General features: G+C 44.9%; 2 protein-coding genes across 2 annotated transcripts; both read right to left on the reverse strand.

Moving 5' to 3' along the window:
• Positions 1–19406: 19406 nt before the first annotated feature.
• Positions 19407–20300, reverse strand: LOC136373311 (nyctalopin-like). Its single transcript, XM_066338206.1, is given in 1 exon segment — positions 19407–20300. A coding segment is annotated over 1 exon segment (894 nt).
• An 8149-nt stretch (positions 20301–28449) lies between these two features.
• Positions 28450–96506, reverse strand: LOC136373325 (plastin-3-like). The gene is made up of 16 exons (XM_066338220.1): positions 96437–96506; positions 61457–61543; positions 47565–47728; positions 39144–39273; positions 38572–38704; positions 37194–37275; positions 36393–36558; positions 35157–35299; positions 32943–33038; positions 32234–32429; positions 31507–31585; positions 31233–31347; positions 30981–31114; positions 30137–30260; positions 29433–29557; positions 28450–28615 (listed from the first exon to the last, which is right to left on the reverse strand). The coding sequence occupies exons 2-16, from the start codon at positions 61521–61523 to the stop codon at positions 28483–28485; spliced, it is 1887 nt and encodes a 628-aa protein (XP_066194317.1). The 5' UTR covers positions 61524–61543; positions 96437–96506; the 3' UTR covers positions 28450–28482.
• Positions 96507–144179: the final 47673 nt, after the last annotated feature.

Below are 144179 nucleotides of genomic sequence, written 5' to 3' on the forward strand. Positions count from 1 at the left end.
AAATTGGTCAAAGTTGTATTCGGTGCGGCAGGAAAAGAACGAGTCCCCATCGGCTTTCCTGGAACGGTTGAAAGAGGTTGCTAGGCGATTTACTAATTTAGAAGTAGAGGAGGAATCAGGGAGGTTACAGCTGGCATTGATATTCATGGGACAGTCACAGGAGGATATAAGGAAGAAATTACAAAAGTTGGAAGGGGAAGAAACTCGGAATTTGGAGAAATTGTTGGAAGTGGCGTGGAAGGTGTATAATAATCGTGAAAAGGAAACTGCTAAAAGACAGCAAGCTAGCATGTTGGCTGTGTTGCAGCAAGCTGCTGAAGGAACTTTCCGAGGGAGAGGAAGAGGCCGCGGTAGGGGCAGAAGAGGAATGGGTATGGTGGCAAATGGTGGGAGAGGGGGATTTGGAATGGCAGGGCAGACTGGGGGACGATAGAGACTGGGATTTGACCAATGTGCCCAGTGCAAAAATCGGGGACATTGGAAAAATGAATGCCCCCTTAATGGAGGTATGGGAGATAACGGGGTGGTGTCCATGGGGAGTCCGGGCCAACTGAGTGACGGGCATCCTTTCCAAAGAGGACCGCAAGGTGTCGCTCAAGCCTTTATGATGGGAAGCTATCAGAATCAAAGCTGACTAGACCGGGATTTAAAGGTGACTCTGGAAATAGAGGGGGAACCATTGGAATTTCAGGTAGATATGGGAGCCACATACTCAGCTATAAACACACAGGTCGGGCCATTAAGTGATTCTAAAATCCAAGTGGTTGGGGTAACAGGTCAAATAGAAGAACGACCATTTTTGCGACCTGTGGACATTAAATTTGGGGGGAAAGAATTTGACCACCAGTTTTTGTATATGCCCAATAGCCCTGAATCTTTATTAGGAAGGGACTTGCTGTCTGTGTTGCAAGCAAAAATAACATTTGAAAAAGGAAGGGCTAAATTAGAAATACCAGAAGAAAACATATCTAAATTGTTTTTGGTTAGGGAAGTGGAGTCAGTAGAAGTCCCCAAAGAAATAGAGTTGGCTGTGGTCCCCTGGGTATGGGAAACAGGTATCCCGGGAAAATCTAAAGCTGCACAACCAGTAGTAGTGGAATTAAAAGAAGGAGCCAGCCCGGTAAGAATAAAGCAATACCCTTTAAAATTGGAAGCAAAGAAAGGAGTGGCCCCGATGATATCCCAATTCCTGACCATAGGTATTTTGCAGGAATGTGAATCTGAGTTTAATACTCCCATTTTCCCAGTAAGAAAACCAAATGGTAAGTATAGGTTAGTCCAGGATCTAAGGGCCATTAATAATATCACTAAGGACATTCATCCAGTGGTGGCTAATCCTTATACCTTGTTAACATCTGTGTCAGAAAAATTTCAGTGGTTCTCAGTAATTGATTTAAAGGACGCGTTCTTCTGCATCCCTTTGGCATTTCAAAGCAGGAAATATTTTGCTTTCGAGTGGGAAGACCCAGAGACAGGGAGGAAGAAACAACTCACTTGGTGTCGCCTGCCTCAAGGATTCAAAAACTCACCTACAATATTTGGGAATCAATTGGCTCGGGAATTAGAAGAATGGAAGACAACACAGGTAAAGGAGTCACCTTTCTCATTTGTGATTTTGCAATATGTAGATGATATTTTTCTCGCTACTGCAGATAAGGAGATTTGTTTGAAGTTGACCATCGATCTGCTGAACATGCTAGGTCAGGCTGGATACCGGGTGTCCAAAGAAAAAGCGCAACTGGTAAGACCACAAGTTATCTGCTTAGGATGTGAAATTTCTCAAGGAGTGCGTAAGTTGGGGGTCAATCGAATTCAGACTATCTGTGCTATCCCGACCCCACGAAATCATCAAGAATTGAGGTCATTCTTGGGAATGGTGGGGTGGTGTAGGTTGTGGATCCCTGATTTTGGATTAAAGGCCAAACCTCTCTACGAGGCCGTGAAAAATCCCGAACTGAAATGGGGCAAGATTGAGGAAAAAGCATTCCAGGCCCTCAAACAGGCACTGAGAGAAGCTCCGGCACTGGGATTGCCTGACCTCAATAAAGATTTTCAACTCTATGTGACTGAAAGGCAGAAATTGGCATTGGGAGTGCTCACCCAAAAATTGGGATCATGGAAACGCCCGGTAGGATACTTTTCCAAACAATTGGACTCAGTTAGTGCTGGATGGCCAGGATGCTTGAGAGCAGTGGCCGCAACGGTACTATTGATACAGGAAGCCAGGAAATTAACTCTTGGAAGAAAAATGGAGGTATACGTTCCCCATATGGTGTTGACTGTTTTAGAACAAAAAGGGGGGCATTGGTTATCCTCGAGCCGAATGTTACAATACCAGGCATTGCTGAGAGAGCAGGATGATATTGAATTAAAATCGACTAATCATCTCAATCCAGCAGAATTCTTAAGAGCAGAAGAGGAAACCGGAGAACTGGCACATGACTGTGTGGAAGTCATTGAGCAAGTATATGCCAGCCGAAAGGACTTAAAAGATGAGCCCTTGGAGAATCCCGATTGGGAACTGTTCACGGACGGATCAAGCTTTGTGGAGAATGGAACCAGGTATGCTGGGTATGCGGTGGTCACCTTACAACAAGTGATAGAGGCCAAAGTTTTGCCTCCTGGGACCTCGGCCCAGAAGGCTGAAGTCTGGGCCCTAACACGTGCTCTCATATTAAGTCAAGGGAAGAGGGTAAACATATGGACAGATTCTAAATACGCCTTTGGGGTGGTACATGTACATGGTGCCCTTTGGAAAGAGAGGGGCCTGCTGAATTCCCAAGGATCATTAATTAAACACCGGGAAGAAGTAAAAGCTCTTTTAGAAGCTATTCATAAGCCACAGGCTGTTGCGGTGATGCATGTGAGAGGACACCGAAACGAGGAAGGGAAAGCATTCCAAGGGAACCAGTTGGCAGACCGGACAGCCAAGCAGGCAACCCGAGAGGTATGGACTCAGTTGGTATTACTGCCCACACGAATTAATCCAGCCACACCGTTTATGGATCAACGACCCCTCTACTCGCCAGATGATGAAAAATTGGCAGCATTTGTTCAAGCTCGAAAAAATTTAAGAGGATGGTATGTAACTTCTACTGGACAGGTGGTACTGCCTCAGAGGATCATGAAAACAGTTTTGGAAATAGAACATAATAAATGCCATTGGGGAGCAGAGGCGCTGACAAAATTCTTGAAAAATGAGATAATCTCTAACCAGATGCTAACAATGGCTAAAAGGATCAATGCTATGTGCCCTTTGTGCATTAAGAACAATCCGGTGGTAAGAAAACAGGTGCAAATGGGTAAAATACAAATTGGACCACAGCCTGGAGACTATTGGCAAGTAGACTTTTCTGAGTTACCTAAAGCACAGGGGTATAAATATTTGTTGGTTTATGTGTGTACCTTTTCAGGATGGCCAGAAGCTTTCCCTTGCAGAACAAATCAGGCTAAAGAAGTAGTTAAAACGTTATTGAGAGAAATAATCCCTAGATTTGGGGTGCCATTAGGGCTATCATTGGACAGGGGTCCTCATTTTGTGGCAGGAATTGTGCAGGAGATAGCTAGGATGCTGGGAATCATGTGGAACTTACATACTCCGTGGAGGCCTCAATCGAGTGGACAGGTAGACAGGATGAATCAGACACTAAAAGGGCAGATCAAGAAAATATGCCAGGAGGCCAAAATCCAGTGGCCACAAGCTTTACCACTGGCCCTACTAAGAATATGAATCAAACCAAGGGAAAAAGTTGGTGTAAGCCCATATGAGATTCTGTATGGCAAACCTTACCATGCATCCACCTATGAGGGAAACCCTCATTTGATAGGAGATCAAGTGTTGATGAACTATGTGCTGTCACTAAACAAAACTCTTACAGCCATCCGAGGAGCTCTGCAGTGGAACCTCCCATTGCCGTTGGAAAATCCTGTTCACGACATTGTTCTCGGAGATCAGGTGTATGTGAAGAATTGGAACGCTGAGCCATTAAAAGAAACATGGGACGGTCCTCACCAGGTGATAATGACAACTTACACCGCAGTGAAGGTCGAAGGGATCGACAGCTGGATACACTATACCCGCGTAAAGAAGGCCCCGTCGAAATGGGAGGTGCAACCACTATCTGCTACCCGAATGGTGTTCAGAGCAAAACACTGATAACTGTGGTTTTGTATATTGCATATCTGTCAAATGCTTTTGTGGTAGTGGATGTTCCTGAGCCTTTAGTGGTAATACCTGAAAATGCTACTCTGAAATTAACGTGTCTATTTTCTGACAATCAGGGAGCTGGATTCACTGAGATAATTGCCGGATGGAGACGATCAGGAGAGGTAATAAAGGACGGAGTCACAAAATTTTGGGACGAGAATCAGCAAAGAGGAAATACTACCCTTCAAATACCTGGCATTCAGAGACATCAAGGTGGTCAATTTGCTTGTATTGTCTGGATAAGAAACAGTTTTGCATATGGGGATTTTGAAGTAAAGGTTTTGGCTGAGGATGAGGCAGCGATCGGAGATTATCCAATATCAGTAATACCTGTAAGTACCCGAGCAGATATGTGGGTTGGCCCTCCGTTGCGGATAAGCTGTACGTTCAGGTTAGAAAAGATTTGTAGGTAGAAGATACAGGTCAAATGGTGGAAACGGAATCAAGAACAAGGATGGGAAAGTCAAACAAAAGAGACAAGCTGGTGGTTGGAAGGAATGACAGGAAAGGGATGGTTGAATATCACTAATCCTCGAATAGGGGAGACAGAAGAACAATATTTGTGTGTAGTATCCGGTGGGACTAATGGAAATTATGGGTTAAGGAAAGTGGAAGCCAGACCACATACAAATGTAGGGATACGCCCTCAACATAGTGTCTATAAAGCTGTCAGAGGGAGAGATGTCATTCTCAGTTGTAAATTGGAATCGGGAAGAAAGTTTTCGGATTACGGATGGTGGTTCAAGAGAAATTTGGTTTCTGGGGAAAAATACAAACTACAGGAAAGACCGGAGTTGTTGACTCTGACTATCAAGGATGTGCGGGGGGGGGGGGGGGGGGGGGGGGTAGATGAAGGAAATTACATTTGTTGGATAGCCCATGATGAATGGTGGGGGATGGGGACAATAACCGTGTCTATCTGGCAGACAGAGACAAGAGTGACTAGACAAACACCAGAAATTGACCATTTAGTCAGAAGTGCTGATCAGGAAAACTTGGTGGTAGGACTCATAAGGGATTTTGGTCAAATTCAGAATGTAACAACCATTATGGCTGGTCTACCTTTACCACACGCTGCTGGAGATCCTATACCATGGGGAGTAATCCCTGTGACGAATATGCCGACCATGGTAAAGAACGGGACCCGGGAATGTAGGAATGAATTACACAATCGAACTAAAACGGTAGAACGGCTGACGGTGGTTCGGAAACAGTGGTCAACTCCAGGACAACGTGCAGATTGTAAAGCACTTCCAAATTCGATTTTTACAAAGATAGGTAGATTTAAGGACGTGGGATGGTGTGAATATGATGAGATCCGGAAAACTGATCAATCTATTGTAGAGCATTATTATGAGATGGTATGTCAAGAAAATAAAGTTCAGTGGGAAAATTGGCAGGCCATTTGGGGACCAAGCTTACTGAAGACATATAGTTACTTAGGGGACATAGGATGGTGTATAGAATGGAAAGGTTTGAAAAATCAAACTCATGGGAGGGTCGTAAGGGGAGACTCGGCTCATCGGAAAGGGAAGGAGCAATTAGGGAATTGGAACTGCACACAAGTGTTTACATGCGATAGTCCAGAAAACCAAATCGGGTTAGTACCGGTGTTAATATTATTGAAATGGGGATGTGAGTGTCGAGGATATAACCATACTATTAAAGGAACCTTAAAAGGGACGAATCAATTGGATTGCAAAAATACAATGGTTAGGAGCCCAGGGAATTTAGTTTGGATTATGGGACACGGACAATGGACTACTCACATGCCCATAGATGGTCCTGTCACTCAGATAACCTTAGGGGTACCTACTTTATGTCCATTTTGGAAACGGTCAAAATTAACAAGTGAGGAAATGAAAGGACGGACCCGACGAGAAACCGGAGATGAGTTAGGTCCTGAGGATGAGTGGCATGAACCATCAGGAGGAGTAAAATTTGGGTGGGTATTGGAATCTTTGTTTGCCCAAATTTCAACTTATCGTAATAGGGAAATGTTATATAAATTAATGGGACAAACCGAAAGACTGGCTGCAGTCACAAAAAAAGGATTCAAAGATGTTAATTTGCAGTTACAGGCAACCACGAGGATGACAGTACAGAATCGTATGGCATTGGATATGATATTACTCAAGGAACATGGGGTGTGTGGGTATTTGAAGGGTAAGGATGACCATTGCTGTATACACATCCCAAATGTGACTACCGAAGTAGAGAGGGATATTAGCCAATTAGACCAAATTGAATCAAAAGTCCAGGAGGTAGAGAAGGAGGCAGAACATAATTGGGTTGGAGCTTTATTTAGTTCATTTGGAATCCAGATCTCTGGTTGGATCTCTTCAGTGATACAATATATGATCATGATTGTAATAATCATTATTGTAGTAGTAATCTCATACAGGTGCCTTTTGGGAATGATTATCCGGGAAGGAACTCATACCCGGAAGATCATGAAAGCAGTAACCCGAAGTGAAGTAATGGCTCCAACTTCTCGAAGAACTGCTCCCCCGCCGTATGTTGAAACCACAACTTGAAGAATTGAGCATCCTTGCAAAGAAGATTTTTGAAGAATGCTCAAAAGGGGGGAATTGTTACCAAAATATCAGAAAATCGTATAGCAGTAGTTATGCTAAGGCTTCTTGGCTAGCATTAGGGCACTAGGCCTTGGGAAGGTAGCCTGGGAATGTGCTGGGTCTGTGGAAACAATAATCAAAGGGATTAGCAAAGCATGAAGAACATGCTGAAAGGGAAAACCGTCTTAAAGATAAAGTTTGAAATATTACTAGGAGGGGGTCTAGTGACAGGGAAAAGTAAATTTTGGTAATTAACCTATAGTTTTAAACAAGACAAGCATGTAGAATTTATTACTTTAGAAGTCTGTTACCTAGTAGATGAACATCCTTGCTTTGATCAAAGAATTTTTCTGTTTGTCACGTAGTATGATGAAGTAATCTTTGTAAAAAGGTATAAAAACCTGAGTCTTGATGAGGGTCTTTGGGAATCCTGATTTGGGACGCTAGTCCCCAGGACCCCGGGCCCCGAATAAAGCACGACATAAACTGACTCCTTGTTGGTTTGTGTTTTCACTTCGTTTCAGGCAACAGAGAAAGCATGTGTTATGGGGGGCCCAGTAGGATGGAAGGTAAGTAAAGAAATCTCAGAAATGGCCACAGTAGGAGGGAAAAAGTTTGAAGTCCCTAACACAGAAGATGTGGTAATTAAAAGAAATACCAACAGATGGATGGGAAATATTTTATTGATCCCTGAACTGGGTCTTAATGTGTTGGGAAAAGATCTAGAAATATTATTGAGAATAAGGGTTATACCAGAAGAATAAACGTTTGGCAAAAATAAAATCTACTAAGAAAAAGAGAGAAAATATGTTGATAGTTTGTAGGAAAATCTTACAAAGAAAAGAATGTTGAAATGTGTCTTAAAAAAAAAAAAAAGGTGTAAAATGTTTACTGATTGGGGATAATACGTACTTTTAAAAGAAATTTATGGAAAAAGAGGGCTGCTTGAAAAGGATTAATGCACTTTTACAGATTATTGGGGAGGTTCATTTTTAAAGGTTTTTAAAGGATTTTTTTGGTTTTTAGAAGTCTTGAAAGGATGGTTTTGTGGGTTTTTTTTAGATTTTCAGAAATTTTTAGAGGTTTTTTTTGGTTTTTAGAGGTCTTAAAAGTTTTTAGAAAATTTTTTGGGCATTAAAATTACCTGAAGAAATAGCTATAAGATATCAAACAGAGGGATGACCTCGGAAATGGGAGGGAATAGCTTTGATGGAATAGGAGATTGGAGTCAAAAGAGTTGTGAGAGAGTTCTGGTGTTTGATAAGAAGGTATTGGAAGTTTAAAGAATGTGGTGAGGAAGAAAAAGAAGGAATTATGGATGAAATTGGAATTTTTCATTATTGGGAATTTTTTTAAACAAAAGTAATACTCAAATGCCATGAGTGAGAGGTGTGTTAGGAGTCCAGATGTAACCCAGATGGGAACCTGAAAGTAACACCCTAAGAGGTATTGTATTGTTTGGACTGTGAAACTGTTGTTTATGAAATAAAAAGAGATGAATATTAAAAAGGTATATCTTTACAATTGCAAAAATGGGAAGGACAGTTCTTTAACCCCACAGCAAGAAGATGCTTTTTTTCAGGTATCACAAACAACTGAAGCTGCAGTATGACTGACAACTAAAAGGCTGCTAATTTTGAATCAACACCAACAAGATCAAAAGACCGGTGTAAGAACTTAAGAATCAACTGTAAGATCCCAACCAGGTGATACCAAGTTGAATTTTATACAGAACTGAATAATAATGAACTGGAAAAAAACCTCAAATATTTAAAAAAATTTTGGACAAAGAACTTTCTCTGTTTTACTTCTCTGCATAACACTTAGAAATCAGTCTGGTCTGTCAGATCCTTCTATTCGTGTTTCTTCACAGCTACAAAGAAAATGGACTTTAAAGTAACCCTACTCTACAGGTGTGGAAAATTAAAGTTGAAACGTGTAGTATTGTTTTGAAAGTGTTTATGTCACCCCACTGTGTAATGTTGCAGGTACATCAAGATCACAGGAAGAGGACTGGCTCTCTATTCTTGGCATTTTGGCTAATTTATTTTAGGTTTTATACCTTACAGAACAGACAATATGTTTTTGCCTCTTTTATTTTCCCTAATTTTTTTGTGTATTTAAAGCAGCTCTTTCATACTAACTTAAAGATTTTTTTATTACTCATTAATCAGTCCTACTAGTGCACTAACTGAATATAGCCTATAGAAGGAGGGCAAGGAGAAGCACCTATGCAAAATACCAAGAGGACATGTTGGTGTTCACAGAACATAAGTGTGAATTACTATCCAGCAGTGTGGTAATTAAGGAAAGAGTTTTCAACTAAACTTGTACTGTGTCAGAGTTATACAGCAGCTGTGATTCTTTTGTATACACACACAAACATGCAGGTATTTGTAACCAACAAGGGACATTCTTCAGTTATGCTGGCAGTGTTGTCCCCACAAAAAGGTACAGTTAATCACTGATAGAAGTCTAATACTGTCAGAATAATAGTAGAAAGAAATTCTCAAGAGCAATTTTTCTTCTGTTATTTAAAGTCACAAGAAGAGATATAAAGATTTGCTCTTCTAAGTGGGTATGTCAAAAATAATTTAAGGTAGTAATCATATAACTTTATAAAATGGAAAACTTTGTCATCTGTCTTAAATTGGAGGTTGAGATGTAGATAGTGGTTGAGATGGGTTCTTTGGGGGAGTTCTTTGTAAGTTTGTTAAAAGACTTTTGGACGTGTTTTGTTTTTCTTTTTAATATAAGATGTCACATTTCTCTTGGGATAGAGTATGAAAAAAGATAATATGAATAACAAGATACTTGCTGCTTTGAAATATTATTGTGGTATATGCAAGATTTTTTTAGTAATTTCTTTTCTTTCCCTGTTTGGTGATGTTAAGTGACACTAAATTATTGTAAATTTTGCAGAAACTGTTTTGGGGGTTTACTTAGTTTTCCAGCTTTTTGCAGATGAGACCTGTCTCACAAAACTGGTGGTATTAATTGCTGTCAAAGGGGGTTCTCATCAGAGTTTCTAAAAGGTACCTAATCTCTTAAATCAATGCATGACAAATTGGGTGAGCGTTTTTGGCCTTAAATAGAAACAAATCCTATAGTGTATGTATCTTTCTGAGTTCTCCTAAAATAGTAAGAGAAATCTTCTGGAATATCAAGAATTCATTGTCTTTCTACTCTAGAAACAGGCTGGGCAGAGGATCTGCCCACCAGAAACCTTCAGTATGATAAGGCTCTAACATCGGAATATTTATTAAGTCAACAAGTTAAGAATAGCCCATAAATACCTTAATAAAAAAGAAAGAAGGGGTAAAAATAGTTTCTTTTTTTTACACTCTGTAGTTTAAGTTATTTTTGTTATTGACTAAATTTTTCTCTTAAGTTTCCTTTTAACCTGTTCCTCAATCCTGGTTGCAGCCTCCTTTTGGTGGAGGCTTTCAAAAATTAAATGGTATCAGAGGTGGTTCCCTGGAGAGGAAAATGACACCCTAATTTCAGTAAAATGATCATGAAGGAGAATCACAGTACACTGAATAGCTAAATTGAAGATGCAGTTATTTTAGTTTTACTCAAAGTACAATCTGGCCAGCACGAGTAATTGTCAGTTCTAAAAGGGCTTTGAAGCTGGCCTTTGGGATTAAGGGGACTTTACTGCCTTTTAGTGATGCATGTATACATATATCCTGGTGAATGGGGATTACTAGTGTCTGTTGAATGGGAGATGCTTGAGTAACATAGAACAACTTCAATTAAAAGGTATCAGAAACTATTTGCTTGAAATTGAGCAAACAGAGTGTGACAATAAAATAAGAGAGCAAACCCTAGTCAAGACCGCTGTATTTTGCCACCGAGAAGAATCATACACCGGCTGTGGAATGCACCCCCAATAGGGCTGGTCAGGTGGGGATATAAGTCAAGGAACTGGAACTCTATTTCTGTCACTCTTTTATCTTTCAAAGATCATAGCAGAATCATGATACAAGTGCTACCAAAGACTGTAAACTGAAGTTTTTTCTAATACCCATATCAACATTCACTATTATAACCCATCCAAATTACATTCTTACATATGTGTAGAATTGGGACCAATACTGGAATTTTTAGAAATTAAGTATATATTTACAAAAAAAGTGAATCACATTTTTCACAGGTTTTTGTTCAGTTTTCCCTTCCTGCTCTCCCAGTCCCAGACCCTCTCATCCCCATGCAGGGATCCTTCAGGGAAACAAGTACCCATCAGCCCTGGCTCCCAGAGGATGCCAAAGTCCCCCCCACCCGGGCAGTCTCGGCCAGACTGCTCGTGGCTCCTGCAGTAGCCCTGGCCAGGCTGCTTGGGACTTTTCCCTACCCCGCGCTTTTCCCGGTTCCAAACCCTGAGTTTGCTTTAGTCTGGCTGGAGGGGAGCTGCCACAAAATAGCCCCACCAGCCGTGGTTTAGATATTGGCGGCTGCCACGTGGCTCGGTCGTCTTCTTTGTCTGCTTTTCCCGCCTTTTCTCCCTCTCCTTCCCCAAATCCTTTTCGTTCACAGACCAACCCCTTCATTTCCCAAACCCCTCCCTCTGCTCCTCCCCTTTCCCTGAGATGTGTGGTCTCTGCCCCTTTCCCAAACTCCTCCCTCACGCTCCGCCCCGAGACACGTCCCCCGTGTGACATCAGCTGGTTCCCAGACCACTCTGCCAGGATGCCCCGAGGCCCGCCTCTCTTCTGGTTCCCACGCTCCCCCCCTGGTTCCCACGATTGGGACTCGGGGGGGAGGAGCTGGAAACTGAAAGCCCAGTCCCTAGCCAGGCCCCATCCCTTGCCCCTGTCACTTACAGGAGAGCAAGGGGTGGGAACACAACCAGCATTACCTGGCAATCTCTGTCCCAGCATGCGGTTAAGGATTTGGTGAAGGTCATGAGGGAGAACGGAAGAGATAGTCCGTACTTCCAAGGACTCTTGAATGCCCAGCTTGCTGGGATAGTGGCTGTCCCTTTTGATTTAAAGCATCTCTTCCGCTGTCTCAACAACAAAACAGGGTATAAACTCTGGGAGGCAGAGTGGAGAGATCTTTTAAAAGACGCCCTCCCGAGCTTGTTAAAGGATCCTAACACTGCTAGGGACATGAATGGGGACAAAATTACCCTCGACCACCTAATGGGTTGCAGCTTCAGATCAGGCTGTGGGCATCCCTAAAAAAGTCCTTGAACTTGTCACCTCATTGGCTGAGAAAGCCTATGTGGAGATGTGGCCTCTTGATCCCCTCCCTTTCTATTTAGAGATTTTCCAGGGCCCAACAGAACCCTATGTGGACTTCATTGAAAGACTGACAGCAGCTGTTGAGCAGCAGGTTGCCAGAGAGCATACCTGGGAGGAAGTGCTTCAACAGATGGCCTTCACACATGCAAATGAGAAATGCAAGGCGTCCATCATGACGTTGCCAAGGAAGCCTCTCTCTACTTTGCAGGACATGCTCCAAGTGGTGGAAAGCACAGTTCTTTTAATGGGTCTTCCACCATCATATAGAGGAAGACAGACAATGGAAATGCCGTTGCCGCTGAAGTGTCCAACACTGCTCCTGCTCCACACGCTCCAGGCCAAATGAGGCGGCCCTTTCGAGGATCTGCTGGTAGATCCTGCATGCTTTGTGGCGAAAAAGGGCACTGGTTCCAGCAATGCCCTTTGAAACCAGAGTTTAACAAGTTCAGGAACAAAGGGGGAGGTGGAAAGAAAGGGAGTGGGAATGAAAGAGGTAACCAGCAAAAAAACTGAGGGGTGAGCGTGGGACCACTCAGCGTGATGATAACAATCGGGTGGCCCGAGCCAAAGAGGGGGGAGGAGGAGAAGGGAAAGAATGTCATCAAAAATCTAACAGTATCTGTATGATATCTCCTGAACAGACTGAGATACTGGATCCTCTCCAGGATTCGCCACTGGACACGATACAACATTTGATTTTGCCGCCACCGTCAACAACTTTGACGACAACCTCATGGTACGAGCCATTCCGGTTGAGCCTTGTTGAACTGCTCCATTTAAAGGATCGGGACTGGCACACCGCAGTGGTGTCAAAGGAACCAGGTATGTGGCATCGCATCAAGGGAAAGTTTGTCGTCGTTGGGGACTGTAAACATACCCCAAAAGAAATTGAGATTGCTCCTGGGCTGCTGACCTCGGACCCAGAGCGATTTGTTCTATGGCTGCACTGTCTACACCCACCGATGTTCCTCCCTAAAGGGCAAATCATTGCTCAAGTTATTCCTGCCAACGCTGAAAGCGTCCCACAAGTAAACGCAGTCAGGAAAATTGGGGAGGACAAACCAAAAGAGACCTGCAAACTCATGGTGGGTGGAGAGACCCAAGTCATTGAGGGTCTCCTAGACACGGGCGAGGAAGTGACTATTGTCCCAGAGAAACTGTGGCCGTCACATTGGGCTCTGCAAAGTGTAGCTGGACACGTCCAAGGGGTAGGGGGGTTACAATTGGCACGGCAGTCCAAGAGCGTGGTGCAAATTGAGGGGCCGAAAGGACAATTGGCAACCTTGCATCCTTTCGTTTTAGATTATGAGGCACCCCTGTGGGGAAGAGATCTGATGGCCCAGTGGGGGGTCACAATTGACATACCTGACCCTCCCAAAAATTTTTGGGCGGCAGCCACTGAGGAGCACCCTATCCAAAAACTGAATTGCAAAACTAATGACCCAGTGTGGGTGGAACAGTGGCCGCTATCAAATAAGAAATTAAAGGCACTCAATGAGATCGTGGAGGAGCAGCTGAAAAAGGGCAACATCGAGGAGACCACTTCACCATGGAACTCCCCGGTGTTTGTCATTCAAAAGTCTCATAAAACCAGATGGTGTCTCCTCCATGACCTCCGTAAAATTAATGAAGTAATCAAATATATGGGGTCTCTCCAACCAGGAATGCCTTCTCCGACTATGCTCCCCCAAAACTGGAATTAGGTCGTTATTGACATCAAAGATGTTTTTTTCCAAATTCCCCTCCACCCTGACGATGCCCCTTGCTTTGCATTCTCGGTTCCCACCATCAACCGAGAAGGCCTTAGGAAGAGGTATCACTGGAAGGTCCTCCCCCAGGGCATGAAAAACAGCCCTGTGATCTGCCAGTGGTACATCTCTTCCTTGCTGTCGCCTGTCCGTGCAGCTGCACACGAAGCCGTCATCCATCATTATATGGATGATGTATTAGTGTGTGCCCCGAATGATGACCTGTTGACACACAGGCTTGACCTGACAGTGACTGCACTGGTTGCTGCAGGGTTCGAGCTGCAGGAGTCAAAGACTCAGAAGATGCCACCCTGGAAGAATTTGGGGCTTGAGATTGGCAAACAGTCCATTGTTCCACAAAAATTGTCAATCAAAACCAAAATTGAGACTCTCGCAGATGTCCACCAGCTATGTGGGGCTTTGAATTGGGTGAGGCCTTGGCTGGGTCTGACCACTGAAGATTTAGCCCCCCTTTTCAATTTATTGAAAGGGGGAGAGGGGCTGAGTTCCCCTAGGTTACTCACTCCAGAGGCAAGGAAAGCTCTGGAAAGAGTCCAAACAGTGCTGTCCTCCAGGCAGGCCAGCAGATGCAACCCTGACCTGCTGTTCTGTTTCATCATTTTAGGACAGTTGCCACACCTCCACAGGTTGATTTTCCAGTGAGATGAGGGAATTGCGAACACTCCCAGGAAAGACCGAGGCGGAGAAGATCCTCTTTTGCTCATAGAGTGGGTCTTTCCCAGCCACCAGCAGTCCAAGAGAATGACTTGGCCACAAGAGCTGATGGCAGATCTGATCCGGAAGGCCAGAATCCGGATTAGAGAACTGGCCGGCTGTGACTTTGAATGTATTCATGTACCAATTGGGCTAAAATCGGCAATGCTGGAACACCTGCTTCAAGAAAATGAAGCTCTGCAGTTCGCACTGGACAATTACTCAGGTCAAATTTCTATTCATTGGCCTGCCCACAAAATTTTTAATCAGGACGCTCAATTCAAATTTGCTTTAGAGAGCATTCAGAGCAAAAGGCCTCTTGATGCCTTGACCATTTTCACAGACGCATCCGGAAGATCCCATAAGTCAGTGATGACTTGGAAGGATCCTCAAACTCAGCAGTGGGAATCAGATGTTGCTGAGGTGGGAGGATCACCTCAGGTTGCTGAGTTGGCCACAGTCGTCCGGGCTTTCGAGAGGTTCTCTGAACCCTTTAATTTAGCAACTGATTCGGCCTATGTTGCTGGAGTAGTGTCCAGAGCAGAAGGATCTGTTCTGCAGGAGGTGTCCAACATTGCATTGCTTGAGCTGCTCTTGAAATTGGTAAAGCTGATTTCCCACCAAGAGCAACCATTTTACGTGATGCACACAAGGTCACACACGGACCTGCTGGGGTTCATCGCAGAGGGAAACAGAAGAGCAGACACTTTCGCTGCCCCTGCTGAGGTGGCTCCACTGCCGAATATTTTCGAGCAAGCTAAGATCAGCCACCAGCTCTTCCACCAGAACGTGCCAGATCTGGTCCAACGTTTCCGTCTCACTCGAGACCAGGCCAAGGTGATTGTGGCTGCCTGTCCCCACTGCCAAAAACATGCCCTCCCCACCATGAGTGCGGGAGTGAACCCCTGAGGGCTCAATAGCTGCGAGGTGTGGCAGACAGATGTCATGCACTTCTCCCAATTCGGGAGGCTAAAGTACATGCACGTCTCGGTGGACACTTTCTCAGGTGCTGTCTACACCTCTGCCCACACAGGGGAGAAGTCTGTTGATGCCATAAAGCATCTAATTCAGGCTTTCTCCTGCTTGGGCATCCCAAAGTCTCTGAAGACCGATAGTGGCCCTGCGTACAAGTCCAGGGAATTCTGCAGTTTCCTGCAGCAATGGGGTGTGGAACATAAAACTGGCATCTCCCACTCCCCGACAGGCCAAGCGATCGTGGAGAGGACTCATCTAAATCTAAAAAGAGTCCTTTGTCAACAGCAGCATGTTCTGAAAATCAAACCTCCCTCGGTGCGACTTGCCCGGGCCTTGTTTACCTTGAACTTTCTAAATTTTTCCTTTGAGTCCCTGAATCCTCCCATTGTGAGGCACTTTGGCGGGAGCAGTCAACTAGTTCTCCAGGAAAGGCCAAAGGTCCTCATCAAAGACCCAGAGACCTTGAGAAGAGAGGGACCTCATGATTTGGTCACCTGGGGGTGCAGGTACGCCTGCGTTTCTATGCTCACTGGATTGCAGTGGATCCCCTCAAAATGGGTGAGGCTCTACCTTCCCAAGGCCTCTGGAGAGCAGATGGCACAAGTGTCCGTAGCCTCCTGGCGGAGGAAGAGAAAGGAGACAGACCCTCCGTGAAGATTCCTTTTCCCTGTCAGACCCCTTAAGTGGCTCCCTTTTAACTCTGACTTATTTTGAGTTTTATTAGGTTGGCAGAACTGGTCCAGCCCGGAAATGAAGATCCCCAGAGCAGCACACCTCCTTCAGGAAAATGGAGTCTTTCCAGCTGGACTGGTTCCATTGTCAAAACTGGATTGTTGGTTTTATTTATCATAATTTCTGTTCTGATTGCATTTGGTCTAATCAAAAGACTCATTTATAGACTTCTTTTTACCTCCACCACCCCCCCTGAAGTTAACCATGCTGTGGTCCCTTCTGAGCCCATTGAAATGATGGACTTGGGCGAAGAAGGAGACTATGAGGAAGATACGGAGGACTTTGACAACGATGAAGATCCAGAGCACTTTCTTCCAGAGGAGGAAGGACAGTGGCCTGTTCCTTTCGAGGATTGGCCCACAAATCAGCCAGGGTTTGGGGATCTATACCCCGAATTGGAGTATTTGCCCCCCCCAACAAAGTTCTCCTCTTTTTAACTAATAAAAAAGGGGGACATGTGGTGGTGCATTTTGTTTAGGTTCACCTTTATATTAATTTTGTAAAGCTATATGCAATGGTTTGTTCTATGTACCCCCGTCCCATGTTCTTCCCCTTCTGGTTTCCCCCCAGTTACAGTTATCTGTCAGTCATTTGTTATATAACCCCCTGGTCCTGTCAGTCACTCAGAGGCCTCTTCCTGCATCCAGAATGTTCCAAGGAGAGCGTCGAGTGACTGGACAGGATCCAGGCTTCCCCCTCACATTATTTTCTGTATGCTTATTGCACCTGTCTATTGTATGTTGAGCCACACCCTTACTGTACCCCACTGGCGGTCTGACTGAACCCTCCCCTGTGTTACACCCCCCATTAGATGCTGTTGCAAAGTCCTACTCGGGTGTCTCTCTGAGGTTGGTACCCTGAGGTGAGGACTCCATGTCGGAGTCCAATAAACCCCAGTTGGATTTACCCCCTCGAGAGTCCCTCCTTTATTCTCTCTGCCATTGCCACGCTATGCTCCTGACTAGCCAAGACCCAGATATTGCTGTGGTGTCAGGGCTGACCGGACTCAGTGATATAGGCACTGCCGCATTGTGGAATCTTTACAGGGAGAAACTGGAATTGCCAAACCTGTGACAAAGTGTAAAAATCTGATCACTTTGATACTTATGGGTTTCCTTGGCCCTATAGGCTCTAAAGCAAGGAAACATTCTGCAGCTGTGTGGTCCTGTTCCATCACAGTGTTTTAGTCCAGTTTAGCAACATCTAGCAGCAATGAGCTCCAAGAGCTGCATGCTTTTGGTCTGAAAATTTCCAATATGAAATCAAGGAGAGTTACAGAGAGCACTGGGCTTAACTAAGAGCTAGAACATGGAACACTGCTGGAATTACAACCAGAATTACAACCAGAATTACAACCAGAAACAAAGCCTGTGTATAATAAAATGTTACAACCAGAAATTAAGCCTGTACAGGATAAAAGGGACACCAGAGCAAGAGATACATCTTTTTCAGCCTGAGCTAAAAACTTCAGCTAAAGGCAAGAGCATTCCCAAGTACACAGTGCAGCTCACTTGTCCTGCACAGAGATCAACAGATACCTGTCTCCTTCACAGGGTTGCACTGACAAAGTCACAGAGTGATGGATATTCCTAGCTGTGCTGCATCAGGAGGCAAGAGAAGCCATGGAGATCCCAGCAGCAGGACACCCCTCCAAGGAGATGTCCTCAAAGGAGCAGTCCCAGCTGAGCCAGGAATACAGAAAACAAAGATTCACCCACCAAAACCTTTGGCCTGACCTCAGAAACTATCAGCTGGATGGGGTGAGCAATGCACATTTCCACCTTCCTCTGGGGCTCTCAGGAGCAGTCCCTGGGCATGGTGCCAGCACTGCTGCTCTTGGTGGAAACCAGATTTTGGCCCCCAGTAACACTGCACCAAAGCCTGTCTAACTAAAGAAGTGATGTTGTTTACAGCTGGAAGATGGTCTCCATTACACAACATGATCATCCTGCCCAAGCTTCCAGGGAGAAGCTGTTCTTCAGGGGATTGTTGCTTGAAAAAATGAAGAAGAAAACAGAACTAGCTGAAGCCAACATAACGATTTAACAGCACAGGAAACAATCTGCTTCTGCTGAGAAAACAACAGAGCGGCAAACTTGTCCAGGTCACACTTACTGTTGGACATACTATATATTTGGGGGTTTAGCTACTGTCTGGACAGAGCTAGCAGAACAGGGGAGAGAAAGAAAAGCCAATCTTGTAAAACATGAAAAAAAGAAAAAAGCTGAGACAGGTCAAGAAATTAAGAGCAAGGAAATGCACTGGAATGCAGGGGGCTGACAAAAGGTGCTTCAAGCACATCAGAACACATGAGAACTCCAGCAGAGAGAAGTTGAAAAGAAAAATTAAAAGAGTGACAAAAAAACAAGAGCAGCAATTGTGTCACTGGCTGGCCTAATGACACATCAGCTGCAAGCTCTGGGTCTGGTCCTCCTGCAGAACAATCAATCTGGAGATTGCTGATCCCTGGCTGTTGAGTTCATCAATCAGGCTCCCAAATGCACTTTCCCTTTGCACTGTGGATATAGGATAAAAAACAGGGCAGGGGCAAGAACACAGATTTTTAAGGCCCCAAGTCCAGCTCCAGTTGCTCAGTGGCATCTTTAGACCTGCTGGAGAAAGGCAGTGCCCTGAGAAGGACAGTGTACCATTGGGGTGATCCATGTTTCAACCACGGGGTTCATCTTTCACCACTCAGATGGCTCAGGGCTTATCTCAAGAAGAGGCACTGCCAGGACACAGCACTCCCCTGCACTTTCCCAGCTGTCAGAGAACAAGAGGTTTGCACAGCTCCTGGCAGTCTCCCATCTTACTGCAGAGGAGTCACAGCTATCACCAAGGCTGTGCTCAGGGCTTGGTCACAGCTGCATTTCCCTGTTGCGGAGTTTTTAATATTTGGAATAAGGTGTGAGAAATTCCAGACTGGGCCCTCGGCCTGCAAAACCTGTGGGCCTTTGTGGCGCAATGAAAATTCAAGTTGTGGCGCAGCAAAAATTTCACCTCTCTCTCTTAAGGTGTTCCAGGTTCTAACGCGTGTTCATATGTAGTTTTATAGTGTTAATACGGAAGCCTCCTTAAGGCAGCAAATGTGTACATTTTTTAAGTGCCTTGTAGTGTCAATAAAGTCGCAAGAGAATAAATATGAAGGGACAAACAATAAACGCCAGTGCGGCATGAAACACGGTCTCGGTGTGAGTGTCGTAGCTCAGTCCGACCCCTCAAAAGAGACCCCAACTTCATTTAGATATTAAAAAGCAGAGTCTGAGATAGAGGAGATCTGGTTGTTGTTCAAGTACAAGTTTCTCAAGTTGAGCAGTTGTCTGAAGGTGCAGTTGACAGAAGTGATTCTGTTGGCTTCAAGGTGCATGGTCTTGAGCTGGAACAATCCTTCAAAAAGCTGATTAGGCAAATCAGTGATGAAGTTGTGTCCTAAATTTAACATGCCCAATCTAAGAAGCTTTGTGAAAGCTCCATTTTGAATGAGCCATATTCGATTCTTCCTGAGATTCAGATCGTACAGGGTTTCCAGGTCCTTCAGGGAATCTCTGCTGATGGCTTCTATGTGATTTCCCTCCAGGGACAGCCTCATGAGGCTGGAGAGGTTCCTAAAGGCTTGTGGAACATACCGCATGTTATTGGAGGCTAAATCAAGCTTTCCTAAAGAAGGCAAGTGTGAAAATAGAAGTGGATGGATTTTGAAGATACTGCAGTGGGACAAATCCAGGCTGATGAGGTTTAATAGTCCTCTCAAAGTGTATGCGTGCAGGTAGGTGAGGCGTGAGTTCCTGCTGAGGTGCAACTCTTGCAGCCTGCTGAGAGCATGGGAAGATCCTGGGGTCAGGAAAGTCAAATTGTTTCCATCTAGCCAGAGGCTGTGAAGGAAAGTCAGGTTTCTGAGAATCCACAAATAATTGTTGGAGAGGTTTAGAGAGATAGTGGATGCTGCTATTTTTCCAGGTAGGGTTTTCAGTCCAGCTGTGTTGCAGAGGATAGTCTCTTCAGGTGTACATTTGCATATGCTTGGGCATGGATTGGAGACATTCAGACTCAGCCCAGCCTTTGCTGCACAAGTAAATATAAATATTACAAGAAAGAACATGACCAGCCACACATCAGCCACAGCATCTAATACCTGATGGATAGTAGAGAAGGATGCAAGAAAAAGAGCATATACCTTTTGGGCAGGTGAACTGCAGGCATGGCAGGGTCAGTTGGACTGTGCACTGTGAAAATAAATCAGCTGGTTCTTCCTGCTGCAGCCCCGTGGGGTTAAGTGTTTAGGCACGTCAAAGCTGATAAAGCTCTGCCCTGAGAGGCAGGGAGACTTCTCAGCCCAGCATCATGCTCTGATAGTGGTTTTTCCCACCTCCTGCCCTCTGCAAACAGCAACAGGTAGCAGACTTCCTCTGGCAGCTGTCTGGGAGAGGCTCCTATTCATGGGTTATCACCATTCTCAGAGTCTGCTTGGTAGTTGGCTCAAAAAAAACTCTTCTGGGAGGAATTTTTGTGATTTTCTCCAGCTAGAGCTTCAGCAAAGGCAGTGAAAGGTGGCTCTGCCATCCAGATGTGAGATGAGGGCTCTCACCCCAGCATGGCTGCACACACAGACAGAGGCCCTGACCTCAGGCTCAGGGAAATGAAGTTGGGGTCCCTTTTGAGGGGTCGGACTGAGCTACGACACTCACATCGAGACCGTGTTTCATGCCGCACTGGCGTTTATTGTTTGTCCCTTCATATTTATTCTCTTGCGACTTTATTGACATTACAAGGCACTTAAAAAATGTACACATTTGCTGCCTTAAGGAGGCTTCCGTATGAACACTATAAAACTACAATACGAACACGCGTTAGAACCTGGAACACCTTAAGAGAGAGAGGTGAAATTTTTGCTGTGCCACAACTTGAATTTTCATTGCGCCACAAAGGCCCACAGGTTTTGCAGGCCGAGGGCCCAGTCTGGAATTTCTCACACCTTATTCCAAATATTAAAAACTCCGCAACATCTAAACAAGTTGCACTTCCTTCACCTGAGCAGAAACAACCTCAGCTCCCTGCCCATGCGCTTGTTCACCAAAGGGACCAAGCTGAAGTACGTGTTCCTGTCCCACAACCCCTGGAGGTGTGACTGCAGTATGCTCTGGTTCTGGCACTGGACAGCCACGTGCCGGGATGTCATTGAGGGACTGGACTGCGCCTTCCTGGGCCCTCTCAACACAACAGCACCTGAGGAGCCCCGCTCTGGGGACCTGCACAGTGCCACTGGAGTTGGCCAGTGAAGACAAGTGCAGGGTGGCCAGTACCAGCATGGCTCCCAGGCCCCCTGCTCTGCCAGGCAAGCTTATCCTGCTGGCACTTGCCTGCCACACATGGTACAATGAGAGGGGATGGGGCATTGTGGTGGCCACATTTTAATGGTGTTTCAATTATAAAGTGTAGGCGGCTTATTTATTTTCTTGAAATTTGTTTCTGAACAATGGTTTTCATGACAGGTGGATTTTATATGGAAATAAAAGGATTTATTATATAGGAATAAATTATTTCATTCATGTGCAATACTCTAATCTGAAATGTTAACGTCAAAATTCAATGCAAATGCTCACATTGGCAAGTTCAGGGCTGGGGCTTGTGCTGGTGATGTGGGGCTGGGAAGCATGTTCCTGTCTGTCCTCCCTATTTCCCAACTGACCACAGCCAGGTGTGACCACCCTGGGAGGGGTTGCCTTCCCTTGCCCAGCCCATACTGGACATATTGTGAGTATTGCTGAAATAGGAATAAATTGCACGTGCTCCAGGACATCTGGAATCCTTAGAAAAGGCCCAGGCCATCAGCATTGCTGTGAGCATGTGGTACCTTCCCACAGTGGGCACATGGGGATCTCTGCTGTTAGAATGTACAACAGTGTTGGAGGTGTGGGCAAAACCAACACCATGTAAAACATTTTATCACTCAGCTGTTCCTCACAGCACTGAACCTCAGCTAACGTGGCTCTGCATTTACCCCGGCAGAGGTCATTTGTCTCAGGGATGGTCTGTACAAGTTGTGTCTCCCTGCATGCCATCAAGGAGCTCTGTCACAGCACAATTCCAGTGCCATACTCCCAGTCGGCCTCCCTTCAGCTGCTGGGAGACACAGATCAGCCTTCTCTGTCCTCCCAAATGGAATTTTCCATTTGTGCAGGTATGTTAAAAACCCTTACCCAATGTTTACTTGGTGCTCACAGAAGGAAGCAACAGAATGTGTGCCAGACATACCACATTTGTCCCTGTCCTTAGAGGAATTATCCCAAACTGATAAGAGGTAAGAGAGAAATAAACCCTTGTTTAGGGCTGAAAACACACAAACCAGCACAATTTGACATGGGAAACCTGCCGTGGAGTGCAGAGCAGGACCAACCTTTGCTGTTACGCCAGGGAAGGGACAAAGTGGGGCTTCACAACAAAACCACACATGCTGCATCCTCATTATATTTGTGATTAGGTTTGTGCAAAGTATTTAACAGTCAATACAATAAATTTTTGCTTACATTGTTTGTGCTGTTTCACCATCCTCACTTTCCTCAGCTTCACATATTTTGAGAAGTAGTAGAAAAAAATCCAGCTGGTTTCTTGCTTTTGCATTCCTCTCTATCAAGCTGCAATATAAAAAGGCAGAAGCAAAAATGCGAGCAAACTCCACCTCAGCAATTACTTATATCCCTAAAAGATTCTATTTTTTCCATTGAATAATACAAATTGGTGAATGTACTGGTTTTATGTTCACCAATTTCTGTTTCCCGAATTATGTGTAGTGGTTTGAGTGCCTACTAGAATTATTTACTCTATTTCTGCTGTGGGATAGGATTAGGAGAGAAGCAAAGCAGGCTCAAAACTTAAAAGGGTATAAAGACAGGTTTATTAACAAAACTACAAGAGAGAAAAAAAATAAGAAGAATCCAAATAAAACCTTCAAACACTTCTCTCCCTCAACAGCTTTTCTTTCTCACAGACAACGTATAAAGACAAAACTTGGAACTTTAGGTCAGTTTACCATTTATAAAATAGTCTTTCATCAGTTCTTTTAGAGAGAGAAGTCTCTTTTAGTCTGCCATGGAAACTTCCCCAAAAGACAAGAACAGTCTTCTTGTGGCTTTTAATTCTCACGAAAGCAGCCGCCTGGGAATCTGCATTTGTAAAGTCCCTCCCATATTACGCAGCCTTTCCCACAGCTGCATATGGGCCGTGGACACTCCTGGGGTATCATTTTAAAGATGAACGGTTCCAAAAGCAAAGGATTATCTTCATCTTTAGGAACAGAGATATTTTCTCTTTCTAGGGGCAGATCTTTATCTCATCTCTCTCTCTCTGTTCAAGCTTCTCTTAAGATCACATCTACTTCAATATTTACCTAGTCCATCACAAATGCCTTTGCTTATATCTGCAATCTGAATACTCTCATCTCCCCAATGTGTATTTTTCCATGATTTAAAGGAATATTCTAGTATATTACAGTCTATTACCATAGCTCACAAAAGATTTTCAGCCTAAAACTAAGGCATCTTCTCATCTTCTTCCATCTAAGAGGTAACTTTTCTTTTACTGACTTTGATGTCTTAATATTGTCACTCTATGCCTTCATTCTGTCTTTTCTCTCACTCAGAGAAAGGTTAGTGCCTTGCAAGTTTCATCTGTGCAAGGAAAGAGTTAACATTCTCCCAGGTCTGCAGAGGGCATGATGGTTCTTTCCCAGGAGGGGGCCGAAGGTGGTAAATTCAGGCCATGCCAGGGCTGGGCCAGGGCCTGTCCCCTCCGTCTGCAAGGGGTCTTGGTAGTGGTGGCTAGAGCATGCTGGGGGGGAGGGACAGCTAGGATCTTATAAGATGCAGCATGCCCGCGGCTTGGGCTGCTTGGGCCTTTCCCTCCCTTCCTCTGCCTGGCAGCCGCTGGGGGGGGGGAAGGGGCTGGCCTGGCCCGGATAGGCCTCCCAGGCTGTGATGGAAATGCGGCTTTAGCAGTAAGGTTTTAACAGCCACTGGAGGCCCAATCCAGCTGGGATGGGGCCTCTTCTCCTCCTCTCCCTTTGCCCAGCAGTCATTGGGCCCAATCCGGCTGGGACTGCTGCAGTGGCAGGAACCAACCAGCCACACAGGCCTGGGGGCCACGCAGCAGAGCAGGGCCAGCCTCGATGCCCCTGTTATCTCCTACCAGGCCAGAAGAAAAAAGAGATTTTCCTGGAATTCCTGATTTTTAACCTGTGTAGTCCAGAGGCATATCCCATATTTAATTGGTTAATCAGGCTGCCAACATTCAAAGCCACTCACTAATTGGTTTTTTCCACAGCTTTCTTCAATCAATGCAAAACCAGTGCACAGTGAAAAATTTATATGGACAAGAACCTTGCCTTCTCTGAACGCTTTGAGAAAATATTCCTTCCACTTTTACACTACCACCTCATTAAACAGTAACAGGAGCACAACTAAATTGCTTCCTCTGTGCTATGATAAAAAGTCATAGAAATATTTAACAACTTATACACAGTATGCTCAGGGAGAACATGTGGCTACATTTTTAATCCACAAAAAATGAAACTTGCAAGGAATACAAGAAAAAGGCCAGAAAACACAGGCCTTGAGGAGGCAGTCTGGGCTTGCGACGACATTTGGAGGAGGACCTTAAGATTAAGGCTAAGGACAACATGCATCCACAAGGGAAGCAGCAAGTCCAACTATTTAAAAAAAAAACCAATACTGATGCCTTGAGTTTTAGCTTTCATGTTTTTCAGATTCTGTGCTGCCTAAGTGTGTAGTTCTGAGCCTCATATTAAGTGCTAGCAAGCTCTCTTCACAGAGTAGGTAGACAAATCCTTTTCCTGCTGAAGACCAAGGACAACGAGTACAAGTTTCAGGCACAAAAGCATAAACAACGGTGGACTGAAGAAAGAGAACAAGAAGGATGAGACTTCACAAGCCAAAGCTGCAATTGGACAATTAACCCCAATATGCAAATTAACCAAAACTTACAAAAGTGTAAGACCTCATGACCGGTCATCCATTTTGTGACCATTTTAAGTCCACCTTGGGTGTAGCCCTGGTCAGGCTCTTGTCCTGCACAAGGTGTACCCTTAAAGGCCTTTCAATAAATATCTACTTTATTCTCTAGCTCTGTTCAGTCTCTGTTCTGGGTCAGCCTTTCCAAGTGTCTTGGCTAGATAGACAGGTATCTGCCAGGGAAGTCTCCCTTGGAATGTAAGTCCCTCCTCTCCCTTTCCAAATTATTATAAATTTGCAATTAAAAGGCTGTCAGGCAAAGATTTTGGGAACAGGTATAGTAGTTCTTTACTAGGGATATAAAAAAAAATTACAAATGTTGTAGTACAGAAGAATAAGCAAGCAAACAAACAAGAAATCCCAGAAAACCCTGACAGAGTCAGAAATACAACCTGATGCCCTTTTGGTCAGGGTGTTGGAAGCTGTCCAAAGTAAGCCCTCCTGGAGTGGCAGATGTGGTTCTTTTGGAGTAGAGATGGTCCCGTAGAAAAAGGGCCCAGTAATGGTGAGATGGGTCTGGTCTTCCTCCAGGAATCCAGTGGAAAACTTGATGACTGGTGACACTTGTGGCTCCTTTTTATCTAGGTGAAGATGGTTTGGCTCCTCCTCCCTGGGTAGAGCATCTTACAATAGTATGATGTAATGTGTCATGTCACTGGTGAACTTTAATGGTCCATTAACAGAAGATATTCCCATGGGGGTAGTGGAAGAATGAACAGAGATAAGCAACACTGACCCACCCGGTTTTTAACAGCTGGCTTCTTATCAGAGAAGGCAGTTAGCCTCTCCTTAACAGATAAAAAACCCAAAATCTCCCCAACCGGGTCGGCCACCTCTTTGTTTGAGTTAAGTACTCTTAAGTATCCAACACTTAGTCTCCTTGGTAACTTTTGGGGAAAAAATTCTTTAGAGTTAAAAAGAGACAAACCTAACCCCCAACCCCAAGGCATCAAAGCTGACGCTGTTAAAAAAAAACCTATGAAACAAAAAGCATGTAATTGAAGAAGCAAAATGAACTGTAAATACTAACAAGTAATTTAATATTAAAGAGCAAAAAGAGTTGCAGGAAGAAGGAAATGCGCTAGTTTACATCTCCTGTTGGAAATTTTAGGTCTGTTTGACAAAACAAACTATTTGAAAACCTGCTTGATAAGGAGAGAAAGCACTGGGTTTGTCCTGATTGCTCTGCACTGGACCTTCAGTGTGAGATATCTGCTTTGCTTGGACCCCAAACTTTTCTTTCTTAAATACATCCAGCACTAGGAGATGCTTTCCCATTCTGTAATTGTCAAAGTACCCATTTCTGCCCCTTTAGCCTGGTACCAGGAGAGAAAAGAGGTAAGACAGGACAGATGCACGTGGCCACTTCCAAAGTCCAAGAATTTTGACCTTAATTACACCACGCCCCCCAGACAGTGCCATAAATCACCAGAACACTGTTTCAGTGGGATGGCTGTGACTCTACTTACGGTATATTGCTCCATCTTGAGTGAAAACATGCAATTTCCTGTGGGAAGCTTTGTTAACATAATTTTCTTGTGAAAAAATTGTACCAGTGGAAAGTTTCCAGCCAGCTCTGCACAAGGCTTCATGCAGGGAATCACTGGGGTGCTTTGCTGACACACCACATTCAGAGCAGGGAGCACTCCCAGCCGGTGCCATCACAGCCCCCATGCCCTCACCACTGCAGCAGGCAGGGCTCCCGCTCATCTTCTCCCAGGTGCCCCAGCCCCTCTTCAGCTCCCTGTCAAATTCCTCCTTTTCACCTGTCTTTTTTTCATCTCATACACACAGAAAAATTGGCTCTTTCACTCAATTAGCCCTCATACTAATGTTCATCTCTGAAGGCCTCAAGACACAACAATACAGAAGTTGCTGTTTCAAACAAAGATTGCTTCTAAGGGACCTTTCCCTGCTGTGCTCCCAGCAGCACCAACCCCTCAACATGCTCTGAAGGACCAGTACCTAGTATCAGATTTACATCAGGGCATTAAAGATGAAGAAAGATTGTGTGTGGCACTGCAGCCCAGAAGTATCAGCTGCAACTGAAGACAGGCTGCCATGCTGGGTCAGTGCAAATAAGGAGAGAAGCATGTATTTAAATGTTTTTATTTCAACTAATGCTTTGCCACCATATTACATCACTTTGAATAGCTTGGAACAGCAATACGATCTCAAAATATTGCAAACAGCTTGCCAAAGCAAAAGAATATTAAATCCTATGGATACAGCATCTTCCTTCTTTGGCGACAATGCTTCCTTCCAATTATCTGTAAAAATAATTTTGTATTCCAGCACATTTGCTGTTCACTTTATTGAACCCTGCTGTTTATACCATTTGTCTCTTCCCTGCATAAAACCTCTCCACGATGTAGTATGATTTTGTATCTAACAGCATTTTAAATAAAAAAGTTATAGTTTTCATGCAGATTTTTTGCAAAAATTATTTTCTAGGTGCACAGAACTGAACCAAGATGCAACAAAAATGCATTCACTTCCATTCTCAGCTATAACCATGCCATCAGCAACATGATCATATGTTATTGCAAGAGGTCCAAGGATGGTGGTATTATCATATGTAGTATAACCTTAAAAAACAAACAAAAAAAAAACCTTTTTATAAGCAGCAAGAGAAAAAAACTGCCATGCTTTATTTTTAAAGTAATCAAAATAGTTAGATGTACAAAAAAGCACCATGTACAAAGAATACCAGAGGAAGTATATCTTCCTAATACCACATTTCTCATTTAGCATTGCGAGCTGGCCTGCAGCTCCCAACTTGTAGCTTTATTTGCAAAATTAAGGATGTGGTCAAACCTAAAATATGCTTGGACTGTAGAAATTAAAGTGGACTGCAGATAGAAATTAGATTTGCTTCCATTACAACTCATACCAACCACCTTATAGCTCTCAAGGGTAAAAAACACATATCAAGTATCTGAGAAACAATGGAGTGAAAACAGCTCCAGAGCAATATTGCAAGATGCAGGTCTGCTATGAATGCATTTCTGTGAGCTCTTGATAAGTTAAACTTTCCTTTGGGAAAAGAGCACATCTGTTGGTTAAAACTCCTCCCCCTGAGAATTTTGATAAATTTGTCTTGCAAAGCAAAACAAAGTCCTTTGAACTTCAACAGTTCCAAGGCCAACAGCATTTCAACATGGTCACAGCTGATCTGCTACTCATGCACTCAGGGTGGCAGGTTGGGTTTTTGTTGCATTTTGGTGGTTTTTTTTTTCTTTACATAGATCATCCCTTTTATACTCGCTTCATTCCTCTGCCCATCAAGCAGGCAAACACGGTCATGACCATCTTTGGCTTCACCTCCACAAGATCTTCTGGAAGAGCATAAACTCTGGCACCAATTCTTCTTGCCATGGACACAGCATACCTATTCACCACGGAAAGATGAGGTGGTCAGCACTGAGACAGCTACCAGAAAATGACGAGTCAAATCCTGCCCCATCCAACACAATTTCACCTATTCTTTATTAAGATTCAAGATGCGGAACAGTTTGATCACACCACATAATTTGGTTTTATAAGTTTTTCTCATCTTTTGCTGTTTTTCTTTTCCACAGTAAGGTGTTTATAATGTGCAAATTGACTTTTGAATGTCAAGCCCACTTTACTGATGGTTAAAAAAGAATCTTAATTAATATTTGTTAGGGCTAATAGCATATATAATGAAGGATTAATCATGTAACATTTCCTCTTCTCTTTGCTCCTTATGAATAACAAAGTGAGACTATTATCTGCCAGAAATTTTGTTGTCATTCTGCCACTGCAGAACAGTCACAGAACACACATTTCAAAGGCATGTTTTAATAGGCATACTTTAAACTTGACAATCTATGATGATTCAACAAGACATAAGACATAGAAGGGTTCCATTTCAAAACTTTGAGCCACCAGCTGAACACTTCAAATGCCTGAACAAACAGGTGAGAAATAGAGTATTACTGGTAAGAACTACCAAAGCTGTTCTGCATTTCTCTCAGCAAGCCAGAGTTCAGCCAACTGCTCCCTCCAGCATCACAGGCAAGGACAGCAACTCTATTTCAGTAAGTGCTCCTGTCTAAAAAGTACTGTGATAAGAGACTGAAAACCACAGCGATAAACAGTGGTCAAAATACCTGCAGCTTGAGGCCAGTACATTGAATGTGCACCCTTCCAATGCAAAACAGCTTTTGAGAAAGAAAACTTACTTAGCGTTATTTTGCTTGTCATCTTCTGATAGGTGACCAGTCTTTACTAGGTCATAGTTGATACAACCAGGCTGGATGGCATCGATTAAATCCACAACTGGCAAGCTCGTGCTGATAATCTTGTCCTAGAGAATACAAGGACAGAGAAGTAAAGATGAGTGTCCTTAAAGCATAATTCTCACCTCAATTCAGCTGCTCTGCAACGTGCAACCAAAGAAGTTTTAAATGAGCCTTTTCAAAGCAGCAGTGTTAGTGACTATTCCCAGGTGGACCAGAGGGAAAACCAAACTGCTGCCTCACCTTTGGTGATAATACAATACTATTACTCCAATTTACTGCAAGTACTCTGAAAATCCAAAGAAGTAATCATTGTGCAGGCAGCAGCTCTGCCCTGCTGAGCACAGCCCAAGGCACAATGCTCACCTCCAAATGCACACCAGCTCCAGCCTCTTTGCTTGCCAGCATCTCAACTCCCATCTCTGCCCCAGATCCTGACCACCCCCCCCCCTCCTCTGACACTATTCCCCACTATGGGCAGTCCTAAACAGTCTCCTATCTTGTAGCTTGAAGCCACTCTGTTCCCAGCACAGACTGAATCCTGTCCTGTTTAAACTCCTTTCTAAGATGCCCCTGCTGTTCCTCCAGCCGAGGTAAAAAAAAATTGGGTACTCGTCTCCTTTTGTAGGCAAGAAGGGAACTTGCACCTTGAAGTTCTGGATGGAGGTGGACTTGTCAGCTTCTTTCAGGGTCTGGTTTACCCAGTTGACTATAATATCATCATTGGCTTTCTGACCATCACCCAGGTCCTCGAGGACATTCAGTGTGTACCTGAGAACCAGTAGAGAGAAAAAGATTAGGCACAGAGCCAGGACAAAGCCATGCAACCAGGATGCAACATGAGCCATGGCAGCTTGGAAAGTCTTTACATAGTCTCAGCTCTGGGCTTGGGTTTTTTTTAAACTCCTTTAGCAAAAAGAAAGAACCATGTATCTTATCTGAAGTGTGATTTCTGTTAAAGCATTTAGTCTTTCTAGCATTTCATGTCCTTTAATAGGAGCTCACAAAATTGCCTGGGCTCAGGACACTTGTTAAACTGTTTGATGATGGAGCATTTGCTCCAATGGGGGTAACACATTACCTAAAAGGTGTGTATTACCTCAAGAGTTGGCATTCAGACCTCTAATGTCAAATTAGGAGCTACCATGCACCTTTTTTCCAGAAAAAAAAAATCAGAACATAAAAGTTGTGTAACGTTCCTGCTCAGGGTTTCTGCTTGTGGACCAGACTTGAGCAGGTGAGAGAGTGGTGATCCTTGTCACAGGATGATCACAGGTCCACTATCAGGCTGTCCAGAGGTGCCTGCTCCAGCCTCTCATGTGCAGCTCTATCACAGTTCTGTCCAGCTTTGTCTCAGACACCCCCCCAAAGGACAGAGGTTTTACAATCATTCTGGGTGACCTGTTCAAGGTGCTGCAACACTCACATGGAAGAAACTTCTAAAATTCTGTACTCCATTCACAAGTTTCACATGTTTGAGAGGGGTCCTACCTCCTCATCAACTGCCAGACCAAGGCCAGTGTAAGCATTGGGTTTCCATCATTCAGATCTTGCCCTCCGATGCCAACCAGGGAGAATTTAGCTGGATGCTTTCCCAAGTCTACAGCATAGTTACAGTTTTCCAGCTACACAGGACAGAGTTTAAACAGAAAAATCACTCACAAACACACTCAGTCGACTGGAAGCCTCAAACAGGAATTTTTAGTGTCCATGGCTTCCTTTAAAGTCTTTTGACATGTTTACCTTTTTCATATTTGCTCCAAGTTTAGGGTACGGAGGCTTGTTAACCTTATTCCAGTCAACAGGAACTTTGATCTTTTCATATAATTGTAGTATTACCAGTGCATCTTGGAGATCACTAAAGTGGAAAACATGGATTAAGTCTAATGTTTTGAGATTTGAGTGGACTGACTTTGTCACATCATGAATAATTACTGTTCTTTACAGGTTGTTGCAATTTCAACAACAACCCTATAAAGGAAAAAAAAGCTGGGTCTCCCGAGAACCTAAAGCTTACCCATAGAGGTGATTTACATGGGGGTTCACACCAAGGGAGTTCATCCAGTTGCGGAAGGTCTGTTCCTCACGTGTCTCTCCTACATGACAGATAACAGGTTCACTGCAAATTCTGCAAGTTCAAAGCAGAGCAGGGATTTCCACCTTGCAAGGCAGGGAGCTTTGAGCAGCAGAGCTCACCAGGAGGTTTTAAGCAGAGAAAGAGTATTTTTTTCTACTATAATTTTTTTCAAAGGAAGAGGGTGACCCTGCTATCTAATCTTGGATATAATTTTGATTTCCTCAGGCCTCAGAAAAGCCTTTTGCACTTTCTGCAAGAAAAAGGAGCAGGAAGGTCTTTCACATAGGTGTTAGCTAACAGCTGTCACAGCCCAGTCCCAGTTGTGTCAACAATTAGTGCTCCCATGAACATCTCACAGCATTTCTGAGGTTTTCTTGCCCATCACAGGAAATGGCAAAACCAAATTCCTCAGCATGGTGAGTGACGGGCTGCTGGCAGTGTGCCTACAGGTTCAGGCTCCACAACAGGATCAGAGCAGCTGAACAGGCTGCCAAGTACCCTTCTCATCTTCCCCACCAAATGAGTAAACAACCACTGCAGCACTGAAGCCTCAAATCATAGGTGTTACTTCAATGGAGATACCTCTGCAGGGCACAGCCTCCAGTGACACAGCTGTTTACTTTAGATAGTCCCCTCCTGCTAATTTTGTGAATGATACAGCCATCACCTTCCAAAAGGGTCCAGTCGATGTCCTGGTTTTCAGGCTTGGTAAGTGCTGGGTACTTGTTGAACAGGTTGGCAACGAAGGCCAGGTTCAGTTTGGGGTTGCCACTGACCACATCAGCTGGTGTGACAAACTGCCGGCAGCCGAGCCGATCTGCCTGTTGCAGCATGTACTCTGCCCTCCGCAAGTCATCCTTCTCCTGCCAGGGATGCAATGGACAAGAGCTGTCATGGGACAGACTGGGCTGCAAAGCAGATGGGAAGCTCCTGACCACTATGTGGAGCAATGTCACAAGTCCACATTTGGCGTCAGTCACTAACTGAGTGAAGGGATGAGGCACACACACCAACCCCTGCTGCTGTGCCATTGTCATGGCTTGTCTTGCTATTTTTCTTAGCATGGTGCTTTCTAAGTTCACATGCTGTCAAATTTTAATGTTTTTGGAACTTGGTGGTTCAAAAGAAGTCAATATGCTCCTGAATGCAGCAAGCCCACAAAGGATTTCTCAGTCATCTCTGTTAATTGGAGGGTAGTGACCAGGTTGGCAGCAAGCACTCAATTGAGCACACACCTGAGGTGTGCACATGGCCACTGACACTGTACACGCTCTAGAAATTAAGATACCAGGTTACCCTGATTGTCATGGGGCAATGATAGGGTACAGGTAGTCCATGATTCTAAAAGATGAGGACACAACAGCCTGAATACTTACATTGAAACCCAACATGTTAATATCAATCTGAGGCCCTCCTTCTTTCTGCCCTTTGGGTGCAATTTGATTGAGGAGGTGGAAATAGGCTCTGGAATCCTGAAATGAATGAAAAAGAAAATTCAGCTCTCCTGCACAGCAGTGAATACACCATAACAATTAATTTCAAGCTCATTTTTAACAAGTCACTGAGCATAATTGGCTTAGGTACCTGTTGGGGGTCAGGTTTTGTTCCTTTTTACTCTAAAGAATTTTTTCCCCATAAATTGCCAAGGACACTAAATGTCATACTTAAGACTATTTAACAAAACAAAGGGGTGGTCGAAGCTCAGAGGAGGGTAGGGTTTTGGGGCAGAAAAAAGGACAGAGCTTCAGGTAGCCTCTCTGGTTTTCGGCGTTCGGGGAGAAGGCACGGCTGGGTTGGTGCTCCTGCTGGAGGATTTCACTGGTTCCAGTCTTGGAAAATCTGCCATCATCTGCTCGCCCTGGAATTCTGAGCTTCTCTGCCGCCCTGCGAGAGCTGGGCCAGGCCTGCCCCGCCGTCGTGGTTCCATTAGCACTGCTCATCTGCTACAGCGTGACCCTGCATCCCCTGCCTTGCCAAGACATTTCTGCCACTTCACAGCTACCGAGACTCTTTTCCCACTATTCCCAGCTTGGTGCTCTGAGGATCCTACAAAGGCACCGAGATCAAACCGCCCTGGGTCTTTGTGAAGAAAAGCCCTCGAAGTTCTTGGTACTGTTTTTGTTATCAATGCTGTAGTTGTTTTTGTTTGTTTGTTTGTTTGTTTTGTTATATATTAGTAAAGAACTGCTATTTCTATTTCCAAAACATTTTGCCTAAAAGCTTTTAACTGAAAAAATTATAATTGGGAAAAAAGGTGGTAGTGGTGGTTTACATTCTCCATTCCAAGGGAAGCTCCAGCTTTCCCTGGCAAGATACCTGTCTTTCCCAAACCAAGACAGTACCTTTACTGAATTGCCAAAATCTGTAAGCTTAAGAGAGAGCACAGTGGCAGAAATCCAGGCAGCAGGAAAGGAAACAAAGGGAAAAGGTTAGAAATATTTAAGATGACAATTATGCAGTTTGAATGTTTGAAAGCTGCCTTTGCTACAAGCTCTGATGTCACAGCCACCTCTGCAGTGGGTGGAGGAAGCAATTACACCATGCTGCTCACACTCATGGCCCCCAGATGCCCCAAGGCAGCCATTCCTACTGCCACAGCAATGATGAAAATGGCTCAGTGAAGACAAATTCCAAGCAAAAAGCTGATAAAGCTGATTATAAGCTGTCTGAATGTTTGCTTCTGTGCCTGTGCATTAGCTAGAACAGTTTAGAGGAGAGAGGTCAGGGATGGTCACAAACGAGGGAGAGCCAATAGCTGTAGTGATTATTTATCAACTACATGTCCTTTTAGTCCTCAGCACTAAGGAAGACCTCAGCATATCATGGCAGCCTAGGGGATGCACCAGAGAAGCCAACAGCTATCAGCAAAAGTGTAAGTGATTTTGAAGTTGGAAATAAGAGTGACCATGCACACATGCACACAACAGGTCAGATCTATGCTCCCCATACACCTCAATTTTATTATTATTTTTTTTTAATCTCAATCTTTTTTCTGCTTCTTAAAACTGCTGGCCATGTGAATAAGCTCCAGAAAACTGCTGAGACCAGTGTCCAGATGGCCCACACTGACCCAGAGTCACCATCCTCCATTTTTCACCAGTGCCCTCACTCACATGAGAAAAACAGCTTTAAGAGTCCCCACTCTCATTCCTACTAAACACAGTGTGAAGAATAAGAGGTCTTGTTTCCCTTCCTCTCTCCAGCCTATGACATTTTAGATGAAATGCCATCACATGCCATCATATGTGGAAGTCTCACTCTCCAGTGAAGCATTTTCCCCCGTTATCTCCACCAAAATATGGATTAAAGACATTTTAAAACATATAAGTGATAGCAGTTTCAGAGTTGATTAAAACAACAGCAGCACTGGAGGAAACAGACAATTCAACACTGGACTCATCTTCATGGCAAGAGAGAACAGCGCTGCAGGACCTCAAATATAATATCCAAAACCTGGTAAGACCACTCAGTAAATTAGGGTCAAGAAAGGTCCTGTCTGAGGATGAAAGGCCTCATTTACACAGGCAAACACATCCCTGTCCAGCTCCTAGACTTTTCCCAGGCATTGCAAATTAGGAGAGCTTTGGTACCTTGATATCTGAGCTGAAGTTACTGATTTTGTGCCAGCCTGCATTTTCCAGGTGGAAGTTGGCCCATCTTAGGAGCAGCTCTTCTGGGGATAGTTTCATAAGGTCCTCCAGATTTTCACCATCACGAAGTAAGGCAGCCAGTGCTACAAGAAAAATGATTGTGAGGGAAGAGTCAAACCTGCATGCCAGAATTGGAGTTGCAGCAAGATTTCAGGGGGGTACAATACCAACTACTGATTATGTCAAAATATTCTGGGTATTAGCAGAGTTTTCCTGAGTTGGTTGTTACACAGAGAGGAGTATAAATTATCTAGAAAAATATGTGTAAAAAAGTAATTTCCCTTTTCTTGTATAACAAAATTCTATGGACTCTATGTGCAGTCTTTTAAGCTGATGACAGGAAACTAAATGCAAATGCACTTCTATCTCAATGAAAAATGCTTCCAAGCAGTTTCATAAGCACCGTTAAAAAAAAAACGGGGGAGCCAAGATAAGCACCCTTTCAGCTGGCCAGTGCTTCCTTTGCCATGAATTTTCAATCTAAGCCAAACAATGTCAATGCTTCATGATGGGGAAGCTTGAATAAAAGACACTGAAGCCCCTCCATCCATCTGGATGCTCTGATAGCACATGCAGGAATATCAGAGCTCTTCAGATGTTTTGAAAAGTTTAAATTTTGGAGGCTGTCATGCAGGACCAAGTGAGCACAGGGAGAAATCTGCAGCATCAGTCTCTCACCACCAAGGACAAAGCAAAAGCTTGAGCTGCACCACTAACAGTAGCAAGGAGGATTTTAGAACCAAATAACTACCACAGAGCTGAAGCCCTCCTTTTTAAAATTTTTTTGAGAAAGATATGCAGTCGTCTTTAATCCTAAAAGGATCAAAGCAGCTTTTGCCACATCCCAACACTGTTAGGAACCTGCAGCTGAAGCAGCCTAGGGCATCACCAAGCAATGTGCTCATTTACTGCCAGGCTCAAGCCCAGCTGCATCTTGACTTACTGGTGTTCAGCCAGCTCTCCAAGGCTGATATGTCACCAGGATGGCACAACCCTCCTGCATGAACCTGCTGCACAGCTACAAACAGGCTGGAGAACACTCAGCTTGGCACACACCCTGATGATCCTTCTTCCAGCAGAAAGGAGGGAGGGAAGAGGCAGTGGCAGGGCTGGGGCTGACAGCACAAGCAATGCTGTGTTCATGCTTTAGAAGTAATCACTTAGAATTTAATTTACCTTCATTTCTGCTGAGCTCAATGTCAGCAAACAAGCCGATCTTAATGATCTGCCAGAGGAGCCCAAGGACTAGGTGGGGTTTCCCTTCCCTCAAGTCCTCTGCGCCAATATTGACAACATGACAGCCGATGGCAGATGCAGAATTCAAGGCCAGGTTCAGGTTCTCCTGCAAACAGCAAAGCTCAGTCAGACACAGTCCAGGGTGATGCTGCTTTCCCTTTCATCCAGCACCAGCAGAGAGGAGGTTTCCCCTTTGTCCTTGCTCCAACAGCAGCGGCTCAGAAGAAACACTCCCAGCCACTCTCCAGCTGAAGTTTTAAGGGAGTTGTGGTGGCAGTAGGCTGAATCAATAAGAACTGAACTAGGCACCAGGGTTTAATTTAAGCCTCTGGTATTTAGTTTCAGCCTCCAAGTTAGTTGCATCTAGTGGCATCAACAAGAATAAGGCTAGAGAAGATGCACAGAGAGTCATCCTCACAAAAACAACCTGCCGTAGTATGAAATTATTCACAGCCAACACCAATAGCCACACTGTTTAAAAAAGACAGTGCTGTACATAATCACCACAGCAATATCACATGTGCACGACATTTCAGCCACTTTACCCATTTTGTCATTAATTCAGCATTTTTGAACCATGCCCACAGAACTGTCAATTATGCATGGTACAAAACTGCATTTAATAATTAAACAGAAGCCATAAAACTTGCTCCTTTCCAACATTCCACAATAATGCCTTGAGCCACCGTGCTACATTCTTAATATGAATTTCAGAAAATAAAACATAGAAATGCTTTATACCTGAATTATGAATGGTGTGAGTTTCTTCTTATTAATCACTCTTTCATCAATTGTGTCAGGAACAGAAAGATTGATCATTTTGCTGTTAGGAGGAAAACCAATGATATTTGAACAACACTTAGTATTTAATCCAAACAAAACGCAATGCACTGTGACAATATTCACCACAGCACATTTCCTTTAGCCTGCTTGTTTTCATGTGATTTTTTTTCATAAAAATCAAGATTGCATAAATCAGAAGTTAATATTTACATTATCAAGAATGTATTTGTAACTAATAGCTAAGCCTGAAACTTTAAACATGTTTCCAGCCACTACTGATCTCAACTGCTGGAGCAAAAAAAGTACACGAATTATTCACAGTGCAGTCCCTGTACTAGTGAAGACTCATTGCTCTGCTGACATCCACTGCACATTCTAGTAAGACAAGAAACTTCCTCCTATTGTAAAGGTTTACTACTGCTGGCAAGAAAACCTGCCCCAAAAAAGAACAAACACTTGGAGAGCTCAGTGGGGAGCATGTGAGCACAATGAATTTTTAATCAACACAAAATATGGCAAATTTAAACTTTATATTATGAACTACTTCCTACTCAGTTGTCTTTGCCTAAAGCCATTAATTAATTGAAACTTGGGAAATAAATAAACTAAAAATATTAATCATGAGCTAAAGTTAAAAAATAAAAGAAATTAAAGAGAACAGGTAACTCAAATAAACTTACTTTGTGTATTGATACAGAGTTACTGAAATTCCAGGTTGATCCAGTTCTCCACTATATTAATTCACTTACAATAAAACAAATGAACCTAACCCATAAAGCCAACAAAAACCTCATACACAGGTTGCTGGTATTTAGCAGCCCTGGATGCCTTCTGTTCTCAGCATGTAACAGAAAAAGTCACCTAATTTACTTAATGCAGTTATTAAAAAGAACAAGAAGATTCCCAGAAAATCCATTTTTGGGTTAATGCATAATAAGGTCTAACTAATATTCCTACAGAGGACACTGTCTGCCTAAACATCCAAGAGAATGGGCTATTTTATCACATGTGCCCCTCCTCAAGCCCAGCCTGGTGCTGTTTGCATCAGGACAACTCCTGCTCCCACAAAGCACCTTCTGCCTCCTCAGCAAACAGTCTCAAACCCAAACAAAAGCACTGGATGAAAATATCAGATGGCACCAAAGTTGAGGCATCACACAATGGCAATGAAAGCCTGAGAGACTGAAGCTCTTTTTTATGTGCAAAACATTATGCACACACACCAGTCACAAAAACAGCCTAAAATAGGATGAAAATTCCCCTAACTACAGTTTTGCAAAGTTATTTTGCTGATTTTTAACTTTTTTTATTTAATTCAGGAGCCAGCATGACTTACCATAGCACAATCCCATCTCCCACAGCTTTGAACAGGTCATCCGTATTTGGGTTCATTGGAATAACGTGCCTACAGTCGAGATCACTTTCCAGGGCTTTGTTTATCCAATTTACAAAAGCATATTTCTCTTCCTCTAAGATAACCAATTGTAAATTTAATACAGGTTTTTTCATAACAAAGATTTTCCCAAAAGAACCAGAGTACAATAACCCAGGGAAATAACAGCCCCACTATCATTACCACACATTTTATTAGTCATACAAAGTTTAAAGAAGACTCTCACAACTAGCAGAATATTCCTGTTATTTACTTGTTAGTTAATAACTTTATCATACTCAAGTGTGACACAAGGACTTCATCAGCAAGCACAGTTAACAAAGCAAATAAGAACACATTTAACTTATACACTGTTAAATTTGCAGCATATAAATTCTGTCCTGCTTTCACCCTGACATGACATCACTCAGCTCTCAGAGAACCAGAGCACAGCATATGGTGTGGTGGTAGAAATGGGCTGGTTTTGGCATAGGACCTCCAAAAACCCAAGAGAAGAGTGGGAAGCAGAGTGGTACCTGAGTAGGAGTGCTGGGTGCCCTCGCTGGAGAGTTCTGAGGTGCCCCCGATGGCACAGATTCCTTCCTTCCTGTTAATAGCTCTTCGGAATGTTTTAGCGATATCGCTGCTTTTCACCTCTTGAAAAATCTACAATTTAAAGTGCTCTGTTAGACAAGAAAAATTAATCTTCATAAAACAAAAAGGACCACAGAAGGAACTATTCCTTCTCAGTTTTAAAGCAAACTTCAGAGTAAAATCAGCAAACGTGAAGGGCCTAGCAAGGGTGTAGTGGTATTAAATCTGACATGGACAGTGGGCAGAAAGTCACTCCACTTTCTCAAACACACAATGCAAGTGCCTATTGAAACAGAAGCATTAGGCATGCAGTACCTTGCATATATTTACCTTTACAAGTAGATTTCAAGAAACCACAAGAAAAAAACATGAAACCTTTGCAGTCTGAGCACAGGTAACACATGCAGCAGGTCCTGCAGGGCCAAACTTGAGAAAGCTGTGGTGCAATTTTAACCTTTCTGTGTAAGCCAGACGCTCGTAAGACTGTGACTTTAGTTCTCACAAAAGACTTTGTCCACAACCCAAGAAACAATTCTCTTTAATCATATAACAGTCAAATCTGCAATAAGGTGTAACAATGAGTGCTCCAGGTAAAGATTCCCCCTTCCTCAACAGCAAGCTTTGGCTAACTGGCAAAACACCCTCTTGTTGGAGGGCAGAAAAGATGCTTTAGCACAGGCAGACTGCACGTGCCATTTGCACAGGTTGGATGCTACTGTTAGTGCCCCCAAGGCCCTACAGAACTGAGCAACTATTAGTAAAAAGACAGAATCAGTGGCTGGAAAGTCTACTGTAACTCCCTCAAAATTGAACTAAATTAGTTTCAACCAAGCTGAAAACACAAATTAAATGTGTACAGGTTCTCTAAACACCACCCAGAAAAAAGACAATGAAACAGCACTGTAAAGAAGTGATACAATCTTGCACGTGGCCAGTGTTATAAGCAACGTGAAGATGTATCAGGTCTGAGGGTTGACCTGCAACTTCCTAGAGTGGCTTAATAATAGCGAGACAACTTCTCTGGACATGCTTTGTAAAACAAAAGGTTTTAATAATGACAAAAATAATAAACATTACAGAACAAAAGGAATATAAGTTGAACACAGTGCAGAGAACACTCTTACACTGGCTAAGGCAGTTCAAAAAAGCGCTTCAGCGCCTCTGAGCTTGTTCTTAAATATACAACGATTAAGGAGGTACAATTTGGCTTGCTGCCAATAGAAACAGCTACAGACTTTGGGAGACATTTCTAAAACCCAATAGGTGCTTTCATGCTGGCACTGGGCCAATACTGATGAAAAGGGCACAGAACTTTCTAGTTTGGCTTCCTTATATGTTTAAAGGTAAACTAAAACTATTTTCCTTATATAAAATCATTTGCTTGGGTGTGGAAATGCATTGTAACAAAGAAGGACAACAACATGCTTCTGCTAAAAGGAGAGGATGCCAGGCTGCAGAGGTGTCACTACAGAGCCAGGTTGCTGTTTGACACACCTTACCTTCCCCATCCCTTAAACACAGGGAAGGTGGCAAGTCAAGATGATGATACAGTGCTGTTAAATCATCTCCTGATGGCATGCAGAGGTTGATCAGGTAAAGGTGACTGAAGATCTGAGAGGCCAAAAAGTTGGGGGATTTCTGGCTGGTCGGCTTTAACCACAGGGATTTTGGTTTAGATCTATTTATTTTAAAATTTCCTGGATTAACTACTGGTATTGCATACCTCCTTGAGAATATGTGCTCTATGCTGAGGTACCACTAAGTCACTTGGTCCCAATGTAAAGTCAGTTCATGTCATTCTTTGTACCATAATCTCCAGCAAAAATGCTCAGAGCAAGAGTTCAGTTTGTGAAAATCATGCAGCTAAGCATTGCTGCTAATGTACACCTCAGCTGCCCTAGAGACATTTTGTCTTTACTCAATCATTGGTACCTTTCAAACGTGACAGAGATTTATTTCTTCCTTCCTAGTACAAAGTTAAGAGTCATGGGCCAGCTCAAACCAACAGCTGAAACATGCACCCAGCATGCAAGTGTTTACAAACTGCAAACTCCAACTTACTAGTTGACTCCGAACTCAAAAAGTTCAGAGGGTCTGAAAACAATTAAGGAACAGAAAGTAAAGATAAATTAAGAAATATCAAAAAAACTAATTGACATGAAGACAGCTCCCTCAATGTACTGCACATACTTTAATTATTCCTTCAGCATTCAGTCATCAGAGCATCAAAAGGATGAAGAACATACATCAAACCATTATCCCAGAAGTCTTGCACTTTTGTTAAAATAAACAAATTTTTAAATTCTGGCCTATTTCTACTAAAAAGAACTGATCTTCCAACTTGTCCTATCACCTTACTCCTGTTTTTCCCTTTCAAGGCAATAGATTTGAATTTTCCTAGAACAGCACCTAACACAAATCCAAGTGTGTCTTGAAATACCCTTTCAACTCTTTAGCACATACTTGTAGTCCCATTAAACAGAGAAAGGAAATTATACTGATACTCGGGGAAAACAAGCATTCATCTGTGTGCCGAGAAAAACTGAATAGCTTCCAGTAAATACTGTAAGCTTGTGACACGCGCAGAAAGACTCTAAAACTCAGAGACAAAGTGAATTTTAAAGTAGGTATGTCATTTATTCAGTGCTGGGCGCGATGTGGGATAGCTCCCAAAGACATCCGCGCCCCTCATTCACTTTCATTCTCCTTTAACCTCTAGAATGTTACATATGCATCAAATTCCACAATACACCTATGCATATTCATTCCTTGGCTCCCCCTCTCTCCGCTTCGTATGTTAATTGTCTTATCAGTCCTTTGCGCCTGCGCAGGTGTCTCTGGTGGTCGTCCTGGGGGTCTCAGGGATGAAGAAGGATAGTCTTCCTCGGAGATGAACTTCTGACCTTGCTGTCTTGCGCATGCCCACTAATCCTCTGGTCATAGTTCAAGCTCTGAAGCCAGGCTTATCTGGTCCTGGGGGCTCGAGGCACCTCATTGTCTCAGTGTCTTTGGTAATCCTGCATTCTTGTCTTTTGTTGTCTTTTATCAGGTACTGATAAGGGACTGCATTCCTCCCCTGCTGTCTCTATAGCAGCCCTGTCTCTTCACACCATCTGAATGTCTATCCTTTAATTAGTATTCTTCTAATTTTTATGATTAATATCCTATAGTTTCTAACCCCATATTTCACTTGGACCATTGCAAGTCTTTTTTTCCAGTTGTCACCTCATGTGAAAAAAGTATTTTGGCCTCCAATGAAGCTATCTGTTGTACTGCACTAAGTAATTAGTTTTGCACTGGGTGTTTTTAGTCATACCTTCCCATGTATCTCTGCACCTCTCCTTCACTCGATACCCCCTGTATCTCCCCTCCCTCCTGGGTCCTCCCATTGGTCATCAGACCCCCTCCCCTCTTCCCTAGGGCTTAAAACTCCTTGGACAAGGGGGCCCACCCTCTTTTTCCTCCTGGGCTCTCGCTTGCCTCTCAATGTCCCAGCTCTAGCAGCTCTGCGCAGGCTGATAGAGATTCTTCCCTCTACCCTTCTTTCCCACCCACTATATCTGAATATCTGTGCTTTGATGGCTCTGAAAATAAGGGTTCTTACCCCATAAGCAAGCCTGACCCCATGGCATGCAGCCAGAATGGCCGCGGCCAGGTGAATAACCACCCATGCAATCCTTCTTCTTCCCACAATCCCTTTCACCCACGTCCCCTTCTCTAACCCCTCCCCATGTTCCCGCCCTCTATGATGTCATCCTGCAACCCCGCCTCCCGATGCTTTAATCTCGGTTACCACTCCCCCCAATAGCCCTCCCCCCTCCCACTTCCCGATTCCCCTGCCTGCCCCTTTCCACCGCTGGCTCCCACACCCCCCACCCGACACTCACACCCCCCCACCCAGTTCCCACGGGGCCTGGGGGGCTGAAGCCATGTGGGCCAGAGGCATGGCCAGAGCTGCTGGAGTCACGTGGTCTGGGGGCGGGGACAGGGGTGCCGGGGCCCAAGGGGGTGGCGGTTGTGTCGGGACCGCATGGTCCAATGGGGGTGGAGCCAGGGCTGCCAGGCCCGGGCAAGAGCCAGCTCTGGGGCATCGGAAGAAGCCGGGACTGGAAGGGATCCCAAGCCCGGGACATGGAGTAGCCCCGAACCCAATCCCCAAGGGGGAAGGGCAAGCCCCGAGACCAAGGTCTGGGAAGAGCCTGGAGTCTCGGGTGATACCAGACACAGGGTCGGGGGTGAGGCCAAAGCTGCTGCTGCAGCCTCAGCCGGGACCCAGGGTGAAGGGGAAGAAAGCAGGGGACAGAACAAGCCTACAGCCAACTCCCATAAAAACAAAACCGAGTGTAATAGCCCTAAAGAGCAAAGCCAGAAAAGTGAAGTTATATTTTCAGCAGCTCCTGTTACATATTCTGGTAGAAATAATGCAATTAGAAACTACCAGCCTTTCTCTTTCCAAAATAGAAAAGAGTTAAGCAAAATCCAAAGGGAATTTGGTAGAGACAACGAAGTATTTGAAAGTATGTTAAGAATTACTTTTGCATCTCTCGAATTAACACCAGCAGATTTAAAAGAGATATTTAAATGCCTGTTGTCTCCCACAGAATTTGATTTCTGGGAAGATACCTGGAAAACATCTTTAAAAGAACTCCTAATAGAGCTTAGTCAAACTGCTCAAGGTGCTAAAGATTTAGAGGGAAGAGAAATCACCTATGAGCACTTGTGTGGGGAGGGACAGTGGACTGTTCCTGAGGAACAAGCTGAAGAGTTATCAAAGTTCATTTCAGAGAAAATTTGTAAGGTTGCAGAAAAAGCTTTTTACCAGTTGCCAACAATTGAACCACAAAGTAACTATCTTGATATTGAACAGCATGATTCTGAAAGTTTTTTGCAGTTTGTGGACAGGCTTCAAGCAGCTACTGAGAGACAAGTACAAGGCTCAGTAGCACAGGCACAAATACTCCAAAACATGGCTCAGAAAAATGCCAACGAAGCCTGCCGCAGGGTGATTCTAGGACTGCCTGTCAATCCTCCACCTACACTGACATAGATAGCAAAAGCATGTGCCTTGAAAGCAGAGCTGTTTGACACACCTGAAGAAAAGCCCAAATCTACCAACCCAAAGACTGTAGCAGCTGCAACACCAGAAGATGACAGACAACAGACTACACCAAAACAACCTTGACACATCATCTGCTTCCTGTGCAAAAAGCCTGGACACTTTGCCAAAGATTGTCCCCAGAACCAGTTAAAGAAGAAAAACACTCAAAAAGATGAAACAACCAGCAATCGAAAAAATGAAAACCAGAGCACGAACCCGTAACAAGCCAAAACACAAATGCAGCGGGTTCCAATGTGAAAAAAGACTCTCTCCCAACAGAAATAGGGGAGGAAGAAAAGCTGGGTGGGGGGAAACAGAAATAAAAAAATGGGGAGTGTTTATCTAACCAGGCTTGGCAACCTTGCGGGTGTTTTAAGCTTGTAACTAAAGATACCTTTCTTTTCAGATCTACACAGTGGACCATAATTGAAGTAGAATTGCCTGAAAAATCACAAGATGTGATGGTAGATCTCCCAGGACTGGACAGTGATTTTTTTGTTATTGGGGACACTGCACACACACCAGGAGAAACTGAAATTGTTCCCATGACCACCAAAGGGAGCATACCTAAATTCAGTCTCTTGGAACGTTGTCCTCAGCCACCCTTCTCTTTGGCCAAGGGGCAAATCATCGCCCAGGCCATTCCCATTCCAGCGGAAGTCCCAGTGGATGGCAAAACACCTGATGTCTACTGGGCAGAAGCAGTGGGTGAGGACAAGCCCATGCTAGGATGCAATCTAACCCGTGGGACAGACCATCTCCATGTGAGTGGTCTGTTAGACTGCGGCTCAGACGTCACTATTATTCCATAAGAGAAGTGGCCTTCTCATTGGGAATTGCAACCTGTGGCTGGCAGAATTCATGGTATTGGAGGGCTCCAATTAGCAAAAATCTCAAAAAGCATGGTACAAATTGAGGGGCCAGACGGAAAATTGGCTGGTGTCCGTCTGTTTGTCATCGACTATAAGACTCCCTTGTGGGGGAGAGATACCATGTCCCAGTGGGGGATCAGACTAGTTGTCCCAAAAAACCCCCAGGATTTTTAGAAGTGGCCACTGTGGAGCGCCCTACCCAAAAGTTAACAAGGCTGGACCATACCCCAGTCTGGATAAATCAGTGGCCACTCAGTAAAGCTTAAGGCGCTTGAAGAACTTGTAGAACAATTGGCAAAAGGTCACATAGAAGAAACAACCTTGGAATTCCCTGGTATTTGTAATAAAAAAAAACAGGGAAAAATAAGTGGAGGCTTGAGGCTTCTTCATGACCTCCAAGAAATAAACAATGATACAGGACATGGGGTCACTCCAACCAGGGATGCCTTCCCCAACCATGCTCCCCCAAAACTGGCAATTAGTGGTCTTAGATATCAAAGACTGCTTCTTCCAAATTCCACTAGACCCAGAAGATGCCCCACGGTTTGCGTTCTCAATTCCTACCATCAATCAAGAAGCCCCAGTGAAGCGTTATCATTGGAAGGTTTTGCTGCAGGGTCTAAAATGCAGTCCTTTGATCTGCCAGCACTACGGAAACTCATTACTGTCCCTGGTACATGCTGAAAGGAAGGAGGCCATCATCCTCCACTACATGGATGATGTGCTTGTGTGTGCCTCTGATGACATTACACTCCAACACATGCTTGACCTAGTGGTTAAGGTTTTAACCTCTGCTGGATTCCAACTGCAGGAAGACAAAGTTCAAAAGATGCCACCTTGGAAGTATCTGGGCTTGGAGATCACTGCATGGACAATTGTTCCGCAAAAATTGGAAATCAAGAGTGATCCCAAAACCCTAGCAGATCTCCATTCCCTCTGTGGGTCTTTGAACTGGGTCAGGCCCTGGCTTGGTCTTACCAATGAAGACTTAGCACCCCTCAACAATTTATTGAGGGGGGAGAAAGAGCTGTTCTCTCCCAGGGAACTGACCCCAGAGGCAAAACCTGCAATAGCAAAAGTGCAAAAGGCTTTAACTGAGAGGCAGGCTCACTGTTACCAGCCCGAGCTGTCTTTCAAATTTATTGTTCTAGGAAAATTGCCACACTTACACTGTTTAATATTTCAGTGGATCGAAGGGCAGAGAGATAATAGAGTGGGTGTTCCTCTCCTGTCAAAGATCCAAGACTATCATAAGGACACAAGAGCTGATAGCTCAGCTCATCCAGAAAGCCAGGCTGAGACTGTGAGCTGGCTGGTTGTGACTTTGCCTGTATTCACCCCCCAGTCAAACTTTCTGGGGAGGAAAAGAATGCTCCCAAGAGGCTAACCAAAGAGATGTTCAAGTGTCTACTCCAGGGGAATGCCAACCTCCAAATATCTCTGGACAGATACAGTGGGCAAATATCAGTCCATGCCCCATCTCACAAATTGTTTAATGAGGAGTTCCACCTCATTCCTTGTGAGAAAAGGAGTTGTAGGCCACTCAAAGCACTCACAGTGTTCACTGATGCATCTAGAGCATCCCACAAGTCAGTGATGACTTGAAGAAATCCCCAAACTCAGTGTTGGGAAGCTGATGTGGAGTTTGTGGAGGGATCGCCTCAGGTAGCTGAACTGGCTGCAGTCGTGAGAACTTTTGAGAGGTTCCCGGAGCCAATTAATTTGGTCACGGACGTCGCCTACATAGCAGAGGTAGTGTCCAGGGCAGAGCAGGCAATTCTCAAAGACATCGAGAATGAGCGTCTCTTCAGGTTGCTCTCTAAACTAATTTATTTAGTTTCGCATTGGGAGCACCTATTTTATGTAATGCATGTAAGGTCACATACCGATTTGCCAGGTGAGATTGCAGAAGGTAATCGTAAAGCAGATTCACTTGCAGCCCCAGCAGAATTGGCACGTCTTCCAGATGTTTTCCAACAAGCAAAGCTGAGTCACCAGCAGTACCATCAAAATGCACCAGGCCTAATGCATCAATTCCAACCAACATGCAGTCAGGTTTGTGCCATTGTGGCCACCTGCCCTGACTGCCAACATCAAGCCATGCCATCGCTAGGCATGGGGGTTAACCCCAGAGGGTTTGGGAGCTGTGAATATTTCTCCTCTGTCCAAATCTAAAAGCTGTCAATAACAGCACAAAAGACTGATCATACACAGATACCTGTACAAATAACTGATTTTTACATGGCTAGTCCTCAGAAGTGATCAGTGTGTCAAAAGAAAATTAGGATTAAGGTAAGTGGCTGAGAAGTCAGGTTCAACCTCTTCTGCGGTCTTCCTTAGCTTTGTCTAAAAGGGGCCTCCCAGGCTGCTGGCAATTCAGAAATATCACTTACATAGACAAACTCTTCAAAACTTATCTTCCCGTCTTTATTCTTGTCACCATCGATCATGAGCTTCTGGATGATCTCTCTCACTTTGTACCCAGGGAGAGGCAGGCTGGCCTCCTTCAACAGCTCATGTAACTCGTAGTCACAGATGAATCCATTGCTGTTGAGGTCTGGGGAAGAGAAGAGGCAGCAGAAAGTTTTAGAAATGTGCCTGTACCTGACAGAACTGACCCCTAGCAGAAGGGCAAAAATGTGACCCCCCATGTCCAAGAGCTTTATGGAGAGCAACCTGCACACTGGGGACCTGCTGAATCCATGCAGGGCATGGGCACACAGCAGGATGGCGACACCAAAAATATCAAGAAGTACATTGTTCAAAGGACACCCATAGGAACCAAAGACACACAGTAAATGCACACAGCACATGCTCAGAGAGTGTCCCAGCACAAGTCATGGGAACCCTCCAGCTCTGGGCAACAGCAGCTTTGAAGCAGGACTGACCACGATGACTCTGGGCACATGTGACAAGTCTGGTGTTAAAGTTTCACGACAGAACACCTGTATTTTCATAAACAATCTCCAAAATGTCTCTTTTTTACATCTAAATGCCACAGCTCTTGCATATTAAAAACAGATGGTAGTGAAACACAGCACCTCTTATTTTCTGAACTAAAAATGCCAAGTCAGCTCTGCAGTTGCATTTTTATCATGCTATCAATTATATTCTCCATTTAACACTGACAGCAACTTGCAACCAGATATTTTATTGCTGCACAAGAATGCTCTGCAAGGACATTTGCTTTCACAGTCTATCACCAGGCCACAGCAGCACCATATGTTTAGTGAGATAGTGTTACCTACTAGACTGAGGAAGAAAAGAATCTAGTCTGACACTGGAGCTTTGCACATAACAGACCCTGACCTCTTTGGGGAGATCATCACATCTACTCACCACACATGGCAAATCCAGCAGCCTCAGACTTTCTTCAGGCAAGTGAGGTTTTCCTGCCACTATGGACAGTCCTGGGGGTTAGGTTTGTTCCTTTTTACTCTAAAGAATTTTTTCCCCTAAATTACCAAGGAGACTAAGTGTCGTACTTAAGACTATTTAACAAAAAACAAAGGAGTGGTCAAAGCTCAGAGAGAGGGAGAAAATGTGACTTTTGGGGCAGGTGAAGGACAGAGCTTGAGGCAGCTTGGCACTCTGTTTTTTTCAGCGTTTGGGGAGAGAGAACGGTGGGGTTGCTGCTCACTGCTAGAAGAGTTCACTCTCTCTGGAGGAGTCCAGTCCTGGGAAATCTACCATCATCTGCTCACCCTGGAATTCTGAGCTTCTCTGCCACCCTGCGAGAGTTGGGCCAGCCCTGCCCCACTGTCCCGGTTTCGTCAGCACTGCTCCTCTTGATACAGCGTGACCCCGCATCCCCCTGCCCTGCTGGGACACCCTGCCCCTGCCTTGCCGGGACATCCTGCCATCCCAGCTACCAGCCCAGGACTTTTCCACTGTTCCAGCTTAGTGCTCTGAGGATCCTACAAAGGCACCGAGACCAAACTGCCCTGGGTTTTTGTGAAGCAAAGCCCTCGAGGTTCTTGGTACTGTTTTTGTTATTAATGCTGTAGTTGTTTTTGTTTGCTTTGTTAGACATATTAGTAAAGAACTGCTATTTCGATTTCCAAAATCTTTTGCCTAAAGGCTTTTAGCTGCAAATTTATAATTGGAAAAAAAAAAGGGGGTGGGGTGGTGGTTTACATTCTCCATTCCAAGGGAAGCTCCAGCTTTCCCTGGCAGATACCTGTGTTATAAATGACTATTATAAAGTTGGCTTTTCGCAAGATGTGTGCTATATGATTAATAACTTTGTGGTAAGGATATAAGTTTTTATTTCTGCTGTTAGTAAAGAAAATTAGGCATAATGGTAGTAGTGATATAGTATGCTTAAACTGTCTGTTTGGCCAGGATAACCTCCAGTGAACATGTAAAGAAGACTCTGCTATTGATACACCAACTATCAGCATCTACCATCTGAAGAAAGCATGGACCAAGGCCCAATCTGGAGGTCATAATGAAGACACAGCCAAGAAACACGCATGCTTTAAAAAGGCGGACCCAAGGAGGGGCCATGGAAAACAGTCCCTGGAATATGGAAACTAGTTTATGGAAAAATATGAATATTCAACAGATTGATACAACAGAAAAGGTATTTAAAGAAAGCCTGTAAAATAGCAGGGTGTGGACTTGGCTGAATGCCAAGTCACCCGGCCAGCTGTACTTTGCTTTTTTATCTCCTGATTGTCTTATCTTTTATTAAACCTATTTCTTAAAATTTACAAGAAAACCCCCTGAATCTCGTTTTTACAATTGGGGGCTCTTTGCCGGGATGTACCTCATCCCTGAAACCCCAGGAGATTCAGAGCAAGGGAGGCGCCCCGCCTGATTTTTGGCGGCCCAAAACTTTGTTTTTCCTGGTGAGAATTGGGGATTGCAGGTAAACACCCGAAGAGATAAGCAAGGAGACAGAAAAAAGCAAAGGAAAGGGAAAAAAGCTCCCTGAAACTGCAGTATTTTTGCTCCGTAAAAAACCTCATGCACGAAGAACCTAAGGAAGAAAAAGAATTGTCAGTATTTCTTAGGGGAGCGGGATAGGGGGTCTGTGTGGTGTGTGTGTGAATGAGACACTGGCTGGGCACCCCAGACTGGTGAAACGAGTGTGGTGGCTTCCTATGCTGCGGTACCTTGCTCTCGCGAGAGGGGCGGCCAGTACGGAGGCGAAGTGAAAGGTAATGAGTGAAAGTGACCCCCGGGTGGCTGGGACAGGGTCCCAGGGAGGGGTTGGACCCCTCGGGTAGGGAGCCGATGGTTTTCCTAGACAATCCACTGGGAAAACGGGATAAGTGGGGGACCCCAAAACATTGTCGGATTGAAGGATTACGGAACCTGAGAGCATCCGGGTGAGTGGCCAAATGCATGACTTTTTTTCCAGATTGAGGATAAAAACACGAAAAGGGCTAGAGGTGTAAGGATCAAGATACCGGGGTTTTAAAAAACCAACCAGGTTGAGAAACACTAGAGGCTCAACAAGTGTGATAATCCAAGAGCATCTGGAGGTTAGCTAAATACCTATAGGTAAATAATAAATATCAAAAGAGGGTACCATTTTTCTTGTATTGTCTGCTTGTGTTTTCTTGTTGTGAAAGAAGGTGAGCAAGGAAGGCATATTGAATTGAATAAAGGTGAATGAATGAGTGTAAGAATACCAATCTTTTTATGTTGTCTTTCTGTGAGTGAATTGTATGAATGCATATGTAATATAGACTGTTGAAGTTGAAAAGGAATTTTTTTGGAAGAAAGTACATGGTATTGTGCTACTGAGATAAAGAGTTTTCTGTGCCTTGTGGGGGGGGGGAGGGGAAAGGTGGTGTTCAGGCTGCTAGGGAAAGCAGAGACCAAGTGATAACGAGCTAAAAATCCTGAAAATGGGACAGAAAACTAGTAAAAATCAGAATTCAAAAAGAAAAAAAAAAGAAAAAAAAAAAAGAGTTGCCAGCAGAAATACCCCAAGATAGCCCGTTGGGGGCTTTGTTAGCAAATTGGGACCTAAATCCTTGTACAAGAGAAAAAGACAAAGTTAAGATGATTCAAGTATTGTATGATTGAGTGGACAAGGAGAGAAATAAGATCTGACCATGTTTATTTGCCTAGATATGGTTCTTTTGAAAGGTGGATTTGTCAGGCTTTAAACATATATGTAAATTCAAAAGAATCGTTTAACCCGGAGGAAAAAGAATATGCTGCCTGCTGGAGAGGAGACGTGGATCCCACAAGAATTTTTAAAATATCTAAAACCCCAGAGACAGAGCAAGAAGAGAAAAAAAGAGAAAAGGGCTTAGATGTCTTAAAATTTTTGCCTCCCCCACCTCTGCCTGCTGCCCTACCTGTCCCTGCTCCCGCACCACTTTCTCCCCCGCCTCTGCCGGCTGCCCCAGACGACCCTGTTCCCCTGCCGGCCGCCCCCCCGTATGTGGCCATGCTACCTGCCCCGGCCCCAGCACCGGCTGCTCCAGCGCCGCCGGCTGCCCAGCCATTCATAGCTGCCGCGCCTGTGTTTGCTCCGTCCCCGGCCGCATGCTCGGGGGGTCGCTCCCTTAGACATGCCGGGACATGTGCCAGCCCCAGGCCCGGCGGCATGGCCCGCGGCAGCTCCGCCGGGAACCCCGGCTGTCCCAGCCACGGCCGCTTCGGCCACCCTTCCCCCACCTGGGGCTGCTCCGGCTGTCCCGGCCCCAGCAGCTCTGCCCTTGATGGCTCCGGCTGTGCCCAGTACAACCAGTAAAGACCAAGTGCAAAAGATTCATGCCCCAGTCTGGTTTCCGCCAGAAAACCCTGTCCTGTCGGCGGTTCCGGCTACAGCCCCCGCCAACCCGCTCCCTTTCCTGGAGGCCTCAGCCCCAGGGTGGACCCCTGTCCCCATCCCTCCCTCTCTGCTAGTCCCAGCCACCCCTGCCCTTCCCCTTGTGAAGACAAGCCCTGCTGGCCAGGGGAGTTCTCCTCTCCAAGGGGAAACACCACACCAACATAAGGATAAGAAACAAGAAAGCTGGGATAAAGGGATTAATTTATTCCCATTACGGGAAGTCCCTATGGGAGGGGGGAGTACAGGGTTTGTAAATGACCCTTTGACTTCTTCAGAAGTCAGAAATTTTAAAAAGGTTTTAAAGGATTTTTTGGTTTATAGAAGTCTTGAAAGGATGGTTTTTGTGGGGGTTTTTTTTAGATTTTCAGAAATTTTTAGAGTTTTTTTTTTGTTTTTAGAGGTCTTAAAAGTTTTTAGAAAATTTTGAGGGCATTAAAATTACCTGAAGAAATAGCTATAAGAGATCAAAGGGGGGATGACCTTGGAAATGGGAGGGAATAGTTTTGATGGAATAGGAGATGGGAGTCAAAAGAGTTGTGAGAGAGTTCTGGTGTTTGATAAGAAGGTATTGGAAGTTTAAAGAATGTGGTGAGGAAGAAAAAGAAGGAATTATGGATGAATTTGGAATTTTTCATTATTGGGAATTTTTTTTAACAAAAGTAATACTCAAATGCCATGAGTGAGAGGTGTGTTAGTGTGATAAACATAAACTGTTTTTGTTCACTAGATGTCAAACAACTCAAATAACAGAAAGTTACTATGTTACTATCTAAGCCTATAGAAAAGCCATACGCAAACATGCTCTTGCTCAATCCTTTTTCTGTACTTGCTTAATTAGTTTTAAGTTTCAGAAACTTGAGCACAGCTGCCATATAAGGGAAAAGGCAACCGGAGGATGACTACCCGCCTTCATCGCTATGACCACCGGGAGGCAGAAAAAGACCCCCAGCAACAGATCGCACACGCGCAGAGTACAACAGGAAAAGACACGTCAGCTAAAGAGAAAAGATAAAAAGGTGGACTGGAATTTGCATGGCGTGGCAGTTGGCAGAGCAGAGACTCTCCTGCCGCCCAGCGCTGTATTTGCCTTTGCCTTGCCTGCTGTAATCTAATAAATTCCGATTGGAATCCTTACTTGTGTCTCCAGTCTATTACAATTTGGTGCCGTGACTCGGATGCAACCTGCATGATAGGACTTTTGGTTCTGCCTGGGGGGTGCCCCGCCGATTAGTCGGCGGCCCTGGTAGTTCCGATTCCTGTCTCGGTTGCACCGACGAACCTAAATTCAAGGAATTAGGCAAAGGAAGCCGGCAGACCCTATAAACTTTGTGCACAAAGGTCCGGACGAAGACGCAAGACGCGTGAGTATCTGTGTGGAATCCGTTCGGTCTGGGTCAGGGTATCCTGGAGTGCTGCGAGTGATGTATGTGTGAGAGGGGAACTGGCAGCTCGGATTCCCCAAGTGAGTTCGGACCCTCAGTAGTGTGGTACTCATTGCCCGCGAGGGCGTGAGCCACGAAAAAGGGGAAGCGAGTGATTTTGCATCACAAGAGCGTGTGAGGGCACTCCAGAAGATGGGACAGGGGAAGAGCAGGCCCTCTACTCCCATAAGACAGCCCACTGGGGTTTATGTTAGATAATTAGAAACATTACCCTAACACAGGGGGTAAGGATAAGGCTAAAATGATCCACTATTGTGTGGTAGTATGGGGTGGGAAAGAAATCTCCCAAAGTGTTTTTTGGCCCATCTTCGGATCATCAGAAGATTGGGTAAGGCAGAAACTTAATTTGTGGGGGAGGAGACACCCACGGATCGGCTAGAACGCTTGAGAAAAAACCTGCAGATGTATTCGGGCTTAGACCCTGAGACACCGTTGGAGCAGGCACTATTAAAAACACAATTTGTGGCTAAATCATGGGAAGATATCAGAAAGAAGTTAGAAAAATTAGATAATTGGCAAAATAAAGACCTGGATGAGCTATTGAGGGAATCACAGAAGGTATGAAGAGGGACAAGAGACAGGTGAGAATGATGGTGGCAGCGGTAAGGGAAACTAAGAGAATGGATGCCCCTCCAAAAACAAGCCAAGGGACCAAGAGAAATGGGGGAGGGGTTCCTCGGGTAGAGAAAAAGGAAGTAGGTGTGTGGACACTTTTGGAGGGACTGTAGGAAGCGGCTGAGGGATGAGAGAGCCTTTAAGGAAGACTAGAGGGGTCAGGGGCTCTATTTGCTGAGGACATGGAAACATCAGGAGCCCTTGATAAAATTAAAATAAGTCCTCAGCGGCAGGAATTTGAGGATTTTAGTAGAGAGACTACTTTGCATTTGAATGGGAAGACCCAGTCACTCATAGGAGGCAGCAGCTGAGGTGGACCGTGCTCCCCCAGGGGTTTACGGAATCTCCGAATTTGTTCGGACAAGCTTTAGAACAGATTTTGCAGAAATATAAGACTGGGGAAGGAGTGACCCTTATCCAATATGTAGATGATCTCCTGATTGCTGGGGAAGCAGAGGACAAAGTACGGGCAGAGAGCATTAGATTACTTAACTTCCTGAGTGCCAAGGGGCTCAAGGTATCTAAGGCAAAACTGCAATTCGTAGAAGAAGAAGTAAAGTATCTTGGGCACTACCTGTGGAAGGGGGAAAAGAAAATAGACCCTGAAAGGGTAGAAGGGCTACTATCCATACTGCCTCCAAGGAACAAGAAGCAAATTAGGCAGTTGTTAGGCCTCATGGGGTATTGCCAACAGTGGATTGAGAACTATAGCATCAAGGTTAAGTTTTTATATGAGAAATTGAGCCAAGGAGGGCTAGTGAAATGGGATGACGAAGATGACAAACATCTGAAAGCTCTGCAGCATGATTTGGTCAATGCCCCTGTGCTGAGCCTACCTGATCTGAAAAGACCCTTTTATCTATTTGTAAATACAGGTAGTGGGACAGCTTACGGGGTACTGACCCAGGAGTGGGCTGGAAAAAAGAAACCTGTTGGGTACTTATCTAAGCTGTTAGACCCTGTAAGCAGTGGTTGGCCTACATGTTTGCAGGCTATAGTGGCCTGCGCCCTGCTTGTGGAAGAGACTAATAAAATCACTTTCAATGGGGAACTGAGAGTATTATCCCCTCATAATATCCGGGAAATTTTGCAACAAAAGGCAGAAAAGTGGATAACGGATGCCCAACTCTTGAAGTATGAGGGAATCCTATTAGACTCCCCAAAGTTAACCCTGGAGGTGACAGCCTTACAAAATCCAGCCCAATTCTTATACAGAAGGCCAAGTGAGGATGGATTGGCCCATGAGTGCTTATCTACCATAGAAGAACAAACCAAAATAAGACCAGACTTGGATGAAGAAGAATTAGAAGAGGGGGATAGGTTGTTTGTAGATGGCTCATTGCGAGTGATTGATGGAAAAAGAGTCTCTGGCTATGCAATTGTTGGGGGAGAAGGACTTGCAGTTATAGAATCAGGCCCTCTAAGTAGATCTTGGTCAGCACAGGCCTGTGAACTTTATGCTGTATTGCGGGCATTGCAGTTGTTGAAGAATAAATCAGGTACCATCTATACCAATTCAAAATATGCCTATGGGATTATACACACTTTTGGGAAAATATGGGAAGAGCGGGGGTTGGTAAACTCCCAGGGAAAAGACCTGATTCACCAGGATCTAATCAGGAAACTGCTGAAGGCCCTGAGGGGGCCTAGGAAAATTGCTGTTGTTCACCTGAAAGGGCATCAAAGAGGACTAGATTTTAAAAGCAGAGGAAATAATGCATTGGGTAATGATAAAGTCCTGGAAAGAAGCAACCTTGGCCCCACAATGGGAAGGCCCTTACTTTGTATTGCTTACCACAGAAACTGCAATCAGGACAGCAGAAAAGGGATGGATTCATGCTGGCAGAATTAAAGGGCCATTGAGTGAGCCGACCCCAGAGTGGAAGGTGACAAGCAATCCTGGAGACCTGAGGCTGAGGATCCAGAGGAAAGATCGTCAATGAGTAAACACCGTGTAGAATATGCACCAGAACCACACTATACGGGGGAAGGACTGATTTGTAATTCTGATGCTAAGATAAAGTGTAAAGACCCAGAGTGCAATTGTTATCCTTTTGTTTGCTATATTTATAAGGTCTGTGGGGACAGGTGGTGGAGTTGTTGTGGGCGAGGAACGCCCCCTAGAGGAATCTGCAGCCCCTGCTGGGTACTGCAGCGGAACATAACTGATTGGATTCTAAAATATAAAGTTGAACATAGGGGTTAGTGGAAGACTCGGAATCCGGTGTGATACACCCCCGGTTAAATATCGGAACTGGGATTCCTACGTTAAGAGGCAACAGAATCGCCCTTGGGGGCCTCCTGAAGAATATCCCTGCTGCCGAGAAGATGGTACTCCTCGTGGCTCGAGGCAACCAAGTCGACGAGCGAGGCAGAGGGCTAACAGGTTGTGGAGAAAGGAACCCCCAGGATGGGACAACAAAACAATATTCGGGAAATTTCCTCAAGAGTGGGAATAGAAGCAAGGACCTTGGGCAGGGGGACAGGTCGCAGTCTATGAAATGGAAAAATCCTCAGATATGCTTCCATCCCTATGCCCCAAATGACGCTTGCCAACTGACCCAGCAGATTACTTTTCTTTTGTTAATGTTATACTTAGGAGGGGTAAATGCTGTAGATACTCTACCACACCAGCCATTTAAGTGGTCTTTGATAAGATGGGGTGACTCCCAGACATTACAAACCATTACTATGGTAGGGGCTCCGAGTTTTATGGTAAGGTTATATAACATGACTGATATTGGCCATTGTGGAAAGATATTGAATCTAACAGGGTTTTACATGTGTCCAAGCTCAAATCGAGGGAAAGTGTATTGCAATCTACCTGGGGAATATTTTTGTGGATACTGGGGTTGTGAAACAATTGTCTCTGATTGGGCACCAGGAGGAGGACCTGCCGAATATTTGAAAGTAGATTTTGGACCAGTAGGATGCACTAAACCATGGAGGGGCCCATCAGGGGAAACGTCCGATATAGGAACTTGCCTTTTCCTGTATGTTAATGTTACCCAACCAGAAAAGCCAGAATGGCTGCTGGGAAAGACCTGGGGAATTAGGCATTGGGAACCCAGAAGAGATAGAGGGAATCTGATTTTAATAAAAAAGGAACCAGTCCCACATGAACCCCCACAGGTGTAGGACCAAACCCAGTGCTGGTAGTGGAGCAGAGCTGGACAAACACCACAAATAGCAGTGGGTTGGGAGAACTAGCAGTGCCTCAAGCTGATGTCCCTGAAGAAGCCTCAAAACACGGTACTCTGTGGAAAATAATGCAAGCTAGTTATGGCATTCTAAATAGAACAAACCCTGATTTAACAAGAGAATGCTGGCTTTGCTGTAACATCCGACCTCCTTTATATGAAGCCATTGGGGTAACAGCTAGAACAAAAAAGATAAATGGGACTAATCCAACAGAATGCGTTTGGAAAAAGACTAAAGAAAGTACTCAAGGAGTAACGCTCTCTCAGGTAACCGGACAGGGACGGTATGTGGGTACTGTTCCCCCTGATAGAGAACATTTGTGTAACATCACTGTGAAAGACCCAAAAAAACCCCAAAAGGCAGATTGGTTACTTCCGGCTCCCAATACTCAGTGGGTTTGCCAGAGTATAGGAATTACTCCTTGTTTATCTTTAAAAATCTTTAATCACACCCATGACTATTGTATTCAAGTAACTATTATACCAAAAATTACTTACCATCCAAAAGATTATGTCCTTGAACAGCACACAACCCCAGAACATCACCTCATGAGAAGAGAACCTTTCACCGCACTGACTATAGCAACTCTTCTAACTATAGGAGGAGTGGGAGCTGGAACAGGGATAACCTCATTACTCAACCAACAGAAAGAATTTAGGGCACTAAGAATCTCTGTAGATGAAGATTTAAGTAAAATAGAAAAAGCAATTGATGGGTTAGTAAAATCAGTTAGATCACTGTCAGAAGTGGTATTACAAAATCGAAGGGGTTTAGATCTGCTATTTTTACAACAAGGGGGCCTTTGTGTAGCACTAAAAGAGGAATGCTGTTCTTATGCGGATCACACAGGAGTAGTAATCAATACTATGAATGAACTAAGAAAGCAGATAGAACAGAGGAAAAGGGAAAGAGAAGCACATCAGAGTTGGTATGAAAATTGGTTCAACCACCCTCCTTGGTTAACCACACTGCTCTCTACTATTGCGGGGCCAGTAATTCTGTTGGCACTCGGGCTTACCTTTGGACCATGTATATTTAATAAACTGATTACTATAGTGAAAAGCCGGCTGGAAGTGGCACACCTTATGCTCCTCAGAACCAAATATAATCAGATACCTGAAGAAGAAAATCTAGAAACTTTAGAGTTAGCTAGACAAGAACTGCAAAGATACAGTGAACAAAAATAAGTAAGAACAAGAGAAATGGGGGAGTTGTGATAAACATAAACTGGTTTTGTTCACTAGAGGTCAAACAACTCAAATAACAGAAAGTTACTATATTACTATCTAAGCCTATAGAAAAGCCATACGCAGGCATGCTCTTGCTCAATCCTTTTTCTGTATTTGCTTAATTAGTTTCAAGTTTCAGAAACCTGAGCACAGCTGCCATATAAGGAAAAAGGCAACCGGAGGATGACTACCCGCCTTCATCGCTACGACCACCAGGAGGCAGAAAAAGACCCCCTAGCAACAGGTCAAATACAACAGGAAAGGACACGTCAGCTAAAAGGAAAAGATGAAAAGGTGGACTTGCACGGCGCGGCAGTTGGCAGAGCGGGGACTCTCCTGCCGCCCAGAGCTGTATTTGCCTTTGCCTTGCCTGCTGTAATCTAATAAATTCCGATTGGAATCCTTACTTGTGTCTCCAGTCTATTACAGTTTCTCACCTGTGGATTGTTTTAATAAGCAGTAGGATGTCTATGGGACTCATGTCTTTTGCTGGCTGTCAGAGAACAGCACATCAGCTGCATGTGAGAGAGGAAATACCTTCAAGTGGCATGGAAGGCAAGTGGTGATAGAGCACATAGTAACACACTTCACTGCCTTCCAGCATCCCCAGATATCTCAATCCAGTCCAGCTGCAGACAGAAAAGCTAGTCAAACACACACCTTTAAAGCCCCAACAACCTACCCATCCAGAGCAGCAACTTGCCCTAAGCAGGTCTCCAGGAAGCCCAACCAGCTGTGCATTGGAGCAAGGCACATCTTGGTGAGCAGAAATCACCCTATGAAACGTTTCCTCCTCCCCACATCTCCTTCATGACATCCTAGAAGCCAACCAGCTGAGTTTTGCTATAACCATGCTTCTCAGCTGCAATCCAAATCTTCCAGATAGCTGGGAGATGAAAAACAGGCTTAGTTTTATATAGCAGTCTTCGTCCAACTTCTGTTTACATTCACTAAAGATGCTATTAGAAGGTCACAGTGAAAGCCAGTCACCCAGCCAGTGACCAGTTCTATATCCCAGGGCAAACATGGCTGCTTTAGACAAGAATAAAGGGAATGAGAGCATTAGACACTCCTGACAGGTGTGTCCCACATGCTTGCGGGCTCTACCATGCCTAAAGCACACAAAACAAGGCAGTTAAAAAGAACTAGCAGATCCTATCTCATTTGTGGGTATGTCTGTTGCCTCAAGTTTGCCTGCTTTTCACTGTTTGCATTTTGTTCTCACGCAGCTTCAAGTAAACTATGTATATTTTTAGAATTGTTTAAATTCTTCTCCTCTGGGAGGAGAGATAATTGATGGTGATGTTCACCAACAAAGTCAAAGAAGTGGCTACCTGTGTAGCCAATCTTGGCCTGTCTGTAAAATTGTATATAATATGGAGTCAGAAAAATAAAGTAGAAGCTTTCCTGCTTCACCTCCTTCTGGCCTGCCTCATCCTTTCCTGCTCTTAACAGCAGCCACAAGTGTGACCCTCCGTCACATATGTCCAGGGTAATTAACACATTTCTTATTAATATTTAAGTTCTGATGCTGCCTTTATAATTTAAAATCAAACAGGGACCCACCTCCTGAGCAGGGTGAGCTGGCTTCCTACAACAAACCAGGATCTGACTTGCATTTCTCCATGTTTCCAACCTAATCTTGATAATTTTCCCCACACTAATGACAAAAAGCCACCAGATTCCAGAGAGGTTAATAATTTTAAATGTATTCAAGGACAGAACAGGCTGCCTACATCCCAGCCTTATTGAGATCTGCACTAAGAGGCACATTAGACAAACACTATGCTTCCTCCCAAGGAACATCTCCTTCTGTGGCAGCTCACTTCTACCTGCTGCAAAAGTCTTAAGAAGAGGAAGAGAGGAGAGGGAACTCCTTAAAATGCAACTTGCTTCAATTTCTAACGGGATACTGCTCCATGAGAATCAGTTGCCTCTAAAATTTGCATTTCTCTCTGCAGACTGGAAATTCTGAGCAAGTCAGAGTTTTCACAGCCACCCTACCCTAGAGGGTGTAACACCCAATACAGATAAGAGGCAACTATGATTTTATATATAGAACCAGTGCTCAATGATGCCCATGTTCAGTTAGGAAAACAAAATGGTGGCTCTCACCACTTGTGCAACTTGAACCTGGCCAGTGCCAGTCCCATGTGTGGTTCCCCAGCTGCACACACTGACCTCAGTCCCCACGGCTGCGCTCTAGCGCCCATCCTACCCCTTGCTGCTGGTTCTCTGATCCTTCGGTAAGCCATATCAAGAATCTAAACCAACAGAAAACAACTTTTTCCCATTATGTCAGTTTTTTGCCCATTTCAGCTTCCTGAAGCAGCCTGCCAGAGGCTTCTGCAATGCCAGTGCAGGGGGAAAGCTGGGAGGCAGGCAGAGCAGCTTCTGGAGAAGGCTGTGCAGCCCCTGGAGCATGGCACGCTGAGGGAGGTCAGCAGAGATGGAGCCACTAGAGGGCAATGGAGGTGTGCTCAGCACAAGGCATTGATCATCACCACAAGTCGTTCCATGATGGCTAGGTAAACAAATTCCGTTTTGCTTACAAGCCCCAAAATGCACCTGCGCAAACCAGAAACGCAAGACCTACAATGACCATGCACACGGCTCAGCCAATCTGCCAAATCAACACCACCAGAACCAAGCACTGTGCAAGCCCTGAAGTGCTGTCAAGGCCAGAGAAATGCAATACCTATTTGTATATTTCTTCTGCCATCAGGAAGCAACAAAGCCCACCCTGGAGCAAGAACACAAGTCTGTCTGTCAGTGCTTCCTGATAGCCAGAATGCCCATGTCCCTGCCTTTGTGCTCCTTGGCCAAAGTGGCAAGCCAGAAGCAACAAAGTTGCCAAGGGACTCCTTGGCACAGAGACAACCATGAGAGCAGCAGAATGCTCACATCCTGCTGGCACTGCTGCTCATCACAGGGGTGAGATAAATACAATTCAAATGTGCAGCAGACAGGAGCAAGGTCCTCTCCTTAGTGTGACTTACCAACTTTAGCAAAAGCCTCCTTGAGTTCCTCCAGCTCATCTTCGGAGATTTGCATTGTGTTGGCCATCTCATGAATTTAGGGAGTACCTTAAGAGGGAAAAAGAACACTCTGTGAAACCAGGCTGCATTCAACAACATGCAGTTTTGAAAAGCAGCATAGCAACAATCAGCACCAGTGTCACCACAGTTCCTGGAACCACGTTTATCTTTCCACTAAGAAAACAGTTACGTCAAACTCAGAGATAGGAAATACACTCTTTAACAAGTCAAAAAGCTCATTAGCCTTGTTAATATTTAGCTCTGTATATTATTTTATGACTATGCTGTTCTGCACATATTAAGGTACCTGCTGTCAGTGCATTCTGTAGGTCAGAACTCACATCTCCAGAGATTTTCCACAACTTTGAGCAAAATCAGAATCCAGAGTTAAACTATTAATGGAGAGCACACAGCTACCAAACCCAAATAAAAAATTCTGAACAGTATGTGAATAGGGTCTTTTGGCACAAAGTAATATACCTGGTACTGTTTGCAAAAAGGAAATAGCTTGCTCTTCTGCAAGAAAGCTGTTTGAATCAACACCTGCTTGTTTCCCCAGAGTCAGATTCCCAAAAAAACTGCAAGGAACAGGCTGTTTGCATGGCCACTGTCTCCCTGAATGGCAGAAGCACCATGAGGAAGCACAGAACAGCAGGCATGAGAAATAGTGAAACCTTGAGTTTGCAGAAACTCCACTTGAATCAAATCTGCTTGGTGTTTAAGAAACAGAGAGGATGAAGCACAGAGTTCCTCCACCCATCTGCCATCATACTACTTTCCAAGCACTGATTAGGTGCCACCCAGCCAGCCTGGACAGGAGCTATCACCACAGGGATGGGAGAAAGTCAGATACCTACCACATACCTATCCCAAACATTCGTGACAGGGCATCAGATGCCCTGGTGGCACTCTGGGTGACACGACCATGAGAGAGCAGCGATTGATACAACAACAAACAGAAACACAGGCCCTGATAAGCACATTCTAACACCAATGCTAGGTCTATCTCAGAGTCTGTAATGGGGATTTAGGAAAGCTTGGTGCAACTTCAAATGAGATTTGCATCCTAAGATTTTCCAGCCCCCACACTGTTCACTACAGTCCTGAAGTTGAGAAATAAAAAGTTCCTCCTCTGCCTAACGAAACAGACACAGCTGCCTCCTCCTTTGTAAGCAAAAGGATGAGGGGTGGATTGAGGTTTACAGACTGTCAGAAGGCAGGATCCTGAACAGGCTGTCTCTGGCTCAAGTAACAAGAGACTCAGTTTAACAAATGCCTGTGCTCTGATTAGCAACCCTCCTTTGTCTGAGACTCTCAGCTACCTTCAAAAGCACTTAAGAACACAAGTTTGCCTGTAGCTGTAAATATTCATTTTCTGTAACACTTCACTCAGTCTGGAAAGAATGAAGTTGGTAGAGATGAGAGTGATGGGCAGGTGTGGCAGCCTGGGAAAGCAGCTCAGACAGGTGCTCACAGCAGAGAAAGTTTACAGTTTCCCTTTTCCTCAATTGATTTAGAGATTTGGGAAAAGAGTGCTAAGGGTTATCGAAGTGATCCAATAGGGGTTGCTAAGAAAATGAAGTTTATAATTAAGCAGCATTTACCTAATTGAGCAAACCTCCAATTGCTGCTTGATGCCTTAACAGAGACTGAAAAGCAATTAGTTTTCAAAGTGGCTAAAGACCTGGCCGAGAATGACTGTAGAACAACACAGGAAGATGTTAAAGATGTGTTTCCCCTTCAAGACCCGGGCTGGGATCCTAATAATGATGGGGGGTTGGGACGGTTAAAGAGATACCAGGAATTAATAGTAAAAGGGCTAGAAAGAGCAATCCCCACAACTATAAATTGGTCAGCACTATATGCTGTCAAACAAGGCCCTTCCCAAACACCTTCTGAATTTCTAGATCACCTGCGAGACGCGATGCGCCGACACACCACCCTGGATCCTGGATCTAATGAAGGGACACAGCAATTAATAAATTTATTTTTAGGACAGTCTACAGGAGACATCAGGCAGAAACTCCAGAAGATCCAGGGTCCAGACAGCTGGAATTTAGAAGCTTTACTGGATGAAGCCTGGAGAGTTTTTAGTAACAGGGAAGAAGGATATAAACAGGGGATGAAGAAATTAGTAGCAGAAGTAAAAGAGAGAAAAAGAAAAACAGGGGCAAGCTCCACTGAAACAGGGGCCACCCCGACTGGGAAAAGACCAGTGTGCATTCTGCAAGAAATTTGAGCACTGAAAAAACCAATGTCCAAAATTAAAAAAGGGTAATGAACATAGAAAAAGTGGTCAAAAAGGGGAAAAGGTGGTTGCTCATGTAAAAGAGGACTGAGGAAGACCAGAGGGCCCCACCCTAGAGGACCCTCTGGTTATAGTCAAACTAGGGAACAGAGAAGAAGAAGTAAAATTCCTAGTAGACACCGGGGCAACATTTTGAGTGTTAAATAAGGCCCTAATACCTGTAACCAATGACTATGTTATGGTAAAAAGGAGCAACTGGCCAATATGAAAGAGCTTATTTTTGCAAACCATTGAAGTATAAATTGAGGAAACAATGAAGAATTCATCGATTTTTATATATGCCTGGAGCTCCATCTGCACTTTTGGGAAGAGATCTGCTAGAGCAGCTGGAGGCAAAGATAATATTTAAGAATGGGGAAATTTTTTTAGAGGTAAAAGATCAACAATACATAGAACTGTTAAGTTTAATGATGATAACCAAAGAAATTGAAGTTGCAAATGAAGAAGAGAATTTCAAGAAAGTAATAGATCAGGTGTTTCCTGGAGTGTGGGCTTCTGACATACCAGGCAGGGCAAAGAATGCACTACCAGTACAAATCAAACTTAAAGAAGGAGAACAACCAGTAAGGGTTAAACAATACCCCCTAAAGAAAGAAGATAGAGAAGGGATTAGTCCAATTACTGAAAACTTTCTGAAGATAAGACTACTAAAGGAGTGTCAGTCTGATTTCAACACTCCTATCCTGCCAGTGAAGAAGCCCCACAGCTCATACAGACTAGTACAGGACTTAAGGGCTGTTAACAAGATAACTGAAGACTTGTACCAGTAGTTGCTAATCCTTATACCTTGTTAAATCGTTTAACTCCTGAACTAACCTGGTTTACTGTTTTAGATTTGAAAGATGCTTTCTTTTGCCTCCCTCTCCATGAAGCCAGCCAGAAAATATTTGCATTTGAGTGGAAGAACCCCAAAACAGGACAAAAGAACCAGCTCACATGATGTGTGCTTCCCCAGGGGTACAAGAATTCACCCACTATATTTGGGGAGCAGCTTGCAAAGGACTTAGAGTCTTGGGTACCTCCACCAGGAGAAGGACAGTTGCTCCAGTATGTAGATGACCTCCTAATAGCCACCCAGACCCAGGAAACATGCGTGGACTGGACGGTAAGCCTCCTAAACTTTTTGGGCCTGCAGGAGTATCTAGTATCTCAAAAGAAAGCCCAAATAGTGAAGCAAACAGTAATTTACCTGGGCTATGAAGTGAGTGCTGGACAAAGAACCCTAGGGCAAGATCACAGAGGCAATATGCCAGACCCCAAAGCCTCAGACAGTGAAGAAACTGAGAACCTTTTTAGGCATAACAAAATAGTGCAAACTGTGGATTTATAATTATGGATTACTTGTTAAACCTCTGTATGCCTTGATCACAGAAGGAAGCAAAGATCTTCAATAGACAAAAGAAGCAGCTCAAGCTTTTGACCAGCTAAAGAAGGCCCTCATGTCAGCACCAGCCTTGGGACTTCCAGATGTGAGTAGGCCATTCTTTTTGTTTTCTCATGAGAAGCAAGGGATTGCTTTAGGGATACTAGCACAAAATCTGGGTCCATATTGAAGGGTAGTTGCCTACCTCTCTAAACAGCTGGATACGGCAGCTAAGGGGTGGCCAGGGTGCCTCAGAGCCGACACAGCAGTGGCAGTGAACATTCAAGAGGCACGCAAGTTCACCCTGGGTCAGAAGATGACAGTGCTAGTGTTTCACACAGTGTCTACAGTCCTGGAAACGAAAGGGGGGCACTGGCTCTCCCCACAGAGATTCCTGAAGTACCAAGCTATACTGGTGGAACAAGATGATGTTGAGATTGTGGTAACTAACATTGTGAACCCAGCTTCCTTCCTCAGTGGCAGTATGGGAGAACCAGTGATCCATGACTGCCTGGAGACCATTGAAGCCACCTACTCCAGTCGCCTGGATCTGAAAGATACCCCACTTGAAAATGCCGAGACCTGGTTTACTGATGGGAGCAGCTATGTCATCAGTGGAAAGAGGCAGGCTGGGTATGCAGCTACCACAAGCAGAGAGGTAATAGAGTCCAAACCATTACCAACAAATACCTCTGCACAGAAGGCTCAGATAATTGCCTTGATTCGAGCTCTGGAGCTGGCAAAAGGAAAAAGAATTAACATCTATACAGACTCAAGGTATGCATTTGGAGTAGTTCATGCACATGGAGCCATTTGGAAAGAGAGAGGACTGTTAAACTCACAAGCAAAGAACATTAAACACGCACAAGAAATATTGAGACTGTTAGACAGAGTGCAACTGCCTGAAAAGGTAGCCATCATGCACATCAAGGCACACCAGAAAGTGAGCTCGGAGTTGGAAGAGGGGAAAGAAGCAGCAAAAAGTAAGATAACTGATGAGACAATTAAGGCAGCATTAATTCCAGATAGAAAAATTTCTATTGAAGGTACGCCAATATACAGTAAAAAAAGATAAGAGACTTATTAAGGCAGAAAAGGCAAGTTATAACCAGGAGGGATGGGCTGTGACAGAAGAAGGAAAACTTGTAGTACCCTCCTATTTGTTGTAGTCATCAGTACAGAGAAAACATGAGAAAACACACTGGGGAATAGATGCCCTGTATAACCATTTAAAAGAAAGAATCATGGCCAGGAAATTGCAGGGCACAGTGATACAAGTAACTTGTCAGTGTAGTCTTTGCCTCCGAACTAATCCCAAAAACACCCCAAAGCCTAAAGTGGGACAAATTGGGAAAGGCTGTGGACCTGGGCAACAATGGCAAATTGACTTTACAGAGCTGCCCAGGAAGGGAAGATATCGTTACCTATTGGTGTTAACTGACACTTTTTCAGGATGGCCAGAAGCCTTTCCTGCCAAAACAGCTAAGGCCCGAGAGGTAACCAAAGCACTGCTGCAAGAAATAATACCTCGTTTTGGAGTTCCAGCCACCCTATCCTCAGATAGAGGACCACACTTTATTTCAAAAATTATACAGCAAATAAGCAATCATCTGGGAATATACTAGAAATTACATACCCCATATCACCCTCAATCTAGTGGCCAAGTGGAAAAAATGAACCACTTGATTAAACAACAAATTGTGAGATTGAGGCAAGAAGTAAATTTGCCCTGGCCCCAGGCTCTCCCATTGGCATTATTGTGAATTCGGACAAAACCAAGGGCAAAAGAGAAACTGAGCCCTTTTGAAATATTATATGGAAGACCATATGCAGTTCAAGAAGGAACAACACCCATGCAAGTAGAGGAAGAAACCCTACATAGATATATGGTGGCCCTAAATAGAACACTCAGAGAAATTGAGAAACATGTGGCTAGAGCTCAAAACAAGGAATTAGATGGGGCCAGTACATGATATACAACCTGGGGATTATGTATATATTAAGTCTTTTGCAGAAAAGACCTTGGAACCACAGTGGGAAGGACCATTCCAGGTGCTTCTTACTACCTTCACTGCAATCAAGGTCAAGGAACAGAAGGCCTGGATCCATCACTCCCAAGTGAAGAAAGCCCCAGAAGGAATCTGGAAGATCACATCAGGCGATAATGAAATGAAGCTGAAGCTCACTCGGAATCACGAATAGATGGATTAACAGTATGGACATTATGTGGAAAGTTGTAATTATTGCAGTAATTCCCTTAACCATAACGAGAGTCAATGCAGTACCACGCAGGTACAATGTGACCGAGAAAAATAGGTGTCAAGGGAGAGCTTATGATGCTTACTCTCGTAAGGCTCTAAATAAGATGCTATAAGTCACAAATGCAAGCTTGTGGGAAGGAAGAAATGTTTGGGGATGTAAATATGCATTCGTACAGGATGGGTTCCACAAGGCTTACCACCCACCCATGAGATCCATCCGCATTAGTCCTGAATGTTGTGACAAATGCTTGAGTAAATGTCCACAGTTTAGGCTCAGAATAGAGGGGTGTGCAATAAGACGGTATGACATTGATTTTAACATCACTCAAGTATGTACTGAGCTCCATAAGGACCAGACCAAGATTACCCCACCAGTGCCAAAAAAGGCTGTGATCAACCAGGTGCCAGCTATCCCAGAAGTAGAGAAACAGATAACTCCTGTAATTACCAAAATTGGGCCATATGCTATTAAAAGGACAGGAATTCAGAAACTGATAATTAACCCAAAGTGGTCTTTAAAACGAATAGAAATGGGAGTACAGGTAAATGCTTCTCACGTTAGGCCACAATGTGCTCCATTTCTCAAGAACTCCTTTACAGACTGGACCACTTGGCTCCAGAAAAGTATGCCTCCTGATGTTAGAAGTAAGAGGGATACTACAGGGTTGCTAGGAACAGGATTAGGAGTACTAAATACCATAGATTCAGAAGTACTGATGAATAAATTAGCCTCAGTAGGGAATGATTTAGTCCAACTACAACAACCTTTGCAATCCTCTCTACTCTCACTGGGTAACAATCATTGGAAAGTGACCCAAATAATACCAGAATGGGAAAATACAGAAGAGCGAGATCACGAGGTAATAATTAATGCACTGGGTACAGCTAGTGAAAACATTTCGCTGGCTCTAGGATGTACTCAGGCACAACTGTGGATGCAATCAGTGGCCGCTGCGGTTATCAGAGAAGGTGGAGAGGGAACATTCCCTGCTGAAATTCGCAAAATTGTTTGGGATAATGCTTCTGATATGGAGAATGAGCTTCAGTCTTGGTGGGTGTTGGTCAATTCCACCTATAACCTTGTGACTAGTATAGTGACAGCCTTTGTTTTAATCATACATGATGCCTCAGTGGACCTGATACATCCAATAGTCCCCTTAGGATTAAACCATGAGGGAACTGTATTGTACCCTTCTGAGCACAGGATGTGGGCACGAGAAATTGAAGGAAAATGGCAAACCGTTAATCTAGAGCCCTGCACTGCGAGGAGACAACTAGGATACATATGTGAGGGGACATTAGAAGGTGTCAAAGACACTTGCTTAGATACAGATCAAAATATTTGACACTTTGAAACGCATCCAGGCGAACAGAAAACTTCACTGGTGTATACAGGACAAGGTTGTGTCTGTCTAAGGACAGCGTGCCCCATCATAAAAATAGACAGCCAAATTGTAAGGGAGACCAAATTCAATTTGTGTGTTTGCAATTTTGTCAGAATTAAGGGATGTGATTTTTCCTATCGAGCACCTGTAATATCACAACAATATATAAAGACTAACCTAACCACTGTACAGAAGATACTGCCTGTGCCCATAGGAATGAATTTGACTCTAGTTGCTCAATTGATGAAACACCCCGAACTGAGAGAAATCTTAAAGGAAATTAGAGAAGGGGGCAAAAAGACATTAATTACAATTCACCATGATACAGAGACCATCAAAGGAGTTTTTAAAAGGTTTGAAGAACATTTGTCTCACTACTGGTGGGATGTTCTTTTTGGGTGGTCTCCAACAGCAACTGGTATACTAAACACCTTAGTCCACCCCATAGTTGTGTTGCTTATTTTAGTTAGTATAAGTTTAATTTTATCTGTTGCAATACTTGTTTGGAATTGGAGGATGCTACGACGAGTAGCAGCCTTAACCTCACTATCAAAAGCATATGGCTTAGTCTTGAGAGACACCAGCTGTGAGGCTTGGATAGATGAGGAAGACTCTCTATATTGAGTAAAGGAATTTACTCACTTTAAAGAAGAAGTGGGGAATGAGATATTAATTTTAAAGAATTAAGGACTTTAGTTAAAGTAGATATTGCTGACGTAGACTTCCCTTTACATTTTGAAGAATAAAGGACTTTAGCTAAACTAGACATTGCTGACGTAGACTCCCCTTTTACTAACTAGACATTGTTGAGGTAAACTTCCCTTTTTTTTTAACATAAGCCGGATTTAAGGAACTGATAAATCAGGAGACCTGTCAACTTAATCAATAGACTCCAAGAACACAATGTGATCATAAATCAGATAGTCTTGAGAAAACAGGATCCAGGTGTCACCAACACTAAAAGGTTAAAAAGGCAAAGCGAGGAAGACGCATCTTACTTCATCATTTTGAGATCCCATCCCATAAGAAGGACCACCGACCCATTTCAAAGAACAAACGACGCATGCTTAATTGCTTTTTGGCTAATTACCATACGAAGCGGGGAATGGGATGGACCAGAGTCATGAATATGCATTTGTGTTTTGGGTATTCAACACTTTTGTACATAAAAAGACCCTGTGATCATCTGTAAATTGCCCGTGTATATTTGGGAGCTATCCCACACACTGCCCGGCGTCGTAATAAACATACACTTTCTAACTTCAAACTGTTAGAGAGTCTTTGTCCGTCATAGTTGGATATTGGTATTAGATCAATATCCATATTTTTTTAACAAATCATACAGAGTACTTATAATCTACAGGGCACAGTAGAAAACAGAAAAAAATACTGCTCAAGGCACCAATGAATCAATCCTTAAAAGCCTCTTCAACAAATACTCCTACTAAGTGTTGCATTTTGGTACACCTCCAGTTTTAGTAGAGCAGCTACTCCAGGGTTAGAGAACATTTGAAATCATAATCCACTAGATTGGTTTAACTAACTTTTGAAATAGTTTGTTCATGTCAGTGGAAACAGAACAGCAATATTCTCATTATCTAGCTAGTACAACATGGAACAGGTAATCCTTTCAAGATATCTCAGGAAAGGAAGATCTGAACACTCATCAACCTGGAACTTGCAAAAGCAAATAACATTCAGAGATTATTTAAACTTAAGTGCAAGAAGGTAAAAGAGAGCAGGGCTGAGGTCAGGTGTCAGCTAATGGACTGAAACTCAGAAGGCTTAATTTAAATTCCTGGCTCAGGCACAGAAAAGTCATGCAAGCCTCTCAGGAAATTCTTATGTTGATAGTCATTATTATTCTTGAGTAGTTCCCTAAAAAAAGAGCAGCATTAACACTTCCTTCTGCTTATTCTGTACCTTAATGATAAATGTCTTCATGAAAGGACCCATCTCTTACCATTCATTGCAAAAACTCAGCATCTCTCATTTTACGAGGGGACTCTCAAGAGCAATGGTGTGAAAGACAGTGGGTTCCCTGCCAGCATAAGCAAGGAGGAATGAGAGTCACAAGGCTGAATCAGTGCAAATTTTCTTCCCCAGAAGCGATTGGGACCTGCTTGCTGAGACCTGCAGGTTACCCTCAACATGCTTTAAGCATGTCTCTTGATTTCCCACTATTCAGTCCCAAAGGAGCCCAGTCCCTTACAAGATGGGCTGCAGACCTGAGCCTGCACCCTGGTTCAGGAGCAGCCGCATAAAGTCCTGCAAAGCCCATGAAGCCCAGAACACTCTCCATCCCCCCAGTTCCTCCAGCTCTGCTCTCACGTAGCACCTTTGGCAGGTAAAGGGACTGATACCCAGTGTGCCACGATAAAGCAAGAAGCATTGCTCAGTCTGTTAAACTTCCTCCCCTGCACCCAGGTGGGGGAATCAACCAGATCCCTAAATTAAATCACAGTACAGTCACTGCTTATTCAACACCAGCAAACAAGCTCCTGGAAGCTAAACACCTGGCATGATGGTGCTGATCCCTGGCAAGCTGGACAATAGGGAGTTTCAGCTATTAATTTTGGGAGAGTGGGTTCTGTGCAACCTTTAGAAGGTACAGCTGTGGTCAAGCAGTTTGCAAACTGTTTTATCAGTTGAAGGTAAACAGAACTGTCTGTAAAAAGTCAAGGCTGAAATTCTGGCTGCCCAGATGATAAACATTCAGAGAAATGTGTCAATGCTTTCTTAAATAAGAAACAAAACACTAGAAACTACAAACCATACCCTAAGTGTTGTAATTATGTTTCAAAAGTGTCTTAAATCCCAGGAATTTCAGTAACAGATCTCCAACTAGAAAAAGCTTCTGATAAAAGAAAAATCATTTTCCATCCTTCCCCTGTTGTCTGTAATCTTGTTTAGAAAGCACTTGAGAAAAAGGGAAAGAAGTCAAATTAATTTGTTTCAGAGCAAGAAATCAATATTAGGCAGAAATAAATCAGTGTCACTGCATAGCTGTCCTAGTGGCTTATGAAGTAGGAAAAATCTCTGCAAATTCACCACTTATTTACTGTAGAATAGATGGTGTAGATCTCATCTACTCTTCGCAAAATCAGAAACATTAACCTCAAAAATTAACGTGAAATGGCCAGAAGTGAAGGAAAGCTGCTGGCTTTGCCTCCTAGGAGGTTGCAATGACAGTGAAATCACATTTAGTCTAACTGCAGGGTGCTCCCTACACTTCTCTATAATTTAACGTAATATGGGGAGGAGCGATAGGGAGCCAAAGACAGCAGTCAGCAGTTCAGGATCAGGCAAGCTCTACTTCGTGACTCTTGAATTTTGGAGAAGCATTAATAACCTCCACAAAATGCACTCTAATTAGCAGGTTTCAAGGTTAGGTAAATGCATCCAGCATCAAGGTTAGGAAAATGCATCAGGCACTCCTGGAGCCAAGCACTAACTTCTAGTTAGGTCCCTTTAGGTTGCTTTGCCTCCTCCTTCTCCCTCCATTTCACAGCTCAGCCAGTGCCCAATACCCCTAGGACAGATGTTATGGTTAAAGAGAAGTATGCACTGTAAACAGCATGCAACCTCATCACTACTTTGAATTTCAGGAGGGTGTGAGAGTCCTCCAGGTGTGGAAATCATTCTTTAGAGACAGATGCTTTGCAGAATAAATGCAGGGTAAAATATCTCTTCTCAGCCTTTTGGCTAAGAGCAAGCATATTATCAGTCTAACAAAACATAACTTAGCAAAACCTCAGAGCAATGCATTCAGTACAAACAAAATTAGGACATGAAAAAGCTATACTAGAAGTGTTTCACAGGTTTGCAGACAAGTGAAGTTTTTAGCACAAAAAATTCAGCATTTCAATACTTAAGAGTACTGGTATGCAAGTGTTTTAAGCTAGTAGCAACTGCTCAAGTGTTTAGAGAGGGTCTACATTGGCTTCCAGCATCAGGTATAGCCAGAAACCACAGCAAGCAAGATAAACTCCTCTGTTAGGAAACTAAATCCTGCCAGGCTGTAATGCCTCATGCCATTCCAGCTGGAATGGCAAGGCAGCATTCAGAGCCAAACTTCTCCAGGTGAAAGACCACAAAAAGTTCAGTAGCCACCACAGCCAGCAGCCTACAGTCATTTCCCAAAAGCACTCAGAGCTCCTCGCACTTTCTGCAAGGCAGAGATTTAAATATTTAACACTTTAACATGCAAGTTTAAGCAGTTCTGCCTTGTAAAAGCCTGCTGCAGACTGAGATGGAACAAGACTACGTCCCAGAGTTCTGAGAAGACACATTCTCAGCCCTCGCCTGAAACATTAAACCCTCGGTGATGCACAGTCGGTGGCAGCCCTCGCTGCTGCTGTTTGCATGCGTCAGGTGCACTGATAAATTCCAAATTTAGACACATCAAAACCTGAAATTCGTTCTGCCCTCAGCTGTTTTCCTCTATCTACTACAGCAATCACAAGACTTTTTGCAGAGAAAAGAAAAGCAAAACAAGTCGTTGCAGGACAATCTCTGGCACAGGCCTCACATCCGCAGCGCCGGGCAGCAGCCACACACCAGCCCGCCCCAGGACACCGTCCTCAGCCTTCCTTACCTCTCCTCCTCTCCTCCCAGGGAAGGCGAATCGCTCCCTCGCCCTGCCCGAGTGCCGAAGCTCTCTCACGCGCCCAGCCCGGAGCTGGGCAGCCAGCATTCCTTCCTGCCTAGCTCCCCACCCAGCAATGGGAGGTCGCTTCCCAGGGATGCGGTCATGCCGCCAAGGGATGCGCTGCAGCGGCCCGAGCATCCCGTGAGCGCTGGGCACCTAGCACGGATTCTCGCCAACAACCAGCTCTTGGTCTTTTATTGCTTGGCACTTGGGATCAGGAAGCAGTAAGATACAGAGCTTTTAGGTAAGCAAACTACTTTTTTAATTAATAAAAACCAAAACACAAACCCAAAAAAAAAAAAAAAAAAAAAAACAACAAAACAAAAAAAACCACCACCCTCTACTGCTCTTTACTCTTTAAAATGAATGCATTTTGATTTGCTAGTTCTCAGCGTGTCCAGTCAAACAGCAACACAGAGCTTGTATTTGGCTTTATGTACTTATTTTATGGATGTCTTTGAAAGAACCAGAAGCTCACAGCATACTAAGGATCCAGACCTATTTGGCCTTAGTCTGCATTGAAGGAGAATGCTGCCTGCTATTTCACCTCATAGTTCCTCAAAAATTAAAATAATAATAAAAAAAAAATTTAATTGTCTGAATAGATTAGATTAAATTAAATACAGAGTTCAGAGCAGGCCCATACTGTAATATATTGCATTACCTCAGCAATTAATCCTTGTCTGCTCTAGATGAAACAGGGACAGACATCTGCTGCTAGCCAGGAAGACAAAAGCAACAGAAACATCATGTACTGTGTGTTGCTGATGCAATGCACAGGAGCAGAATCAATCACCAGAAAGGTTAAGTCGGCTTTCCAAACTATAAAAAAATATTTCAGAGATTTCTGTTCCTGTTAAGTCCATAATGTTTGAGCATTTCCATAGCTAAAAGGGAAAGATGTCATTTAGTAATAAACACAATATTTGAATTAGTAAAAAATTTTAAGAACTCATGACTGTTTTTAAAATTATGGTCACTGGGTGGTTTTTTTGTTGTTTCTCTTTAAAAATTACATCAGCCAAAAAAGTGAGTCACTGCCTGGTACCATTTCTTGGGTATCACCTGAAAATTTAGCTTACAGTTGTAAAGTTTCAAAAGAGGTATAAAATACACCCAAAAAAAAAAAAAAAAAAAAAAAAAAAACGAACCCACAGCCTGCCAGCTTCCTCAGGATTGTAAACATCATGGAAACCAAAATAGAGGGTTTTATGCTCAGAACTGCAGTTGCAACTTAAAAGGAAAGAAGTTGGATTGAAAAAACACTTCTGCAGTCCATGGAGACCAGGCTGAGTGCACATCCGACAGGGTTTAGGGAAGAGCAACATTCAACTCTGCTCTGACTTGCATCATCAACCAGCTTCAGCATCGCACCAGCCTTGGTGCAGGGAGCCCAACTGGCTGCTCTAACCAAAACCAGGGACTGCATCCAGCCTGTGAAGTCTAGGGGTAAACATGCAACAAAAATGAAGAAACTCATCTCATGAAGTTTAGTGTTTCTACTTTCCATCCTACATGTGAGTATATTGCACAGCATAAATTCATCCTGTAAGGGTTAGCAAGGCTTTGGGGCTTGACAGGTCCTGGGGAGAGCATGCCAGAGCCCAGCTCCCAAACTAGGTTGTGATTTCCTATCAGTGGCAGAGCCATTGCACAAGCAATGTCTGCTTCTGGGGGAAAAAAGAAAAGTCTCCTCTCCTTGTCTCTGTCATCTGTGTTGCTGGAACAGCAAGGCAGCACCTGCAGGTGTGCAGGTGGCAGATTGGCACGGCAGGGGCAGATGCCTAAAAGCCACCAGCCCATGGGTCTTCAGGCCTCTGCTTACTCACTTTTCTTTTTTCAGGTAAGTGTAAAGCATCCTACAGGGCTATCAGGTATAATCATTCCCTCTGACTGAGAGGGAAAGGACATCCCTGCCCCATGATCAGGTAGCACAGGTCCTCAGTGGCTCCACCACAAGGAGTTCGATTCATGCACAGTGCACGTGAAATCCCCATCTTCTACATTTGCACAGGATCAGAGACAGCCAGTTTTTCCAGAGCTTTAAGAGCACTCTGCTCTGTGAATATTCAAAATCCGGTCCTGGCAGTCCAACCTGCAATTACAGTCAAACCTAAAATAGCACCTCAGCAGTGCCAGCACCACTCATCTCCACGTCATGTCCCGAGACTCAGCACACCAGGGTGTGGCCATGGCAGGCAGCAAATGCACAGTTCCCCGGGCACTCCCAGCAGACTTCCTTGACACGTCTGGTCTCACATCACTCCCCACACTCTTCCAAAATAGGAAATTTTTTTGGTAGAGCCAGTATACCACTGTATTTTCTTCTTCCCACTTTAAAAATTGCCTTTTAGGGAAGAAGAAGGTGCCTGAGGTGCTCAGGTGACACATCCATTCCCCTGCATAGAACATTGTAATGTAGGTTCATGCACAAAGAGAACTTCCAGCACTGGCAGGATTCCTCCAGCACATCATTGCACAAGGGAACACATCTCCTCTGCAGCTCCAGCTGCCAAGTTTCACTGGGAGGCCACTAATACATATTTTCCCTCCAGAAGGTACTCAACAATGGCTGTGGGAGCAGCAGCTGCTGCCTTCCAGGTGATAAGGGAGCAGAAAGGGTAAATTCAGGAGTCGTCTTTCACCACAAACCTTCAGGAACAGACCCTTTGGCAAAGTTCTGGGGGAGGAAGGGAGCTCATCCAGTGCGCTGGCCTTTGGCTACAGTGGGCTGTGCAGCCCCACTGCTCTCCCCAGGGAGTCCAGAAGAGGACAATCATCTGCTTCTGGACACCAAGTTTTCCTGTCCACTCCAGAAGGAGTGTTTTCCTCACTAATACCAAGAGATACCATGCTAATGTTGGAAGCTGTTCAAGACAACTGATGAAATCCATGGTGATGAACAAGTCCCTGGGCATGCTACATCTGTCCCAGTGATTTTTGGGATGGGTTTTAACTGCTGGCACTTCTAGCTCCTGCCTAAAATATCTGTTTGATGGGATACAGCCAGCTCCACTGTCAGCCATGGGGATATAGGACATGCTGGTCCACTCTAGCATCCCCATGCTAGAGAAATCTCCGTGTCCAGAGGGCTGGGCCACAGCAGCCTCGGGAGATCCCAGAGCCAAGAGAGCATCAGCAGACTTTGGCGAGCCTTCAGGAGCAGCAAAAGTAGCTCAGTCTCTTGCCTCTGCCTGCTCTGGTGCTGCAAAACAAATGTTTTCAGGAACATCCCCTCTCATTACCAAAAAAAAAAACCAAAAAAGAAAAGAAAATAAAAAGAGAGAGAGACAAGGGGGAGAAGTTCAAAAGAATACCTAACTGAAAGAGAAAACCGGGTAGCTTAAATAGTCTCCTTCATCGGAGAAAAACACTATGCTCTGTGAGACAGAGCTTTAGAGAGCAAAGCTGAATGGCCAGCCACCAATCCATTTTGAACTCACATCAGTGACCATTTACCATGTGCAAGATGTTCCCCTCTTCCAGTTTTGTCCACATTCTCTTTTAAATGTAAGGATTTTAATGAAATTATGAACAGATAGAAAGACTCTCACCTGGGCTTTTTGATACAAATTGAAGGTTTATGCACTTTTTGCTTTCTCCCTCAGTGCCAACCAATGGCAATGTAAATCCCATCAATGTAAACAGCTATGGAAAGATGTGACAACCGAGGAGTAAGCATTTGACCATAACTCCTCAGTTTATCAGTTTTTTTAAAGAAAAAAACAGGTCCATCTTTGCTAGATTTCCCCCTTAAAAGCTTCCTGAGCTGTTCTGTCAGCAAGCCTGTCATCTGGAAGAAATCAAGACATTAGTCAGGCTCCTGCTTATTTAATAAAAACCTTGCATATGCAGGAGGGACTGAAAGTTGGTCTTTATTTAAGAAACGCCTGCAAACTTGAGTATGATTTTGCAGTGCAAAACAGATCTGAGGACTTGCTTATTTACCCTGTGCTCTACCAGTGCTCAGCTTAGCAGTTAACCAGCTAATTACTCACAGCTTAGATCAGGGAGCCAAGCAGTCACCAAAGAAGTCCATAAGTATGCCCAGATCACCGCGCAAAGGATATTTCATGTCTTGCTATTTCATAAGGAAATTGGGAGGCTTCAGCTGATGTCAGCTCCAGGAAATGAGCCACAAGCAGATGATGCCAGAAGCAGGAGGCTTTATATTTAGTACTGAGTCACTCACTTTATTAAATTCAAAAGACAAAAAAGGTGGGTGTGGAGAGGGGATAAGTGGAAAAAAAGTGAACAAGTTATCCTCTGGAGATCATGGGCCATGGGGAGTCTAGGGTTGGATGGGGTTTTTTTGTAAAGGGAGAAAGAAATTAAGAGATTACCTGGAAACCCTTTCTGCACATCCACTGGAAAGGCAGTTGCCAGATGAGCTGCACTTCGCAGGGCACAAGCCAGTACTGAAAACACTGCAGGAGTCTACAGTGCCTTTGAGATCTCTCCGGCCAGTCCTGCAGGCCTGAGCAGGGCATCACCAGTTCTGAGGCACTTTCCTATCCTTTCTGCTACATATTTGAGCCAAAGGAGAAGCCACTGGAAGGAACTTGGAGTAGGGAATATTTTTAAGCCAGTTTTGCAGCTCCACCTGATTTGTTAAAAAAAATATGGATATTGATTTAATACCAATATCCAACTATGACGGACAAAGACTCTCTAACAGTTTGAAGTTAGAAAGTGTATGTTTATTACGACGCCGGGCAGTGTGCAGGATAGCTCCCAAATACACATGCGCAATTTACAGATGATCACAGGGTCTTTTTACGTACAAAAGTGTTGAATACCCAAAACACAAATGCATATTCATTACTCTGGTCCATCCCATTCCCTGCTTCGTATGGTAATTAGCCAAAAAGCAATTAAGCATGTGTCGTTTGTTCTTTGAAATGGGTCGGTGGTCCTTCTTATGGGGTAGGGTCTCAAAATGATGAAGTAAGATGGGTCTTCCTCGCTTTGACTTTTTAACTTTTTAGTGTTGGTGACACCTGGATCCTGTTTTCTCAAGACTATCTGATTTATGATCACATTGTGTTCTTGGAGTCTATTGATTAAGTTGACAGGTCTCCTGATTTATCGGTTCCTTAAATCCGGCTTATGTTAAAAAAAGGAAGTTTACCTCAACAATGTCTAGTTAGTAAAAGGGAAGTCTACATCAGCAATGTCTAGTTTAACTAAAGTCCTTTATTCTTCAAAATGTAAAGGGAAGTCTACGTCAGCAATATCTAGTTTAACTAAAGTCCTTAATTCTTTAAAATTAATATCTCACACCTAACCAATCACGAAGTGCACCTTGCAACAATCACACCACAAAGAAAACACTTTGGGTGATTACAACAGCATCGGATGAAGCCTAATGGCTGTTACTGAAGCATGGGAAGAGGAACTGTCCTGACACAGTAAAACTGCACCCCGGCAGGGCTGACATCACCCAAAGGCCATCCTGTCCCTTTCCTTCTCCTCAGCATTTCAGTCCTCCCATCCTGGCTGGCTGAGGGGTCAAATGGACATCAGCACAAGGAAGATGAGGCAGTGGGCAGAGGGCCCACTGTTAGCATAGCATCCCAGTTAGAACCAGCTCAGCCACCCCACAGACCAGGCCACTGGATAAAGAGTGGCACTAGGTCTGGTAGGAGGGCCTTGGAGGCCCAAACATACTTTTTCATCTTTCAGATCAGCTGCCAGCTCTGTCCATCACCCAAGTCTGTCCTTGACATGACTTAGGCAATCCTCTTCTCTCTTGGAGAACATGCTCTAGATGACTATCCACCTTTAGTCACCTGTGGTGGTTTAGCATGGATTGTGATTGACAGGTTGGCTGACAAATGGGAGTGTTTCTATGCCTCTGGAAACACAGCCTTAAATCACAAGTTTTCAGGTGACTCAGTCTCTTTCCTTTTCCAGTCATCGAGAAGGTAACACCTCGTGAGTTGGGGTCGGGCTGGTCCCCCCGGGACCAGGCCTGCCGGGCCTCGGGGGGAGGCCCTGCCTGTGGGACAGCGGCCAGGGCTGGCAGTGTTCCCTCTGTCCCCTCCCAGCTCCTCCGATGGGGAGAGGAGGAGGAGGAGGACTGCAGACGAGCAGTCTGGCCCTGGGCCAGGACCACGGTGGCCATGCTCTGGGCTTTGGCTGCCAAAACCGCTGGTCCGAAGGAGGAGAAACTTTTAAGAACTTTTCTCCGGAGCTCCAGGGAACTGATCCGAGTCTGAGTCGCTTTAGATGTGACCGGGAGGGAGGAGGTTTCGTCCATCAGCATTCCTGAGCATGCGCTCTCTCTCTCTCCCCATTCCTCCCCCCACCGTCACCTGTGGCCTTAAAGCTTTGAGAAGCTGCTGGAGACAAAAAAAAACTCTGGGCAAAGACTTTAACCCTTTTTCTTCCTCCATGGAAGACAGAAGGATTTGAAATGTAGAGAGAGAGCATTGAAAAAGTCAGTGAAAGAACTGAGAAAGACTATTTTGAAGATGGGATGGAGGAAGTGGACATTTATGACCAGACTTCTCTAGATGTGAATTGTGGAGAAATGGACTGTTTTTGTAATATCCTAATGCTGCTTGGGGGAATGCAAGTTCTAGCCAAAGGGTTGTGTGTATTAATATACATGGGTTTTAATTAAGAATTTTCATTAGAATATGTCCCCGGCTCCTGGGAAAGAATAAGGAGGTTTCTATTTCTTTTGAGAGAGAAGTGAATTTAGAGATGGAAGAGAATCCCTGTTTTGTACTAGAAAAGCATTCTTAAAATGATACCCCAAACATGTGGAGGCCCATAAACAGCGTGGAAAACTGTTATATGGGTGAGACTGTACAGAATCTGCAAAAATTCTGGGCGGTTGCAGATCTGTGGCCTTGAAAGCCACTAGATCTTTTTCTTGTGGCGTGTTCTCCATAACTCTAGAGAGGCTTCTCTCCCAAGGTGATGTAGTATCGTGTTTAAATGGTGGCAACTGACTGAAGATCATGGTTTTCTCTCTGTGGTGTGTGGGAAAGTGAACATTTGGGGGGGGAAGGTGTTTGAATGTCTCAGCAGGTCTCTTTTTTTTTTCCCCTCTTTTTTTTCTTTAGTGTATATTAATAAAATCTATCTGTTTTTACTTTTAAGTTGTGCCTGTTTTGCCTTTTTCTCCCCAAGTCCTATCTCCCAGCTGATAAACGAAATTTGGCGAATGTCAAACCATGACATCATCACTCAAGGAAATAGTATTTTACACTAGAAGTGCACTATTGCAGAACACAGTGACTGTTCACACAATATTTCTGAACAGGGAAACTGTTCTGATCCATTTTTGGCAACACTCAGACACATCTACAATTGAGAAGTATACAGCATTCATGTGGACTGCATCCTCATGGAATGTATTAATATGGAAAAGTTGCCATTTAATAGGAATGTAGTTCTTGGAACTAAGGTCTTTTGACATACACTAAAGAAAGTTTTAAGAAGCACCAAAAAACAATTGTAATTCAAACGGTTGCACAATGCAAACTACAGGAGTACAGATTTGTTTAGAAAAGGTTCATATTTTTATACAAGTCTGTCATAAGCCTTTTAACTTTCTATTAGTGATAAATACTCTGCAGCCTGAGCAGCAGCAACACCTTTGCAAAGTTTTCAGCTACTTGAGTCAGATTTCTCCCCTGAGAAGATTCACTTTATAAATACTAAAACATAAATACTGCTACCAAAGCCAAACACTGCACCTCATTTCGACTTAAAAAAAGTCACCTGAAAACAAGAGCTCTCTCTAATGCCAAACACCACCAGGGACTTGCCTACAGGAGCACCCTATTAAATTAATAATAAAATAAGTGTAATCTTCAAAATAAAATTACAACAGTAAAAAATATGTGGTTTGAAAAATAGATCTGTGGACTGTAGCAAGACTGGCAATTATGCAGAACCAGAGGTCAGGAACTGCTTAATACCTTTTACCTATATGCAAGAAGAGATTACACTTCTGCAGTCACAGCGTGCTCCAGCCACCAAATGGACATTTGGCCAACTGTTGACCACTGTGCAGACCAGCTTGCTGCACTCACTCCTGGCCAGTGGGAGATTGCCACTGGGTGGCTCCTCAGTCCCACACAGCCCATCTACATCTGCAGATGAGCTCCCACTATCAGAAAGGTTTCAGGTACTGACCAGCCTGGGCAGCAGGACACAGACCCAGCTCAATGAGGGAGGATCTCCAGGAAGGGACTGATATCTCATCTGGACATCCTGGCCAGAGGCACGTGGCTCATCATATTGTGCAAGGGGGCCTACAAGTTCATCTGTGTTGAACTAGTCCAAAATCTCATCTCAAGAGATGTTGAAGCTTTTTCTGGTGTTGAGCTCATGCACTTGTTGGCTTCCCTCCAACTGCTTTTTATCTCAGACCCCAACAGAAAGTCTCCTGTAGGACAGACCCGCTGGACAGGATAACTCCAGGGGCTTCCACAACTACTGCACTTTTTTCAGATATGTAGAAAGGTGGGGTAGAGCTGGATTACCACTCACACATACACTGTAAGTTGTCACCCACAGCCTTCAGGTCCCTAGAGCGCAATCTTCACCACACAGTTCATTACACTGTTATTTAGTAAGCCATCTCACATTTTCCAGACCATAAAAAACAGCTACTAGTAGCAGACTGATCTCTGTGCTGTGAAGCCTTTGCTTTGACAGCAGATTTCTTATATTCTCTAATCTGTTGTTGCTGTTGAGTTTAATGCTTTATGAATTAGTATTAAAAAAAAAACTCATCCTAGAAGCTAACAAAACAAAACAAAAACCACAAACATCTACAGATCCTACATAAAGCCAAACAAGGCATGGTATTTGATAGAAGGCATGAAGCAACTTTGGAGCTCAGGAAGAAGAGGTAGATCTATAGCTGGGAGCAATGACACCACAAAGTTCAACATGGATTACACCAAAGAGGTCCAAATGCTGAGCAAGACTATCAGCTATGAGTGTTACACGTGAAAGGGCAATGCACTAAAGAAAGTGCAATGCCTTGCTGTGTGCCAAGTTGATATCAAACCAATGCACAAAGCTTTAATTGCTAAAGTGAATCATTGACTGGTACTGGTTGTAAAGGCTCTTGCATAACAGCAGGTTTCAAGGACTGTACAGGGCAGAATCTTAGTCCATTTTATTACTTTCAAAACTCTTTTTTTATACAGATCTTTGAAACACAGGGAGCAAAGGGATCAACTAAAACACCCCTATATAACCCAGAAAAAGTGTATATTCTACGGGGAGGAAGGGGAGGAAAGAATAAAAGTTGTTGCCATTAGTGATGGATCTAACTAATGTAGGCTGGGCACTGCCATTACCATCCATCCAGCACAGATACAGTAACTTTGAGGAGCTTCTTAGCTGGGCAGAAGCAATGTCAGTTTTTCAAGTTTTCAGCAAGAAGTTTGACTATGCTGCCTTTGCTTGAGCATTTGGTTTATATAATACAGTGGCAAGAGCCCAGCTGGAAATCAGATCAACGAGAACATTACAAAGGCGGCAAAAGAAGGGCAGGAACAGGATTGCACAGGAACCTCCCATCCATGTCCCCATGGAAAGCTTAGTCCCAGCTGCAGCCAAACAGTGCAGAAAGGAACAGGCTAAAGTTTAGGTCAGACATTAAGGCTGCTTATTCAAAATATTTTCAGTCTTCAGAAGGCCTGGTTTTCCCTCTCTCCTTATGGAAAGGTAAATTCCATCTAAGTGAGGATTCAGAAACTTGCTTATTATTACCAGGAGCACTGAGAAACATGAATGCTTTTGTAAATGTATTTCAATTTGTTCTCTACTGACCTTCAGAATGTTGCTATCTCAGAAACAGTTCTTAAAAGCAAGGGCCAACTTTCTCCCTGAATGCCTGCCCAATACCAATCACAACAGGGTAACTTTATATACATCTATAACATCCTATGTATTCCCTAAAATAAATTCCTCACAATCCATTCTTGGAGGCAAAACATTTTGTGCAAAATCAGGAAAAAACAGCTTAATTGCAATATTGTTTTGGAACTCACTTCCTTTATTTCTGTGACCAACTGAAGACAAGCATCTTGTTCTTTGCTGAGTCAAGCAAATATTTAACTACAGGATTTATAGCAGAATATATATGTGTATATATCACCACAGCACTGTAGCTGCTCAACAGTTATAGCAGAAAGTAAACACTGGTTTAGACCAAGGAAAACAGGGATGGGCTGGAATATCAGTCTGCTCACTAACATCTTGCTGCAGAGGCTTCAAGGCAGGAGAGCATCCAAGCCGGTCCCTGGGACAAGACTCAGCATCCTGGAATCTCAAAACCACAGCCCTGTTCCAAACCCAAACAACACTCCACAAATCCTTCCTGGCTGATTAGCAGGAAGGAGCACAAGATTGCGATGGCAGCATAAACAAGGACCCAGAATTTATGATCTTTCAGACCCAGCTGAAGCACTGCTTCACAAAATATGAATGCAAATTACAGGGATGGGTAGCTTGAATTCAAGTTTCCACTTGGCTAGCACTGCACTGGACAGACTGAGAACTTTGGTGCTTGCCCAGCAGTTTCATCTCCCGAGAGGGGCTGCACCAAGATCTTCCATGAAAACAGGGACAGAGACTGTGAAAACCCATGGGACCTCCTCCAGTTCCTGACCTTCCCAGTAGGGCAGAGTCAAAGGCAACAAGTTCAGTCCTACTATTTGTGAAAGTAGAGCAAGACACTCTTTGACCTTGTAGTACAGAAGAGAGTGGAAGAGGCAGATCAGCAACACCCTTTCCCTGTTATTTTGAGCAGAATCCATGGAGCAGAAGACCTGGGCTTCTGTAACCAGGGCTGGGACAGTACCACATGCACCAGTAACATCACTGAGGCAAAGATGAATACAAACATAAAAAAAACCCCAAATCTGATCAAAAAAGGTACTTTGAGGGAATGAGCACATAGAAAAAATGGACTTCAGCTATAGTTTTCAGATAACACAACAGGCAAGGAAGAACATTGAAATGGCACATAGGTGACTCTGCAAACTTGTTTCAGGAAGAACCCACTGCATATCACCTTCCATCTAATCCAGACAGGATACAAGCTTCTGTTATCCAAGGTCTTCAATCTGAATTTCAAACATCTTGTGCATTCAACTCTGGAGAGCCCCTAATTTAATCAGTAATATATTGGCAAAAAATAAGCCACATAGATGTAATGCAGAATCACATGCCTTCCTATTTGCTTTCTAGTATAGAAATACTTTTCATATGTCAACCTTCAGAAAAAAAAAGCAAGAGAAAACAAAGGGGATTTTTCTAAAGCTTCCTTTCCCACCACCTCAGAAACAACAATTTCAGTAGCAATCCAAGAGGATGTCCCCAGAACTCTGCAATCAATTCTTTCTCTTTTCCCCCTAGCAAGATAGTCTCGCCATCATTTGGACATAAGGCAGAAGAAGCAGTTCTAGCACACAAAACTCCAGCAGAAGCTGCATTAACAGGACATAGGCCAGGGGCAGGATTACCTACAGCATCTCTCTGAGCCACAGCCCCATTCTGCAGCTGGTATGGGAAACACTGATATAAGCCAGCAGCATTTCTGATGTTACTCAGCCTGTCTCATCTACCAGACTATCAGATCTTCTTTATGCTTTTCCCCAAGTTGGTGTTTTGCAGGTTTTTCCTTGTCTTGACCTGCCCCTGCAGTGGGCAGCAACTCACTTTGCCTTGTGTAAATTCCTATATTTATACATTTTTATAAAACAGCCTGGGTAGCATATTTTCAAGAAAAATTTGGTTTCCTCTAGAAAAAAAAAAAAAAAGTCTGTAGTAAAGACCTAACTGCCTAACTGTAGGAGCCAGTTTTTCCACTTTAAGAATTTGAGATATGAATAAATAGTCCCTTGACTCTCAAAGTAAAACAAACATGCAACTGAGTTAGACAAAGGCTAAAAGCTCATCCCTAGTCTTTGGGGGGAAATTAAATCCTTCTAGTGTCCTTCTAGAGACAGTTTCATGACTGTTTACAAAGGTTTTATGAGACAATACAATATTTCACATTTTTAAGTTTTTTTACAGTCTACTCTAGAAATATAATTAACAGAAACAGAACAGGCCAAGGCAGAGTCTACAAAAACTGAAGAGAAGGCAGCCTTTTCTCTGATTACAGAGACCTTTGATCACCAAGGTCACATAAACCAGGTGCACAGAGCACGCTAGTCATTAACAGCCATGAAACGGGCACTGGGCAGTCTCCCTGCCCTCCTCCCATCACACTCCTCTGCTCATTTACTCCCACTCCTGCCCTAAAGAACCATAAAGGCTGTGGCTAAGCTGGAGGAATTGCCAGGCAGCACCGCCTGCTTCCAGATGCTGGGTCAGCTGCATCCTGCCTTTCCCCACAGAGCAAGCTGGAGCCTGCCAACAGCATTTCCTACCACTTTGCTGCCCCACCAAGCATGGCCAAGGACAGTGGAAAACAAATGAAACAACACAAGAAGTCAACACTAGAGGTTCATGAGGCAGAGAACAGATGCCCTGGGCAAGGAGACACTCAGATCTTCCCTGTGCTATCCCATGGCCAACTACTCAGACTTGCCTAAGAATCTTGGGTTTGAGGCCTGGCTTTTCCAAGAGGCAGTGGGGGAATGAGATCACCACACCAGATACCAGCCAGCCTCTTGGCCTCAATATTTTTTCTGTTTTATACAAAGATGGAGGAGTGTGCAGCTCAGGTCTGGACAGACAGGACTGAGCTGGAGGCTGTGGGGTAGTCTCCTGGCCACTGGATGTCCCTGCAGCACCTGAGCTGAGACATTCTTAAAGTGGCGGCCTAATGCATAGGCTGTGGACTAGTTTTCAATTTTTTCAGGTTCTTCAAGAAGCACAGCTAAGCTTTGATCAACATCTATGATAACTACGTGGCTGGCAGTCAGATATCTGCCTCTACACCCTTCCAACAGTGGTCACCTTAGCACTTTGGAATAATTAGTAGCAGATTTTCTGAGGTATTTTATAGCTGAAGGGCTTCCTGTGGCTGCCAATACCCCGGAAACCAAGACATAGATGTGTTGTGTATAGTTTTCAGCCTGATGAAAGGGAAGACTATTTTTAATCCAAGCCTATGTAGGGTGGGGCTCAGTCTCCAACCAGACCAAAAAGCTACTATAATCCACAAGACCAGTGCCTGGCAATCTTTGCTTGCAGACTGATGTCTGTTCTATTTTGGGGATGGGAGGAATTTAGAATAAAATAAATTAATGTTGCGGAGTTTTTAATATTTGGAATGAGGTGTGAGCAATTCCAGACTGGGCCCTTTGGCCTGCAAAACCTGTAGGCCTTTGTGGCACAGTAAAAATTCAAGTTGTGGCGCAGCAAAAAATTCACCTCTCTCTCTTAAGGTATTCCGGGTTCTAACGGATGCTCACATGTAAATCTATAGTGTTAATGTGGAAGCCTCCTTAAGGCAACAAATGTGTACATTCTTTAGGTGCCTTGTAATGTCAATAAAGTTGTAAGAGAATATGGATGTGCAAACAATAAACGTCAGTGCAGCATGAAACACTGCAACTGTGTGCATGTCGTAGCTCAGTCCGACCTCTCAAAAGGGACCCCCAACTTTAAATTAAAAACAAAGGAGGCTATGAAAAGTGAATAGAGGGAAGGTCCAGACTTATCCTGTGTATTTTGGTCTAAAGAACAGGGCTCTAAAAGAACACAAATCAGAATTACTCTATTTTCCATTTCCCACAGCAGTTTATAATTTATAACATGAGCTGAGGAGAGTACAGCCCCAGCATATTTTTTACAGGAGGAAAAGCCTATCCGTGGCTCCTTGCACAGCAGTGAGACCCTTGGGAGGACGAGGCAGGAAAACAGTCACCAGCTATAGACATACCACAAGGATCCCATACAAGGTTTCCTATCTCAGACACCAGTACAACAGCTGTTGGGACACCTCACTGTTTTGTGCATTGGGACTGCAAAAAAGGCAAAGCAAAGGATTGGAAAAGAAGGCAAGTTTTGCTTATTTAGGGCTCATGGCCAATAGGCAACTGACCCACTAAAAGCAGAGATTTTTTGTACTCTCAGCACCTAAACGAATCCAAGATCACGTGGACTTCAGACATAACATACCACTAGGTTTTATTTGTTACAGATCATGTCTTAACTTGGCATTCCAGCCAATTCAACACGGCCATTTACTTTGCCACATTAGCCCCACATTCCTTGCAGTGCACAGGTCATTTGTCTAAAAGCAGATAGAGATAGCTTCTCTCGCTGTCTTCAGGTGCCCCTTTACCACCCATCCATAAACTGTGAAACACTTGCATAGGCATCAGCATCTCTACAGCTCCTTCTTCACCTGGCCAGGGCTGGATCATTAACCCAACTACAGAAGTCTGCAATTACTTCTCTTGGCAGAATGCAAAAAGGGCAGGACAAAGAGATGGTACACTGGGATAAGTGGAGGACCAACAATGATGAACCTCAAGCACTGCTATCACTTTGGTCACACACTTCTTTAGGAAAAAAGCCAACATCCAAGCAACATTGTGAAGTTATAAGCATAGCAGCAAAACTGGATGTTGAACACCTCAACACATTATTATCGACAACTTCATCCTTCCTTGTTCTACACATAAGTGACTTCATCAACCACCTCCTCTCTCTGGTACATCACTAAGGGCAGTATGTGATGAGGAAACAGTGAATGAGACAGTTAAGTCTATTGTCAGCTTTAAAAAGAAAAAAAAAAAAAATCTTACTTAAAACATCAGTAATTAGGCCTCCCGCAGAGACACTACACTATCTTCTCTTGAAGATCACAGTCTCTCTTCCCAGCTATTCAGTGGAGACTCCCAGCAGCATCTGTGAGCTGTCACTCTTTTTACAGGAACAAAAAATGTACTGAAGCAGCAAGAAAAACAGCTGTAAGCATTTCAAAGAAGGAAATGAGACAAAGAGACTGGTTAGAAGCATATGGCCCATATGGATTGACATGAGCAATCGGCAGCAGTCCTAACCAGAGCTTTCCATTTCAGACAGCAATCCTGCTCCCCACATCCTCAGATGCATGTCAAATCAATTATTATTTTATTTCTTCCATATTAACTCCCAAATATTAGTAGTACACAGACCACCACAGCCCATGGGGACAGCCTGGATGTTGCAGGAGTCAATTTGCCCTCAGGAATGTGCACATTACCCAGCAGCACAGGGTGTTGGGAGAGTGCAGACCAGCCAGCACAGGGAGACACGAGGAAGGGGACCTAAGGCAAACAGCCCACCTGCCAAGGATGCTGCTTTTCATGGGCAGTGGTCACCCTCATGGCTCAGCTGCTGAAAGGTAGAGACAAACTAAGAGAAATCAGCTGGCAAAACAAAAGGGAAAGAATGACTGTGGATAGCTCCATCTCTGCTGATAGCAGCTCTCCTGGGGGCATGGAAGCCTCCTTTTCATCCTCATGCCATTCACAAACCCAGTGCAAAACTAGCTTTAAGTAGCCCAAGCATGAACCCACAAACCCAGACAGGAATCCCTAGCTGTTAGAGGAGCACATGTGATATAATTCTTCCAAGAAGGCCAGACAGGACTTGCTTATCATCCTCGGCATTTTTAATCTATTACAAAAAAAAAGCCAACATATTATAGATTCCCAGCAGATGCCACAGTAACTGAGGGGACTGGCTGGCCACCACACCTCAGCACCCTGCCCAGGGAAGGCCATACCCCTGATAGAAACAGAACTGCTGGGAGAAGGTAGAGCAGCCAAGCAAACAGTCCTGATGACAGGGCAGCTGCTGGTCAGCACTGATGTCAGATGTGCCCACCACAGGGAAGAGCTCTATCACCACCAATGCCACCACCTCCAGATCAAACAGCCTGGCACTAGCAGAGTGCAGATGTGCATGTCTTCTCCTCCCACCCTACTCTCCAGCCCTATTAGGTGGGGACTTCTGTCTTCAGCTCCATCAATCAACCACATTTTCTTGTTTAGCTGGTACAGGTTGCTCTTTACATGGCTGGCAAGATCACACAGGAACACACCAAACACCTAAAATGTCTAATGCAGCACCTGCTGCCCCAATTGGGCTCTGCAGCCACAAACACATAAGTCCCATCTTTTGGCTATAATCAAATCATCTCTTCAATCCACAGTTAAGAGTGGGCCTCCATCACCCTCCTTAGGCAGCATGTCCCCAGTGTCACAGCACACCAACCCCAGATGTGTCAGTTCCATTTGCCAGTGGAGATGAGGTAGGCTGGGGGCTGCAGCACAGTGAGATGAGGAAAGAGGATTTCTGACAGCCAGGATCCCGTCCTCATGGTGATGGCACAGCATGGCAATGCCACTCAGGTAAAGCAGAGAAAATCTACACCTTCATGTTGCGGAGTTTTTAATATTTGGAATGAGGTGTGAGCAATTCCAGACTGGGCCCTTTGTCCTGCAAAACCTGTAGGCCTTTGTGGCGCAGTGAAAATTCAAGTTGTGGCGCAGCAAAAAAAAACAAATTCACCTCTCTCTTAAGGTATTCCGGGTTCTAACAGGTTCTCACATGTAGATCTATAGTGTTAATATGGAAGCCTCCTTAAGGCAGCAAATGTGTACATTTTTTAGGTGCCTTGTAATGTCAATAAAGCTGTAAGGGAATAAATATGGATGTGCAAACAATAAACGTCAGTGCGGCATGAAACACTGCAACTGTGTGCATGTCGTAGCTCAGTCCGACCTCTCAAAAGGGACCCCAGCTTTACCTTCAGCCCTTCACTTGGGAAGTATTTGCACAAACCAGAAGACTTTTCACAGACCATTCTGCAGTGCTCCAAGTGCATATCACAACACATGGAAAGGTGCTATCCAAGCCTCCACTTCAGAGAAATTTGATCTAGAAGCAAGAAGGATATCCAGGGCAGGAAACACTAGCAAGGACAGGACAGGCTTGACCCATCACCTACAACTTCAGCATTGAAGAGCACAAAGTAGGCAGCTGCTAAGATTGAAGCTGAACTAATGCTGCTGTGTTTAAACACCATCCACCTTGTGGTAAATGTAATGGATAAATTCGTGTATCAAAGATTTGGTCTATTAAAAAGCTACTCCAGGGCATCTCCGAGATTCCAAGACCTGTGGTGCAAGCTGTGAAACCACAACATTTGCAACAGAAATGACATAGCCGGACTGGAGATGGCCCATTCATCAAGGATGGGCCTCCACTTCACAGCTGCTCGACATCTGATATCAATCTTGATAGGGGATCCGGAGGATGATCAAATCAGCACCCCAAAGACGAGATCCGGGAAGACTCCTGAATCGTCTTTTCATACTTACAGGAACCCCTTTCAAGATCTTGCTTGGAAATAAAGAGATAAATGAATATTTGGACTTTCAATGGACTTAGCCTCAGGACAAATAAACTGTACAAAACCTGTACGCCGCCGAGACCCAGTGGTGTGTGGTTGAGGTTGGACGGTACCGTTGTTACTGTCACTCTGGCCACCCAGCATTTGATCGATGTTGTCCAATTTTATTGTGGCTTTTTAACTGTTTTTTAATTATTTTTTAATTGTCTTTTTAATTTGTTAAATAGATTTTGTTATTTTTAATTGACTTCTTCTCATTTATAACACACCTCATACTCACTCCCTGCACAGACCACACTGGAGATACCTATTTTTAATTCAATAAATCAAACAGACCCAGTACACCCACAGGAACACCCAAACCACTGTGTACAGAGCAGGGGACGCAACAGTAGTTCATTCATGACCAGCAGTCACATGGCTGAAAGCGATTACAGCAGCCCAGTCACTGTCAGCTGAGCTGCTGCTGCTCAGAGGACCTCCAGGATGGCCCCTATCATTTCTCCCAGCCACAGCACCCAGGGCCCAGATGTTGGACCATCACCCAATTGCCTTCAGCTTTCATACTTCCCACCTACTTACCCACCAGCAGCAAGAGCAGCAGGTACCTCTGGATTAGAAAAGAGCTTTAATGGTGCAAACAGTGATAGCTGATTATGCATAAGAGTCTGAGCAACTTTCTGGGATGGTCACAGGGGAAACAGTCCTTTCATGCCCTCCCCTACAAGTAGTGCTACAGGCAGAGCTCTGCCAAGACATTACCCACCACAAAAACAACCACTGCTGCTTGTGCAATAATCCAATTCCCAAAGTGCCAACAGGAATGGATGTGCAGAGATGTCAACAGATGCCTATCAAGGGGCTTGGGGGCCAGGGATAGGTGATGTTGTGACGTTTGTTACAGTAATCCAACAAATATTGGTTTAATTCAACCTTGCATCACCCCCATTACAAGAGCTGATCTCAGTTTTGCAACATGCTTGAAAAGAAAAGATATTCAGAAATGTTTTGCTTTGTGTATGCATTAAGGCTATTTGGTAAACTTTTAAAATTCAGTATCCACCTCTCATACATCTGCTGGTAAGGGGTTCTGGATTCATGTTTGGCTTTTTTATGTAATTAGCAACTCTAATTACTTAATGAGCTCAATGTCCAAAAAGATACACAGATGTTGGGGGTTAGGTTTTGTTCCTTTTTTCTCTAAGGAATTTTTCCCCATAAGTTACCAAGGACACTAAATGTCGTACTTAAGACTATTTAACAAAACAAAGGGGTGGTCGAAGCTCAGAGGAGGGTGGGGTTTTGGGGCAGAAAAAAGGACAGAGCTTCAGGTAGCCTCTCTCTCTGGTTTTCGTGTTGGGGAGAAGGCACAGCTGGGTTGGTGCTCCTGCTGGAGGATTTCACTGCAGTCCTGTCTTGGGAAATCTGCCATCATCTGCTCGCCCTGGAATTCTGAGCTTCTCTGCCGCCCTGCGAGAGCTGGGCCAGCCCTGCCCCGCCGTCGTGGTTCCATCAGCGCTGCTCCTCTTGCTACAACGTGACCCTGCATCCCCCTGCCCTGCCGGGACATTCTGCCCCTGCACTGCCGGGACATCCTGCCACTCCAGCTACCAGCCCGAGACTCTTTTTCCACTGTTCCCAGCTTGGTGCTCTGAGGATCCTACAAAGGCACTGAGACCAAACGGCCCTGGGTTTTTCTGAAGCAAAGTCCTCGAAGTTCTTGGTACTGTTTTTGTTATCAATGCTGTAGTTTTTTGTTGAGTTTTTTTTTGTTGTTGTTGTTTGTTTGTTTTATACATACCAGTAAAGAACTGCTATTTCTATTTCCAAAATCTTTTGCCTAAAAGCTTTTAACTGTAAAAATTATAATTGGAAAAAGGGTGGTGGTGGTGGTTTACATTCTCCATTCCAAGGGAAGCTCCAGCTTTCCCTGGCAGATACCTGTCTTCCCAAACCAAGACAACAGATTACTAAATGCACACTAGTACTTAGTCCAAAAAGTGCTGAGCATGCAAAGAACAGTAATTGGTTGATAAATATTAACATAACATGTTGAGGCTATTCCAAATGTTACAAGAAACTTAAAAATTAATATCTGTTATTGCACCAGGCAGGTTGATAGCTTGTCAGTCACATGTTTCAACAGCTGGCCTGGAGAGATGAGAATCTGCTTTTTTTTATGTTGAATTACTGCTCTAATATATGTAGAGGCAGAGTAATATTCAAAGCCTGAACAAAACATCAACTTAAACCATAACTGTTTCTTTTGCTGCTTAGTGCTACTTGGTGGTACTCAGATAATAACCAAGTAGCAGCCACATAAATTTCACCTGTCCAACCCTCTGCAAACTGCACAGCAACACTGTAGCAGCTGGCATCTCCCTCCTTCCTTTCCCACCTTTGTTTTCCACTCTTTGTGATCAGAAGCACCATCCTATCCCTGCACAGGGTTAAACTGCCTCCCAACGTGGCAGATCAAGAGCTGCCCTTGTGAACACCATTAGAGAGCCAGGACTGTGCTTTGCAGGGCGCTGATGGATCTGTACAAAACCTATGCTGGAATAATACAAGCAGGCTTGATGCTGCTTTTCCATCACCTCCTCTGCCACAGGCAGTTCATGTACAAGAAAATCAAGCTAACAAGCCTGTATCTAAAGAGGGACAAATGTCCCCAGAGAATTCCAATCCACATCTCTCATCTCCCAGTTTTATGAAACAAAGAGATGCAAAACATTGTAACTTAAAAAAAAAAAACAAGCAAACTTCAACCACAAACAAGAAATACCTTATACTGATATAAAGCAGAACTTGCTTGGTCTTTGGCTCTGCTGAAAATACAGCCCCTTTGTGTTTCACCACCTATTATTTAATGCTGTGTAAAATAGATTACCAAGAACATTATCTGTGTGTTGGGACACCTCACCAAATAAATTACCAGCACTTAAAATATCACCACCAAGACCACCTCAGGTGTGAAATGAGCTACTGATCAAATCATCTACTTAGATAAGGAAGTGCATTACAGTATCTATGATGGGCACACCCTCCCTAAACTCACTGCTAATCATGTAAAAGAAAAGTGTTTATCTTCTCCCAATGTACTGTTATACGTTGTCAAAAATGCAACTGCCATACTGAAGCTCCAAGTGGAGCACTTGCAGTTTTACTACACAAAAAGTGCAGATAAAGTGGTTCACGAGGCACGCAGATCACTAAGATCACCAGCAGCTGCTTAAGCACAGCTACTGAATTAACTGTCCCTAACATCCCTTCCAATCAATCACTGAGCAGCACTCTCCTTTGCCTCCATAAAGTCAGAACTGTTATATTTCCGCTTCTCCAAAGCCATTTAAGGCACTGCACTAGAAAGCCAAGTAAACACAGGAAAGAGTTACTAGAAGATCCCGCATGAGTTGATTCAGCACAAACTCATTTAGCACGGCTGCAATTCCTTCACTCACCATCTTAATCTCACAACTGAAACCCGGAGCAGAGACGTCAGTAAAGGAGCCCCAGGAGAAGGGCTTTCTCTGCATTTATCCAAATACCTAATGAAGTCATCAGTCCCCAGAGCTCACTGTAAAGCTCATCTAGCCAAAACTGGTAAATAGGTTTCTGGAGTTTGGGGCATTCTTAATCTAGGGAGATGTTTGCATATTTTACAGGAGGGGAAACTTCATCAGATTAACTTTGATAAGAGAACAAACACCCTGATTAAACACAATTATTTATATCTAGCACTGAATAACTGAGTTTAATAATAACATTATGATCTCTTCACTCAGACAAAGAATGAGTAATTCATCTTTCACAAGCAAAAAATTCCTTCAAAGGAGCTTGGTTACAACCAAGCAACATCCTCAAATTGTTAAACCGTTGGCAAGATTAACAGGTTATGATAACAACAGCGTTTGGAAAAGGTTTCATTTAACAAATTATTTTATTACTTTTTTTTTAAGAGTTATTTAGATGCAAACAAACACATCTGGAATTTTAAGTCTCTGTGTGCACACACCCCACATAATGCCAACACTCCCAGGGCAGAATCAGCTGCAGAATATTGTACCCAGGGGACTTGCCTTGTGTCCACTAATCCCCCTGAATCACTGCTCTCCACTCACCAAGTACCAGCAACTCCTCTTTGCACAAGATTTCTTTTCAAAACAGATTGAATTTCTATACACCATTATGCACAGCACTAGCACATGCTGATCTCGGTAACTACTCCCTCTTTATATCCAGGTTCCAGCTGTTGTCTTTAAAGTTACTCTGACAAGTCTCCCGGCATTAAGGAGTTTTGCTTCTCAGGTTACCAGGCTCACTGGAGAAGTCACAAGTGTTACCGGCTGAACAATTGCTCCAAATTGTCATGCAAAAGCAATTTACTTGAGATATCTATTATCTTTTATAGTAGCTTCTACAGACTGACCAAAAATAGGAAGCCTAGCTCTCACATTCCACTGTAATTGTGTAAAGCAATAACAACCTCAAAGGCTGATTCAATGGCATTTGCTCAGATCTATACCAGCGGCTCTCCTGAAAAGAAATCAGCGAATCCAAGTGATGCCCTGCTTGAACGTATGGATGCTCTTAGAAAGCAGGCACATGCAGCCTGACCCAAGCAAGCATTAACTGGAGGTCGGTTCCCATCCACGTTTCACCACTATTTCTACTTAGAAAAACTTAGAACTGGAGCACAGTCGTGCCTGCAGAGTTGCTACCTCTGTGAGCACTGAGACTTGATGTTATCCATTACAATACTTCCAGCCAGCATCAGGGTGCCCCAGCAAAGCAAAGTTTGAAGCTTTAAATCCTGAAAAATTCCCTGCTCTTCTATTTCCCTTCCAGACTCCCAGCAAGAAGCCATTGTTAGGGGGAGTAGGGTGACACTTCCTCTCCCAGTCCAAATTAAAGATGTATAAAAATAAACCCACACAGCTGTCCAACGACTTCACTTTATTTCACCCCGCTTCAATGGGATGAGAAGTCGTTCCCATTTCTTCACGCTCTTGAGAATATTACTGTGCACAAAAGATAAAAGTGAGATCCAAACCGAACCCTTTTCAGTGCCGCTCCGCGGGAACCCGCAGCGGGAAGCGGCACCTCCCCGCCCCTCGGCCAGGTTCTGTTTCTACCAACTCGCACAAAGCCCCAAGTCTGCCGCAGCCGCGGCTCCATCCCAGAGCCGAGCCGAGCCCCAGCAGCGGCCGCGGGCAGCGCATTCCCTGGGCCGGGCCCGGCCCGGCTCAGCCCAGGAGTGAAATTTTCCAGGGGGATGAATCAGACAAGTGCCTTTTAATCGTCGCGGAGAGCTGGGAGCGGCGGCAGGAACGCGCCCGGCGGACACGTCCCCCGCGTCCTGCCGGCACCGATGTGCTCCGGGCTTCGAGCCCGCCTCGCCGCCCCGGGACCCCCCGGGGACACGCCTGGTCCGCAGCGGAGCCGGGTGGCAGTGAGGGCCGGGCCGGGGCCAGCGGAGCCGCCGGGGCCGGTCGGCGCCTCTCCGCTGCCACCGCCGCCGCTGCGGCCGGGATGCCCGGCGCGAGATGGCGCACGTCCAGCGGCGGGATAAACGCCCGCAACTTTCCCCGAGATGGAACCGCGCTGAAGGAACCCCGGGAGCACTCACCGTCCGTGCCGCTCCGAGCCGTCCCACCGCACCAGCCCTGCCCGCAGCCCGCGCTCGGCGCGTCCCGGCCCCGCCATCCCGGCCCCATTGGGCCGCCCGCCCGCACATCACCGTGCCCCGCGCTGTGAGTGGGCGGCCGCGGAGTCACGCAGGGCAGGGCAGAGCTGAGGCTCCAGCCAGGGCACGCCCCGTCCTCATCCCTGCCGTCGTCGGGCTGCTCTGCCGTGGCTTCTCCCGCTGTTCCCTGCTTTCATCGCTCTTGTCCTGCATATATTCATCCTCATGCCCTGCGTGTATCCCCAATCCCGCGGATGCCTCACTCCTGCCCGGCAAGCATTCCTCATTCTTCTCCTGTGTGCAACTCTCCTCCAAGCAGGCATCCTTTCTTCTCTACGGGCATCCCTTCCCTCTGTGCTTGCGTCCCTCCTCCCCTGCAAGACTGTCCTGTATCCCATGCACAGGCAGCCCTGGCTGCCTCAGCCCTGCCACGTGGACAGAGGAGCTCTGGTCTTCCCTTGCAAATTCCCCTTGTCTCCCCAGGAACAACCCTGCGGGTTGATGCTGAGGACGTCCAGGGAAAGCTGACGCTGGTGGGCACACTGGGCGAGGAGCTCTCCAGGAGAGCAGAGCCAGGGGCAGGCTCAGGACCTGGCTCCCACAAGGAGAAAGTGGAGCGCAGGTGCCTATCCCTTGTACCCTGTGCTCCTGGACAGAGAGTGTTGCCATGGCCTTTCCTCATGCAGCTTCCAGCTGTCCAATTTGGGATAGGTGACCTCATAAGTGTCCTAATTTCTACATTTGCTACACAGATATTCACACTGAAAATTGCTAGAAGGGTTCAGGAAATCAAGGGCCTTAGGGATGCTTTTGCATAAAAGTGGTGGAGAACAGAAATTAATCCAAATAGGCCTTGAACAGAGAAACAAAAAGCAAATACCTGCTGTGGGAAGAAGGAGGTGAACAGAGAGAAGGAGATGGGGCCAGAGCTGTACTTCAGACCTGGGCCAGAAAAAGGGGAAATTGTTTCCCCAAATGGGAAACTTCACACTCTTGGCTGATGCTGGCACGTCCACCAGGACCAGGAGAAAGCATGGGTTTGGATATTAATGTCTTCTTCTGGTTTTAAGAGAAAAGCAAATATGCATTCAGGCACAATAAACCTTTCCCAGGCCAGAAAGATGAGACATTCCCATGCCTGGAGGTGAGAACAGCACAATGTAATAGATTCATATAACAACCAGGAACACTAACGGAAGGTGCTAGCTCTCATAATAATGTAAAAGCACATCTCATATTTTGCTGTTTAACTATTTTCCACAAGTGTCAGAAAAAATTAAACTTGCCAAAAGGTGAGTTACCTAACAGACTATTAATAGATAAGGCAGACACCAGCATTAGATCATTCTTTCTCTTCTCTTTCAAACTTAAATAAATGTAGGGCATATTTAACTAGAACTGCCCAGTGAAACTGATTGCAATGAGTACTTAGTTGTCTGTGTTGGCAATGTTACGGGTGCACATTTCTGGATCTGAATTGCATATGAATGTTATGAATTTTTATATGAATTATTTACCAAAAGTCTGTCAGTCTGATCATTACAACATAAGGTAAAACACATTTTGTTGTCAAAACTGCCAGGAAAATTAATTTTGCAGTGCTTTTCCAAAGCTACAAAATGACACGGTCTCAAAATTTTCCCACATGATGGAAGTGACATGGCTCACAGAGGGAGTTTCCTCATCACATTAGCAGGAGCAGCTTTCTAAGAAAAATCAGACTCTCTTCCCATCATCCTTTTATTCTTTTTATATAGTTGGATTTCTCATTGGATATCAGAAACTCTTACATATTCATCAGTTTATTAGGCTGAGTCTTGGAGATAGGAGTGGTAATTTTAGACTGATTTAAAAGATTAGTTCAATTTTACGCTCTGTGGTGGTAGTCCTGTGTTTAGATTAGACCAATGCTTCACACTGCATTGCAAACACAACAGAGCTGGGAATATTTCTGATTCTGATTCTGGATTTTAGCAAAAAAAATTATACATTGGATTACTTATTGTCCTCTTCTGCTAGCAAGCCAACATAAAACAATGGGAGACATGAAATCATCTTTGTGAATCTTGACTATTCAGAAAATGCAGATTACACATTTCCATGCCTTGCTTTTGTCCAACCAATAGTGTGAAACAGGCAACTCTTTGTTCTCTAAATGAGGGAGTAAAGTATTAAACATACTGAACATTTACCAGTTGCCTCTTTATTAGGATTTCTCCATGTCTTCTTGCACAAAGAAAGTTGATCTATAGTAGACACATCCATTTATTCAACTACAACCAGTCCTTAGTACCCTGATATAGTCATCAAGCTCAGTTTAATTTTTTTATTATGTACTCAATGTATTTACCATATTCTGAGTAAGATGTCAAAATGTGGAATTTCATTTATACATAACTGGTGAACACCTTGTTTGCAAAAACACACAACTGCACGTTCTTGAGTTATTACTTATGGTTAAAAACACTAACATATATTAACTTCCCTTTTTCAGGGCTTTGTGAAAGAGTGGACAGACTTTTTCAAGATCATCTGGCAGCAGGCAGTTGGATTCTTATTTCACTACACCCATAGGTGATGTAACTGGCGAAAGGTGAAATTTTGCCAAAGATCACAGAGGAAAACTGGTCCCCTTAAGAAATGTCCTATGGAGATTTTAAACAGAGACTGAAGCACAGGATGGATCTGAAATATTTGTGTTGGCCAATTCCTGAAATTGTATTTGGGACATTTTTAAAGCCCTTTCAAAAAGGATGCTATTTAGAAAATGAAAGACCACTGTTTGCACAGAGGGACTTTCCACACAGTGCCATGAGAACAGAGGCCTTAGGGCCAGACAGGAGACAGGTATTTCCAATCTGACTTACAACAGGACTAGTGTTATTTTGTATGACTTTTAAATGAAGTTATAATGAAATATTCTTGTAGAAAATATGCAGACAGAGGATTCTGACTTCACAAACTACTAGCACATAGGAACTTAGGAGGAAGGAAATAGGCCATACTTTTTGAAGACTTGTTTAAACAGTGCTTCATTAATTCTCTTCTTCAGCAGAGTACAGTGAATTTAATGGGTGTTAGAAAATGCCCTGGCTACAGAACCACAATGGAAGGAGACTGCCTGTTGGATTTTTTTAATTTGTAAGGATATGGATTTCTATAAATGCAATTTATTGCCATAATAATCACCAGGCAGATGGAGGGTTGGCCCTGCGTCCAGTATGACTTTGTTACTGATTCCAGTGGAAGCTGAATGGGCCCTTAAGAGACTTTGCCACTGCCAGGTTAGTGTGACTCTGTGCCTAGAGAACTGAAATGAATTTTTACTGTCTCTGTTGAAATGTAAGCTTCTTATCTGGCAACTTAGTGATGCTTCTCCTGTACTGCTTTTCCATTGTATAAAAGTTAAATCATTGCTCTTGGCTGGGTTATTGAACAATGCTGATATCCCATGGCTAAGATAGCTGCCCTAAGATAAAGATCATCACAGATAGTAAGTGAGGGATGGTGACAATCAGGAAGAAGGAAAGGAAGCCTAACAGGGCAATTAAAAACTTGTGTCTCTGATGCACAGTATGCCAGGGGGAGAGAGAAACTGCAAAATACACTGTAGGAGTTCATATGGGTTTGTCGCGGTCGCGGGAGAATTGTCACGAACCGATACGGTTTAACGACAAAACTCAGTTTATTAGAAGCGTTTACAGAATATATAGCACACCTAATAAGCTCATGCATAAAACTAAAGGCAAGCATAGCATTGGTCAGTGAAGGGGTGAGAAAGTAACACTCAGCTCTGCATTCCTATGGCTTCTGCTACACCTTTGACAGTAGCCAGAGGTTACCTCCCTGGGAGCCCTGAGACACCAGGCCTCTGCCTTAAGGAAGAGGGCTGCAATAAAGATAAGGCTGCTATAAACATAAGGGTTGGTTACGTATCTTGAAGTTATCCTGCTGCAGAGTGTTTATATGACCCTTCTTAGACAACCATTCCTCTACATGGGTTCAGAAGAGGCCTTTAAGGAGTTGGTGTGAAATTCTTCCATTAGAATTAAGGAATCTGTTCTCAACTAGACTTTTCTTTTGTTTTCTACAAACAATTACCCACAACATTAACAGAATATAAGAACTAGGATATCAATGTCAAAAACACTTGTCATCAATCAAAGAGAACAACTGAGTGGTACTGTGAATAGATTAATAATCTGCAACTATTTTTTTCCATTGCAAGAAAGCAGTTGGGAATCTGCATAATATTATGAACTACAGAAAATTGAATTTACCTCCCACTAGAAACATTTACTCAAATAATTCTGGGCACTTCTTTATTTAAAAACAACTTTTGGGAGATAAGTATCAGTAAGGGTATCCATCAACTTTGTCCAGCACAGGGAATCCATATTCAAAGTCTACAGAAGTCTCTGAGACTCCCCACGTGAGTGCAGATTAACCACCAAAGTTAACAACCTGCCAGGCTGTGGGCAGGCTGCCTTCCCTCTCACTGTCCTGGCTACCAGGCAACACATCACCTCATGGGATTCTAGACTGTGTTGTGAAACCACCAGTGCCTCCTACTTAATCTGTTCTTGCTTTGGCAAAGGAGCTGCCCAGGGTCTCATGTTGTCTTTATCCTGCAGTGTATGTTTTATTTGTTTAAAATTGTATTCTTTCTTGTCAAGGAGAGTTTTTCAGGGATCACCCATGCAGCATTACAAGAGCTCTTCAGTTCCAACTCATCAGTGGCAAGCCAGAGTTACACATGTGATGGCTTTGTACAGCCCTCAACTACACTTTTTTTATGGATTGAACTTATCAAGTCACATGGGAGAGTGGGTGACTTAAAATTTTATTTGCAGTTCATATCAACAGGATGAATACCCCTCCTTCACCATTGTGGACCAAAAACCAAAAAAAGCATGACAGTGAAAAAAGTGGTTTTGTCTCTTCTCTTTACTTGATTTATCAACCTATCAAGACCAGATCACAAAAAGTTACTGAATCTACATTTCCTTTCTCCTAGCTAAGGTACAAGCAACTGTTTACAAAGAAAATCATGTTTCCAGAGAACATGAGATGCAGAAGGTCAGACACAGGTAGTTTTGGGCAGAAGAACCAAGCAGAGTTAGCTGCAAACTCTGAAAAATACAGTCTCTGCCATGTAGCTGACAGTTGGTCTTTTTTTATCTCAGGTGACACTCTGGTCTGCAGAAACCTGGTTATTACCAGGGTTGATGTTCTGCATGCAGCTTCTTATAATTAAATCCTGGCAATGTGCTCAGAGCTGAACATTACCCTGGAATGAAGTTGTTAGGAGAAGTTCGAAGGGGGAAAAGCCTGGTGGTTTGGCAAGATAGGCATGGGTCAATACTTCATGCAGTTGATGTTGCATTGGGGCAAGACTGGAGGCAGGAAACACAATAGCTCCTTATGCAGGCAGTTCTGTATGGTATAAAGAGCTTGGGATGGGATGAACAGGGACATGTACAGGGCCTCCAAGGAGGAGTCTTGAGTGCACAGTGCTGACCTTCGTGCCGGTCAGGCTTGCAGCAATGACCTTGCTTTCATTTTTCTCTCCACTCTGCCTTCCTTTGGCTTAAGTCAAAATGAGGTACACAGAGACTGCATGGCAGCTAATGAATTATATTCGCCTGCTGCAGACTGAGAACTGGAGGCTGTGCTTAATAACTGAGGAACTGTTCTTGCTGCTCAAGGACACTTTTTCTTATGTTCCTAATACTTACTAATTTGTTCATATCTTCACCAAAAGAGTTTTCAAGTACTCAAACAGGCTGCCCAGGGAAGTGGTTGAGTCACTATCCCCAGAGAGATTTAAAAGTCTTGTAGATGTGATACTGAAGGACATGGTTTAGTTGTGGGCTTGACAGCGCTGGGTTAATAGTTCGACCTGATGATCTTAAAAGTCTTTTACAACCTAAATTATTCTGTGATTCTAACTAATTTGGACTTTTTTGTCCTTCTAGTCTCTAAAATATCTGTGAATATTTTGTTCTCATTTTCTCTGGACTTTCTTCTTGATTATTCTTATTCTTTTGCCACTCTCACTTTTGCCTCCTTCCTTTTACGCATGCTGGCACAAAGTTCCTTCAGCTCCTACAAAACTCAGTCATCCCACAGCTTCCAAAATCTATGGTGAGCAGAAGTGAAGCAGAGCTGTCTACATTCCTGTAAGCCCAGGGCTTGGGAGATGGTGTGGATGTGTGCCAGTGCTAATAAATAGAGAACTATTAGTGACTGTGTAAGGCAGGAAAATTGCAGAACAAGATAAGACTCACAGAATTCTCTTACACTGATTTTGGATAAGGATATTTACCCAGGGGAAAAAAAAAAGTTATCCTTAAAAGCAATGCACTCTCTCCAGCCATGTGTATGTTTGTGCATTAGCTGTGCCGTGTGTGACAGGAGCAGGACCCTGTGTGGAGGTGTAGCTGTGACACACTCGCTCCCTCACACCCTGCCTAGCACAGAAGTTGCTTTGCAGTCTCACAGCCAAGGCTGTGGCTGTTCCCAGCTCTGAGGCCAGGCTGCACCACACCTGCCAAACCAAACACCCCGTGTAGCTCCACTTGGGCCCAGGACACATGAAACCCAATGCAGTGGCTGGGACAAACTCAGTGGAGCATTTTCTTTAACAGGTCCAGCAACTGCAAGGCTTTGTTTGCTTCTCCTGTGCTCTGCAGAGCAGAGATCACGCCACGTGCCCTGATCTGAGCAGATCCAAGGAAGCTGCTTGCCCTGGGTTGCATCTCCAGGTAGCTGAATGCTGCTGGGGCAGGGCTGATCCTGCTGATCAAAACCAGAAGGCTCTGGTGGGTACCAGCCTCCTCAGAATATGTGGGTGCATGGACTGGTGCTGGTGCATTAGCCCACATTCACATATCCGTGTGTTGCATTCCCTAAACTTTATTGCCAAGGACACAGCAGGAAAGAGAGAACTGCTTGAAAGTAATGTGACTTTTGTGGTAGTGTGTGAGATGGGGCAGAAAGCAAAGGAACTCCTTGTGATAGACAAGAAGAACTTAAGGCATTACAGAGACAAGGCAAACAAAAATTAGCCTAGGGTGGTTCAGGTCTGCTGCTGTGGGATATGGCTAGTAATCCTGTCCAAGGCACTTCCAGCCTTGTCTCCTGCTATTGTCATTCCTGTTTGTTGCAGGAAAGCAAATTTTAATACTGGTCACTCTGGGATTTCTCTCCTTTCCCATCCATCTGTGCAGGATCCCAAGCAGCAGAGAGGGTGCAGCCACAGTGCATAGAGCAGCTTCAAGCTGTATGTGCAATGTAGCTAACCTCATTTCCAGCCCCATAAGTGGTGCTTTGCTCCATCCCCCTGGCACAGGAGCATGGATCAGTCCTTCAGGCAGCAGCATGCGGAGTGTTGCATCCAGCTGGCAGCAATGCTTTTGCCTTCCTGACCCCACCACTGTACTCCCTGTGCTTAGCTCTTGCTGTTCTAGTTTTTTCTGATCTAGACATGTTAAAATTATTTTTTCTCTTGGTGCCTGACTCTAGGCAAGGTTATTAATTAGATAGCTGGGCCACTGCAGTCTGTGACTTTCAGCTGCTGAAATCATTTGCATTGGGCTGTGGGCTGGTAACCCACTAAATACCCACTTTTGATGACTAACCAGCATCAAAACTCCTGCAAGCTTCATTTTAAAAACAAGGAGCATTTTATTCAAAGAGAACAAGAAAATGCATTTCCATGTTGTAAAATTATTTGCCTTCATGTGTCAAGAGTCCAGCTCAATTTCTCTCTGCTCTGCATTCTGGAATCATTACCACACTTATTTCCAGTAGTGCAGAAAGTCTTTTCCATATGCCTCCACTTCAGCCAGTAGCCTGTAGCTAGTGTTTAATGTCTCCTAGGCAGGAGGAGATGAGGACAAACCAACAGCTCTACTGTGATGACAACAACTGTGGAAAACATAAAACCTTTCTCCAAAAGCAGTCCCCATCTCTGAAAGCAAGCCCAGTCCTGCAGGAAGTGCTTCAACCCCTCTGAGGAGTGTACAGCCTTGGGACAGTCGGTAAAAGGAGCTCACAGAAAGCTTCTGTGTCCCAAAAAATCCTCTTTGGCCAGAGCAGCATTGTACCTCATCCTGGCTGCGGGGAGAGGGCTCAGCAATGAAGATGCATAAAGTTAAAAATTCATTTGACATAATTTTTTCTCAATTCATAATTGTGGACCCGATGTTTTCTGAGCCTGAGCTCTTCCCAAGGGAAACTTTTCAACGGTTTTCTTTTTCCCAAAACAACCTTGTGTAAACAATAGTCCTTTCCCATAACAACAGGTGTTGTTTGCTATTTCTGTTACTTAGCCAATTAGAGAAGTGTCAGTCCTATGGACCAATATCGTGCCTTCTTAGCACAGTATGTTATAAAAGGGCTGAATGAATTTTAAATGAAGCCTTCTGATTTCTACTGCCTTCTGACTGGAGTCAAGCATCTTTATTTCGTGCCCTATTGTGACATATAACAAAATATATTTTGCATGGATATTTGCTTTCACAGCATTGAAGGACATTTGTGCCAAATGAAATGTGTGAGCACAAACTTCATCTTCTGCATTCACATAATTTACATCACAGGACTTTTAACTGGACACTGTCCTGGCATTTCACATTCCAGCCCAACAACAGTCTGCATGTCTTAACCAACGTGCTGTATAAAAAAAGTAATTTACTGGAAAAGAACAGTAAACAGCTCATAAAAAGTGTTTCTCTGCATCAGCTTCAGACAGGAATTCCTCCCAGGAGCCCCTCTTGCTCCCTTTGTTAGAGCTGATAGGGGTGTGCTGGATCAAAAGGAATTCATAGCTGCAACATGGCTTAAAAACAGAAGAAAATAATACTCTTGTGGAAAAAAAAAAGGTTCTCTAGTGGGCTGGGCATAGGCAGAATTAGAAAATATACTGTGTTGTCCTCAAGCAGGGGAATTCCATGTCCTGCTTCTGCAGCAGGCACTGACAGTCTTTTTAAGAGTGGCAGGTGAGAGCAGTGAGAGGCCCTCAACTCCTGTATGTGGAGGATACCTGAAATGACCAGGCCCTGGGGCCATACTGACCTGTAGAGAAAGGACAAACTGATTCTTAGAAGGGCACTGTGGGCCCCTGCTCTCAGCCGTGCCAAGCCAAGGATATTCCCCAAACCATCTGCTCCAGGCATTTTATCACCTCAGTGTTTAAGGGGACCTCTTTTGGGTCCCTGCCTCAGCAGCCACTCCAGCAGAAGACCCCAAAGCTCTATTTCTTTAGAAATGCAGCTTTCTGACAAGGGCTATATGGTCCAAGACTTCTCCAAGGGCCACACTTGAAGGAGTGGTGGCCATGTGCAGCCCAGCTCCGGTCTCCAGGAGCTGCTTTGCAGGGTGGTGTCTGCAGTTCCAGCTCTCCCAACCTCAGCACCTCCTGTGCTCCACATGGAGACAAAACAGGGTTAAGGGCTGCCAGCACCAAGTACCCAGAGAGAGCAGGGCACTCTTCTGATGGACAAAGTAACATATATCTGTCCCACAGAGATCTCATCTCATTTTTGACTTGTCAGTGGGAAGAGTTTTGATCTCTTCCTGCTTTTTGTTGTTGTTTTAGCATTATCTGTCCTCACTTTTCATATTTTTGATGTTCCATCCAGACCAATATCAACTGCTGTGACAGCTTTCTTCTAGAAGTAGGGCAAGCAGCATTTGGCTTTAGTTTTGATTTTGTCCCAAACACTTTTACAACTGACTAAATTTTTGTGTTCTCACATGTATCTTATAAGAAAATTGAGAATGAAGGACTTCCAAAGGCAGTAACACACAAAAACATTTTTCACCCACTAAATATCCCCTCCTTATCTGTGAAAAGAGTTTTTTTTCCAATCATTATAAGCTTATGGTCCATCAAATTGATACTGGAAGAAAATGTGAGGTACCTTTCTCTGTCATGTAGCTACTAAATGGGTCATATTTGCTTTATATTTTGAAACACACCATTTTTGGTGGTGATGACATCAACAGTGTCTGATGGTTTCGTCAGGACAGCTAGCCATGAAGGCAGCTTGAAAAACCTGACCTTGTTTACAAGTGATTGTAAAGGCCTGTGTTCCCTGCGGATTTAATTCCTGTATTAATGCAACTACTTAAGCAGTATTTTGAAAGAGCTGTTTTACAGAGTTGGAAATCACACATCCTGATTGTGACGGAGGGTCACACTTGCGGCTGCTGTTAGGAGCACGAAAGGATGAGGCAGACCAGCAGGAGGTCAAGAAGGAAAGCTTCTACTTTATTTTTCTGACTCCATATATATACAAATTTACAGACAGGCCAAGATTGGCTACACAGGTAGCCACCTCTTCGACCTCGTTGGTGAGCATCACCATCAATCATCTTTCTCCTCCTAGAGAGGAGAAGTATGTCAACAAAGATAATTTTCTAAAAACATACATAGTTTACTTGAAGCAGTGTGAGAACAAAATGCAAACAATGAAAAGCAGGCAAACTTGAGGCAACATCTCACCCTTTTACCATTAAAAAAGAAAAAAGGAAAAAAGAAAATGAACAATGTTCAATTTCTTGACGTGGAAGGGCCATCAGAGTGATCATCGACATCCAAGTCGTCATTTACTGGTTCCTCCACTTGTGGACCTTCATTTTGGTCATGGTCTCCTGCTTTCAACATGACAGGGTTATTAGAATTCTGCATCACCTTATGATGCTTGATGGCTCACAAAACTTTTGCCAATTGATTGCGGGGTTTCACCCTGCATTTCCCGTTTTTGTTTTGAAGAACCCAGGCCTCAGAGGCACAACACAGGGTCTTCATCAAATGAAACAAAGCAACATTGCTGACTCTCTTCAAAATTGAATGACCCAACCACTGTTCCACGTCAGCCACAGAAACGGAATCCATGACGAAACTGAAAGGTTCCTGGGAAACTTTGGAAATGCCATGATGGCAGCCCTCAATACAACCAATTGGGCTGTCCCATCCTCATGACCTTCCAAAACTTGACCCTCAGATCCATCCTTTCAAGCAACAATGGCCCGTTGTGTCCTTCCGGAACCGTCTGTGAAGACAGCAGGTCCTTGCACTGGCTTCTGACTAGTTTTGAGCTGCAAAAAATTTCAAAGATTTTTTGCCACTTGCAATAGCTCATGACTGGGCAGATGACAAGCAACCTGCCCTAAAAAAATTTTTCAGAGCATTTGGCAGAGAAAGAGTGCTTGCAAAGCTCCAGTCAAATTTCTCCCATTATACTGAGAGAATAAAATTTGCAAAATCCGCACCCATCAATTTGCAAGCACTGTTGCCTGCATTTAATTATCAATCAAGCAATGAGCTCAAACAATGCAATTGCCGTCTTTTGCAGCTGATGGGGCAGAAAGACCCAGTCCAAAACGTGCAAGGGATCGGACTATTCACCGTTCCATCAGCCACTGATACCTGTAGGGTACAAATGAATCACAAGAAAGCAATCTTTCAGATTCACAATGAGGATCAACCAATCTGTAGGAAGCATGGTGGGCGACGGCACATCAGCCCGCACCATCTTCATGCCTTCCACCACAGCATTAACTTTTCAGAGGTCCTATAACAACTTCCATGTCCCAGACTTCTTTCTGAGGCAGGAAACAGAGACATTCCAGGGACTGGTAGAAAGTTCCAGATGATCCTGGCCCAACTGCTCCCGAACCAACTCACGAAGGGCAACGAAGTCGTCTAGAAGAAAGGGTCATTCCAGACGCTAAGCAACAAGGGAGAAACTTGCAATGTCCACTCCAAAGACAGAATAAAAGTCGTTTCAGGACAGTCACTGGCCAGAGCAACACTCCAGTGAACGTGAGGCAGCCCAGTAGCTTCAGAGCAGCCTCCTTCTCACCACCGGCACTCTGTCCTGTGAACAGAAGACTCAAAAAACACAAGTTGAGCAATTCAGGTCCCTTCAGGGACAGTGACAGGGGCGGGTGGGTGTGGAAACTCTGCTGGCCCAGCAGACCTCCATTGGCTCTGGGGATTGGGAAGACACTCGTGTCTGAGCACACTTCCTTTTCGCACTCCACTGCTGTTGTGGTTTTGAAAACAAACCAAGTGAGAGGCTCTAAGTCAGAAATAAAATTTAATGAGAAGAAAAGGAAAATAAAATAGAATAAAATAAAATAAATACAAAAAGAAAAACCACTGACAGAGTCAGAATACAACCTGATCAGGGTGATGGAAACAGTCCAGACGAGGTGGTCTTCCTGAAACAGAAATCTTGTAGAAAGGTCTGGTAGCTCCGGTCCTCTGGGAATCCAGTGGGTGAGGGCTGCTTCTACTGTCCCAAATCCCAGCTTATATCCAGGTGAGAATGCTTGGCTCTTCCCCATGGGCGGAGCATCTCACAATGGGATGATGAGTCATAAAGGAGGTCCTTGATGGCCCATTAAAGAGAGAGATAACTCCCAGAGGGAGTTATCTCTGAGTCATGCAGAAGGCATTGATGGGCCATTAACTGAGGATGGTGATAGAATACATCCTAAACTACAACCCAGGACAATCCACCCCTTATTCTATTACTATCTACAACATGCCTAAATCAATACATTCTTACAGATGAATGCATATATACATACAGAATGAAACCTTACACACTGCTCTCACTTAAAATTAAGTCTCCCTGTGGTACACAACGGGTTTCCCCATCTTTCTGCATTACCCACCAAGTGTAGCCAGGTCCTTGAGCAAAGACAATCCCATGGACGGGTCTGCCTTTGCCTGAAGTGGGATTAATCCAAACACTCTTTCCTAAAATGCCCTTCATGTGTACCACAGGTACTTTGTTTCCATGTACTGTGTGTAAGGGTTCAGACTGGGCAGGACTACCTCGATTGATAGACCCTCGGGTGTTAACTATCCATGTGGCTTTGGCTAAGTTTAGTTCCCAATTCTTGAAGGTTCCCCCACCAAGTGCCTTCAGGGCAGTCTTTAATAGTCCGTTGCACCGTTCAACTTTCCCGGCAGCTGGTGCATGATAAGGAATGTGGTATATCCATTCAATACCATGTTCTCTAGCCCAGGTGTTTATAAGGTTGTTCTTGAAATGGGTCCCATTGTCCGACTCAATTCTCTCAGGGGTGCCGTGTCTCCACAGGATTTGTTTTTCAAGGCCCAGGATGGTGTTCCGGGCAGTGGCATGAGGCACAGGGTGGGTTTCCAGCCATCCAGTGGTGACTTCCACCATGGTCAGCACGTACCGCTTTCCTTGGCGTGTTTGGGGAAGGGTGATATAGTCAATTTGCCAGGCTTCCCCGTACCTGTACTTCAGCCATCGTCCACCATACCACAGAGGCTTCATTCGCTTGGCCTGTTTGATTGCAGCGCAGGTCTCACAGTTGTGGATGACCTGTGAGATGCTGTCCATAGTGAGGTCCACCCCTCGGTCACGGGCCCATCGATATGTTGCATTTCTTCCCTGATGACCAGAGGCATCATGGGCCCAACGAGCTAGGAATAATTCTCCCTTGTGCTGCCAATCTAGATCCACTTGTGATACTTTCGCCTTGGCAGCTTTGTCTACCTGCTCGTTGTTGCGATGCTCCTCATTAGCCCAGCTTTTGGGTATATGCGCATCCACATGTCGAACCTTCACGGTCATCCTCTCTACTCGGGCGGCGATGTCTTGCCAAATGTCAGCGGCCCAGATGGGTTTTCCTCTGCACTGCCAATTGGCCTTTTTCCAGCGATTCAGCCATCCCCACAGAGCATTAGCTACCATCCATGAGTCAGTGTAGAGATAAAGCCTCGGCCACTTTTCTCGTTCAGCAATTTCTAAAGCCAGCTGGACAGCTTTAAGCTCTGCAACTTGACTCGATCCACCTTGTCCCTCGGTAGCTTGTGCAACTTGTCGTGTGGGGCTCCATGCTGCAGCTTTCCATTTCCGGTTAGCTCCTACAATTCGGCAGGAGCCATCAGTGAACAGAGCATATCGTCTTTCAGTCTCCGGTAGCTCATTATATGGTGGGGCTTCCTCAGCGCGTGTTACTTGCTTTTCTTCTTCTTCAGACGATAATCCAAAAGTTTCACCTTCCGGCCAGTTCGTTATAACTTCCAGAATCCCAGGGCGATTTTGGTTTCCAATGCGGGCGCGCTGTGTAATGAGGGAAATCCATTTGCTCCATGTGGTATCGGTGGCATGATGTGTGGAAGGAACCTTTCCCTTAAACATCCACCCCAGCACTGGTAGTCGGGGTGCCAAAAGCAGCTGTGTTTCAGTGCCAATCACTTCTGAGGCGGCTTGAACTCCTTCATAGGCGGCCAAGATCTCCTTCTCTGTGGGAGTGTAGTTGGCCTCGGAGCCTCTGTAACTTCTGCTCCAGAATCCCAATGGTCGGCCTCGAGTCTCCCCAGGCACTTTCTGCCAAAGGCTCCAAGACAAACCATTGTTTCCAGCTGCGGAGTAAAGCACATTCCTCACATCTGGTCCCGTCCTGACTGGGCCCAGGGCTACTGCATGAGCAATCTCTTGCTTGATCTGAACAAAAGCTTGTTGCTGTTCAGGCCCCCAGTGGAAATCGTTCTTCTTGCGGGTCACCAAGTAGAGAGGGCTCACGATCTGACTGTACTCAGGAATATGCATCCTCCAAAAGCCTATGGCACCTAGGAAAGCTTGTGTTTCCTTTTTGTTGGTAGGTGCGGACATGGCAGTGATCTTGTTGATTATCTCTGTGGGGATTTGGCGACGACCATCTTGCCATTTGACCCCCAAAAACTGGATTTCTTGAGCTGGTCCCTTAACCTTGCTTCTTTTAATGGCAAAACCAGCTTTTAGCAGAATTTGGATAATTTCCTCTCCTTTCTTGAAGACCTCCTCTGGTGTATTCCCCCATATGGTGATGTCATCAATGTACTGCAGATGCTCTGGAGCCTCACCCTTTTCCAGTGCAGACTGGATCAGTCCATGGCAGATGGTGGGGCTGTGTTTCCACCCCTGGGGCAGTCGGTTCCAGGTGTACTGCAGGCCCCTCCAGGTGAAGGCAAACTGAGGTCTGCACTCCGCTGCCAAAGGAATGGAGAAGAAGGCGTTGGCGATATCAATGGTTGCATACCACTTTGCTGCTTTGGACTCCAGCTCGTACTGAAGCTCTAACATGTCTGGCACAGCAGCGCTCAGTGGTGGCGTGACTTCATTCAGGCCATGGTAATCCACCGTCAGCCTCCATTCTCCACTGGACTTACGCATCGGCCAAATCGGGCTGTTGAAAGGTGAACGGGCCTTACTGATCACCCCTTGGCTTTCCAGTTTACCGATCATCTCCTGTATGGGAATCACAGAGTCTCTGTCTGTGCGGTATTGCCGACGGTGTACTGTTGCTGTGGCAATTGGTACTTGTTGTTCTTCTACTTTCAGCAGTCCCACAGCAGAGGGGTCATCTGAGAGACCAGACAAAGTATTCAACTGTCTGATGTCTTCTTTCACTACTGCAGCTATCCCAAAAGCCCAACGATATCCTTTTGGATCTTTGAAATATCCATTCCTGAGATAGTCTATGCCGAGGATGCATGGGGCCTCTGGGCCAGTTGCGATAGGGTGTTTCTGCCACTCGTTCCCAGTTAAACTCACTTCGGCCTCTAATACAGTCAGTTCCTGGGACCCTCCTGTTACTCCTGTAATAGAAATGGATTCTGTTCCTACATACCTTGATGGCATCATGGTACATTGGGCCCCAGTGTCAACCAATGCCGTATATTTTTGTGGGTCAGATGTGCCAGGCCATCGGATCCACACAGTCCAGTAGATCCGATTGTCCCTTTCCTCTTCCTGGCTAGAGGCAGGGCCCCCCTATTCCTGGTCATTGCATACGTTGTTCTCTTCCTGTAAATGAGCTGCCGAGGTTCCTTCAAGAGGATCAGTCATATCATCATTCCTGTAACGTCTGGAGTTCTGTGCACGAGAGACCGGAGCAACACTGATTCTAGATGAGCTTTTTGTGATAGGCATTTCTCTTTTCAGTTCATGTACCCGGGCTGCTAAGGAGGAGGTGGGTTTTCCATCCCACTTCTTCATATCTTCTCCATGCTCCCGAAGAAAAGACCAAAGGTTACCTCGGGGTGTGTATCCTCTCTCCCTGGCTGGGGGACGCCTGCTCCTAATCGCAGAGATTCTCGTTGGCTCTGGTGAGATATCGTAAATTTCTTCCTTAAGTTCTTTTTTCAGTTTCTGATGGCCTTCTTCAATTAAGTTCCTGACTTGCTCAGCCAGTCTTGTTTCCACAGATGAGACATGGGCACGAACTGGGGCGGTGACAGTGTCCTCGTAAATCCTTAGTTTGTTAGTCAGGACACCCACCTTGTCCTCACCTTCTCTCCATTGCAGTGTTGCCAGGTAACGCGAGTACATCTCTGGTCCAAGCCGTGCAAATCTCAACCACATCTGTGATGTGCACTGGACATCATCTGGGCTCTTAGGAAATCTCTCATCTTCTGCAAAAATGATCTCCAACACAGCCAATTCCCTTAGGCATCGGATACCTTGTTCTATTGTGTTCCATTTTCCTTGGTGCACTAGATCTTCTTTACAAAGGTATCTGTCTTTCACACTTGTTAGCAGTCGCTGCCAGAGGCTGACAGTTTCTTGGGTTTTTCCAATTCCCTGGTCAATGACCACATCCCGGGACAGTGATCCCAGTTGCCTGGCCTCAGTTCCATCCAGAATGGTGTCATTGGCTGCAGCATCCCAGATGCGGAGCAGCCAGGTGAGGATGGACTCGTTGGTCTGACGGGTGAATTCCCTTCGCAGGTCACGCAGCTCACCCAGAGATAGAGAGCGGGTGATGATCTCTGTCTCTGTCTCTTCAGCTGAGTGCGAAGGTCCTGCTCCATCCTCGTCAGTCGCTATGCGGACTGATTTGCTCCTTGATTTCTTCTTCTGAGTGGTGGCAACTGCTACTGGTTTAGGCTGTTCCGGTTCAGTGACGGTTTGTGTGGAGATGCTGACAGCACTTTTGGTTCCTTTCTCCTCTGTGACAGTCTGTGTAGTCGTCGATGCTGTTGCTTTGCTTCTTTTTACCTCTTCTACTTCTTTAAGAACATGCTCCAACACACCATGCAGTGTTTTGATTCTAAGCATGGTGCGGGCTGTACAGAGAAAACCAAGCAAGACTAACAAGAACATCATGCTGTCCTTGGCATCCAGAGGGTACTCAATATTTTCAAAAACTGCTGTGTCCTTCCTGAAAAGCTGGAAAAAATCATTCTTTACTCCTCCCCACAGGGGCTGGGTGAGATTGTTGAGGCTCCAGACGTAGCATCCTAGACTAGAACAAGAATACAAAACTGGGTATATATTCTGAATAATGTTCATTGCCTCAGATTTTATCAAGCAATGGACATAATAGACCAGTAAAGCAATTTTAGTACCATATCCTGGTCTACGCAGGAGTATTAAGGCCGGCAGATAGTGCCCCACGTTCAGAAAAATATAGAGAGATAGGTATAAGACACATGTAAGCATGTTGGGCATCATAACAGACAGGTGTCTTCTTCAATAAAATTGTAATTTCTGACTTTTCTTATTGCCTCTGCCGCACGTTGGGCGCCAAAAATATGTTGTGGTTTTGAAAACAAACCAAGTGAGAGGCTCTAAGTCAGAAATAAAATTTAATGAGAAGAAAAGGAAAATAAAATAGAATAAATAAAATAAAATAAATACAAAAAGAAAAACCACTGACAGAGTCAGAATACAACCTGATCAGGGTGATGGAAACAGTCCAGACGAGGTGGTCTTCCTGAAACAGAAATCTTGTAGAAAGGTCTGGTAGCTCCGGTCCTCTGGGAATCCAGTGGGTGAGGGCTGCTTCTACTGTCCCAAATCCCAGCTTATATCCAGGTGAGAATGCTTGGCTCTTCCCCATGGGCGGAGCATCTCACAATGGGATGATGAGTCATGGAAGAGGGCCTTGATGGCCCATTAAAGAGAGAGATAACTCCCAGAGGGAGTTATCTCTGAGTCATGCAGAAGGCATTGATGGGCCATTAACTGAAGATGGTGATAGAATACATCCTAAACTACAACCCAGGACAACTGCCCATTTCCTGAGTCCCATAGAGGCTGGCCATTCACATGAACTGTGGCCTTACAATCATTGGCCATGTGATTTGGCCTTCCACACCGTGCACAAAAGAACAAAGGAATGGTCCCCTTTTTCCCTTTCTTCCCTGTCTTCTTGCTGGCCGGAGCCTTTGCCTGCTTTGGCTTCCCACCTCGCTTCCCCTTCCAGATTGGGCGCAGGGTGGTAGACATGGCAGCCACCTTAGCACGTACAGTGCTCAGTTTGGCACAGGCTTCAGCCATTTGCAAAAGTAAAGGATCACCTGGAAGGGCCTCAATGATCCTCCTACACTCTGCATTGCAATTGCTCCTTGCCAGCTGCTTGAGCAAACATTGTTCTGGTATTAAAATCATCCACCTGTCGCTCAAACGAAGCTGTCAGCCTCCCCGCGAATTGCAGAAAGGGTTTGTCAGTCCCCTGAAGAATTGTGGCAAAAGACTGTTTTGGTGCAGACATCTCCATTGTCTGTACCAATGCTGCCATGCCAACCTTCTGGCACTGCTCCAGTACCAGGGGCTCATAGGTGACCTGCCTATTAACATCAGCAAACTCATCTATACCCAGCAGCACGTCTGGTCTGACCCCATACCTAGGGTCATCTTGATGAGCCATCTGATTCTGTGCTGCAGTCTTTTCAGCCAGTTGAGACCACTTGGACTCAAATAGGTCATATTCGACCAGCTGAAAGAGAACCTTGCCCAAGCACCGAATGTCATAAGGAGGTAACATGTCTGTGTCTATCAGCTGGAGTACCTGCGTCATCTCTGGAGACCCCAGACCGTATTTACCAACCCTATCTCGGAGATCAACCAATGCCTGCCAAGACAAATGGGCATGTTTCTTGCGACCAGCTTCCCGAAGCACAGAGAAAGCTCGCAGACCGCCCGTCGAGTCATCATCCTCCGAATTCTGTCCCCTAAACTCCACGAGGACAGAGGCAGGTGCCTGTCTCACAGCATCTGCAGAGCTGGGGAATTCATCCCTGCCCTTCAGGGGGCGCCGTGCCGAACCACGGCTACCCACGGCATCAGCCTTGGATCGGACATCCTCCCAAAACCGTGCGCGGTCCCGCGGCCGGACCGTCACCTGACACGGTGGCAGCATCCAACGGCCGCCCGAAGGCGACCCGGCATCCCGGGACCCCTTGCCATGGGTGAACACAGGCCTGTCGCCAGCCGCGCCGTCCCCCCTAAAAGTAAAAACTGCGGAGCCGCTCCGGCTCAGCGCGGGAGGGGAACGCAGCGCCTTGAGGGACTTGCCGTGAGGTAGCGCTTCCAAGGACACGGGCGATTGGGGGGGAGAAGCCACGGGTGTTATAAACGGGCTAGGAGACCTGCTCCTTTGAAAGGCCTTTATTAGTCAGCTCTTTAAAGGGGGAACTCGAGGGGTCGCCTGCGCCGCCGCTGCTCCTGTCGCCGTTCTCCTTCCGGCCGCCGCTGAGGATCAGGTGTCAGGCGAATCTGCTGCTCTCCCCGCAGCAGAATCGGGAGTTCCGGCCTCGCGCGAATCCCCAGGAACTCAACTGGGCTCGTGTGGTCTAGGGGCGTCACTTCTTCCCAGTCTCTTTGTGGTTATGGCGAGGCGGCAGAAGCAGAATTCAGTCCTTAGGTAGCTGAGGGTCTTCTCGGTGTTGTAGTGTCTCCCTTTTATCTGGATTTGGTGCTGGGTCCCGGCTTTTGGGTCCGCTTGCCGGCAACTGCACTTCGGTTTGGAGCGATGCACCATGGAAGTCCTTGGATTTTCCTATTAGGCGGGGCCAGCAGTTCGAGGAGCTGGTGGGGAATGGGGACAGCCTAGCCCGACGGAAGGGGAAGGGAACCCGGGGTTTTAGAGGGGGTATACAACTTGGAATAAGGTTTTGAGGGTACAAATTTTGGTACAAACAGCATAACTTTCTTAACAGACAGGTTACAACTGGCATAACATTTTAAACAGCATAACTTTCTTAACAAATGACAGACTGTGTCAAAAAAGGGAATTTCTTACATTTCATTCATTTCAGTCCCCCCTCTATTTCTTTGATCGGGCCTTTGCCCGCATCAATTGGCAGTTTTTGATTCATGGGAATATCTTTTATTTAGTTTTTTTTTTTTTTTTTTAGTTTGAGGTTCTAACTAAAGTAAAACTATTCTCTTATAGGGCACTTTCCAGTTAGGCGCTGCTTAAATGTTGCAGCATTTACTGCTTTATATCAAAACACGTGGGATTTACATGAGTGTGAACTCTTACAGGGGACTGCAGGTTCTCCCCGTCATAGATGGGATGGTGTGTAGTTCTCCCAAGAGTCCAGTATGAACCATTGTCTCGATCTCACCTGGTCTTGCCTCTTGGGTTGGGGAAGTGGGACAATAGCTCTTAGAGCATGCTCTTTCGATGTGTTTGCTCAATAGGACTATGTTTTAGTCCTCCCAAGAGTCCAGTATGAACCATTGTCTCGATCTCACCTGGTCTTGCCTCTTGGGTTGGGGAAGGTATTTAGCTGGCCTTATGGAGTTCCTTTCAGTGTATTCCCACTTCTTTTTCAGTTTTTGATTAGCCCTTCTGTGGTGTGCCCTATGAGAGATCTGTAATGATATTATCACAACTTTTTAAAACAGCTTAACACTTCATGATATTTTAGAACAACTTACAGAGAACATTTTTAAATGACAGTTTTTGATAACAACTTGGAAAGATTTTGAACAACGGGTTTTTTGTTGGGTTTTTTTTGTTTGTTTGTTTCTAATTGGGCTTTGGTTGTCTTTTGAAGGTTATTTTAAGTGTGTCTGGGTCTATTTGGAGGGAGTCTTTGCCGGGGTATCAGAGTCACTGGGAAGTGGCAATGGTTTTTTTATTCGGGATAGTTGTGTATGGTGAAGCCCCTATGTCTGACCTTGGTCGAACTCAGATTTTCAAGAGTGCTAGGGGCAAACATTTTAGCCAATTCATTCCAGTTTTTGTTATTAATTTAGTTAATACATTTTTGAAGGTTTTATTTATTCTCTCAATTCTTCTTGAGCTTTGAGGATGCCAGCGTGTATGTAACTGCCATTTCATTTCTAAGGCTTTAACAATATCATGCAGGACTTGTGCTACAAAGTGGGGGCCTCTGTCTGAAACGATGTTATTATCAGTCTATATCGGGGGATGATGTGTTCTAGTAGTATCTTTATTACTACTTGTGCTGTTTCCCTTTTTGTAGGGAAGGCTTCTACTCAATACGTTAAGTGATCAGCTATAACCAAAAGATGCTTATGTCCTTGTACTGGAGGCATTTCTGTGAAGTCTGTTTGTATGCTTTGAAAGGGTCTTAATGCTATTTGTCTTCCTCCTGGTGTGGGCTTTTTCATTACTTTTTGATATACTTTTTGACAAATTAGGCATCCTTCAGTAACTGCTTTGGCCAGGTTATAGATTCCAACACATAGGTGTTCTCTCAGGAAATGATCACACAACCCTTGGGTGCCCCAGTGGATTAAGCTGTGGATTTCTGCCAGCATTTTTCGAGCTATTGCTTTATTTAGGAATTTTCTTCCTTCTGGGGTCAGCCATTCCCCCCGCTTCCCTTGGTGTAAACCTAACTTTTTTATTTCTTTTAATTCATTTTCATCATATATGGGTTCACTAACTTTGTTAGCTGGTACATCATTTAAAGTAAGAATTTTTATTGGTTCTCCCAGCCTTTGAGCTGCTAGTTTGGCTGCTTGATCAGCTACTTGGTTGCCCTTTCCTTCAAATGTGTCCTTTTTTTGATGTCCCTTGACATGTACAATTGCTATTTCTTGGGGCTTCATAAGAGATTCTAATACCAATTTAATTAATTCTTTATGTATCAGATTTTTCCCCTTTGAATTTAGGTAGCCTCTTTCTTCCCAGATTTTTCCAAATGTGTGTACTATTCCAAATGCATATCTCGAGTCTGTGTAGATTGTACCTTGGTCTTGTTCTAATAAATCTAATCCCCTCTTGAGGGCATAGACTTCACAACACTGGGCAGACCAATGGGGGGGCAGTTTTTCTTTTTCTATAACTTTTAAATTGTCCCTTTCTGTACCTTCGACTATTGCATAGCCTGATATTCTCTTTCCCTCTGTCACCCTAGATGATCCATCAATAAATAGCACCCTCCCACATGGTAGAGGTGTATCTTCAAGATCTTCCCTTACTTTTGTTTGTAAATCTATGATTTCCAGGCAATTGTTCTCTAAGTTTGGTGTGGGTTCCCCTGAGAGGAACTGGGCAGGATTTAGACTTTTTGATGTGATTAGCTCCAAATCACTGGTGCCGGTTAAAATCCCTTCATATTTTAAAATTCTAGAGTCAGTCAGCCATTGTTGAGCCCTTTGGCTCAACACTGTCCTGAGATCATGGGGTGTGTGTGCAATGATTTTTCCTTGCAGTGTCAGCTTTTGTGCTTCCTCTACAAGAACAGCTGTGGCTGCTACAGCCTGGAGGCAAGCTGGCCACCCTCTTGCGACTGGATCCAGAAATTTGGAAAGATGTGCGACAGGCTTTTTGTGTCCTCCCCATTCTTGGGTTAATACTCCATAAGCTATTCCCCCTTCGGTGTTAATGAATAGGTCAAACTTTTTCTTAAGGTCTGGGAGACTCAGGACAAGGGCTGAAGACAATTTTGTCTTTGGGTCTTTCCATTGTTCTTCAACCCTATCTGTCCATTTCACAGGTTCAGGTAGGGCTAATTTCTCTAATAGAAATTTAACACTTTGGGAATATTTCTCTATCCACAGCTTGCAATAACCAAATAGTCCTAATAATTTTCTTATATCCTCTTTTTGTGGTTGGAGCTGGGATTGAGAGTATACCTGAGATTCTCTCAGGCTTAATTTCTTACACCCTTCCCCAATGAGGTGTCCGAGGCATGTGACCTGTGATTCTACAAACTGTAATTTGTTCTTTGACACTTTGAGGCCTTTTTCCCTTAGAAAATTTAGGAGATTAATACTGGTTTTTTTCACTTCATCTTTCTCTCTCCCCGATATTAGGAGGTCATCTACATACTGCAGGATTTGTACATTATTTTTAGGGATAAACTGCCTTAGTAACTCTTCTAGGGCTTGCCCGAAAAGGTTTGGGCTTTCAGTGAACCCTTGAGGAAGACGAGTCCATCTTAGTTGCTGCTTTCTCTTACTTTCAGGGCACTCCCATTTGAAAGCAAACCAATCTCGGTTTCCTTCTGCCAAAGGACAGGCCCAAAAAGCATCTTTTAGATCTACTAGAGTAAACCAGGAATGTTCTCTAGGGATCCTGCTCAGGAGTGTGTAGGGGTTTTGTACCACCGGGTGCCTGGTAATTGGTTTTTTGTTTACTTCTCTTAGGTCTTGCACTAATCTAAACTTATTTTCTGCCTTTTTTACAGCCAGAATAGGAGTGTTGTGGGGTGACATACAAGGTTCTAATATTCCTTCTGTGAGTAGATGGGTTATAATTGGGGTTAGTCCTTTTTTCCCTTCCAGAGAAATAGGATATTGCCTGACCCTTATAGGAGGCGTATTTTCTTGCATTTTTATTTCTATAGGTGGGATATCTAAATATCCATATTTTCCCTCCTCGGCCCAGACTTCTGGCTTGACTTCTCCTAAGTCTCTAACAGTCAGCCTCATGATTTGTAGCACTATTCTTCCTTTTCTAGGAAGAATCCTTACTCCTAACTGAACTTGCAGGTCCCTTCCCAGCAGGTTACTGTCTTCTTTGGGTAGATATATCGAATTAGTGACACATCTTTTGGAATTTTCTTTAATTTCTACATTTTTTATAACTGAAGCCTTGAAAGGCTCCCCTTCTGCTCCTAGGACTCCACATGTCTTTCTTCTAATCGCAATTTTAACTGGAAGTCGGTTAATACATGATTTATCTGCACCAGTATTCACTAAAAACTCAAACTGCTCATGTTGGGGACCTACTTCAAAATTTACTATGGGCCCTTCTTGATGTTTCATGGGGTCCCCTAACGCATAGAGCCCATGACACCCCCAATCCTCCTTGACCTCCTCCCTCAAAAATTTTTCTAATGCCTCTTGTTCCCTCATGACAGTCTCATCAAATGACATTTTTTTGCAATGTTTCTTAAAGTGTCCTATTTCTCCACAATAATAACAGGCTCGGGTCTCTCCTGGTCTCTGAGGAGTATCCCAAGGTGGTGGGTTCCTTTCTCTTACCTTTCCTGGTAAACATTTTGTGTTTCTTTCACTCTTAGTATCCTTTCTGAGATCCTTTACACTTTCCCTGGCCACGGCTACCATAATCCTGGTTTTTGCCTTTGTTTTTTCTTCTTCTCTCCTAAGGTATACTCTTAGGGCTTCCCTTAATAATTCATTTATTTCTCGGTCTTGCCAGTCTTTCATCTTTTCAAGTTTTCTTTTGATATCTGGCCAGGATTTTGTGACAAACTGTAACTTTAATAATATCTGTCCCTCTGGGCTATCTGGATCCAAATTAGAATATTGCTGAAAATTCCATCTGAGCCTGCTCAGCCAGGCTGCTGGGGTTTCATCTTTCTCTTGCGTCGTGTTAAAAGCTAATTTGGTGTTGCTACTCCGAGGAACTGATTCTTTAATACCTCTTATCATTAGGTTTCTATAATCTTCCATATTTCTCCTCCCTTCTCCTCTGTTTGGGTCCCACCCTGGGTCAGCTATTGGCAACTTCTGGTCACCGGGGGGGCCCATTCGGTTTTCTCTTTCCCAGATGCGCATGCCTGCTGCCCTTACCAGCCGAACCTTGTCTGGATTGAATAGTATATTTAAGATGGAGTTTAGTTCTCCCCATGTATAAATATTTGGGCCCAAAAACTGGTCAATCTGGTTGGCAATTCTCACTGGGTTTTCAACTAGATTCCCCAGCTCTTTCTTAAAACTTCTGACTTCTGACGCTGTTAAAGGTGTATTGACAAATCCTATTCCTCCAATAGCCCCACCCAATGGGACCTCCTTTAGGGGAAAGAGTTTGGTTTTTGACCTGGTGTTACTGTAAGGTCTTTCTGGGTTTTTTATTGCCTGACAAGATGCATTGTTAGGTGCCAGACCTAACTCCCAGCTGTGAGGGGGTGCAGGGATTGTGGATGGTGAAGGAGAGGAGGTTAGACCAGTGTTAGGGAATGGCAGAGGGTAAGAGGGGTTATAAATTGGAGGGGGGTAAGCTGGGGAAGGAACAGGGATTACAGTTTGGGAAGGTATGATTTTCAGGTGAGGTTGGAGGATTACTTTGGGATAAACTGTAGGAGGTGGCAAATGTTCTAAGGGGTCCCAATTATGGCTAGCTTCTTTTTGGTTCTTCTGCTTTTCATTCCTTTGTTTCCCTTGCTGTAACTTATATATTTTTGTTGTTTTATTTTTGACTACTTGTTTCTGCCAACAGATAGGATAGAGTATCTGTTCAATACTTGAATCTCCTCGAGATTTCAAGTATTGAGTTAATTGTGAACACATCCAGGGGTCTCTAGTTCCACACCATGGCCATTTTTCAGGTAAATCTAGCTTAGGCCAAGCCTCTATGCAATAATGGATCATCTTGAGTCTGTCTAAGCTTTTAGTGGCTTCATCAACCTCCCATAGTTCTAACATTTGTCCTAGTGGACTGTCTGGTGGAATATTTCTTATTTTTTTCTCTCTTTTCTCCTCAACTGGCTCCACTCTACTTATGTACGCCCCCATTTTCACTGGGTTTCAAATAAAAACTACGCTGCTCTTACCCTGACAGAAACTTTACTTCAGGGCAACACAAAGCAAGATTATCTGACCTTGTTTTAACTAAACTTCTTTAAGGTGCCCCTACACACGCATAAGTTTAAAGGCGGGCAACCCAAATTTTAACTCTCACTCACTCTTTGAACACTCGTAAGTAGCCCCAGGGACCCTCTCTCAGGGTTTGGGCACTACCCCTGCCAGTGCTCGGAATGCTCCACAGGTAGCCTGGTGACCCGCCCTTAGGGCCTCAGCCACTACCCCTACCTAAAAGTCCCTCACACTCTGGGACTCCCCTAACTCTTACTCCTCTGCACCCAGACAGCGTACCTCTTCTCTGGGTACCCCCGACCAATGCAGACTCTTTTATCCCAGCACCCCGACAGCTACCCCAGCCAGTCTCCAAAGCACCCCAAAAGCAGCCTATCTTTGCTACCCCAGCCGGTACTCAGACGCTCTGGGCCGTAGCCTCAGCCAGTGCTCTCTTTCTCTCCCCACACCCCGGTAGTTACCCCAGCCAGTGCCAACTCACAAGCCCTGAAAGTAGCCTGGGCAACCCGCCCTTAGGGTTCCAGCCGCTACCCCAGCCAGCGCTAGTCTCCTGTGACACCCCGGGCTATAACCTCAGCCAGTGTGGTGCGTGCTTCCCACTGCTCGAGCCCTTTTTCACGCTTGAAATTGGCCCAAGCCTTTTCTGTCACCCACTGCTTTGACGTGCCACTTACTCTCTAAATTCCTCCGCACGTCCAGAGGGGGGCGCCTATGCCCCTGGAGACGCCTCAGTCTCTCTCAGTTCACTCGCTTCCTGCTTTGGGAGCTCCGAGCTGCTGGCCCCCCTCTCATTCACTCCACACTCGCTCGTCTCCACTCCCGCCACCCGTTGTTCTTACCGATGCTCCTCAGTGGCGTCCCACGAGGCGCGCATCGTCCTCTGCTCCGGGATGTCCAGCTGTCCAGGAGGTCCGAGGTCGGGCTGCGCCTTCCCGTCCTGGTCCTCTTCTGGGCGTGGCTTAGATCCCGGCGAGCCCCCAAATTGTTATAAACGGGCCAGGAGACCTGCTCCTTTGAAAGGCCTTTATTAGTCAGCTCTTTAAAGGGGGAACTCGAGGGGTCGCCTGCGCCGCCGCTGCTCCTGTCGCCGCTCTCGCTCCTGTCGCCGCTCTCGCTCCTGTCGCCGCTGAGGATCAGGTGTCAGACGAATCTGCTGCTCTCCCCGCAGCAGAATCGGGAGTTCCGGCCTCACGCGAATCCCCAGGAACTCAACTGGGCTTGTGTGGTCTAGGGGCGTCACTTCTTCCCAGTCTCTTTGTGGTTATGGCGAGGTGGCAGAAGCAGAATTCAGTCCTTAGGTAGCTGAGGGTCTTCTCGGTGCTGTAGTGTCTCCCTTTTATCTGGATTTGGTGCTGGGTCCCGGCTTTTGGGTCCGCTTGCCGGGAACTGCACTTCGGTTTGGAGCGATGCACCATGGAAGTCCTTGGATTTTCCTATTAGGCGGGGCCAGCAGTTCAAGGAGCCGGTGGGGAATGGGGACAGCCTAGCCCGACGGAAGGGGAAGGGAACCCGGGGTTTTAGAGGGGGTATACAACTTGGAATAAGGTTTTGAGGGTACAAATTTTGGTACAAACAGCATAACTTTCTTAACAGACAGGTTACAACTGGCATAACATTTTAAACAGCATAACTTTCTTAACAAATGACAGACTGTGTCAAAAAAGGGAATTTCTTACATTTCATTCATTTCAACGGGGAAAGGAGGGGGGCTCGGGAGGGTGAAAGACTCGCTGGAGAGCCAGGCTGTACAGCCCGAAGGCCACCCGAGCGCCACCTCCCCCATGCATCTCTCGGCGGAACCGCGGCTGCGGGAGGGGCTGCGGGTACCGCTCCCAGCATGGTCCCCCCGGCCGCCCGAACTCCAATGGTGGGCGGCCCTCCCGCCCGCTGCGGGACCGGCCTCTCACTCTCCGGGGCCGGCCTCTCACTCTCCGAGGCCGTGCCCCTCCGGGCAGACTTAGCTGGCCGCCCGGAGCTGCGGGGGGAATGCGGGTCCCCACCGCGCGGGTCCAGGGCCGCTTCGCTTGATCCCTCATGACGGCGCGAACCCACGGCGTCCTCCTCCACGGAATATCTCGTGGAAATCCCACAATGAGGGCAGTCCACTGTGACCGCCCCCCCTCCCCGGTCCGAACGCGCTCTTGGCGCTTCCCGCGCCGGGAATGCACAGGGAGGGGAAGGGACCTTCTGCTGCCGCCTCCGCGGTGCCGGAATCGGCGGCGCTGGTAGCGCCGGTCCCTCTGGGCTTCCGCAAGCCCTAAGATCCCCCGCACTCCATCGCCTGCGGGGTGCGGGTACGGGCGGGGTCCGGTCCGCGGGCCCCGCGCCCTCCTCAGCTGCTGGCATGAGGGAGGACAGGCTTTCCTCACTCCTGCGCCTACGTGGGGCGGGAATCGGTGTTCCCGCCGGCACCGTGCGAGCGGGGGTAGGGGCTAAATCCCCTCCGCTCCAGCGGCGCGTCCGCGGTGCGGGGACAGGAGAAAAGGCACCACCATCTCCCCTGGGACCCAGCCCGGGAGACAACATCAGGCTAGAGTCATCCTCTGCTGCCCCAGAACTGGAAGGCTGCATACTGAGCAGCACCCCCTCCAGCCTTTTCCAGGTTGTTAGCAACCTCAAAAAATCCATCCCAGCATCCGCCTTAAACTCGTGCAGTAGGCGGGACCCTAAGGTCCACCACTCCAATGTGGAGAAAGCAGCCTGAACGGTGGAGAGAAAACCATGGCTTCTAGCATAATAGAACAAGTCTTGGATGTCCTCTCTAGATACAGAGTATCCCTCCCTCTCCAGGACCTCAAACCAGAGGTCCATCACGAGGACATCTTCCGAGGAAGAGGTAGAGGTCATCATCTCTTACCACTTGTTACCTCAGATACACAGAAGGCTGAATTCCTTTTCCACCGTCGGGGTCACCACTTTTGATGGAGGGTCACACTTGTGGCTGCTGTTAGGAGCATGAAAGGACGAGGCAGGCCAGCAGGAGGTCAAGAAGGAAAGCTTCTACTTTATTTTTCTGACTCCATATATATACAAATTTACAGACAGGCCAAGATTGGCTACACAGGTAGCCACCTCTTCGACCTCGTTGGTGAACATCACCATCAATCATCTTTCTCCTCCTAGAGAGGAGAAGTATGTCAACAAAGATAATTTTCTAAAAACATACATAGTTTACTTGAAGCTGCGTGAGAACAAAATGCAAACAATGAAAAGCAGGCAAACTTGAGGCAATACCTGATGGACTGCAGTTTGTCAAAAACTGCTCCAGTGTGGGTCGCTTCTATGGGGTCAGTCCTTCAGGAAGAGGCTGCTCCAGGTGTCTTGTATTTCGAGTCCAAGATCCCCCTAGTTAGGGTTTTTTTTCCTTTTCAAAGTCCTGTGCCAGGGTTAAAAAGTGAGTGGAATTTGCAGCTCGGTCTTAAAAGGTGTTTATGAAATTTCTTATCTCAAAAGTCTGCGCGCCGCCCTACACCAGGCTTAGCATGCTGAAAGACATCGCTGCCAAGAACACGAGACCTGGTCTTCAAGGTCCCTTAAGGGTTTCTATTATAAATGGGCCAGGAGACTTGCTCCTTTGAAAAGCCTTTATTAGTCAGCTCTTTCAAGGGGGAACTCGAGGGGTCACCTGCGCCGTCGCCGCTCCTGTTGTTGTTCTGGCTTCTGTCGCCGTTCTTGTTCCGGCCACTGCTGAGGAGGTGTCAGACGAATCTGCTGCTCTCGCTGCAGAGTCGGGAGTTCCTGCCTCGCGGGAATCCCCAGGAACTCAATTGGGCTCGTGTGGTCTAGGGGCGTCACTTCTTCCCAGTTTCTTTGTGGTCATGGCGAGGCGGCAGAAGCAGAATTCAGTCCTTAGGTAGCTGAGGGTCTTCTTCTTGCTGTTGTGTCTCTTTTTTATCTGGATTTTGTGCTGGGTCACGGCTTTTGGGTCCGTTTGCCGGCAACTGCACTTCGGTTTTGGAGCGGTGCTTCATGGAAGTCCTTGGATTTTCCTATTAGGCGGGGCCAGCAGTTCGAGGAGCCGGCGGGAATGGCGACAGCCTAGCCCGACGGGAGGGGAAGGGAACCCGGGGTTTTAGAGGGGATATACAACTTGGAATAAGATTTTTGAGGGTACAAACTTTGGTACAAACAGCACAATTTTCTTAACAGACAGGTTACAACTGGCATAACATTTGAACAGTACAATTTTTTTAACAAATGACAGACTGTGTAAGAAAATGGGAATCTCTTACATTTCATTCATTTCAGTCCCCCCTCTATTTCTTTGATCGGGCCTTTGCCCGCATCAATTGGCAGTTTTTGATTCATGGGAGTATATCTTTCTTAATTTTTGGTACTGGTTATATATTCTTTTGGCTTCACTTAGTTCTTCAGTTTGGGGTTCTAATCTTATTATATTTGTAAGTCAATAGGTAAGTTTTTATTAAGGGGTTCATCTATTTTATTCTTCATGATTAGTGGCTTTTCTTTTATTAAATTTGCAACTCTCTTTGGATTGTCTAATTTTTTTAGGGTAAAACCATTGTCTTATAGGGCACTCTCCAGTTAGGTGCTGCATAAATGTTGCAGCATTTTTTTGCAATCCAATATTGCTTTTCATTTTTCCGGCAAGTGGATACTTGGGTTATATTAAAACACGTGGTACTCACATGAGTGTGAATTCTTATAAGGGACTGCAGATTCTCCCCGTCATAGATGAGATGGTAGCCCCTAGATCATGTTCCTTTGGCGTGTTTGCTTATTAATGGGACTAAAATTAGTTCTCCCAAGAGTCCAGTATGAACCATTGTTTCGATCTCACCTGGTCTTGCCTCTTGGGTTGGGGAAGTTATTTAGCTGGCCTTATGGAGTTTCTTTCAGTGTGCTCCCACTTCTTTTTCAGTTTTTGATTAGGCTTTGTGTGGTGTGCCCTATAAGAGATCTGTAATGATATTATTATCGCAACCTTTTAACACTTCATGATAACTTAGAACAACAACTTACAGAGAACATTTTTAAATGATCTAATTGGGCTTTAGTTGTTTCTTGAAGGTTATTTTAAGTGTGTTTGGATCTCTAATGGTAGTCCATTCAGAGGGAGTCTCTGCTGGGGTAACAGAGTCACTGGGAAGTGGCAATGGTCCTTTTACTTGGGATATGTGTGTCCAGCCCTTTTCTTGGGTCCTCAATGCAGTGTGGGTTGTGAGCAGCACCTGGAATGGACCCTCGAATTTGGGAGTTAGTGGAGTGGTGTTCCAAGATTTAATTAGGACCCAGTCCCCTGGCTTTATTTGGTGTACATCTGCATCTAAGGGGGAGATTTGAGGAAGATACCCTCTTCTTTTAAGATTGGCCAATGTTTGTCCAATTGTTTGAATATATTCTTGAGTGGCTGCCTCCCCTTCTAAATAATTTGCAGTGCTGTAAGGAGTTAGTAAGAAAGGGAGTCCAAACATCATTTCATATGGTGAAGCCCCTATGTCTGACCTTGGCCGAACTCGGATTCTCAAGAGTGCTAGGGGCAGACATTTTAGCCAATTCATTCCAGTTTCTGTTATCAATTTAGTCAATACATTTTTGAGGGTTTTATTCATCCTCTCAACTCTCCCTGAGCTTTGGGGATGCCAGGGTGTATGCAACTGCCATTTAATTCCCAAGGCTTTAACAACATCATGCAGGACTTGTGCTACAAAGTGGGGGCCTCTGTCTGAATCGATATTATTTACCAGTCCATACCGGGGGATGATGTGTTCTAATAGTATCTTTATTACCACTTGTGCTGTTTCCCTTTTTGCAGGGAAGGCTTCTACCCAATGCGTTAAGTGATCAACTATAACCAAAAGATGCTTATATCCCTGTACTGGAGGCATTTCTGTGAAGTCTATTTGTATACTTTGAAAGGGTCTTAATCCTATTTGTCTTCCCCCTGGTGTGGGCTTTTTCATTACTTTTTGATTTACTTTCTGACAAATTAGGCATCCTTCAGTAACTGCTTTAGCCAGGTTATAGATTCCAACATATAGGTGTTCTCTCAGGAAATGATCACACAACCCTTGGGTGCCCCAGTGGGTTAAGTTGTGGATTTCTGCCAGCATTTTTCGAGCTATTGCTTTATTTAGGAATTTTCTTCCATCTGGGGTCAGCCATTCCCCTCGCTTTCTTTGGTGTAAATTTAACTTTTTTATTTCTTTTAATTCATTTTCATCATACATGGGTTCACTAACTTTGTTAGCTGGTATATCATTTAAAGTAAGAATTTTTATTGGTTCTCCCAGCTTTTGAGCTGCTAGTTTGGCTGCTTGATCAGCTACTTGGTTGCCCTTTCCTTTAAATGTGTCCTTTTTTGATGTCTCTTGACATGTACAATTGCTATTTCTTGGGGCTTCATAAGAGATTCTAACACCAATTTAATTGTTTATGTATCAGATCTTTCCCTTTTCAATTTAGGTAAGTTCTTTCTTCCCAGATCTTTCCAAATGTGTGTACTATTCCAAATGCATATCTCGAGTCTGTGTAGATTGTACCTTGGTCTTGTTCTAATAAATCTAATCTCCTCTTGAGGGCATAGACTTCACAACACTGGGCAGACCAATGGGGGGGCAGTTTTTCTTTTTCTATAACTTTTAAATTGTCCTTTCTGTACTTTCGACTATTGCATAGCCTGATATTCTCTTTCTGTCTGTCACCCTAGATGATCCATCAATAAATAGCACCCTCCCATATGGTAGAGGTGTATCTTCAAGATCCTCCCTTACTTTTGTTTGTAAATCTATGATTTCCAGGCAATTGTGCTCTAAGTTTGGTGTGGGTTCCTCTGAGAGGAACTGGGCAGGATTTAGACTTTTTGATGTGATTAGCTCCAAATCACTGGTGCCGGTTAAAATCACTTCATATTTTAAAATTCTAGAGTCAGTCAGCCATTGTTGAGCCCTTTGGCTCAACACTGTCCTGAGATCATGGGGTGTGTGTGCAATGATTTTTCCTTGCAGTGTCAGCTTTTGTGCTTCCTCTACAAGAACAGCTGTGGCTGCTACAGCCTGGAGGCAAGCCGGCCACCCTCTTGCAACTGGATCCAGAAGTGTGGAAAGATGTGCGACAGGCTTTTTGTGTCCTCCCCATTCTTGGGTTAATACTCCATAAGCTATTCCCCCTTCGGTGTTAATGAATAGGTCAAACTTTTTCTTAAGGTCTGGGAGACTCAGGACAAGGGCTGAAGACAATTTTGTCTTTGGGTCTTTCCATTGTTCTTCATCCCTATCTGTCCATTTCACAGGTTCAGGTTGGGCTAATTTCTCTAATAGAAATTTAACACTTTGGGAATATTTCTCTATCCACAGCTTGCAATAACCAAATAGTCCTAATAATTTTCTTTTACCTCTTTTCGTGGTTGGAGCTGGGATTGAGAGTATACCTCTGATTCTTTCAGGACTTAATTTTTTACACCCTTCCCCAATGAGGTGTCCGAGGTAGGTGACCTGTGATTCTACAAACTGCAGTTTGTTCTTTGACACTTTGAGGCCTTTTTCCCCTAGAAAATTCAGGAGGTTAATACTGGTTCCCTTCACTTCATTTTTCTCTCTCCCCTGTTGGAGTCCAGGACATCCCCTTGGATGGCCTGGGACCTGAGGAAAGGAGTTTGAGCCCTGGACAGGGGGCTGTGGAGACGGTCGAGGGGGCTCGGAGACCTTGGCACAGAGCCCAGGGAGACACCGGGTTTGATTTTAATCCATGGGAAAAGCTTTCAACATTGCAGAAGTAATTACAAACCTCCAGGATGTGAAAATTGTAGTCTAGCACAGTAGATGATGTAGAATTTAATAGTCTTAGAATTTTTAGAATAGAAGTAAATGGGGACAAGATGGTGGAATTTGGGTGGCACCTTATGTACTTCTCCTTCTTCCTCGTCCTCCATTTTTTGGGGCGGTGATGGCACAAAGTAGTTAGAGTGGATTGGGCCGAAGTAAAATGTCACTTCTGGTGTGGGCACTGGGCATTGGCGCAAAATAGTAAATAACTAGTACGTAATTATCTGTATAAATGTTAGGGGACATCCCATCTGTGGGGCAGTCGCCTAGTGTCCCAGCTGCTGTCCAGACCTCGGCTGGGAGCAGAGAAAATTTTGAGATACCAAATAATAAACAACACGAGAAACCTGAAAACAAACCTTGAGGACTCTGCTTTTTTACACAGACGTGACTCGGGGCTTTTTAGAGGGCCAAGGACTTTAAACCACCTAACGCTCGGGTGAGGAACCCCCCCCCGACACTCCCCGACATTAGGAGGTCATCTACATACTGCAGGATTTGCACACCGTTTTTAGGGATAAACTGTCTCAGTAACTCTTCTAGGGCTTGCCCAAAGAGGTTTGGGCTTTCAGTGGACCCCCGAGGAAGACGAGTCCATCTCAGTTGCTGCCCTCTCTTACTTTCAGGGCACTCCCACTCAAAACCAAACCAATCTCGGCCCCCCTCTGCCAAAGGACAGGCCCAAAAAGCATCCCTTAGATCTACTACAGTAAACCAGGACTACTCTCCAGGAATCCCGCTTAGGAGTGGGTAGGGGTTTTGTACTACTGGGTGCCTGGTAATTGTCTTTTTGTTCACTTCTCTTAGGTTTTGCACTACTCTAAACTTATTTTCTGCCTTTTTTACAGCCAGAATAGGAGTGTTGTGGGGTGACATACAAGATTCTAATATTCCTTCTGTGAGTAGATGGGTTATAATTGGGGTTAGACCTTTTTTCCGTTCCAGAGAAATAGAATATTGCCTGACCCTTATAGGAGGTGTCTTTTCTTGCATTTTTATTTCTATAGGTGGGATATCTAAATATCCATATTTTCCCTCCTCGGCCCAGACTTCTGGCTTGATTTCTTTCACGTCTCAAATAGTCAGTCTCATCATTTGTACCACCATTCTTCCTTCTCTAGGAAGAATCCCTACTCCCAACTGAACTTGCAGGTCCCTTCCCAGCAGGTTACTGTCTACTTTGGGTAGATATATTAAATTAGTGACACATCTTTTGGAATTTTCTTTAATTTCTATATTTTCTATAACTGAAGCCCTGAAAGGCTCCCCTTCTGCTCCTAGGACTTCACAAGTTTTTCTTCTAATCGCAATTCCAACTGGAAGTCGGTTAATACATGATTTATCTGCACCAGTATCTACTAAAAATTCAAACTCTTCATGTTGGGGACCTACTTCAAAATTTACTATGGGCCCTTCCTGATGTTTTATGGGTCCCCTAACGCATAGTGCCCATGACACCCCTAATCCTCTTTGACCTCTCCTTTCAATAATTTTTCCAATGCCTCTTGCTCCCCCACGACAGTCTCATCAAATGACATTTTTTTGCAATGTTTCTTAAAGTGTCCTATTTCTCCACAATAAAAACAGGCTTGGGTCTCTCCTGGTCTCTGAGGAGTACCCCAAGATGGTGGGTTCCGTCCTCTTCCCTTTTCTGGTAAAGATTTTATGTTTCCTTCACCCCTAGTATCCTCTTTGAGATCCCTTACACTCTCCCTGGCCACAGCTACCATAATCCTGGTTTTTGCTTTTGTTATTTCTTCTTCTCTCCTAAGGTATACTCTTAGGGCTTCCCTTAATAATTCATTTATTTCTCGGTCTTGCCAGTCCTCCATATTTTCAAGTTTTCTTCTGATATCTGGCCAGGATTTTGTGACAAACTGTAATTTTAATAATATCTGTCCCTCTGGGCTATCTGGATCCAAATTGGAATATTGCTGGAAATTCCGTCTGAGCCTGCTCAGCCAGGCTGCTGGGGTTTCATCTTTCTCTTGGGCCCTGTCAAAAGCTAATTTGGTGTTGTTACTCCGAGGAACTGATTCTTTAATACCTCTTATTATTAGGTTTCTATAATCTTCCATATTTCTCCTCCCTTCTCCTCTGTTTGGGTCCCACCTTGGGTCAGCTATTGGCAACTTCTGGTAACCGGGAGGGCCCATTCGGTTTTCTCTTTCCCAGATGCGCATGCCTGCTGCCCTAACCAGCCGAACCTCGTCTGGATTGAATAGTATATTTAAGATGGAGTTTAGTTCTCCCCATGTATAAATATTTGGGCCCAAAAACTGGTCAATCTGGTTGGCAATTCCCACTGGTTTTTCAACTAAATTCCCCAGCTCTTTCTTAAAACTTCTGACGCTGTTAAAGGTGCATTGACAAACCCTATTCCTCCAACTGCCCCACCCATCGGGATCTCCCTTAGGGGAAAGAGTTTGGTTTTTGACCTGGTGTTACTGTAAGGTCCTTCTGGGTTTTTTATTGCTTGGCAGGATGCACTGTTAGGTGCCAGACCTAGCTCCCAGCTGTGAGGGGGTGCAGGGATTGTGGATGGTGAAGGAGAGGAGGCTAGACCAGTGTTAGGAAACGGCAGAGGGTAAGAGGGGTTATAAGCTGGAGGGGGGAAAGCTGGGGAAAGAACAAGGATTACAGTTTGCGAAGGTGGGATATGATTTTCAGATGAGGTTGGAGGATTAGTAGGGATAGTTTGTAGTACTTCGGGATAAACTGGAGGAGGAGGCAAATGTTCTAAGGGGTCCCAATTATGGCTAGCTTCTTCTTGGTTCTCCTGCTTTTCATTCCTTTGTTTCCCTTGCTGTAACTTATATATTTTTGCTGTTTCATTTTTGACTACTTGTTTCTGCCAACAGACAGCATAGAGTATTTGTTCGGTACTTGAATCTCCTTGGGATTTCAAGTATTGAGTTAATTGTGAACACATTCAGGGGTCTTTAGTTCTACACCATGGCCATCTTTCAGGTAAATCTAGCTTAGGCCAAGCCTCTATGCAATAATGGATCATCTTGATTCTGTCCAAGCTTTTAGTGGCTTCATCAACCTCCTATAGTTCTAACATTTGTCCTAGTGGACTGTCTGGTGGAATATTTCTTATTTTTTTCTCTCTTTTCTCTTCAACTGGCTCCACTCTACTTATGTACGCCCCCATTTTCACTGGGTCTCAAATAAAAACTACGCTGCTCTTACTCTGACAGAAACTTTACTTCAGGGTAACACAAAGCAAAATTATCTGACCTTGTTTTAACTAAACTTCTTTAAGGTGCCCCTACACACACACAAGTTTAAAGACGGGCAACTCAAATTTTAACTCTCACTCACTCTTTGAACACTCGTAAGTAGCCCCAGGGACCCTCTCTCAGGGTTTGGGCACTACCCCTGCCAGTGCTCGGAATGCTCCACAGGTAGCCTGGTGACCTGCCCTTAGGGCCTCAGCCACTACCCCTTAGCCGGCACTCCTTTTCTCTCCTGTAAGTCAGGCAAATCCCTGTAAGTGGCCAGTCAACCAGGGCCCAGGGTTCCAGCCACCACCTACTGCCAGGATTTGGACATACAGCGTGCGATGTACTCACTCACCCTACCTAAAAGTCCCTCGCACTTTGGGACTAACCTAACTTTCACTCCCCTGCACCCGGACAGCTTACCTCTTCCCTGGGCACCCCCGACCAGTTCTACTTTTCTGTACCCGGACAGTGTACCTCTTCTCTGGGTACCCCCGAATAATACGACACCCTCGAACCCGGAAAGCGTACCCAAGATACCCCCGACCAATGCAGACTCTTTTATCCCAGCACCCCGACAGCTACCCCAGCCAGTCTCCAAAGCACCCCAAAAGCAGCCTATCTTTGCTACCCCAGCCGGTACTCAGACGCTCTGGGCCGTAGCCTCAGCCAGTGCTCTCTTCCTCTCCCCACACCCCGGTAGTTACCCCAGCCAGTGCCAACTCACAAGCCCCGAAAGCAGCCTGGACAACCCACCCTTAGGGTTCCAGCCGCCACCCCAGCCAGCGCTAGTCTCCTGTGACACTCCGGGCTATAACCTCAGCCAGTGCGGTGTGTGCCTCACACTGCTCGAGCCCTTTTTCACACTTGAAATCGGCCCAAGCCTTTTCTGCCACACACTTCTTTGATGTGCCACTCACTCTCTAAATTCCTCCACACGTCCGGAGGGGGGCCCCCTACGCCCCTGGAGACGCCTCAGTCACTCCCAATCCACTCGCTTCCTGCTTTTCCCGGCCGGCCTCCTCGCGGGGGTGCGGAAACATGGTACTCAGCAGTCCAAACTCGCTTGGGGGGTCCAAGCTGCCGGCCCCCCTCTCATTCACTCCACACTCGCTCGTCTCCACTCCCGCCACCGGTTGTTCTTACCGATGCTCCTCAGTGGCGTCCCACGAGGCTGGCGAGCGTCGTCCTCTGCTCCGGGATGTCCAGCTGTCCAGGAGGTCCGAGGTTGGGCTGCGCCTTCCCGTCCAGGTCCTCTTCTGGGCGTGGCTTAGATCCCGGCGAGCCCCCAAATTGTTATAAACGGGCCAGGAGACCTGCTCCTTTGAAAAGCCTTTATTAGTCAGCTCTTTCAAGGGGTAACTCGAGGGGTCGCCTGCGCCGTCGCCGCTCCTGTCGTTGTTCTCGCTCCTGTTGCTGTTCTCGTTCCTGCCACCGCTGAGGATGAGATGTCAGACGAATCTGCTGCTCTCGTCACAGAGTCGGGAGTTCCTGCCTCGCGGGAATCCTCAGGAACTCAACTGGGCTCGTGTGGTCTAGGGGCGTCACTTCTTCCCAGTTTCTTTGTGGTCATGGCGAGGCGGCAGAAGCAGAATTCAGTCCTTAGATAGCTGAGGGTCTTCTTGGTGTTGTAGTGTCTCCTTTTTATCTGGATTTTGTGCTGGGTCGCGGCTTTTGGGTCCGTTTGCCGGCAACTGCACTTCGGTTTTGGAGCGGTGCATCATGGAAGTCCTTGGATTTTCCTATTAGGCGGGGCCAGCAGTTCGAGGAACTGGCGCGAATGGCGACAGCCTAGCCCGACGGAAGCGAGGGAACCCGGGGTTTTAGAGGGGGTATACAACTTGGAATAAGATTTTTGAGGGTACAAACTTTGGTACAAACAGCATAATTTTCTTAACAGACAGGTTACAACTGGCATAACATTTGAACAGTACAATTTTTTTAACAAATGACAGATTGTGTAAGAAAATGGGAATCTCTTACATTTTATTCATTTCACCGGCATGTCTAAGGGAGCGACCCCCGAGCATGCGGTCGGGGCCGGAGCAAACACAGGCGCGGCAGCTATGAATGGCTGGGCAGCGTGCGGGGGGGGGGAGCCGCTGGTATTGGGGCCGAGGCGGGCGGGATGGCCACGTACGGGGGGGGGGGGGGGGGTGGACGGCTGGGGCAGGGGAGGAAGCAGCCCGGGAGCGGGAGCAGGCAGGGTGACTGGCAGAGGTGGGGAGGCAAAATTTTTAAGATATCTAAGCCCTTTTCTCTTTTTTTCTCTTCTTGCTCTGTCTCTGGGGTTTCTGATATTTTAATAGTTCTTATCCCCATAGGGTCCACGTCTCCTCTCCAGCAGGCAGCATGGTTTTTTTTCCTCCGGGTTAAACGGTTCATTTGAGTTTACAAATATGTTTAAAACCTGAAAAATCCACCCTTCAAAAGAACCATATCTAGGCCAATAAACGTTGTCATATCTTATTTCCCTTTTTGTCCATTCCATCATACAGTACTGAATCATCTTTACTTTGTCTTTTTTTCTTGTACAAGGATCCATATCCAAATTTGCTAACAAAACCCCCAAAGGGCTATCTTGGGGTATTTCTGCTGGCAACTCTTTTTTCCCTTTTTTTCCTGAACCCTGATTTTTACTGATTTTCTGTCCCATTTTCAGGATTTTATCTATTTATCTCTTAGTCTCTGTTTTCTGCTTTCCCTAACAGCCTGAACACCACCTTCCCCCTTTCCCCAAGGCACAGAAAACTCTTTCTCTCAACAGTACAATACCATGCACCTTCTTCCCCCCAAAAAAAATTTTAAATCAGCAGTTTATATTACATATACATTCATTCACCCCCACTTACACAATTTTATTTATTTTTTTTTATTATTTTTTCCTCACTCTTTCCCATTCACAACCAGACAACACAAGCAGACAATACAAGAAAATGTAATATTTAATATTTACCTATAGGTATTTAACTCACTCCCCTCCAGATGCTCTTGGATTATCACACTTTTTAAGCCTCTAGTGTTTCTCAACCTAGCAGCTTTTTTTAAAGCCCAAGTGTCTTGAATCTTACACCTCTAGCCTTTTTGTGTTTTTCCTCAATCTGGCAAAAAAGTTTCATGTATTTGACAACTCTCCGGATGCTCTCAGGTTATGTAACCTTCAATCCAACAATATTTAGGGGTCCCTCACTTGTTTTTTTATCCTGTTTTCCCAGTGGATTGTATAGGAAAACTATCGGCTCCCTTCCTGAGGGGTCCAACCCCTCCCTGGGATCGTCCCAGCCACCCGGGTTTTTACAACCCCTTTTTCCCCTGGGACCCTGTCCCAGCCACCTGGGGATCACTTTCACTCTTTTTAATCTTTCACTTCGCCTCCGTACTGGCCGCCCCTCTCGCGAGAGCACGGTACCGCAGCATAGGAAGCCACCACACTCGTTTCACCAGTCTGGGGTGCCCAGCCAGTGTCTCATTCACACACCACACAGACACACAGACCCCCTATCCCGCTCCCCTAAGAAATACTTACAATCCTCTTTCTTTCTTAGGTTCTTCGTACATGGGGTTTTTAGGGAGCAAAAAAATATTGCAGTTTTAGGGAGCCTTTTCCTGACTTGCTTTTTCTGTCTCTCTTTTTTTTTTTTTTTTTTTTTTTTTTTTTTGTCTCTTCGGGTATATGACCTCCAATCTCCAGTTCCCACAAAGACAAACCAAGCGAGGCCGCCAAAAATCAGGCGGGGGCACCCTCCTCGCTCTCGAACTCCCAGGGTTTCAAGGATGAGGTATATCCCAGCAAGAGCCCCCAAATTGTGAAAAACAAGTTCCACTCTTTTTAAAAAAAAAAAAAAATCCAAGTTTAATAAAAAAATTAAGAAAATAGACAAATTAGGAGACAGAATAAGCAAAGCCTCTTGGCTGAGGGGGCTTGGCACAAGGTCCACCCGTAGCCCACCTCACCCTTTTAGGACTTCTATCTTTTAAGGAGCGCTGTGTTGAATATTCAATATGTGTTAATCAAACATTCTTCTTTTGATCAGTTTTAAGTATTCCCGATCATCTTAACTAATAGACTTATTTTGTGGGTGGCTCCACTCAGTCTGGTTACATGGGTGTAAATTTTCTTCTGGGGTTTTCTGGTTCTTTTAATTTGGATGAGAAAACAGAAAGTTAACAGGTTTTTTATGAAGGGTCACAAGGTGCCCCCCCCCCTCCCCCATAACTTCTGGCTTGGTGGTTTAGATGTTACAAAGAAGAGATTAGAAAAAAAACAAACCCAGTCTTAACCCTCTGGTATAATCAGAAAATGCACATTCATTACCCTTCTAAACTCTTATTAATAAAACATAGTACAGTATAATTATGCATATAGTAGTCATGTTAATATTTGCGAAAAACCAACTATATAATATGCATTTATAACACTTATCCAGATGAAGATGAGACCAGAGTTCCAGGAAAGGATTTTATTGAACCTATGCTATCAGACAGAATGGAGCCACTTGCAGATGGATCTACAAGATAAAATGGTTGGGGGGAGTTGAAATTGAACAGAAAAATTCAAACTCAAGAGGAATATTTGAATAATGCATTAGGGTGTTTTGAATATTGTCCTGGGGTGACTGATGCCTCTGTATCCCCAATCATCTGTTCGGTGTGTGCTGTAGGTTGTGTTCTGTACCTTTAAGAGTGAAGCAGGGAAAGAAGAAGCACACCATTTGATTTGAAAACAGTGTTCACTCCTCCGCATTCTTTTTCGCTTCTTCCTTGAGACTGTGTGTTCATTGGATACACGGACAGCAGCCAGGGAGAGATTTTTTTCCTTTTAGTTAGTTTAGCTAGCTGAGGCAAAGAAGCTTCCTGGACTGTTTTTTTTCCCCCTTTTTTCTTGGGATTGTTTAAATCTGCTCTGAACTGAAAACCCAGAGGAGGACCAGGATCTGGTACCGGTGGGCACCGGGGCCTGGACCTCAGCATTTTCCAGCACCGAAGGGACTGGGACTGATAAGACTGAGAGAGCCGAGCTAACTCCTGGTGAGAATTTCCTCAGTTTTGCCATCTCTCTTCAAAGCAGCAAGAGGTTTTATTGTTTCATTTTTTTTTCATTCCTAATGCTTGTGGGCAATTTGTTAGTTAAATAGTTTTTTCCACTTTTCTCTGAGGAAATTCTTTTTCCTGGACTGGCTGGGAGGAAGGGCTGTTTGGGTTTGCTCTCCAGAGGAACCCCATTTGGAGGTTTCCTCCCAAATTTGCCCTAAACCAGGACAAATATGTAACAACCTGGTACATTTAAAGAAGTGTTTTCTGAGTTCGGGTGTGCTTTCTGGCTGCACTCCAGGCACCTGGTGGTTAACTATGTCTGTCTCCTAATTGCCTCTTTTTTTTTCTTTTTTAAACTTATAAATTTTACTAAGAAAGTGAACCTCATTTTTTATGGTTATGTCCTACAAAAATAAACTCCTATTTTAGCATTCTTCAAAATTTGATTTATGATTACAGTGTTGCAAATTGATTACCAGATTTACTTAATATGAGAATATTTATATAAATAGTGATGCAAGAATCATATTAATTTATTCTAGAAAAGGAAAATATTTTTTCATAATATTAAATGATTTATCTTTTCAATGTCTCTCTAACATTCTTATTCTGTGTAAGACTGACTGTGGTGGTGCATGTTTTGGATTTTACTTTGATTGTTCCTGTTTTGAGTTATTTCTAGAAAGTTCAATGTAAAATGGTTTGTTCATTGTACCCCCCTCCTGTTCCTTTCCCTTAGTTCATCTCCAAGTTATTTGTCAGATAACCGTTAAGTGTCAATCATTAGTTATATAACCCTCTGGTCCTGTCTGTCACTCTGGGGCCTCTCCCTGCGTCCAGAAGATTCCAAGAGAGGCCTTGAGTGATTGGGCAGGATCAAGAGGGTCCCCTCCCAGTTGGTTATGATTTGATGTTGCACCTGTATGTTATGTTAAGAGCCACTCCTTACTTTTCTGTTATTGGTTTGTCGCTGTACCCCATCCCTGAGACCCACCCCCCTTTATAAATTGCTCCCCTCACATTCTTGGGGTCTCTTCTGACACAGAGCCCTGGGGTGAGGATCCCCCTGATCCAATAAACTCTGTAGCCCTGTCTCCAAAGAGTCCCGCCTTTTATCTCCTGCCTTCACCGCATCCCTGCTTTTGGTCAGCCAAGAACCCTAGTGTTGCCGTGGTACCAGGGCTGGCCGAGCCAGGCGACAAAGGCACTGCGACAGCGTGGCGCCTGAACGTGGGGTGGCCAAAAAGCAACTGATTGGCGCGGCAGTGTGGTGACCGGTGCGGTTTGGTCCTTGCCTGCTGGACCCCGCAACGAAGTTCCTGCCTCCCATTGGATTTATTCCTTGGAGCTGCAGAACCATCGGCAGGCCACACGCCTCTAGTCACAGCAGCCCTCGTGATGGTGCGCTCCTGGAAGGTGAGGAGGACAACTTCTCCAGCACTCGTGGGAGTCCTCTTCGGCCGGAGCTCCAGCACAGCCATCCCTTTTCTACTGGCATCGGAGTTGGGGAGTAAGTGTGGAGGCTACTTGAGGGCAGACACTTTCCTCTGTTGTCTTCAGGAGGCTATGCTAGCCTCGAGGCTTTAAGCCTCAACAAGGGAGCTCGCTCAGACATACCGCTCTGAGGAGTTTCACAGACCACGCGGTCCCTGGGGGGGTATGTGTGTATCTTTTCTTTCTTTACCTCCCCGGGTGGTTCTCACTCGGTGCCTGATTTTTCTTTTGTTCTGTCCTTTTATTTCGGTCTTGCAGGTTGGCTTTCCCCTGGCATGTGGTTGGGCTGCAAATTCAGTCGCTGATCCTTGTTCTGTTTGTGTATGGCACCCTGGGGGCGTGGGTTTTATACCTGACCCAGCTTTTAAGAGTGCTGCTGTTTGTCTCAGTTTTTATTTCGAATTTAAGTTTACGGTTGTGCTGTGGGGGCAGTGCTTTAACATCAAGCCACAATGGGTGCGAGGCTTTCTACTGCCCAAAAAGATGTCTTTTATAATGTTGTTGGTTTGTTGACGGTTTCTAAAGTTAAGTTCTCCAAGGGAGATCTGAAAAGGTTTGTTAGAAAGCTTTTCCTCCACTTCCCCCAGACTACCCTTGATTCAGTTGCTGAAGTCTGTTTTTGGGACACAGTGATCTCAGAATTTTCTGATTTGGCTAAATCAGGGGATGTAAAAGCTGTGAAATTTTTGTTTTGGCCACTGCATATTTGATCTGCACTTCTGACAGTAAAGGGAGTGGAGAAAAGGCAGCCTTATGGAGAAGAGTTTGCCTTCCCCAGTTCGTGTGTTGCTTCCCCTTCACCTTGTCCCTAATCCCCTCATCCCCAGGCAGGCATCCTTAAGGGTGCAGCAGGAAACTCTGTGCCTACCAGCCCTGTCTCCCTTAGGACGCCGAAGTCCCCCTGCCCGAGCAGTCTCAGCCAGACTGCTCGGGTGTCCCGCAGTAGCCCTGGCCAGGCTGCTCAGGATTTTTCCCTTCCCTGTTCTTTTCCCAGTTCCAAACCCCAAGTTCGCTTTAGTCTGGCTGGAGGGGAACTGCCACAAAATGGCGCCTCCAGACGTGGTTTAGAAAATGGCGGCTGCCGCATGGCTCAGCCATCTTCTTTGTCTTCTTTTCCCGCCCTTTCTCCTTCTCCTTCCCCTAATCCTTTTCGTTCCCCAACCAACCCTTCCTGTCACAAACCCCTCCCTCTACTCCTCCCCTTTCCCAAGACACCTGGTCTCTGCCCCTTTCTCAAACTCCTCCCTCATGCTCCGCCCCGAGATACGCCCCCCGTGTGACATCAACTGGTTCCCAGACCACTCCCCCAGGATGCCCCAAGCCCTGCCTCTCTTCTGGTTCCTATGGCTGGGACTCCAGGGAAGGGGAGCTGGAAACTGGAAGCCCAGTCCCCAGCCAGACCCCGACCCTTGCCCCTGTCACTTACAGGAGGACAAAGGGAGGGAATTCAACTAACATTACATGGCAATCATTGTCCCAGCATGTGGTAAAGGATCTGGTGAAGGCCCTGAAGGAGTACGGAAGAGATAGTCCGTACTTCCAGGGATTATTGAATGCACAGCTTGCCGGGGTAGTGGCTGTCCCTTTTGATTTAAAGCATCTTTTCAGGTGCCTTAATAATAAAACAGAGTACAAGCTCTGGGAGGCTACCTGGAGAGATCTCCTGAAGGACACCCTCCCAAGCCTTTTGAAGGATCCTGAGACGACTAGGGACACCAGTGGGAATGAAATCACCCTTGAACACATTATGGGTGAGGGTGACTGGATGGCGGCCTCAGACCAGGCAGTAGGCATCCCCAAGCCTGTTCTAGAACTGGTCACCTCCAAGATGGAAAAAGCATTTCTGGAAATGCGGCCCCTTGGTCCTCTTCAAAACTATTTAGACATCTTTCAGGGCCTGGTGGAACCCTACCTGCATTTCATTGAAATACTCACCACTGCTATAGATCAGCAAGTTAAGAAGGCTCATGCGAGAGAGGAGGTCCTTGAGCTGATGACATTCTCTCATGCGAATGAGAGATGCCGAGCAGCAATAATGACACTGCCAAGGAAATCTCCTCCCACACTCCAGGATATGCTACAGGTAGTGGGAGACATGGTTCCAATGATGGCCCCACCATGGCAAAGGAGAAGGGCCGACCACCGAACAGCTGCCGCAGCTGAAGTGCCTGTCATGCCACCCACTCCACACACGCCAGGCCAAATGAGGCGGTCCTTTCGGGGATCTGCTGACAGGCCTTGTGAGTTGTGTGAAAAGAAAGGACACTGGTGCCAGCAGTGTCCCCTCAAGCGAAAATTTGACTGGTTTCGGAAAAGGAAAGGGGGTAGTGGGAAGGAGGGCGATGGTGGGAAAAACCCACAAAAGGAGCACTCAAAAAACTGAAAGGTGAGCATGGGACCACCCAGCCCGAAGATGCAAATCGGGTGGCCCAAGCCAAGGGGGGAATAAAAGGAAAAGGGAATGTTATCAGGGAGAGGTCTAATACCTCTTCTCCAATGACCTTTACTTCTTCTCCTCCGATGCTGAAACAGGATTCCCCTCAGAATCCTTCATATAACGAATCTCCACCAGACGTGACGCTGGATCCTCCTTTGGAGAATCCACCACTTGATGTGACACCTCATCTTGTTTTGCCTCCCCCAGAAGTGTCTTTGATGTCGACCTGTGTTAACAAGCCATTCCACTTGAGCTTAGTTGAGCCGCTGCTCCTGAAAGACCGTGATTGGCACACGGCACTCGTCACCAAGGACAGAGGTACCTGGCACCGCATCAAGGGCAAATATGTCATCGTTGGGGATTGTAAATATACCCCAAAAGAAATTGAAATTGCTCCAGGAAAATTGACATCTAACCCTGAGAGATTTGTTTTATGGCTGCACTGTATCAGCCCACCAGTTTTCCTCCCCAAGGGCTCAAGTGATCCCTGCCCCAGAATCGGCCAATTTCGAAACCGCTAGTGCAAATGCGATCAAGGTCATTGGGGAGGACAAACCCAAAGAAACATGTAAAATCATGGTGGACGGGGAGACCCAAGTCATCGAGGGTCTCCTGGACATGGGGGCGGACACATCAGTATTATACCTGAAAGGTTATGGCCGTCACATTAGGCTCTGCAAAGTGTAGCTGGACACGTCCAAGGGGTAGGGGGTGTACAATAGGCATGGCAGTCCAGGAGCATGGTGCAAATTGAGGGGCTGAAAGGACAATTTGAAACCTTGCATCCTTTGATTTTAGATTATGAGACATCCCTGTGGGGAAGAGATCTGATGGCCCAGTGGGGGGTCACAATTGACATACCTGACCCTCCCAAAAATTTTTGGGCAGTGGCTGCTGAGGAGTGCCCCATCCAAAAACTGAATTGGTGCACAGATAAACCAGTCTGGGTGGAACAGTGGCCGCTTTCAAAGCAAAAATTGAAGACGCTCAATGAGCTCGTTGAGGAGCAGCTCAAAAAGGGCAACATCGAGGAAACCACTTCCCCGTGGAATTCCCTGGTCTTTGTCATTCAGAAATCCAATAAGACCAGGTGGCGGCTCCTTCACAACCTCAGACAAATTAATGATGTAACTGAAGATATGGGGTATCTTCATCTGGGGATGCCTTCCCCAACCATGCTACCCAAAGACTGGAATTTGGCAGTTATCGACATAAAAGATTGTTTTTTCCAAATTCCCCTACACCCTGACAATGCCCCTTGCTTTGCATTCTCAGTTCCCACCATCAGCTGAGAAGCCCCTAGGAAGAGGTACCACTGGAGGGTTTTGCCACAAGGTATGAAAAACAGCCCTGTGATTTGCCAGTGGTACGTTGTTGCCTCAAGTTTGCCTGCTTTTCACTGTTTGCATGTTATTCTCACGCAGCTTCAAGTAAACTATATATGTTTTTAGAAAATAATCTCATGTTTACATTCTTCTCCTTTGGGAGGAGAAAGATAATTGATGGTGATGTTCACCAACGAAGTCAAAGAAGTGGCTACCTGTGTAGCCAATCTTGGCCTGTCTATAAATTTGTATACATATGGAATCAGAAAAATAAAGTAGAAGCTTTCCTGCTTGACCTCCTGCTGGCCTGCTTCGTCCTTTTGTGCTCCTAACAGCAGCCGCAAGTGTGACCCTCCGTCACAGTACGTCTCTTCCTTGCTGTCCCCAGTCCGTGCAGCTGCACACGAAGCCATCATCCATCATTATATGGATGATGTACTAGTGTGTGCCCCGAATGATGATCTGTTGGCCCACGCGCTTGACCTGACAGTGACTGCACTGGTTGCTGCAGGGTTCGAGCTGCAAGAGTCCAAAACTCAAAAGATGCCACCTTGGAAGTACCTAGGGCTGG

This window comes from Sylvia atricapilla, chromosome W (genome assembly GCF_009819655.1).
Source record: "Sylvia atricapilla isolate bSylAtr1 chromosome W, bSylAtr1.pri, whole genome shotgun sequence".
NCBI classification, from domain to species: domain Eukaryota; kingdom Metazoa; phylum Chordata; class Aves; order Passeriformes; family Sylviidae; genus Sylvia; species Sylvia atricapilla.

What these genes read in the sequence shown, in the direction of transcription:
- LOC136373325 (XM_066338220.1), bottom strand. Translation starts at nt 61,523, where the DNA reads ATGGCCAACACAATGCAAATCTCCGAAGATGAGCTGGAGGAACTCAAG. An exon ending in ACTTCAGCTCAGATATCAAG is followed by an intron (nt 33,039 to 35,156) that starts GTACCAAAGCTC and finishes CATTCATTTCAG; the next exon opens with GATTCCAGAGCCTATTTCCA. An exon ending in CATGTAAATCACCTCTATGG is followed by an intron (nt 31,348 to 31,506) that starts GTAAGCTTTAGG and finishes TTTCCACTTTAG; the next exon opens with TGATCTCCAAGATGCACTGG.